Source organism: Schistosoma haematobium, chromosome 1 (assembly GCF_000699445.3).
Source record: "Schistosoma haematobium chromosome 1, whole genome shotgun sequence".
Classification (NCBI taxonomy): domain Eukaryota; kingdom Metazoa; phylum Platyhelminthes; class Trematoda; order Strigeidida; family Schistosomatidae; genus Schistosoma; species Schistosoma haematobium.
In genome coordinates, this window is record NC_067196.1 from 22,600,803 (window position 1) to 22,733,831 (window position 133,029).

Below are 133,029 nucleotides of genomic sequence, written 5' to 3' on the forward strand. Positions count from 1 at the left end.
TTAAAAATCGATTTAATACTTTATTACATCTATGAGGAAGAGTTTATGTCATTGTTTCTTCAGTTAATAGATGGAGTAACCTGTAGAAATCTATTACAGATTTATTAACTATTAGAAATCTATCTACACTTTGCCACATTGTTGTCCTCTTTTCTATAAGTTATCTATTTATCAAGCGTTTTTCTGATTGATCAAAAGCTGACTGAAAATTCACCACAGTTGTATTAAGCTTATCTTTACACTACAGTGTCGTCGAATTGGTGTCATATATATCGTTTACTATATAAGAAGCCTTGTAAAATAAAATACGTTGATATATTAAACATAGGATGTTAATAGTGCATCAAAAACAATTCACTATTACCCATCGTAAAATAGAGATAAGGTAGTGTGAAAGTAAAAACATAGTAAGTCCTAACTCCTACTTGCACAATTTGTTTTTCTACAAAACAAAAAACTGTGCATTTTCGTTCTTATTTATTGTATACGAATTAAGATTAGTGACAAATCACTTTATCTTCATTAAATAATAATGTGTCTTGTTGGCTTACATATCTGTGGTGTTTGAATGAATTAATGATACCTTTGTACATGTTGAATGGTTGATTTCGAATTCTAAATACAGTACATTCGTTTGTGGTTAACTAGTACTTCTTGATCTGATTACGTTATTGCTGGGATTCCTAGTTCATACCATAATTCGAATACTTCCGGATATCATGATATCTTAAAATAAATCATTATTTCTATGTTCATGATTCATATATCATGATAGTATAACTTCATTTAGTTAACTTTTCACTGAATCTGTTATAAAGAAAAGACGATGAAAAATCGTCTTTAAAACTAGTTATGGATTTATAAAGAATTCAAAAATAAACGTATCCAGATTGAGTTAGGTTTATTTTATCGGAGAAGTTTCTTCACTGTTAATAAGATGGAAAAGAGCTTTGAAATTACTATAAACTTTATAAGAACTATTATATGTATTTACATCTCAATATTTATCAAATAAAATGAACTTTGTTAGATACAGTGTTTATTCATCGAGAATCATCGATGTCATTATCTTAGTAATCACAGTAATCTTCAGTATATTTATTGATATTGAAAGCTTCTTTTAGAAACTTTCAATTTAAATTGCTTTACATCTTATCAAAAACCATCCATTTTCATTGTTAAATATATTAATATACGTCAAACGAGTTCATGTCAATTAGAATTTAATTTCTTGGGTACTATAGAACAGATCAATAAACAAAGAGATCATAACCTTGTTATTGTGATGAACCGATTGAAATTCAAGAGGTGCTCTCGAGATTTGAAAGTTCTGCGTTCAGTCCAGTTTTCATTTGTGAGTGTCCACTGCTGAAGAATTACAAAATGGAACTAATTAGGTTTTAGATACTCCTAGATTTCTAAAGTTTCTCAAAAATTATATCAGTTCATGACGAGAACTCTTTGTCACTTCACTACATCCGATTTGAGAATGTTTGATTGCTTCTCCGTATTAACGTATACAACACTATTGAGCATCGATTAAGTTTATTTATTGACATGGTTTATAGTACATATCTACACTTATTCTATATTCATTTACATTACATGAGAAAAGCTAAATCTCTCTCCCTATATATCTATATATGATTGAAATTAAGAGTGCGAAATTTTCACCACATTTAAGACTACTGTAGAAACTAATTCATCATCTAATTTGATTATTATTATTATTATTATTATTTTCTGGTTTATTCTTCTGATAGGACTCAAGCAAAAGACTCCTCTCTGAAGTGCCACAACTCATCATTTTAGCATTGTCAAATTTTCTGAGCTACATAATTTAATTGCAAAGATTTCGTTGTTATTCCGAACAACATTTGCTTCACAGATTTTATCACTGAAACCAGTCACCTGAACTTCAATTTTTCTGCATTATTTGACATTGAATAGCCATTCGAGTTGAGTTGCCAATAAATTATTGTACATATTAGATTAGAACAAAATGAAATCCATTTTCATTTCAACATCCATGAATTACGTGTTCATTTCTAACATCAACTACGCAAATCATCACATATAACTCAACATGACTACTATTAAAAGAGATGTTTGTCTAATCTAAACTAATGTATTTCAACTTATCAACATCTCTTGATATGAAGTGCTCTTCGGAGCAAACTAATTCACCTACTCAATATGATCATATTTGTATAATGTAGAGCAATCAGTATGTAACCGTTTGAGATTTCCGGCGTAAATCGAATGGTTTTTTGTTGAGTACTTTAATTAATAGACCATCATCTTGCATTTCCATAGATAGGACTCTTTTTCATCATTTTCTACAAACTAGACATGGCCGCTCTTTCAGATTCAAAATCCCTACGCAATTAGTAATTAAAACTTACCAACTTACTGTTTCAGTATGTGAGTTTTGAATACTCTGGAACATTGTAGTTAACTGACATTAGTCAATCTTGTGTGGATCAAATAGTATATCTTACAATCTTTGACTTCATCTGTCTTAACTGTATGTTAGTAGCAATGACCTTAAAATTTATCTTAATGAATCTGTTTGATACTTTGTGTTAGGACAAGATAAACGCGAAATCATATGCAAATTTAGTGTGATATTTAGTTCGTATAACGTTCGTTTTACTTTTAACTCAGTGTGATATCCATTCAGTTTATCATTCATTTTATTTCACTGATGTATTCAGTACGTAGTACATAGTAGTATAATATATATTATGTATGCTTTTATTCAAGTTATTTAATATACAATTATTGTGTAAGATATTTCAATTGAATAATAATAAGCAATGAAAGGGTTATTGTTTGCTAGAACCAGATAAAATGTGAGGTCATATTTTATTTCATTATGATGTTTATTCAGTATAACATTGTATTTGTATTTGTATTCATTGAATAGAATATCCGTTCAGTATAACATGTAAACTTGTTGTTATATTAATTGAAGGGAAAAATTCACTTTTATATTCTCACTATTTCAGTAATGTACGATATTTACTGACTAATCATCAAATGCCTATATAGTCGGTAGATGAATGATTTCATTTTGGTTAGTAAATGGTTTTCATGTGTTTGAGAAGTGAATGAAATCTATTTCTATCTTAAGTCTACATCGTCACCTTTTTTATTATAAACTTCAGTATTTCATGTTTAACGTATCACTTTTAGGCGGTTGTATCATTCTGGTTCTAAAATTTTCTTCTTAAGTTCAAAGTCAGAATCACTAGAAATCAGTAACAGTTGATCCTTTTTCCCAAATTTTCCTCTTTCTCTTGTATATACTATGTTTAATGACGTCGTCATCTTGGAAGGATTCACCTATGATATCTTCCTACATTTCTCTTTTATTGTTTATAATAATAACCAAAGTTTATGATGAAATTTGTAATGCTTCCTTGATCTCAACGTAATGTTGCATCAAGGAGCAATCGTTATTAGTTCAGATATATCAAATTAAAAATAAGTAATTGCTTTATATAAAACAGTCGGAAATTAACGGAAGAAGTTGAATAAATATTTCGTTGAACTCATATGCACATTTCTTCACTTCTGGTTTACAATCTATTTGAAATAATTTTTGGGCTAAACAGTCTTCCGGTTCATCAATAAATGAAGTGACTAATCTCGCTTAAACCATTTAGTTTTAAATGTTAACGACACTACTACATCGTCATTAATACCAATAACAGTTGAACAGAAACACTAATCTAAAGCTATTTGATACAATCTTTAAGATATCAAGTAATGGCTGCTTGTGCTGAGAATGTAAAGATATATTTGTGGTGTAAAAAATAGGTATTAATTTTAAATACGCACGATAACATGATAAATTCATAATGTATATTTAGACTACCTAATGATAATAAAGTAGTATAAACTGGAACACAGAATTCAGAAAAATAAAGATGGAAAATTAACAAGACGGTATAAAGTTTAATTTAGGTTTTTGCTAAGATTATTACTTGCTAGTAAATTCGAGGATACAAATATCAGAAACCATGTCTGAGGCAGAATATCCACCTTATCCCTGGTTTTCAAAATTCTGATAATCATTTATCGAGTGATGATGAAGATGAGATGTTCCAACGAATAAAAATAGATGGTAATTTGTAACTCGCAAGTGATGAAAGTATTAAAAAAAGCAATTAAAGTTCTGCGATAGGTGCATAGTGTTCTCTTGGAAAATATTTTCTCGAAATTATGGCGCTTCTGGTACATCGATGCGAATGTAATGATAGATTTTTACTGTACGTAACGAAAATAAAGGAATGAAGAAAAAAGTTTCACGAGAATTTCCTCTGCAATCTTAAATACAGACATATGGATAAAAAATTGTTTTTAGTGCAAGGCTGAAAATATTTCATTTTACTTTTACGTGTTTATTAATCAAATTATCAACCTTAGTTTATTTATTTAAGAAATAAGAATCATATTTAGGTAGTTATACCAGTGCTTACCTATATGATCGCTATCGTATAATATATGTCGATAGATTTGAATAATAGATTAAGGTCTCGGTGTTATCGTTTTCTAAGCTGATTTTGGTATAAATGAAGGACTTTGCTGATTTTTTGGACAGCATTATCAGGGCTTGCATTATAAAGAAGTGAGCATTTTGAAAATTAGTACAAAAATTCAACTTGTGACCTATTCTGATTATATTGCTTTGAACTGGTTATCTATCTATCTATCTATCTATCTATCTATCTATCTATCTATCTATCTATCTATCTATCTATCTATCTATCTATCTATCTATCTATCTATCTATCTATCTATCTATCTATCTATCTATCTATCTATCTATCTATCTATCTATCTATCTATCTATCTATCTATCTATCTATCTATCTATCTATCTATCTATCTATCTATCTATCTATCTATCTATCTATCTATCTATCTATCTATCTATCTATCTATCTATCTATCTATCTATCTATCTATCTATCTATCTATCTATCTATCTATCTATCTATCTATCTATCTATCTATCTATCTATCTATCTATCTATCTATCTATCTATCTATCTATCTATCTATCTATCTATCTATCTATCTATCTATCTATCTATCTATCTATCTATCTATCTATCTATCTATCTATCTATCTATCTATCTATCTATCTATCTATCTATCTATCTATCTATCTATCTATCTATCTATCTATCTATCTATCTATCTATCTATCTATCTATCTATCTATCTATCTATCTATCTATCTATCTATCTATCTATCTATCTATCTATCTATCTATCTATCTATCTATCTATCTATCTATCTATCTATCTATCTATCTATCTATCTATCTATCTATCTATCTATCTATCTATCTATCTATCTATCTATCTATCTATCTATCTATCTATCTATCTATCTATCTATCTATCTATCTATCTATCTATCTATCTATCTATCTATCTATCTATCTATCTATCTATCTATCTATCTATCTATCTATCTATCTATCTATCTATCTATCTATCTATCTATCTATCTATCTATCTATCTATCTATCTATCTATCTATCTATCTATCTATCTATCTATCTATCTATCTATCTATCTATCTATCTATCTATCTATCTATCTATCTATCTATCTATCTATCTATCTATCTATCTATCTATCTATCTATCTATCTATCTATCTATCTATCTATCTATCTATCTATCTATCTATCTATCTATCTATCTATCTATCTATCTATCTCTATCTATCTATCTATCTATCTATCTATCTATCTATCTATCTATCTATCTATCTATCTATCTATCTATCTATCTATCTATCTATCTATCTATCTATCTATCTATCTATCTATCTATCTATCTATCTATCTATCTATCTATCTATCTATCTATCTATCTATCTATCTATCTATCTATCTATCTATCTATCTATCTATCTATCTATCTATCTATCTATCTATCTATCTATCTATCTATCTATCTATCTATCTATCTATCTATCTATCTATCTATCTATCTATCTATCTATCTATCTATCTATCTATCTATCTATCTATCTATCTATCTATCTATCTATCTATCTATCTATCTATCTATCTATCTATCTATCTATCTATCTATCTATCTATCTATCTATCTATCTATCTATCTATCTATCTATCTATCTATCTATCTATCTATCTATCTATCTATCTATCTATCTATCTATCTATCTATCTATCTATCTATCTATCTATCTATCTATCTATCTATCTATCTATCTATCTATCTATCTATCTATCTATCTATCTATCTATCTATCTATCTCTATCTATCTATCTATCTATCTATCTATCTATCTATCTATCTATCTATCTATCTATCTATCTATCTATCTATCTATCTATCTATCTATCTATCTATCTATCTATCTATCTATCTATCTATCTATCTATCTATCTATCTATCTATCTATCTATCTATCTATCTATCTATCTATCTATCTATCTATCTATCTATCTATCTATCTATCTATCTATCTATCTATCTATCTATCTATCTATCTATCTATCTATCTATCTATCTATCTATCTATCTATCTATCTATCTATCTATCTATCTGCCTTTTTATTTATATATTTATTTATGTATTTGTTTATTAGTTTATTTGTTTGTTTGTTCATGTATTTATTGATTTAGCTACATAGAATAATATATTCTTCAGTGAAGATCTCTTTATCGTTGTCTAATATAACCGGTAATGTATCTTTAGGACATATGTTTCATTCCATTTTGAATGTACCTAAATCTTACCGAGTTCGGATAGCCAACACTTCGTAAAACAATCATGGTGTTAAATATTTATGTACTGATTTGACTGTTTAGATAGTTGATATCAAGGATTGTAATCAAAACGATGTACAGGTTGTTGCTACCTTAACTTTGTGGTCGGGCTTGCCTATCGTGATGAAGCAACCGAGCTATACTGGCTAGAACAACCGTTCCTCAAGGTCCTACCATGTCAGACAGGTCGGTTGAACAGCGGTAAAACTAAAAGCAACAAACCTAAGGTCCGAAAGCGAAGTCGTACTGCTGACTGTAGAGAGGTGTGACAGCAGTAAGGTGTTTCCTTCAGACAACCAGCATGACAGCGATGCTGCCTTCCCACAAGGAGGGGTGGGATTAGAAAAGGTCGACTCTAAAAATGCACACCTCTCCTTATCCCACGGATACCCGTCTCCGGCAGCAAGGTCTCAGCAAGTATGGAGCTAACACAAAAATTACCCATGAAAAGGTCGTGTGTGACCGACCTTAAGCAGTTGTCCCTTGGGCACTGCAGTCACGCTCTCGGGTCACTAAGACCACCTCTAATCCGATTTCTTTTTCAGGTACCTCCAGAACAACCCTTCCACGGTGTGGGCAACCGGGAAGTGATAACCGCCCTCATACCTCTAACAGCACTCAAGACCACTGTATTCATAATCAACCTCCGTCTTCACTTCCTATTATTCCTCCTACATCGACGTTCACCTCTAAACTTCCTTTTTCGGCTTCCCCCTCAAGTGTCACCATAGTCAACGATTCTAGTGCTCAAAACACTGTCCCAGGTTTACTGAAACCTCACTTCATACTACACATTGGAGCCTTCAGTGTACGCACCCTAGGCCAAATCGGTCAACAGGCTTCCTTGGCTAGAACCCTAGAATCTCGTACCATTGATGTATGCTGTGTCCCTAAAACGCGCATACAGGATCCCAGTGTGGTCATTCACTTGACTTCACCTTGGCAACACGGAGAGCCAACGAGATACACCCTCCGTGTATCTGGTGACCCGACGGCCAGTTCTCGTGGACTGGCAGGAGTAGGGATAGCACTAAGCATGAGGGCGGAACAAGCACTGTTAGAGTGGATCCCCGTTAACAGTCGTCTATGTGCTGTTTGGCTAAACGGCTCCGTAAGAACTCGGAAGGATAGGGACACATGTCGTTGCCTTTTTGTCGTTTCTGCCTACGCTTCCACCGACTGCAGCTCAGATGAAGTGAAAGATGAATTTTACAGAAAGCTCACTGAACCTCTTCAGAGAGCTAAACGTTCAAACGTAGTACTCTTAGCAGGTGACTTTAATGCCCAGATAGGTAGTTGAAACCAAACAGAAAGGCATTTAGGTGAGTATTTTAGTATTCCGGCACAACAAACAGATAATGGTGATCGTCTGCTGCAACTGTGCTCAGACAATCGTTTATTTTTAGCAAACACAGATTTTAAGGATAAGGAGAGACATCGTCTAACATGGCGACCCCCTACACCAAACCAACGATGGACTCAAATAGACCATATTGCCATCAGCCATCGTTGGAGAGGGTCGGTAGAAGATTGTCGCTCATTCTGGAGTACCTACTTGGACTCCGGTCATGCCCTATTACGGGCACGCATCTTCTTGCACCTCACTGAACGCAAAAAAGCCACACTAAAAAGACCCATTGGAACTGAAATGAATAATGAGAAAACCAAAAGTAGGTTCCAGGAACAATTGAGGTCACACTTAGGTAGTTCTGAAAACGAAGGTGACTCAGGTGTTGCTTGGAATGAAATACAAGCAGCTGTGGAAACAGAAGTGACGTCTACTAGTGATTTAAACCACAGGGTTACAAAGAGACAATGGATTTCTTCAATGTCTATTGCACTGATAGATTCTCGTAAACTCATCCCATCAGGCTCTGAACACGATGAAGAGAGAAAACAAATCAGATTTAGGTTAAGAAAAAGTCTAAGGAACGACCATGAGCAGTGGTGGGCAACGAAAGCAAAAGAGATGGAAAAGGCGGCGGCTATGGGAAACACAAGACAGCTCTACAGACTAATAAAAAAAACTGGAATTAATAAATCCAGTGTAAGTCAGACTATTTCGGAAAAAGACGACACCCTCATCTGCTCTCAGTCCAGACGTTTAGAACGATGGGCGGAAAATTTTAGGGAACAGTTCAGCTGGCCTTCAGCTACTCTACAACTACCCTCCATTCCCAGACAGTGTGAATGGAACATTGAAGTAGGTCCCCCAACTCTAGCAGAAGTTCAAAAGGCTATAGTTAATCTGAAACGAGGAAGGGCAGCTGGTCCAGATGGATTGGCTCTAGAGGTCTTCAAGGATGGTGGTCCAATTTTAGCGATTAGGTTGACTAATATTTTGGCTAAGATCTGGGAGTTAGACGTTATTCCATCTGACTGGTCGCAATCACTTATCGTCCCAATATATAAGAGAGGGTTAAAATCATCCTGTGACAACCATAGAGGGACTAGTTTAACTAATATAGTATCTAAAATACTAGCCTTGATAATTATCAGACGCCTAACTAAGACTCGTGAACTGCAAACACGAGAGAACCAAGCTGGCTTCAGACCTGGTCGTGGTTGCATCGACTACATATTCACTATTCGTTGGGTTCTAGAACACAGGCATGCTCATCAGTGTCCGACAATGGTGGTCTTTCTTGACTTAAAAGCAGCATTTGGCTCTGTAGACCGCAAGAGATTCTGTGGCAGTGTCTGTCATTGAAAGGCGTACCTCAGAAGTACATAAACCTTGTGAAGGCTCTTTACTTGAACGCTACCAGTCGAGTCAGAGCTTATGGCGAACTGTCATCTGCTTTTGCAACCTCAAGTGGTGTCCGTCAAGGCTGTCCACTTTATCCATTTTTGTTTAACTTCATCATAGACCTATTGATGGAGATAACATTCTCGTCTACTGAATTCTCGGGTACTGATCTTCTCCCAGGAGGTCCACTTATCGATTTAGAATACGCGGACGACATAGTCCTGTTTGGTGAAGACGCTGATAAAATGCCGAGTCTTTTGAAAGCACTAAGCAACAATGCCAGGATGTTTGGAATGCGCTTCTCTCCCTCTAAATGCAAGTTGTTGCTTCAGGACTGGTCTGCGTCAACACCTGAACCTGAACTAAGGATAGGGAGTGAAGTAGTCGAACGCGTTAACAACTTCACTTATCTTGGAAGTCTGATCAGCCCTAATGGGTTGGTGTCTGACGAAATCTGAGCACGGATTCAAAAAGCTTGTTTGGTTTTTGCCAACTTGTGTCACCTGTGGCGAAGGCGAGATATCCGTCTATTACTTAAACGTCGAGTACACTGTGCAGCAGTTCTGTTTTACTTTACGGCAGCGAAACACGGCCTTTAAGAGTAGAAGACACTCGTAAGCTACTAGTATTTGACCACAGATGCCTTAGAAATATTGCTGGCGTCTGCTGGAATCACCGGGTAAGTAATAGTGAGGTTAGACGCACGGTATTAGGGAATGATGGCAAATCAGTGGATGAGGTTGTGAATCTTCATCGACTGAGATGGTTAGGCCACGTGTTACGTATACCCGAACACCGATTACCACGACGTGCAATGCTAACCGGTGTTCGGGATGATTGGAAGAAAGTTAGGGGCAGCCAAACCAAAACGTGGCATCAGTGCTTGAAGTCACTAACTTCTAGTCTGAGCCATGTTGGTAGATGCAGACTACTTGGTTGGGGTCCGCGTGACTATCGTAACCAATGGTTGGAGACTCTTGGTGACATGGCTCAGAACCGATCGTAGTGGCGTAGGTGTATATACTCCATGTCTTCCCTTAAACTAAGAGATTAAAATCGCTTCATACCTTTCTTTCTACGAACCAACTTTTTCTTCTTGTACTATATCTCTATATGCAATCTTTCTCTTATATGTTACCACCTCCGAATTAACTACTTTTATGAATCCGGTGTCCATCTTGTTATGTTAATGAGGTATGGCAACTTGGACCGATGCATATATTTGCTTGGTCCTACGTTGTAGCTGACTGACTGACTGACAGGTTCTTTGAACTGACGAGTCCAAAATAGGGCGAAATTGGTATTGTAGATTCCACTGAAGGTCATAATCCATGGATTTGATATACACATACTTATGTATCTCACATTTAGTAGGTTATCCAGATTTATTAAAGACCATACATGTTCAGTTTAATTTAATTTGTCATACAGAAAATGTCTAGTTATTACATATACACTTTGATTTCAATAGGTGGTCTGTTCAACAACTATCTTTTTGATGTACCCCTAATTTCCTGATCAGTGCAGAGGAATTGTTGATGCATAAATGGTTAGTAAATGAATACACGTATTTGATTTAATATAGTTTTATAACTAGACTAATATGAAATATATATGGAAGAAATAACACAAAATATGCTAATAAATAACTAGTAAATAAAGACTGAATTGAATAATTGTTTTACACAGTTAGCATTGTAAGTCACTAGCGTAGATGATCTATGTCGAATGATTGGGGGTCTACTAGAGTTAGACAGGAATGGTCTGACGAACCAATCACACCTCCCGGTCAGCAACTTACATGGATTGCCCCACCGACGTATCAAAGTACTATAGATGCTTGAAGACTGTACAACACAAAGGACCTTATTACAGAAATATATTAGTTAAAGTAGATACGAGCGAAAGTAGGACCACAGCCCAATGGGCCAGTCCATGGTGAACGATTAACTGATGCGTGTTGGTCGTCCTTGACCCTGACAGGGGTTGATGATCGGCTCGATATTCAGTGACCTCACTGACGGACGATTTGCCTAGGGCTTAATGACATTTCACCGGCCCTGTAGTATGGACGTTTGAGTAGCGACATGTAAGCAGGAATAGAAAATATCATTGAAAATTCGTTGTTTTATAAAAGTATGAAATCATCAGTTAGTGCACTAGATATTAAAATTTGTTTGATAAGACTTCAAAATTCTCAATTAATAATTAAAGCTATTTAAATGGATCCGAATATGAAATCACTCACATAGTCTGTACATGTCTCATGATTAACGGTTTAAATAAGTAATGGATTTCAGGAATATTATCGTTACTGTGTGCGTAACTGTTAAGTTTGTACAGCGTTTCTCCATTTGGCTCAGAATTTCTCACCAGTGTGGATGAGTCTTCATATTCTACAAAAATTTCAAAACAAAGTTTTATCAATAGATGTTCGTACTTAACCTTTGTTTTCTATATTGAGGACCTTAATTAATCAGTCTTTGTTGCCATATGTACATCCCGAGCGGATTGAATTGTCATTTGTTATCTTAAGAGTTTAGGTAAAATATGAAAGATGTCTAGTAAGAAGATCAATAATGCGTGTTTCATCTCACCTAGTTAATTCAGTGGATAACGCGTCCGGTATATAAAGCGAAATTTATTGGTTTCGAGTACCAGTGTGAACATAAGCAAATGGATGTGGGCGCATTCAGCTGACGAGTCCCATATAGGACGAAACACGTTCCTCTGATCCCAGTCTTAGCCATGAGTCATATATATTAAAATTGTTTTTCGAAACTATTCATCGAATTCAATCACATGTTTAAATTTAACATTTGTCAGTGTTAACAATCTCAGCAAATCCAACATTCAATACATTTTAGAATAAACCTCACATGTAATTTATACTACTGTTTTGTCCAACTTTCTCACTCTGTCTTTATAGTCTGGAGCAAATCACTACAAATACTCAGTTTATTAAAACATTTCAGTCAATAACTCTCAATATCATTCACTGATTTGAGTAATGATGTGTTTAAACAGAACAAGAGAAGGAATGACCAGTTGATTAGAATGTTGATCTCCCGTTAACTTGATTATGTGAATAATCGAAGAAGTGTTCTAATATATCCCCAGTTTATCGTTCTACTTTCTCAATAATTGAGTTCTTGTTATTTTCTTTATTATTTTCTAGACATATTTGACTGAATATTGAATAAAATATTGGATGTTAGATAGAATTAAGCATTCGATAATATAGTATTCTTACTTTATTCGTGATATTCTTACTCGCTAGCATAATGATAATAATAATACACGGTTAACTGTACAAGATGCTAGCTTAGTTTCCTTATAAATGAATTCTATTAATTGGAAAAGTGTGAATCTTCTTCTTGCAAAATTTCTCGAAAGTCAATATTCTATGTATCTTACCTGTTTCAGACATCGACAACACACTATATTTTATGTAGGCTAATAAACATAGGAGACATAACTTTAAATATTGAAATCATTTTCCGAATGATGATAGAACATCTAAATAAGATAATGAAAGTAATATCATAATGTTTAGTCAATGTGAGAATAATATGTAAACAATTTTGTATATGACTGTAATACATTAACTCAGTTTATTGTAATTTCACAGTATCATTACAAACGTTTCATCTTTTAATTCTGCTCAAACAATACTAGTTCTAATGACTTTGCGTATAATGATAAACAACTGTCTTATTACTGCTTGAGATTCTATAATATCACGCAGTCATAAGTCAAGACATAAATCATCTTACAACATTCAGTTCTGGTGTAATCCAAATCCCGCCTCCTTAATAGATAACATATTAAATGTATTTTATAGGAATTTCATTTGAAGCCTGTTACTTTTTTTTACTATAAACAGAGTTTATGTGAAAAAATCTTTTTAGTAAAAGTTACATTTTCACATATTTGCATAAAGCTTCTGTGGTAAAACCATTCTATACTGACAGCTTTGAATAAGTCATTCAGGTTTAAGATAGAGTATTGTAGATTTCTGAGCAAAATTGAAAGCACAGTGGAAAAATAGCTTGTATGTTATTATGAATTTCAATAGAAATCGACAATATTTGGTTCGTAAAATGCTTGCGTTCTATAAAATTATCTATTACACAACCAAACAATGAATATGATTTAGTGTTTAAGTTAAATTACAAGAAGTATCTGCTCCTGATACAGATGTTATATGAGAGTACCTAATATGATTCATTGAATCGTCAAGAATGTTTGTGTAATCAGATAATATTTACCCAGTCTAACTCCAAACTCTAGATATTTTCTTTTCTTTTCTTAAGTTTCTAAACAAGAGAGACAAGGCTCTATTGTATTATAACTAATGTCAATCCATGATGTCAGTCAGTAACAGAAGTCCTATCAAATATGACGTAAACTCACAACGCTAGTTCAACTCCTAATACATAAACCTAAAGTTTTTATTTTATTTTAATGAATAATTCAACATGAAAGGGTTAATTAATCATATTGAAACTTATTCCACTGTAATGTTATTGTATTTTATTGTTAATTATTTCTAAATTAAATACTATTATCTTATTAGGTAATAAGTCATCCTACTTTATCAGTATAATATACTTTTACAGCTTCTACATGACATTTAGCCTTTGTGAAATACAAAACTGTCCCAGTGACTGTAACTGCTAAGTAGGAAAAAATATATTTTAATCAGTAATTTAGTTATAATTATTAGGTAAATCAGTCAGTCCAGTGAGGTCATAAATCGTATGCATTCATTAAGTTGATTGGTCTATATTAACTAATGACAGTTCAGTGTATCGAAATTTGACAGCTAACCAGGTAATAATATGAAATATTAAGTAGTATAGTCTTTCTAATATAGTTGTTAATCAGCAGTTGGAAAATTTATGAATATTTCATAATAAAATCTTTGTTACATTGAGCCATATTAATCTTTGTTTAATGATAGCAAGTGACCAAACCAGTGTATTGACAGTGTTTTATTGTTGGGAGCTTTAACAACATATGGACCTTTAGAGTCTCAGTATTTTTGTAACCAACAGAATCATATTTATCTAGTAGTTTCGCTAATGTGCTGGAAGTCAGTTTCTGCTATCTCATATGTACCAATCAGGTGGTAAGACTTCCCTTGTAGCAAATATAAACGTATTCATCACTGTTTAACGGTCATTATAATACTGACAATGACAGTGTGATAAATTCATCAGTGCTACCACTCAACGCTGTAGTCGTTTTAAAAAGGAGCAAATATAAACTGAAAAGCAAAGCAATAGAATATAGATGATAATATTCAATAATGACGTCTAATAATATGGCCGAAATTAATTACAATTTACATTACGAATCACTGTCAAAAGTTTCGATGACCAGTGATAATGAGAACAAGGTTTTAAAGCAATATTTTTCCTGAGTAAATGGTATATATATAAAGCTGGGCATCATAAAAGTACTTCCTATTTATGTCTAGTCTCTCAACTGACTATTTATTAAGTTCTAATGAATCAAAGAAATAATATGATTTATTTCGTTAGCGTTTTATGTTTTTTTTTATATTTCTTTGTAACAGTAAAAGAGACTTACTATTGATCAACGGTGTAATAATCAAGCTGTTAGATAGCATAGAATTGGTGGTTCTTGATGAATACGCAGTTACTGAGACATATGCACTTACAAATGTTATTCATTCAAGTACAAAACATTGTAATGTACATTTAAATATGAGGAACATTAGTGAAAACCATCTCTTAATTTTGAGGACTCTTAATAATTTAAGCTAGTGTTTTCTTTCTTCTATTATCAGGAAGCATATCTTAATTATGTTAGGTGGTTGGAGGTAGTCAACAGGAAACCCTGGACATATCTTTCGTGCTATTTGTGACTCATTCCCAAGGCCTGCCTGGAATCTTGAGGGAAATGGTACTTTCTGACGTATTTGATCCCAAATCACTCGGATTCATGGTCTGAAATGTTACCACCGATCTATTAGGAGCTCGACTGACCTCCTGTAGAACCGAGATATTAACAGTTCATTGATCACTGAATAATAGCCAATTTCGTGTTTGTCAGGTTATTTTTAATGCTGATCAAATTCCAGTCTAAATGAGTCGATGCTGAGACGTTAGATGGTTGGAGGTAGTCAACAGGCAACAATGAAGGCTGATATACTCGGTCATAATGTGAGCGGATTCGATACCTAAGGTTGGGAGCCAAAAAGTCAGCCAAAAGAAACTTCATCATCATAAATACTTTAGGTTATTAGCTAAAATATTTATCACTAAATCACATTTCTTACAAATAAACAGTTATTAATTTAATCGATATCTTCATGAATTCATTTATCTTACTATCTTGACAATGAAAGTGATCTTTCTTAAGTATTACAAAAACTGGGTGATAATTACTACCGGAGATAAGTTATAAACGGTAAGTAACCATTTATAAGAGGATTTCATTTGGATGAAATGAATTCTTTTCAGTTACAGTTTGTTTATGCTTTCGTAAACTTCACGAAGCCTGTGCTATCAAATCATTAAAGTACGTGGATAATGTGAATTTTTAATTGAATGTTCATCAAATAAGCCAAATCTATATCTTAGCACAAATTATCTGGTCTACAATGTATTTATCAACTTTTGTTAAAACTAAATGACTATAAGAAATCTGTAGAAAGCCTAGGACCTAGGTTAGCTAATCTAAGGGACTTATCAGCAGGGTGTATCTACAGTATAAGAACATTAATACTCAGTGTGAATTTTTATATATATATATATATATATATATATATATATATATATATATATATATATATATATATATATATATATATATATATATATATGATTTAGCTAGCTACCATTATACTACGGTAAAATAATTTACTATATATTACAACAATTTGGTTGTCAGTATAGTTAGGGTTCAAATAAAGTCATGCTTCTGGGGCAATCTAATGTTGTATCTTAATTCTGATTGATATTTTTTGTTTATATAAATTGATATATAATTACACAAACCTATGACAAATAAACGCATTGAACTTAATTAAATTACCAGTTATTCGAACTCACCAAATAGATGGAAAGTTTTCTTGGGTTCGGATGTGGCTTTGTAACAAGGGACAACAAACGAGAAACATTATCACTATGGCTTCTTATGGTTTGTCTGCAACTACCTAATATCATGTCACGTTAACCAACAGAATTTCATGAGTTCTAAGCTCTGAGCAGACGTAACACTGAACATGATTCAGTATTAATTCCTCTTCCCATCTATTCCTAGACTGAAAGCGCTTCTTCTAATGATATTTAAATTCTAAGAGTTTACTTCACCTTTAAGGGATAAGTTGTGGGCAAACGAAAAACATTACAGATTTTAGATTCTCGTATTTTCCCTTAGATATGGTAAGTAATTCTTAACTCCGGTGATTTTATCCAGTATATGTTGCTTTTTTATAAATATTTCATGTTTAAATTCTTTAAAATCTTCTCCAAACTTCGTCAGTGTTTTCTGATACTACTAAAAACCTCAATTTAAAATGAACACTTTCATGTTTTAGATGAGGGGAAGAGCAGAAATTAAGAAATTTCGATTAATATTTTTTATCTGCTGTTTACATGCAAAGACTGCTAGATAGACAAGCGTTGTAAATCAAAGACGTACCGAACAGATGTTTTATCCTGAAGTGGTGCTACTTGACAATATGCGCCCGCGACATATATTCATAAATTTATGTTGTTTCATTGTGGTGTTTGAATGGACTAATGATATCTTGGTACTTGTTGAATGCTCGATTTCGAATTCTAAATACAATACATTCGTTTGTGCCTGTGTCTTCTTAATTCAATTGCGTTAATCCTGGAATTCCTAGTTCATACGATAATTCGAATACCATATTGGCGTCGCGATGGAGCCTGCAATGGAAAAGTTAGATATTCATTCAACTTCGGAAGCTTTTGAAGATTACTTTGAAAGGTTCGAAATCTGGGCTATGACCAAGGAAGATGATGAGGATGTTAATATTGTGGCACACTTCCTCACATTCATTGGAAAAGAAACATACAGCTTATTAAGAACTCTGGCTATGCCGGAAAAGCCCATTTCGCTTTCTTATACAGCTCTCAAGGATCTACTGCTAGACTATGCTCAGTATACAAATTTCGAATGTCGTAAAAGAGGAAGATTTCGTAAAATGATTCATGAGGATATGAAAAAGTCCACTACATTACTACGTCATCCCAACCCAGTGCATACTCAAGGTTATGCAGACAGTTCATTGAGTTTGGATGCAGTTCACGAGGATGGGGACAAGTTTGGTCAGTGTTTGTTCTGTTGCAAGTTCCACTCTTCTTATTCATGTAAATTTCGTAATTATAAGTGCTTCAAATGTCGTGATATTGGACAAGTTCAGTCAGTTTGTAATGCTAATGTTCATCTTACTGCAACTAATATTAAGTCTTGTAATTCTGATTCTACTGAGTCGAGTATTCATGATGATCATTTATCTTTATGAACGATTTCAAAAGACAGTGCAGAGTCATATGGCAGTTCAGAGTTAAATGAAATCCAGAATTCTTGTGAGACAACAGTTCCTAATCAACCGATTTATCAGAATTCTCATGCTATTGTACCAGGTATGACTTTTCCTAATGATTCACATATTTCTAATGAAATTACTTGCAATTCTGAGGAAAATATGTTAAATGACCCTAATCATGATCGAAAACCTGATGTGGTTTGGATAGATGCTGATTTTTCTAACGATCCTACGCTCTGCAATGACAGTCCTAATGAATTTCATGAGAATATTTCAGAAGAATCAAATCCTGATGTCATATCATATATTACCTATCCTCATAATGTATTTGATCCTTGTGAAAAACCTGCTCAATGCGAAGCACGAGTACTAAGTGACCTCGAGTTTGATTACATTTCGGATGGTTTCATATCAACTGCTGTTTACCCTTATCACAAAAACAGTTCTAATGTTTACTCTAAACAATGTGAGAAATATGTTTTAAATGAAGCCACATTATTCATAACTTGGGGATATAAAGATCCAACATTATTTCGTGGGGAGGATAGTGTTGAAAAATCTATGGTTCAAATTCTAGATATTAATGATTTCAGTACAAAACCGATATGCTGATTGTATACAATTCCAGATGAGTCTGTTCCCATCTCGTTTGTTAATTCCAATACTAATGAGCACTTTCTAGATACTACAAAGATTTTATCTTATACAATGTCGGACAGACTCAGGATGAACTTAACAAGAAGACGTACAACCGATTACAAACACTTATACTTCTATTTAATCTGTGGCGGATGTGGTGTTTGAATGGACTAATGATATCTTGGTACTTGTTGAATGCTCGATTTCGAATTCTAAATACAATACATTCGTTTGTGCCTGTGTCTTCTTAATTCAATTGCGTTAATCCTGGAATTCCTAGTTCATACGATAATTCGAATACCATATTGGCGTCGCGATGGAGCCTGCAATGGAAAAGTTAGATATTCATTCAACTTCGGAAGCTTTTGAAGATTACTTTGAAAGGTTCGAAATCTGGGCTATGACCAAGGAAGATGATGAGGATGTTAATATTGTGGCACACTTCCTCACATTCATTGGAAAAGAAACATACAGCTTATTAAGAACTCTGGCTATGCCGGAAAAGCCCATTTCGCTTTCTTATACAGCTCTCAAGGATCTACTGCTAGACTATGCTCAGTATACAAATTTCGAATGTCGTAAAAGAGGAAGATTTCGTAAAATGATTCATGAGGATATGAAAAAGTCCACTACATTACTACGTCATCCCAACCCAGTGCATACTCAAGGTTATGCAGACAGTTCATTGAGTTTGGATGCAGTTCACGAGGATGGGGACAAGTTTGGTCAGTGTTTGTTCTGTTGCAAGTTCCACTCTTCTTATTCATGTAAATTTCGTAATTATAAGTGCTTCAAATGTCGTGATATTGGACAAGTTCAGTCAGTTTGTAATGCTAATGTTCATCTTACTGCAACTAATATTAAGTCTTGTAATTCTGATTCTACTGAGTCGAGTATTCATGATGATCATTTATCTTTATGAACGATTTCAAAAGACAGTGCAGAGTCATATGGCAGTTCAGAGTTAAATGAAATCCAGAATTCTTGTGAGACAACAGTTCCTAATCAACCGATTTATCAGAATTCTCATGCTATTGTACCAGGTATGACTTTTCCTAATGATTCACATATTTCTAATGAAATTACTTGCAATTCTGAGGAAAATATGTTAAATGACCCTAATCATGATCGAAAACCTGATGTGGTTTGGATAGATGCTGATTTTTCTAACGATCCTACGCTCTGCAATGACAGTCCTAATGAATTTCATGAGAATATTTCAGAAGAATCAAATCCTGATGTCATATCATATATTACCTATCCTCATAATGTATTTGATCCTTGTGAAAAACCTGCTCAATGCGAAGCACGAGTACTAAGTGACCTCGAGTTTGATTACATTTCGGATGGTTTCATATCAACTGCTGTTTACCCTTATCACAAAAACAGTTCTAATGTTTACTCTAAACAATGTGAGAAATATGTTTTAAATGAAGCCACATTATTCATAACTTGGGGATATAAAGATCCAACATTATTTCGTGGGGGAGGATAGTGTTGAAAAATCTATGGTTCAAATTCTAGATATTAATGATTTCAGTACAAAACCGATATGCTGATTGTATACAATTCCAGATGAGTCTGTTCCCATCTCGTTTGTTAATTCCAATACTAATGAGCACTTTCTAGATACTACAAAGATTTTATCTTATACAATGTCGGACAGACTCAGGATGAACTTAACAAGAAGACGTACAACCGATTACAAACACTTATACTTCTATTTAATCTGTGGCGGATGTGGTGTTTGAATGGACTAATGATATCTTGGTACTTGTTGAATGCTCGATTTCGAATTCTAAATACAATACATTCGTTTGTGCCTGTGTCTTCTTAATTCAATTGCGTTAATCCTGGAATTCCTAGTTCATACGATAATTCGAATACCATATTGGCGTCGCGATGGAGCCTGCAATGGAAAAGTTAGATATTCATTCAACTTCGGAAGCTTTTGAAGATTACTTTGAAAGGTTCGAAATCTGGGCTATGACCAAGGAAGATGATGAGGATGTTAATATTGTGGCACACTTCCTCACATTCATTGGAAAAGAAACATACAGCTTATTAAGAACTCTGGCTATGCCGGAAAAGCCCATTTCGCTTTCTTATACAGCTCTCAAGGATCTACTGCTAGACTATGCTCAGTATACAAATTTCGAATGTCGTAAAAGAGGAAGATTTCGTAAAATGATTCATGAGGATATGAAAAAGTCCACTACATTACTACGTCATCCCAACCCAGTGCATACTCAAGGTTATGCAGACAGTTCATTGAGTTTGGATGCAGTTCACGAGGATGGGGACAAGTTTGGTCAGTGTTTGTTCTGTTGCAAGTTCCACTCTTCTAATTCATGTAAATTTCGTAATTATAAGTGCTTCAAATGTCGTGATATTGGACAAGTTCAGTCAGTTTGTAATGCTAATGTTCATCTTACTGCAACTAATATTAAGTCTTGTAATTCTGATTCTACTGAGTCGAGTATTCATGATGATCATTTATCTTTATGAACGATTTCAAAAGACAGTGCAGAGTCATATGGCAGTTCAGAGTTAAATGAAATCCAGAATTCTTGTGAGACAACAGTTCCTAATCAACCGATTTATCAGAATTCTCATGCTATTGTACCAGGTATGACTTTTCCTAATGATTCACATATTTCTAATGAAATTACTTGCAATTCTGAGGAAAATATGTTAAATGACCCTAATCATGATCGAAAACCTGATGTGGTTTGGATAGATGCTGATTTTTCTAACGATCCTACGCTCTGCAATGACAGTCCTAATGAATTTCATGAGAATATTTCAGAAGAATCAAATCCTGATGTCATATCATATATTACCTATCCTCATAATGTATTTGATCCTTGTGAAAAACCTGCTCAATGCGAAGCACGAGTACTAAGTGACCTCGAGTTTGATTACATTTCGGATGGTTTCATATCAACTGCTGTTTACCCTTATCACAAAAACAGTTCTAATGTTTACTCTAAACAATGTGAGAAATATGTTTTAAATGAAGCCACATTATTCATAACTTGGGGATATAAAGATCCAACATTATTTCGTGGGGAGGATAGTGTTGAAAAATCTATGGTTCAAATTCTAGATATTAATGATTTCAGTACAAAACCGATATGCTGATTGTATACAATTCCAGATGAGTCTGTTCCCATCTCGTTTGTTAATTCCAATACTAATGAGCACTTTCTAGATACTACAAAGATTTTATCTTATACAATGTCGGACAGACTCAGGATGAACTTAACAAGAAGACGTACAACCGATTACAAACACTTATACTTCTATTTAATCTGTGGCGGATGTGGTGTTTGAATGGACTAATGATATCTTGGTACTTGTTGAATGCTCGATTTCGAATTCTAAATACAATACATTCGTTTGTGCCTGTGTCTTCTTAATTCAATTGCGTTAATCCTGGAATTCCTAGTTCATACGATAATTCGAATACCATATTGGCGTCGCGATGGAGCCTGCAATGGAAAAGTTAGATATTCATTCAACTTCGGAAGCTTTTGAAGATTACTTTGAAAGGTTCGAAATCTGGGCTATGACCAAGGAAGATGATGAGGATGTTAATATTGTGGCACACTTCCTCACATTCATTGGAAAAGAAACATACAGCTTATTAAGAACTCTGGCTATGCCGGAAAAGCCCATTTCGCTTTCTTATACAGCTCTCAAGGATCTACTGCTAGACTATGCTCAGTATACAAATTTCGAATGTCGTAAAAGAGGAAGATTTCGTAAAATGATTCATGAGGATATGAAAAAGTCCACTACATTACTACGTCATCCCAACCCAGTGCATACTCAAGGTTATGCAGACAGTTCATTGAGTTTGGATGCAGTTCACGAGGATGGGGACAAGTTTGGTCAGTGTTTGTTCTGTTGCAAGTTCCACTCTTCTTATTCATGTAAATTTCGTAATTATAAGTGCTTCAAATGTCGTGATATTGGACAAGTTCAGTCAGTTTGTAATGCTAATGTTCATCTTACTGCAACTAATATTAAGTCTTGTAATTCTGATTCTACTGAGTCGAGTATTCATGATGATCATTTATCTTTATGAACGATTTCAAAAGACAGTGCAGAGTCATATGGCAGTTCAGAGTTAAATGAAATCCAGAATTCTTGTGAGACAACAGTTCCTAATCAACCGATTTATCAGAATTCTCATGCTATTGTACCAGGTATGACTTTTCCTAATGATTCACATATTTCTAATGAAATTACTTGCAATTCTGAGGAAAATATGTTAAATGACCCTAATCATGATCGAAAACCTGATGTGGTTTGGATAGATGCTGATTTTTCTAACGATCCTACGCTCTGCAATGACAGTCCTAATGAATTTCATGAGAATATTTCAGAAGAATCAAATCCTGATGTCATATCATATATTACCTATCCTCATAATGTATTTGATCCTTGTGAAAAACCTGCTCAATGCGAAGCACGAGTACTAAGTGACCTCGAGTTTGATTACATTTCGGATGGTTTCATATCAACTGCTGTTTACCCTTATCACAAAAACAGTTCTAATGTTTACTCTAAACAATGTGAGAAATATGTTTTAAATGAAGCCACATTATTCATAACTTGGGGATATAAAGATCCAACATTATTTCGTGGGGAGGATAGTGTTGAAAAATCTATGGTTCAAATTCTAGATATTAATGATTTCAGTACAAAACCGATATGCTGATTGTATACAATTCCAGATGAGTCTGTTCCCATCTCGTTTGTTAATTCCAATACTAATGAGCACTTTCTAGATACTACAAAGATTTTATCTTATACAATGTCGGACAGACTCAGGATGAACTTAACAAGAAGACGTACAACCGATTACAAACACTTATACTTCTATTTAATCTGTGGCGGATGTGGTGTTTGAATGGACTAATGATATCTTGGTACTTGTTGAATGCTCGATTTCGAATTCTAAATACAATACATTCGTTTGTGCCTGTGTCTTCTTAATTCAATTGCGTTAATCCTGGAATTCCTAGTTCATACGATAATTCGAATACCATATTGGCGTCGCGATGGAGCCTGCAATGGAAAAGTTAGATATTCATTCAACTTCGGAAGCTTTTGAAGATTACTTTGAAAGGTTCGAAATCTGGGCTATGACCAAGGAAGATGATGAGGATGTTAATATTGTGGCACACTTCCTCACATTCATTGGAAAAGAAACATACAGCTTATTAAGAACTCTGGCTATGCCGGAAAAGCCCATTTCGCTTTCTTATACAGCTCTCAAGGATCTACTGCTAGACTATGCTCAGTATACAAATTTCGAATGTCGTAAAAGAGGAAGATTTCGTAAAATGATTCATGAGGATATGAAAAAGTCCACTACATTACTACGTCATCCCAACCCAGTGCATACTCAAGGTTATGCAGACAGTTCATTGAGTTTGGATGCAGTTCACGAGGATGGGGACAAGTTTGGTCAGTGTTTGTTCTGTTGCAAGTTCCACTCTTCTTATTCATGTAAATTTCGTAATTATAAGTGCTTCAAATGTCGTGATATTGGACAAGTTCAGTCAGTTTGTAATGCTAATGTTCATCTTACTGCAACTAATATTAAGTCTTGTAATTCTGATTCTACTGAGTCGAGTATTCATGATGATCATTTATCTTTATGAACGATTTCAAAAGACAGTGCAGAGTCATATGGCAGTTCAGAGTTAAATGAAATCCAGAATTCTTGTGAGACAACAGTTCCTAATCAACCGATTTATCAGAATTCTCATGCTATTGTACCAGGTATGACTTTTCCTAATGATTCACATATTTCTAATGAAATTACTTGCAATTCTGAGGAAAATATGTTAAATGACCCTAATCATGATCGAAAACCTGATGTGGTTTGGATAGATGCTGATTTTTCTAACGATCCTACGCTCTGCAATGACAGTCCTAATGAATTTCATGAGAATATTTCAGAAGAATCAAATCCTGATGTCATATCATATATTACCTATCCTCATAATGCATTTGATCCTTGTGAAAAACCTGCTCAATGCGAAGCACGAGTACTAAGTGACCTCGAGTTTGATTACATTTCGGATGGTTTCATATCAACTGCTGTTTACCCTTATCACAAAAACAGTTCTAATGTTTACTCTAAACAATGTGAGAAATATGTTTTAAATGAAGCCACATTATTCATAACTTGGGGATATAAAGATCCAACATTATTTCGTGGGGAGGATAGTGTTGAAAAATCTATGGTTCAAATTCTAGATATTAATGATTTCAGTACAAAACCGATATGCTGATTGTATACAATTCCAGATGAGTCTGTTCCCATCTCGTTTGTTAATTCCAATACTAATGAGCACTTTCTAGATACTACAAAGATTTTATCTTATACAATGTCGGACAGACTCAGGATGAACTTAACAAGAAGACGTACAACCGATTACAAACACTTATACTTCTATTTAATCTGTGGCGGATGTGGTGTTTGAATGGACTAATGATATCTTGGTACTTGTTGAATGCTCGATTTCGAATTCTAAATACAATACATTCGTTTGTGCCTGTGTCTTCTTAATTCAATTGCGTTAATCCTGGAATTCCTAGTTCATACGATAATTCGAATACCATATTGGCGTCGCGATGGAGCCTGCAATGGAAAAGTTAGATATTCATTCAACTTCGGAAGCTTTTGAAGATTACTTTGAAAGGTTCGAAATCTGGGCTATGACCAAGGAAGATGATGAGGATGTTAATATTGTGGCACACTTCCTCACATTCATTGGAAAAGAAACATACAGCTTATTAAGAACTCTGGCTATGCCGGAAAAGCCCATTTCGCTTTCTTATACAGCTCTCAAGGATCTACTGCTAGACTATGCTCAGTATACAAATTTCGAATGTCGTAAAAGAGGAAGATTTCGTAAAATGATTCATGAGGATATGAAAAAGTCCACTACATTACTACGTCATCCCAACCCAGTGCATACTCAAGGTTATGCAGACAGTTCATTGAGTTTGGATGCAGTTCACGAGGATGGGGACAAGTTTGGTCAGTGTTTGTTCTGTTGCAAGTTCCACTCTTCTTATTCATGTAAATTTCGTAATTATAAGTGCTTCAAATGTCGTGATATTGGACAAGTTCAGTCAGTTTGTAATGCTAATGTTCATCTTACTGCAACTAATATTAAGTCTTGTAATTCTGATTCTACTGAGTCGAGTATTCATGATGATCATTTATCTTTATGAACGATTTCAAAAGACAGTGCAGAGTCATATGGCAGTTCAGAGTTAAATGAAATCCAGAATTCTTGTGAGACAACAGTTCCTAATCAACCGATTTATCAGAATTCTCATGCTATTGTACCAGGTATGACTTTTCCTAATGATTCACATATTTCTAATGAAATTACTTGCAATTCTGAGGAAAATATGTTAAATGACCCTAATCATGATCGAAAACCTGATGTGGTTTGGATAGATGCTGATTTTTCTAACGATCCTACGCTCTGCAATGACAGTCCTAATGAATTTCATGAGAATATTTCAGAAGAATCAAATCCTGATGTCATATCATATATTACCTATCCTCATAATGTATTTGATCCTTGTGAAAAACCTGCTCAATGCGAAGCACGAGTACTAAGTGACCTCGAGTTTGATTACATTTCGGATGGTTTCATATCAACTGCTGTTTACCCTTATCACAAAAACAGTTCTAATGTTTACTCTAAACAATGTGAGAAATATGTTTTAAATGAAGCCACATTATTCATAACTTGGGGATATAAAGATCCAACATTATTTCGTGGGGGAGGATAGTGTTGAAAAATCTATGGTTCAAATTCTAGATATTAATGATTTCAGTACAAAACCGATATGCTGATTGTATACAATTCCAGATGAGTCTGTTCCCATCTCGTTTGTTAATTCCAATACTAATGAGCACTTTCTAGATACTACAAAGATTTTATCTTATACAATGTCGGACAGACTCAGGATGAACTTAACAAGAAGACGTACAACCGATTACAAACACTTATACTTCTATTTAATCTGTGGCGGATGTGGTGTTTGAATGGACTAATGATATCTTGGTACTTGTTGAATGCTCGATTTCGAATTCTAAATACAATACATTCGTTTGTGCCTGTGTCTTCTTAATTCAATTGCGTTAATCCTGGAATTCCTAGTTCATACGATAATTCGAATACCATATTGGCGTCGCGATGGAGCCTGCAATGGAAAAGTTAGATATTCATTCAACTTCGGAAGCTTTTGAAGATTACTTTGAAAGGTTCGAAATCTGGGCTATGACCAAGGAAGATGATGAGGATGTTAATATTGTGGCACACTTCCTCACATTCATTGGAAAAGAAACATACAGCTTATTAAGAACTCTGGCTATGCCGGAAAAGCCCATTTCGCTTTCTTATACAGCTCTCAAGGATCTACTGCTAGACTATGCTCAGTATACAAATTTCGAATGTCGTAAAAGAGGAAGATTTCGTAAAATGATTCATGAGGATATGAAAAAGTCCACTACATTACTACGTCATCCCAACCCAGTGCATACTCAAGGTTATGCAGACAGTTCATTGAGTTTGGATGCAGTTCACGAGGATGGGGACAAGTTTGGTCAGTGTTTGTTCTGTTGCAAGTTCCACTCTTCTAATTCATGTAAATTTCGTAATTATAAGTGCTTCAAATGTCGTGATATTGGACAAGTTCAGTCAGTTTGTAATGCTAATGTTCATCTTACTGCAACTAATATTAAGTCTTGTAATTCTGATTCTACTGAGTCGAGTATTCATGATGATCATTTATCTTTATGAACGATTTCAAAAGACAGTGCAGAGTCATATGGCAGTTCAGAGTTAAATGAAATCCAGAATTCTTGTGAGACAACAGTTCCTAATCAACCGATTTATCAGAATTCTCATGCTATTGTACCAGGTATGACTTTTCCTAATGATTCACATATTTCTAATGAAATTACTTGCAATTCTGAGGAAAATATGTTAAATGACCCTAATCATGATCGAAAACCTGATGTGGTTTGGATAGATGCTGATTTTTCTAACGATCCTACGCTCTGCAATGACAGTCCTAATGAATTTCATGAGAATATTTCAGAAGAATCAAATCCTGATGTCATATCATATATTACCTATCCTCATAATGTATTTGATCCTTGTGAAAAACCTGCTCAATGCGAAGCACGAGTACTAAGTGACCTCGAGTTTGATTACATTTCGGATGGTTTCATATCAACTGCTGTTTACCCTTATCACAAAAACAGTTCTAATGTTTACTCTAAACAATGTGAGAAATATGTTTTAAATGAAGCCACATTATTCATAACTTGGGGATATAAAGATCCAACATTATTTCGTGGGGAGGATAGTGTTGAAAAATCTATGGTTCAAATTCTAGATATTAATGATTTCAGTACAAAACCGATATGCTGATTGTATACAATTCCAGATGAGTCTGTTCCCATCTCGTTTGTTAATTCCAATACTAATGAGCACTTTCTAGATACTACAAAGATTTTATCTTATACAATGTCGGACAGACTCAGGATGAACTTAACAAGAAGACGTACAACCGATTACAAACACTTATACTTCTATTTAATCTGTGGCGGATGTGGTGTTTGAATGGACTAATGATATCTTGGTACTTGTTGAATGCTCGATTTCGAATTCTAAATACAATACATTCGTTTGTGCCTGTGTCTTCTTAATTCAATTGCGTTAATCCTGGAATTCCTAGTTCATACGATAATTCGAATACCATATTGGCGTCGCGATGGAGCCTGCAATGGAAAAGTTAGATATTCATTCAACTTCGGAAGCTTTTGAAGATTACTTTGAAAGGTTCGAAATCTGGGCTATGACCAAGGAAGATGATGAGGATGTTAATATTGTGGCACACTTCCTCACATTCATTGGAAAAGAAACATACAGCTTATTAAGAACTCTGGCTATGCCGGAAAAGCCCATTTCGCTTTCTTATACAGCTCTCAAGGATCTACTGCTAGACTATGCTCAGTATACAAATTTCGAATGTCGTAAAGAGGAAGATTTCGTAAAATGATTCATGAGGATATGAAAAAGTCCACTACATTACTACGTCATCCCAACCCAGTGCATACTCAAGGTTATGCAGACAGTTCATTGAGTTTGGATGCAGTTCACGAGGATGGGGACAAGTTTGGTCAGTGTTTGTTCTGTTGCAAGTTCCACTCTTCTAATTCATGTAAATTTCGTAATTATAAGTGCTTCAAATGTCGTGATATTGGACAAGTTCAGTCAGTTTGTAATGCTAATGTTCATCTTACTGCAACTAATATTAAGTCTTGTAATTCTGATTCTACTGAGTCGAGTATTCATGATGATCATTTATCTTTATGAACGATTTCAAAAGACAGTGCAGAGTCATATGGCAGTTCAGAGTTAAATGAAATCCAGAATTCTTGTGAGACAACAGTTCCTAATCAACCGATTTATCAGAATTCTCATGCTATTGTACCAGGTATGACTTTTCCTAATGATTCACATATTTCTAATGAAATTACTTGCAATTCTGAGGAAAATATGTTAAATGACCCTAATCATGATCGAAAACCTGATGTGGTTTGGATAGATGCTGATTTTTCTAACGATCCTACGCTCTGCAATGACAGTCCTAATGAATTTCATGAGAATATTTCAGAAGAATCAAATCCTGATGTCATATCATATATTACCTATCCTCATAATGTATTTGATCCTTGTGAAAAACCTGCTCAATGCGAAGCACGAGTACTAAGTGACCTCGAGTTTGATTACATTTCGGATGGTTTCATATCAACTGCTGTTTACCCTTATCACAAAAACAGTTCTAATGTTTACTCTAAACAATGTGAGAAATATGTTTTAAATGAAGCCACATTATTCATAACTTGGGGATATAAAGATCCAACATTATTTCGTGGGGAGGATAGTGTTGAAAAATCTATGGTTCAAATTCTAGATATTAATGATTTCAGTACAAAACCGATATGCTGATTGTATACAATTCCAGATGAGTCTGTTCCCATCTCGTTTGTTAATTCCAATACTAATGAGCACTTTCTAGATACTACAAAGATTTTATCTTATACAATGTCGGACAGACTCAGGATGAACTTAACAAGAAGACGTACAACCGATTACAAACACTTATACTTCTATTTAATCTGTGGCGGATGTGGTGTTTGAATGGACTAATGATATCTTGGTACTTGTTGAATGCTCGATTTCGAATTCTAAATACAATACATTCGTTTGTGCCTGTGTCTTCTTAATTCAATTGCGTTAATCCTGGAATTCCTAGTTCATACGATAATTCGAATACCATATTGGCGTCGCGATGGAGCCTGCAATGGAAAAGTTAGATATTCATTCAACTTCGGAAGCTTTTGAAGATTACTTTGAAAGGTTCGAAATCTGGGCTATGACCAAGGAAGATGATGAGGATGTTAATATTGTGGCACACTTCCTCACATTCATTGGAAAAGAAACATACAGCTTATTAAGAACTCTGGCTATGCCGGAAAAGCCCATTTCGCTTTCTTATACAGCTCTCAAGGATCTACTGCTAGACTATGCTCAGTATACAAATTTCGAATGTCGTAAAGAGGAAGATTTCGTAAAATGATTCATGAGGATATGAAAAAGTCCACTACATTACTACGTCATCCCAACCCAGTGCATACTCAAGGTTATGCAGACAGTTCATTGAGTTTGGATGCAGTTCACGAGGATGGGGACAAGTTTGGTCAGTGTTTGTTCTGTTGCAAGTTCCACTCTTCTTATTCATGTAAATTTCGTAATTATAAGTGCTTCAAATGTCGTGATATTGGACAAGTTCAGTCAGTTTGTAATGCTAATGTTCATCTTACTGCAACTAATATTAAGTCTTGTAATTCTGATTCTACTGAGTCGAGTATTCATGATGATCATTTATCTTTATGAACGATTTCAAAAGACAGTGCAGAGTCATATGGCAGTTCAGAGTTAAATGAAATCCAGAATTCTTGTGAGACAACAGTTCCTAATCAACCGATTTATCAGAATTCTCATGCTATTGCACCAGGTATGACTTTTCCTAATGATTCACATATTTCTAATGAAATTACTTGCAATTCTGAGGAAAATATGTTAAATGACCCTAATCATGATCGAAAACCTGATGTGGTTTGGATAGATGCTGATTTTTCTAACGATCCTACGCTCTGCAATGACAGTCCTAATGAATTTCATGAGAATATTTCAGAAGAATCAAATCCTGATGTCATATCATATATTACCTATCCTCATAATGTATTTGATCCTTGTGAAAAACCTGCTCAATGCGAAGCACGAGTACTAAGTGACCTCGAGTTTGATTACATTTCGGATGGTTTCATATCAACTGCTGTTTACCCTTATCACAAAAACAGTTCTAATGTTTACTCTAAACAATGTGAGAAATATGTTTTAAATGAAGCCACATTATTCATAACTTGGGGATATAAAGATCCAACATTATTTCGTGGGGAGGATAGTGTTGAAAAATCTATGGTTCAAATTCTAGATATTAATGATTTCAGTACAAAACCGATATGCTGATTGTATACAATTCCAGATGAGTCTGTTCCCATCTCGTTTGTTAATTCCAATACTAATGAGCACTTTCTAGATACTACAAAGATTTTATCTTATACAATGTCGGACAGACTCAGGATGAACTTAACAAGAAGACGTACAACCGATTACAAACACTTATACTTCTATTTAATCTGTGGCGGATGTGGTGTTTGAATGGACTAATGATATCTTGGTACTTGTTGAATGCTCGATTTCGAATTCTAAATACAATACATTCGTTTGTGCCTGTGTCTTCTTAATTCAATTGCGTTAATCCTGGAATTCCTAGTTCATACGATAATTCGAATACCATATTGGCGTCGCGATGGAGCCTGCAATGGAAAAGTTAGATATTCATTCAACTTCGGAAGCTTTTGAAGATTACTTTGAAAGGTTCGAAATCTGGGCTATGACCAAGGAAGATGATGAGGATGTTAATATTGTGGCACACTTCCTCACATTCATTGGAAAAGAAACATACAGCTTATTAAGAACTCTGGCTATGCCGGAAAAGCCCATTTCGCTTTCTTATACAGCTCTCAAGGATCTACTGCTAGACTATGCTCAGTATACAAATTTCGAATGTCGTAAAAGAGGAAGATTTCGTAAAATGATTCATGAGGATATGAAAAAGTCCACTACATTACTACGTCATCCCAACCCAGTGCATACTCAAGGTTATGCAGACAGTTCATTGAGTTTGGATGCAGTTCACGAGGATGGGGACAAGTTTGGTCAGTGTTTGTTCTGTTGCAAGTTCCACTCTTCTAATTCATGTAAATTTCGTAATTATAAGTGCTTCAAATGTCGTGATATTGGACAAGTTCAGTCAGTTTGTAATGCTAATGTTCATCTTACTGCAACTAATATTAAGTCTTGTAATTCTGATTCTACTGAGTCGAGTATTCATGATGATCATTTATCTTTATGAACGATTTCAAAAGACAGTGCAGAGTCATATGGCAGTTCAGAGTTAAATGAAATCCAGAATTCTTGTGAGACAACAGTTCCTAATCAACCGATTTATCAGAATTCTCATGCTATTGTACCAGGTATGACTTTTCCTAATGATTCACATATTTCTAATGAAATTACTTGCAATTCTGAGGAAAATATGTTAAATGACCCTAATCATGATCGAAAACCTGATGTGGTTTGGATAGATGCTGATTTTTCTAACGATCCTACGCTCTGCAATGACAGTCCTAATGAATTTCATGAGAATATTTCAGAAGAATCAAATCCTGATGTCATATCATATATTACCTATCCTCATAATGTATTTGATCCTTGTGAAAAACCTGCTCAATGCGAAGCACGAGTACTAAGTGACCTCGAGTTTGATTACATTTCGGATGGTTTCATATCAACTGCTGTTTACCCTTATCACAAAAACAGTTCTAATGTTTACTCTAAACAATGTGAGAAATATGTTTTAAATGAAGCCACATTATTCATAACTTGGGGATATAAAGATCCAACATTATTTCGTGGGGGAGGATAGTGTTGAAAAATCTATGGTTCAAATTCTAGATATTAATGATTTCAGTACAAAACCGATATGCTGATTGTATACAATTCCAGATGAGTCTGTTCCCATCTCGTTTGTTAATTCCAATACTAATGAGCACTTTCTAGATACTACAAAGATTTTATCTTATACAATGTCGGACAGACTCAGGATGAACTTAACAAGAAGACGTACAACCGATTACAAACACTTATACTTCTATTTAATCTGTGGCGGATGTGGTGTTTGAATGGACTAATGATATCTTGGTACTTGTTGAATGCTCGATTTCGAATTCTAAATACAATACATTCGTTTGTGCCTGTGTCTTCTTAATTCAATTGCGTTAATCCTGGAATTCCTAGTTCATACGATAATTCGATTACCTTATTCATATCGTCTAAATAATATTTTGATTATTTTTCTTTGAAGAACTCAGTGTGTAAAGTGTAATTTACTTAAAGAAATAAGCTAAAACGTTTCACGTTATTAGCTCAGGACTTTTTCAAGTGATGAGTGGAAAAATTGATCACAGTGCTGGCTACTGGGAATATGTACAAACTTTTTATCGTAACGGAAGATGAACTTTTATTAACGCATTTGGCTTGACCAATGGGATGAATTTTTACAACCAGTTAAATGTCGCTGGACCCTAGCCAAATCATCCAGTAGTCGAGTCACTAAATATCAGTCAGCTGGCCGATTCTTGTCAAGGTTAAGGACAACCAACGCGCATCAGTTGATTGCACGTCATGGCTTGCTCCATGAGGTGGTTGTCGCACTTTGTTCCTTGTACCTACTCCTACCCATATATTTCTGTAATAACGTCATTTGTGTTGTAAGGTCATCAAAGCAGCTACAGCACTTGAATGAGACGAAAGGGTAGTCCATGTTAGGTACTAGTCGTGAGGTGTTACTTCGACATTAGCAGTTTGATCACACCACTCCCGCTTAACTCAAGTATGCTCCCAATCATTGGATACAGATCATCTACGTTGGTAACCTACATGTTTTATGAAATTTTAGTACCAGAATTCTTCAACCACGGATTTAGTCAGATATATACAGTTTTAGTACTGTATTTTCAATTGACTGAAGCTAAAAATGTAGGCCATTCATTCACACCTGTTTGGATGACATTATGGTTTCTGTGATATTTATAGGTCATCGGCTCTGCTCTGTATTAGATAGTGAATGAAATCCATTTTAAAGTTGTATTTACAAGTCTGCTCTTAATTTTATTCGGTTTTAACGAGGGTGGACTAAGGTTATGGTTGTTATGAACCAAGGGGTTACAATGTAATGCGGCATCGAGTCGCGGTTGATTATGATTACCAATACAGGAAGACTGTAGTGGCATTGGACAATAACCACACAATCTTCAAAGCTGAATACGTGATTGCTCGGAAAATAGATATTCAATACTTAACGCGGAGAAATACCTAACGATGGAGAAGGCGCGAACAATGAGTTGAATGAATTGGAGTTGATCGAATGGCATGGCTCGGCCATGCAGGCGTGGTCCCTACTGAATGTTACCTTATATCTTTTATTCAGATTAAATATATTGTTCTATCTCTAGCCTAAGCTTGTTCTAGATCATGTATTGGTGATTGTTACGATACGATGAGTTGGTGTAGACGATGATGTGACTTCCACGTAAGATCTTATGGATTAAGCAGTTATATCATGACAAATCTACAATTTCAGGATTAGGTCTATTATAAGCGCAGTACCAACATCATAGTAGACCATAATTCTACAAGACTACGTGCCAGTTAACCGATAAGATCCCCCGTAGGCCAAATATCAGAAGGCAGTTGACGGTTGTAGTCGAGATGTATTTTTTGGCGATCTTGTGGTATCGAAATAATACCGAGATCATGCCAGGTTACAAGTGTGGTTACTGCGCGTAACCGAATTCGTGCAAAGTCACAATCAATGGAAGAATGTATGTATTTTGGTACAGTTAAATAAACAATTACGGTAAAACAACCCCTGATACAATTGGTTATAATAATAATTGTTTCCATTACGCCAATCGCGTTCTTTTGATAAAAGTAGGTCACTACAACCCGTGTTCGGTCTCATAAGGATCTAGGGTTTGCAGTGAGTCATGATCTTAAGACGACGGCCCATTGCCTGAGAGGTCGCAGTAAAGGGGTTTCGAACCCTCTGGGCTTTGAAACGGACATTCACTAAGTTAGATACTATCATTTTCACCACAGTATACACATCCTTAGTGGGAACGAAGCTTGAGAACTGAGTTCAGGCTGCAATCCCCGTTTAAAAGGTGACTCGGATATCCTAGAAAAAATACAGAGGGTAGCTACCTGTGCAATTCTAGAACTCCGGGGTTTATCATATAAAGAGTGGCTTGAAAAGTTGGACATCTTTACTCTGTCATATCACAGATTAAGGGGAGATCTAATTTTGATGTACAGAATACTGAGAAATGATTATGGACCCAACTTATTCTTTTTCTTCTCATTAGATCGAGACATCTCAGAGAACATAATAGGTGAGTAGAAAAGCTAAGAACGAGCAAAATACCTGTGGCATACAGGTTTTCACACCGAGTCATTAATACATGGAACCTGCAGTGGTGTCCACACTTTCGACTGACTCTTTCGAGAGAAGACTGGACACTCACAGAAGCATACTAGAAAAGGAATAACATAGGCCGTAGGCCTTCTGTCCTTATTACACAAATCCGAATCTGAGTCCAAACTATTCTACATGAAAACCGTCTAACAAGACGTAGATATTCAAAGTTTGACAACGCTCTTGTCTCTAACATCTTTTAATCTAAGAATACTGACCCAGTCAAATAGGAAGTCAGGGATGGATGAGTTCGAAGGTATATTTGGACGTTAGTCGATGTGTTGAGAAGCGTTTGATCTACACTATCTAGTCGTTGTAAAAGATGCGTAGTGCGACAAACCTACACACAATCTGGTGTGGATGTGTGTTTTTCGCAAACCTGATGAGGTCAGCATAAATATCAAAAACTTACGGAACTATTTATTTGGGGGTTTTATTTACCTCTGCACCCACAATTTAAGGGTAGAATTCGTTCAGTTTTCTTTCGTTGGAGCTATTGTGACATGTTTTTAAGTTGAAGGATAGTTTCTTTTACCTTAAACTCGCTTCTTTATATTCTAGATCAAAATAGGTAGTGTCTTAAGAGTAGATAAAACTGTTAAACATATATTGATTACTAAAGATTTTACTAAACCTACTTCCCTATTATTTCGGAATGAATGCAGATAAATATAATGTAAAATAGCAACTCTATGAATGAAAAATCAGGATGTGCTACGGTTTCTTATATCTTAATTTGCGCCGTATAGATGTGTAGGGTGGCGTCGAGTCGATGTTGACTATGATCACCGCTACAAGATGAGCGCGTACCAGTAAATAAGAAGGTGAAAGGAGACTGTAACCAGATTTATTCGTCGGCGATCTCGTGGTATCGAAAGTATACTAATGATGATGTCACAGGTATTCAGTGTTTGACAACGCTTCTACCAGTAACACCTTCTAATATATTTCGTTCCCACCAAGAGAAATCAAAAGACAGAGTCGAGGAGACCGGAAGAGTATATTTGGCGATGACCAATATATCGGAATTCTCTGATCTAATCTGGCTAGCGATTGCGGTTGATGTTGAGCACGGCGTTACCACACGTGATCTGGTGCGGATGCCTGACCGAGCGTCTACAGCTAGATGAGTCCACTAAAACATATGGTCAGCATCCAATGTCGCAAACTTACAGAGCTATTTATTTTAGGGATTTATTTACCGCTACAGATCACTCCCCCCCTAGTGGGGCAGTGACGACCCTAAGACGTGGCCAGCCAGAAGTTTAAACCCAACGAGTTTGTCGTTGGTAAACACTCTTCTGATAGCTTACTAAATTTAGCAGCGTCTGGTCGTCTTTCCTTACTATATGGGACGGAGGTTCAACATAGTAAAAAAAGAAAATGTACAATGAAAATTTCGGATCCTCATAAACGTCATCGTTTTTTTCCAGCCGTCCTGGAAAAGAAAAAATAAAATGTAAGTGCATGTCGAAATACACTCGTATGTGTGTAAAAGCACAATGTCAGAGAAAAAAATGGAAAATAAACTCATGAACACGTAATAGCGTTAGAAAAAATTGTTTTTTGTTTTGTTTTTTTTAAATAGAAATAAAAATATATAAGCATATCAAAATTGTTTTTTTTTCAAAAATAATATAAAATGTCGAGAAGTGCCTTACGTGCAATAGTCGTTTAAATGTTCTGGAAATCTCACCCTTCTTCCAGAACGCGTCGTTTTAAGTTTATTTTCGGATACTGTCGAAGTATCATCGTGTGTGTTGGTTGTCGGATGAGGTATTGTAAGTGTCGGAGTCGTGTCGTTCGATTGTACCGAAGGAAAATCGACGTGGATAGGATTTCCTTCTAAATACGCTGCTTTTAAGCGATCGATGCTGATGCTGTCGTTTGTTCCGTTCTTATCGACTATATAGTACTTAGATTCACGTTGGAGAACTTTGAAGGGTCCTTCGTATGCTGATTCGAATGGTCGTCGATGCGAGTCTCGACGAATGAAAACGTGTGTACTATATCGTAAGCCAGGTTGAACGAAAACATCAGTTGATTGAGGTCGAGTGGAAGCAGGTTTAACTGAACGCATTGCGTTTGTAAGCCTGTTCGTGTAGGAGGTTAGATCCATGTTCATTGAAGAGGATGAAGGATCCACGAATTCTCCTGGAAGTCGAAGTGTCGTTCCATAAACGAGTTGAGCCGCAGTGTATCCAATGTCAGCTTTCACTGCATTGCGGATACCTAGTAAGACGAGTGGAAGAGCGTCGGTCCATTGTGAAACGTTTGCAGCTGATAGCGAAGCTTTCAGTTGTCGGTGAAAACGTTCTACCAACCCGTTTGCTTGTGGATGGTAGGCAGTCGTTCGTAAGCGAGTGATTCCTAAAAGTGTGGTCAGACGACGGAAGAGTTCGGATTCAAACTGACGTCCGCGATCTGTAGTGATGGTTGAAGGGCAACCGAAGTTTGCTACCCATCGTTCGACGAAGGTGCGGGCCACCGTTTCAGCAGTGATGTCCTTGATAGGTACTGCTTCTGGCCATCGAGTGAAACGGTCTACGCAGGTTAAGAGATAAGAGTATCCATTTGAATCTGGTAAAGGTCCTACCAAATCCAGATGGACATGGTCGAAACGGGCATCGGGAGTTTTAAACGAGCCTAAGGGACATTTATTGTGTCTGATAACCTTAGATTTTTGGCAGCTTACACAGGAGCGTGCCCACTCCCTCACGTCTTTATTCATTCCAGGCCAGCAAAACCTTTCTGCTATAAGCTTGATGGTTGCACGAACACCTGGATGCGAAAGTTTGTGCAATGTGTTGAAGACATTGCGTCGATAATGTTTCGGCACGATTGGGCGATCCCTACCTGTAGATGTGTCACAAAGTAGAATTTCCTTACCTGTTCCCATCTGTTTGATGCGTAGTTTAAGTGTTGTGGACGATAACTCGTGCTGAAGATCACTGTCTTCTTTTTGAAGCTCGGCGAGTTTAAGAAGGTCGATTCCTTGGAAACTGTTCAAGGAAGTTATGCGAGATAAAGCGTCTGCAACTACATTGTTTGCTCCAGAGATGTGTTGAATATCTGAAGTAAACTGCGAAATGTAGTCCAGTTGTCGAGACTCACGGGGAGAGTACTTGTCAGAAGGAGAGCTTAACGAGAAAGTGAGCGGTTTATGGTCCGTGAAAAGAGTGAATTCACGGCCTTCGATGTAGTGTTGGAAATGCCGTACAGCACAATACATAGCTAGGAGTTCCCTACCGAATGTGCTGTACCTCGATTCGGTGTCTAGCAACCTTCTAGAGAAAATGCCAAGGGTTGCCAGGAGTTGTTAACCCATTGTTGTAAGACTCCTCCGATTGCTGAGTCGGATGCGTCTACTGCGATGCTAATGGGTGCTCGGGTGTCCTGATGTGCGAGCATTGTTGCTTTAGCAATCAGTTCCTTAACTGTGGAGAATGCTTTTCGTGCGGTGTCGTCCAAATTAATGGATTTCGCATTTCCACGAAGTTGGTCGGTCAGAGGTTTCATAAGTAATGCGCATTTGGGTATGAAACGTCTATAGAAACTTACGAGGCCGTTGAACGTGCGTAATTGCTTGACGGTGGTCGGTTCTGGGTAATCCAGAATGGCCGCCACTTTGGTCCTAAGAGGTCGAATGCCTTGAGCATCGATAGTGTGTCCCAGAAAGTCTAACGAGTCGGTTCCGAACTGGCATTTCTGAACGTTTACAGTAATGCCATGTTTTTGAAGTCGTTCGAAAACAAGATCCAGATGCTTGAGATGTGTTTCTCTGTCCGGACTTGCGATTAGACAGTCATCAACATACGCGTGTACGAAGTTGAGACCTCGAAAACGTCGTCTATGAATCTTTGGAATGTTTGAGCAGCATTCCTTAGACCGAAAGGCATTCGCAAAAATTCGTAGAGTCCGAAGGGAGTTATGATAGCTGTTTTCGGTATGTCGTCAGTAGCCATAGGGATTTGGTTATACGCTTTAACCAAGTCGATTTTCGAAAAGACAGTTGTACCTTTCAAGGTAGCTGTCAAATCGTGAATGTGAGGCAACGGGTAACGATCGGGAATGGTTTTCGCGTTCAATCGCCGATAGTCACCAGTTGGACGCCAATCGTTGCTGTCCTTTTTAGGGACCATGTGCAACGGAGATGCATATGGGCTACTTGACGGTCGTATGATTCCTAAGTCCATCATGTGATCGAATTCGTTTTTCGCTAACCTTAGCTTTTCAGGAGCTAGTCGTCGTGCTTTAGAGAATACAGGTGGTCCTGTAGTCGTGATGTGATGTGTAACACTGCTGGTTACACACGGTAGTTTCGGTTGAGTTTGTTGTATCCCAGAGTACTTATCGAGTAGTGGTTGATAGAGTGGGTCTATCATATGTTTAACTGTGACTGGGGATACTCTACAACCAGTAAAAGAAGTTACGCAAACGGACAAATTAGTGTTCCCGTCTACTAGCCTCCGTTTGCGCGTATCGATGATCAGATTGTGGTGTTGTAGAAGGTCCATACCAATGATTGGTATAGAAACATCTGCAACAACGAAAATCCAGTGTATGGGTTTGCGTAAACCCACGTTAAGGTAAACGTACCTTTTGCCATACGTAGCGATCGGTTTTCCGTTTGCCGCCTGTAAGTTTAGGGTCGATTCGTGAAGCCGGTCGTTAGGATTTGCTGGGAGAACGCTAACTTCTGCGCCAGTGTCGACGAGGTAGAGAACTCTCGTTGTCACATCTGTGACGAATAACAGACGGCTTTGTTCGCCGGCTACGGTTGCCGTTAACGCGTGCCGGCCTGGAAGTTTCCCGAATTGTTTTTCGAATCAGTCGGTTTCGTGTTGGGAAAATTGCAGGGTTTTCTGCAATTTCTGGAAAGCATTCCATACTGGTTATGATACCAGCACCAGTCGGGGTTATCTGTCTCTCGTGGTCTAGAGACAGATCGCTTACGAGAAATGCTTCTACGTGGTGTGCGCGATCTCTTACGGTCGGTACGAAGACTAAGATAACGCGTGAGTGTGTGACATAAGTCGGTTATATCATTCTGAGTTGTGTGAGGCTTTTCTTTGACTGAAAATACCTCGGTAGTAGGTTTCGTAATTTCTAAAATGCGGTCGGCAGATGCAGCTAGCTCGTCTAAGCCGTTGTTCTGGAACGAGACCAGAACTGCTTGCACCTGTTGGGGAAGTTATGACAAGAAGAGTTGTTTGAATAGACCTTCGTCGAAAGTTCTTAGGCCTATAACCTCTCTCATCCGTTGCAACATGTCTGTCGCAGAACCGTGTTGCAGGTCCATGTTATTGAAGAGTTGATCTAACCTTTGTCGATCGGTTAGATCTCCTCATTTAAGAATCGAGCGTTTTAAGATTTCGTAAGGATCGGAAACATCACTAGTAAACATACTAGGTGTTACGTACCTGTTGAATTCGCGCGGTAGTGCCTTGACTACTGCGAGGAATTGTGCACGTGTGTCGATCACGCCGTGCTCGGAGAAGTCGGCTTCTGCGTAGCGAAACCAGGCTTCGATGTTGTCGGGCCAGAAAGGCATCAGTTGAAACGAAGGTGGGGACAAAGTCTTAAGCTTGAGTACTTTAGGTGTCTGTTCAGTCATGATGAAGTATGAAGTACGATAATGAACGAGGGGAAAATATATATATATCCAAGAAAAAAACACGAAAAAAAAATCACAATGTTTAAAAAAAAATAAAAAATAAGGCAATGATATATAAAAATCCCAAAAAGGAACAGACTCACAGTTGCAATTAGGTGTACCAGATCACGTCGGGTTCACCAATGATGATGTCACAGGTATTCAGTGTTTGACAACGCTTCTACCAGTAACACCTTCTAATATATTTCGTTCCCACCAAGAGAAATCAAAAGACAGAGTCGAGGAGACCGGAAGAGTATATTTGGCGATGACCAATATATCGGAATTCTCTGATCTAATCTGGCTAGCGATTGCGGTTGATGTTGAGCACGGCGTTACCACACGTGATCTGGTGCGGATGCCTGACCGAGCGTCTACAGCTAGATGAGTCCACTAAAACATATGGTCAGCATCCAATGTCGCAAACTTACAGAGCTATTTATTTTAGGGATTTATTTACCGCTACACTAAGATCATGCCAAAGGAAATACAAGTGGAATCAATGGGCAAACGTGCGAGCGTACAAGGCCACAGTCCACGGAAGAATAATGGAGTAGTAATCGATGTCTTTAGTACAGTTAAACAAACAAGCATAGTAAAACAATCACTGGTACAATTGGTTGTAATATTGATTGTTTTCATTAACCCAATCGCGTTCTCTTGATAAAAGTAGGTCACTACAGATGAATTAGTAATTGAATCTAATGTGAGTGTTGGTGGAATTTTCAAACATCGGCTTCAGTGGGAGTTTTGAAATCCTAGTGCATGTAAAACCTCAGGAGTAACCTGTGATGATATCAGTAGGGTGTGTCCAAGGAGGGGCGTGTTTAAGTTCAGATCTCGAAAATTCAAAAGTTTGTTCCCAGGTCGGTTTTTTGTTTGCTATTTAGTATCGATCTAATGGTGTTTTCTTGATAAATCCATAATAAGATAACTAGTAATTAGGTATGTTGTATGATTTTCTGGTTCAAATCTGACCAGTTGTATTTTGATTCACCGTAAGGCTTATCTTAAGAAGCTCAGGTTTTGTAGCCTATTTAAAACTACACGTTTGTGCTATGATACTTATCGACTCAAAAGCAAACAGCTATTTATATTGTTTGACACTATCGTAAATCACGATTGTATTCAGAAGAAATGGATTTGGATTTCTGATTAGTGTCGATAGTGTTTTTGGAACAGCACATGCTTCGTCTATGTGAACTCACTGTGTTGATTGTTCGACATAGATTGGCTAGAGGTGTGTGAATTCAGTCAGCGAAGCAAGTAGTGCTAAAGAAAACATAACCTATTCGCTCAAGTAAAGCCAGCAGTTTTGCCAAAGCAATCACTAAGATAATGCGGTTAAGTCAGGCCTATTGCTTCGCGCCTCAACATTATTCCATGTGTGCTCGATTGCTTCAGTAATCAAGTGATTTCTCCTGTTATTTCGTTCGAATTCGACAACTACCACCAGAAATTTTGTTCTAATATTCACTTAAGATCAGCAGCTATATAGCGGAACAATTAACGCTTCAGTTTGTAGTCATGAACTCAATAACAACAATTAATGAATTGTATAATACTTTTCTCTAGACGTTTACTATTTATTTATTTGAACACATAAGTATTGGTACAAGAGGGAAACAAATATATATGCACCACACAAAACAATAAGAATGGGAAGAAAAAAAGTAAGGAGCGTAAAAAAAAAGAACAATGACGACCAGATTAGTGTAAGGTAGTGTAATAATAATAATAATGGGGGAAACGGAAAGGTACGACCAGAAGAAATCATTCAGTTAGGGAAGATACAACCAGTTTTTATGAAGAAAGTAAAAGAAGGTTACAGCAGGATCACCACTGGCTTCTATTCTGAGCCATATCTGATAATGTCTCTAGCCACTGTGTTGCACCATCTCTCGGACCCCAGCCAGGGAGTCGTGAAGGACCAATACAAGCCAGCCCTTAGCGGCTTTCTTTCATACCCTGACACCATTTTATACACTGACCACCTCTCCACTTCTTCTAACCAGTCCCAGAGTCGGCAAATAATGCTCGACGTGGAATTCTCTGGGACGGCATTCGTAGAACATGTCCAAGCCACCGAAGTCGATGTTTCAGGATGGTGACACCAATTGAATTATCGTCTCTGTGCCCGAACACATGATGCCGAACCTCTGCATCACAAATAAAATGGAAATGACGACGATTAATATACTTACTCTTCATGATATTTCTAACATCACTAGTCTTTAGACACTAAGGATTGGTTCAAGTTTGCACACGAACGATCATATTTGCTATAATTCTAGTCATGTGGATTGTTTTACTTCAGTTTGCAATAACGGGTACATTATTAAGAGGCGATCTAAAAGCTGATATAAAAATAGAATTGGTATTCTTTAGCTTATCCGTCTTGGTGTGTTTTTATGTTTACGAAAATTGGTAAAACTCCCATCTCTGTAAGTCATCAGATCTAACGTCTAGTGGTATATTTGTATGTTTAGCTTAACCATTATTATTTTTGTAGGCAAGTTGCCGTCGTGTTGCAAACCATTGCTCAAATCTTCTTGATGCAGTGCTAATATTCAAAACGTGGTTCATTCAAAGGCAAAGCGATCTTCCATCCACAACCTCTGAGATAGATATTAAATCCAATGGTGAAGGTAGTATCCTACCCTATAATAACATGACTAATGGTCAGCACCCAGTTTTACACAATCAGATAAATCAACATTCAAGTTATGTTGAACGAGATTGGGTGATGATGCATGCTAAAAGAACAGAAGGTCAGTTAAATCGTCTCCGAAATTCGGTTGCGAGTATGCGTGCTCAGCTTCAAGCTGGACTTCGCCATAAACTAGAGTGTGAACAGTTGCGAAGGGATTTGGAAATGCACAAAGTATGTACATTGTTATGTGGGTAGATTACCGCGATGACAGCGGTGTTGCCCTAACTATCAGTTTTTGCTCTGAATGTTTATTTTTCTCATTAAAAGCTTATATTCGGATTGTTAGAATAAAGTCAAATCACATTTAATCCGTATATTAATGAGACATTTACTACTTTTATTCTTCTAGTTTTGTAATTTTGCTCAGTTAATCAATCTTATGCAGACAAGCTTTCACATGGTAATTGTTAACCAGGTAACACCGTGTAACCCGTTATTAGCTGTTACTTGAACAAAGGTTGATGTAGTCATTTCTAAGTTTAAAAAAATGCCAGTCACTTATGAATTAATCAAAGGCTAAGTATAACTTTGAAATAACTATGTTTAAGTTGATGATGCTTATCCGCCCCTACACTGATAAAGCTTTCTATCCCTCCCCGCTTTCCTCTTTTCAAATCCTGTCATCCAACAATATTAACTGTAGTAAAAATGGCATAATTTTTTATTATTATTTAAAGGTAAATATAAAGGATAATTTGTGCTGTGATTATCTTATTAACAATTACTTCTAGTAACCATGCTTATTGTTGGGCAAGAGTTGAGGGATTCTTGTTATTATGGATATATAACTAGAATTAATTGTATTAAGGCTTTTATTACCAGCCAAATTATTAACTTTTGTAAGAGTATCTATACCCATATGCCTTGGTACTGCCGAGGGTGGAGAGAGTCCACTCTCTCAAAATGCTCTCACATGGTCACGCGTATTTAGCCATTGTTAAGGAAGACCTACTCACTGCCTTCTCGTGGCGGGGGTGTTTACGAAATTGAGGGAGCGAAAAGCGAATGTCCGGCGCTTTAACCGGGTTGGTAAGTATGGAGAATCCACCTAGGGGAGCTGGGAAACCCTGATTCCAAACCAATGGTGCACATGGACTACAGGATCCTGAAGAAACAAACGGATTATGAACCTATTGTTGGCCACAGGCTACCACGGGACTGTATCTTCTAAAGTTGCTCCATCGCCCTGTGAATTAGACCTTTAGGTCAACGGCTCGGGGAGTGGACCCCTAAAAAAACCATCAGCTTCGGTTTGGGCACCCGAGCAGTATCACAGTCCTTACGCAAATCAATGACAACTTCTACTAGCCTCATTGTCATTGTATGACGCATATGTATTTGGTGCCCCCTTGTACCAATGTTTATGTGTTTAAATAAATAAATTAGTCCATGCTAAATTATATGAAATAAAGGTAGTTGCAAATCTGAATCATTTCTTTGACGTTTTCGCTGATTACTTATTAGCAAAATTATGATGACTAGACATTATTGATAGTTTTCACAGCTGAAATCTCTTTCAGAAAACTGATACTTGTGTATTTAGGTGACCTAATCATGACGGCTTTAATCTCTAATGATATACTTAACTTGGTTTATAGTTAGCAGTTCTTATTTCATTCCAATTATGTAACTACATTCAGATATAATGTATCGAAGTATAGATGTTGTATCATGCTAAATGATTGTACACCATCTAACTATGAAATAGTATTCATTATGATTATCTTTACTTACCACTATCTTATCGATTGCTAATCCCCTTCCCTACTTTTTAAAGCTTTTGGATTTAATGATAGATATTCTAGCTTAGGTTGACTGAGTACCTTCATTGATACAGAGGTTTTTGGAAGCTAATTAATCGACATTAGCAAATTCGATTTGTCAGGTAATTTTATCTAAAATTGATCTGAATTTATGAATCATGTGTTCTTTTTTATCAATTGTCATTCACGTCTATCATGTGTTAGTTTTAAAGCATCGTAAATGAGCATATATCAAACACATATGGAATGAGATTTATGTGGCGCATATGTATTTGGTTCCTCCTTGTACCAATATCTATGTGTTAAAATAAATAAATAATAAATGAGCATGTAAACATTTAATTTACTGTTTATTAACCGTTCTGGATAGGATACAATATCTCACTATCAGAATATCATCAATGAAGGTAATCGGCTTCGCGATGATTTAAGAGAGGAACTAGTTCGTGTTCGAAAAGAAGCTGCTATTGCTCGATCACGGTTAACTTCAGCGTCAACTCAACGTGCTGTCAACAGTCCAGTTACTAGTACCCCGCATGCTCCTAATCATCATCCCGTCGATGAAGTCGATAAAATGGCTACAACAATGATGGTCATGACCAATCATACTGAGCATAGTCAATTACATGATCTACCGCCTCAAGATACTATAATCCAATTACGAACGCAAATAGAACATCGTATTAGACTGTCCGAGTCTCTGAAATCTGAAGTTAAAAACCTAAGAGAAACAATAAGAGAAATGCTTGAAAAGGTAACTTGATTTATCTATACTATCATTATTTTCTGATCAGTTATTATTTAACAATAATAATGATAGGAAGTTTCATTTAATCTATAACTATATACTTTACATTTTTATTCTTTTGGAAGAATTTTTAAAGATTAATTTGTAATGTATGTACCATTTTTGAGTTTATCTGACAATTAGTTTTTTTATTTATTTGAATGAGACTTGTTCGTCTATATATACCTCTTGTTTTTGAAATGATCTGTTTTTGGATCAGGATGAATCCCAGTGGCGCAAATATATTCACTTTTTATCTTCCTCTGGATCTTCAGTTCCTGTATTCCCTCATAAGTATCTTTTTGAATATTAGTTTGAATATTTGGTCTTTCTGATAATCGTTGTTACTACATTATTTTGACTTCTTTACTAATGATCTTGTTAATTTCGCTTTATAATGCTAATTTGATATGGAATTCGGGCCAACACATATCTATACCAGTTTCTAAGTTGACTGTAACTCAAACTGATGTTAAAATTTGGAATTCTTCGGAAATATAAATTTTACGGCTCAATATGATGTATTCTCAAGCAATGATAAGTAGTTTTTATGTAAACGTACAAGGTGTTACACTGTAAACGTTTTGCATTCTGAAAATTTAGTTAAAATTCATTTCTTCATTCTAAAATGTTGCTTAGTCTGTTCGTACATAACACCTAACATTCCATTAATTTAAAGGAATTCATCGTATATTCAAGCTTAACTGCTTAGTAGGCGTTACTTTTTGTGTGTGGTGGCTTTATAATCAAGCCGTTTATGTTTAAACCACCAAATCCCTGATTCGAACCCCACCTCCTATATCCGGTTAGTACCATTAATCCCCTCATTTAGAGTGTGACTTGAATCCAGATGCTTCAATCTGTGCCTGGTAAATGAGTTAACTCTATTCACTCATTCGATCACTAGCTTTTTTCCTTGGCATCATTTTTTCCCAATATTAACAATTTTACTTCATGTTTACTGTTTTTATACTGTAGGAACTTGCTCAATCTCATATTATTGACTCAATACGAACAGAATTTAAAACCTTAATTGAACCTTTTTGGCGTTTACTACAAAGGAATTACGATTTAAATCAAATGAAATTATTAAATGCAATATTAAATATCCACTGTATAACACGAATAGCCAAACTACTTACTATTCCAATTCCTGACCATGTAACTATGGAATTATCTCAATTCACTGACTGTGATCCGGTTGTTGCAGATAGCAAATCTCAGAAGTTTAATAGAAAAGCCTCAAAGTCAGTGAATAATTCTACCATAGCTAAATCACCGAAAAAAGATTTTAACGAATCGAATGGAAACATTCATCTCATTAATTCTCTAGCTAAGCCTTCAACTGATCAAAAAGCTTTTGAAGTGCATAGCAGGTCTAATGAAACTTCGACAGTTAAAAGTGTCAAATTATCTATCGGTTCAAATAAAGTGGATTTGGATGAACCTGGTCAAGATGAAATACTGAAAAATGGTTCACCTTGTGAAGTAGATAAAGTAGAATGTGAGTATTTATACTTATTTACCCTTTATTTATTATCAGATCAAAGTATGATGTGATTTTGAACTTTTGCTGTATATCGCATTGTTTTACGAATTATGATTTCATGAATAAAACTTGGGTGAACACAGTACTGGTTGAAAGATGGAATACAGTGGTATGATTTGGCCGAGATCTGTTTATTAACTCAGACTCTAGTGAACTGATGCTAAAGACAAGGCTGTTAGTCAGAAGGTTAGGTTTTTTCACTCAATAAAATAGCATGAATAAATTTCATAGAAGACTAAAGGATATCGACTTTATAGTTAGGCCACCTCGCCAATAAATTAAGACCAGACTTCTAGTCTTAAACCTTGCTCATCATATCACCTCTCCCACGAAATAATATGAGATCTGTCTGTCGTAACAGCAAAAAAGTGAAACTTTCGAATAATTTTGTGGAAGTCATGTTTCTGTCCCTTTTACAGGTTGGAACCAGATTATAGTTGTCTATGTGGGTATCGGGAGCGAATAAAATCATTTTTTTCGTTCATGATCATCATAGCAGTTTTGTTTCATGTTTGTGAAACCTAGTCTCTTCGATTTGAAGATGCTAAGCAACTCTCTGTGTTCAGTCATCGTCGTCTCTAAAGGATTGCTGACAACCAGTCGCGAAGCCACATCAACAATGGGGGGGGGTCGATAAGATGTGTCTGGGCACATCAATGACAATTCATCTGGTTTCACCATTTTGGAACACTGACTTCAGTGTCTTGAACATGTGTTACGAATATCATCCCAAAAGATTCCACATTATGTATTATATGATGACTCTAGGACTGGTTTGAAAAAGAGAAGAGGTGATCAGTTTGTGGTACAGTGCCATGGCATGAATGAAGACCGTACATGGCTGTCATCTGTCGATCCTTCATTACTCCCTAGTTGGGGTTCCAGAATTAGTGCAACATAGTGGCTTGAGATGTTATCAGATGAGTCAGAATCGAGCTGAGTGGCACTCCTGTAATTTTCTTTATAAAAGTGAGAGAAATGTCTTTAAGTTAGAGGACTCCTGGTTGTATTTTTCTTAACAGAACTGGTTTTCCCACTGTTTACTACTTTTAACCACTTATTTTTATTCATTTTTTAAAAATTATCCTGACCTTCCTCCTATTTCTTCATAATCTTATTTTCTGATTATGCAGTACATATTTCGGTGACCATTTGTACCAGTATTTGTGTTTAAATTGATAAATTTATAAAACTGGATTATGGACATAAAATGTAAGATAGTCCTTTTCCGTTTCCTGGTTTTCATAATAAAATAAGTTCATACTTTTATCTATTTTCTCCTGTTTAGGATAAACATCGCATCACATTGGTCTGTAGACTGTTTTCACCATTCAGTTTAGATATTATTACTACTTTAAGATTGTCATCTTGCCAAAAAACTGGTTTTCTGGGTTTTAAAAAAGTTTTAAGAAAACTTATAATATTTTTGTTATTAGAGAGAATAGATCAAAAACCAACTACTGAAAATTCAGGAATTATAAACTGTGGCTTCATCTTATCGTGAACTTGTTTAAGGAGTGTGTATCCGTAATTTCTTTCATATTAAATTGGAAGATTAATCGTTTTCATGATATCTACTAGACGACTGAACAATCGACAAAAAACCCGTTAATTAATATCTGGAAATGTTGCTAAACTTATAGTGGGGAATAAAACGTCTCCAATTAAATAAAACTATGAGGTCGAATTGAACATATCTTAAGTATTTCAATAAGAACCTCTATTCTACTCAGTTAATACTTTCGTATTATTGTTAGCGTTTACGTTACAATTAGTCCTTGCGTTTAATGTGTTTTTGGGCATTCAGATTTCTACCTCATGGGTTTTGAATTCGAATTGCTCCCACCTACTGAGATTCCAAAAATCAGTCACTATTATTAAATGGAATACAAGAGATGCGTAGCTCTATAACATTCTACAAGAATCTATACGTGGTTATTGAATTGTATTCATTTATTTTCTCTTCAGCATATATCTTGCTAAGTTTATCTTGTCCCTTGCGAAATTTCAATAGCTATTATTAACATTAGATGTTTACATTAGAAAAATAATATTTTGTACATATTCATAATAACAATTTGTTTATGGAAAGCTACGATGTCACGAAGACAAGTGATGAGGAACCTTTTTTTAAAAAGGCTAATAAACCTTCAAGTTTTATGGCAAGCTTGTCACATTTAAGACACTCCTAAGTTCAAAACTCAGTCGTCCACGTTTTCAAATTCAACTGATTTTCAATATATTGCTATCTTCAGTGTGATATATCTGTATTAGTACTCAGGCCTGTAGATCCTTAGTCTGATTCCGTGTGTAGAATTATGAGTGTACATCACTCCAGGTGGCAAGCTGCAAACTAAAACAAGCTTACCCATTGTTACAGGTACAGATCTATGTATTTGGTTTCTAGCCACATTGTTTTCTGGTTAGTGAATAACACTATCTGGTTGTCTAGATCGTAGTAATTGGAACAAGGTTCAAATCTGGGACTTGATGGCTTACGATCAAACTCTTTAACCACTGAGTCAACGCCCCACAAAATTGTTTAGATTTAACAATCTCCACAAAACTCTAATATAAATGAGTACGATTCCTAGGTGATAAAGATGTTTCTATGATGTGTTCTCTGAGCTAGACGGCCTAGTTACGGAGCTTTTGATGTTCAAGACAGCATAATCGTTACTTCATATTGTTTTTTAGAATGGGAGAATCACCAAGGTATATATATATTGCACTGTTAGAAAATAATTAATATTATTTTATTTACTTTTCGTTCATATAGTAATGTCTGATTACTCATCAAGTGAGAGTAGTAGGTGTGGTAGTTTGAAATTTCCTGATATATCTCCCTCCTCTTCTGATCATGATGACGATGGTGATGGTGCTTTTAATAATAATGACAAAAGTAAAAGTTCGAATGGTAACAATGATGATGACGACAATAATACTGGTAGTGATAATAAAGATTTACAAGAGTTTTCTAAAGATATATTTGAGGATCAAAATGTAATTATTCAATCCCCTCTTCGTCAATCGAGCATCACAACCGATGAATCAAATGGTCTCAAGGGTAAATCAGTAAATATTAGTTCACTGTCTTGTCATGAAACTTCTAACAATGATTTTAATTCCTCTGTGATTGTAAAAGATATTCAACCTGCTGAAAACACAGTTTCTGGCTTACATTCAAAAGATGTTAAAAACAATTCTCAGGTATTGAAGGAAGATCTAATCATTTCGGAAGTATCGTCAAGTGAAAATGTTACGGATAATAATAAAGGTATATAAGTTTTCTAAGTTATTTTTTCCGTCACCCCCCTAATGTGTGAATAATTTCCGGTTATTATTTTGAAGGATCATTCAATATAATACAAAAACTAACACTTTATTTTGTCTGTTTAATAAAAAAGATTTTGTATACGTTTTCCTTCTAAGATTTTAAGTTTAATAGAAAGCATTTTTTCTAAACATTCAAAATGTTCTGGAATTTATAAAAATTAAAACTCTGGGCAGGATATGCGTTTACTCAATGCTCGTGTGACGATTCTTGCATTGCATGCGGATATGAAGTATTCACATGTTGTTTAATGCGTGTAGTTCACGTGTGGACAGATGCAATGATAAGTTTCCCTCTTGTATGATACTTATATACGATTGTGCCTATGAAATGATAAGTAGTGTGACAAAAATACTCGAATTTCAAGCACTGGGAAGTTGGTTTGAACTCTAGCTTGGACAGCTAAAAATCAGATGTATGCGAGCAGTTTTCAATTCGCGTTTGTCCACATTGTGGAGCAATGTCTTCTTGAGGTATTTTATCAGGAAAATAGTTTAGTGGGAGCCCTGATGACTCGAGAGAGTGACGGAGAGCCCAAGAGACAGCTTTTATGGGCTCGCCACACAATCTTTTCGGGAGTGTAGCCTTTGATGTGTTAGTGGCATATTTTCACTTGTGTTGAAAATCTACTGAAGAACAGTAACTTCGCGCATATAAAATGTAGAAAATGTCTAGAAAACGCTTTATTACTAAATGAAGCAAGTTGAATGATTTACTTATCATATAAAAATAATCCTATAGTGTTTCTTAATAATAATATAAACTAATTGCTTACTAGTTAAAATAATTGGGTTTCAAATGTCATGTTAAAATTTCGAACCTAAGGACACTGTTGTTGCAGCCAATTAGTATTTCTAGCCTTCACATAAAATGTGCTGCTTAAATCCTAATAGCAGCTAAACCTGTAATTTGTCAATAAATTACGTCACATTATTATTCTATTAAAAAAGAAATTAAATCAATATTTTATTTTCATGCTTCAACTACACGACGACTTTTGTATCGTTATCATTATCACTTATTCTATACCTCAGTCGTTTTAAAATTATGTTAATCGTGCGGTAGCAGTGTGGTATTAAAGGTGGTCGAATTTCTCTTCCCAAGTGTAGCTTCATAAAATTATACTTCCTGTTTTATTGTTATCATTAATTCCGTTCAACTATAGGAAAATTATGGATGGAGGTAGGGTTGGGGAGAATGTTGGATTCTGTTGTTTACATCACAGACTGACTTTAAACAACCATTGTAGACTAAAGAGCGTTGGATAAAAGTCTCTTCCTAGTATAGGGTTTCTCATCAGTGTTCATCGCGAAATATGAAGGTCCTAGGTTTAATCTCCGGGTGGAGTCGAGGATGATTTCTACAGAGGATTCCCATACTAGGATGAAATGGCTTTTTAGTGCTTTGTGGTTTTTAATAGTTATGTAACTAAGGCTATTCGATAATGTAAATTACAAAATTTAAGGTAATTGGTTTAACCAAACATGATTATTAGTACTGTAGTGTAAATTCTTTTGTTTTCATGTTTGTCATTTAATGAAATAAGAAGTGTTCAACAAGACTTTTTTTCTAGGTGAGAATGAAGTAACAAATTGTTCCGATTCAAAAACATTAAACTCCTCTTGTATTCCAAAATCTTCCGATAAATCTCATAAAATGGTCACTCGAAGTAAAATGAAAAATAATTCTCAAATAATTGACTGTTCACCGAATACATCATCTCTTCACTCTAATGATAATTTTTCAATTGATCTATGTGAGAAATCATCAGATTCAAAAGCTAAATTGATTTTAGAGGAAACATCATATTTGAAAACGTCAACTAAACCACTTGTACAACAAATAAAGAAATTAGAAAAGCGCTCTAAAATAAACGTAATTTTAGATGATAATGTTCCCTCTCGTGTACTGACCTGTCCTTCGACGCTTTCTCGTGGTTCCAGTTGTCCTGCATTATCATTATCATCATCACTTAAATCTGATGTTCAACTATTTTCATTATTATCAGATAAGTATTCATCTGATATTTTACAGTGGTGTGATAGGCTGTGTTCATCATCTTTCTTGAATGACATTCCAAAAATCTGTTATAGAAGTCAAATGTTATCTACTTCGACTAATTCTAAGACTCAGCTTCAAGTCCCTGTCATTGTCGAAGCTCGCCAAACTCATTCCAGTCCGATAAAAAACAAACAACTATGTAAGCTGAATGATGAAAAAATAATTCGTAAAAGGAAGGTAAGCAGTGAATCCCATTGCGGGAAAAAAATAGTACTTGATTGTTTATCCACTGATGTGTCTTTACCGGAGGCTGCAAATCATATGATTACTGATAATACAAAACCAGATCACCAATATGCCGAGATAAAACAAAAATGTATTAATTTCCTATTATCAACCAAAGATTCAATTAAAAAAGCGCCAACAGATTTATCTAGTGAATTAAAACAAACGAATATGCCAATGCAAATTATTCTATCTTCACTAAATACTATTTTAACTTCAGTCAATTATTCAAATTGTTCGTTACTTTTAAAATCAATGGATGAGAAATTTGTATCTTTATGTCATGGTATAAGTGTTGATCATCAAATGGAAATGTTGCATTGCTATCAACAATCTACTCAATGGTTACTTAATACCTGTAATAAATTCACTGAAATAACTCAATATTCGATTGCTTGTGGTGTTATTTTCAAATTATTATCTATTAATTTAGATCTTGTTCAAGTAGAATGGTCTAGACAATTTTTAATTCAATATCTGAGTCATTTATTTCATCAAGCATTTACACAACAAGATTTTGCTTTATATTTAATGCCACATATAATAGATAATTGTTTAATTGCATTTCCTAATTTATGGTTTAATGTGGAATTAATCAAAAATGAATTTGAATTTCATTCGCGTACTCCAGCGGTGGTTGATAATAATGATCACTTGTCATTTTCCTACATAACCACTACATTAAAAACATTATTAGCTTGGCAGGAAGCACGAGAAGCACGAAATGCCTGTTTAAAATCTGATGTTCAGTCTAATTCTAACCAGGTAGCTGTTTACCGTAGACTTCGTCAAAAAGGTTGGCTACCAGCTAAAGCATCCGAGTCTTCAGCACCTATTGAGATGCATAACTTTGCATTCTCTCAACAGACTCATCGTATTCGCTGTTTATGTCTTGAACTGGTAGATACATGTTTAAATGTGTGTCGTGATCATATCACAGATGATTCTTCAACACATGTGACGATATTGTCTAAGACGGTGGTTGATTCAGATATTATTTACTCCTTAAGATTAATTCTATCTGCAATGGCTTTTGTTGTTGGTGAAGAGGCAATGATCGGTTTCCACGATGAACAACCTGCCAGTGTTTCTTCAAGATCTAGAAATCATCAACGTACACGAAGATATCGGCAAGTGGAACGACACCGACAGCATGGTTTGTTAGGTTGGCTTCTCACGGGTCGACTACTTCCATGGTTAACAAAATGTTTGAAGTGAGTCTGATTAACTAATTAAAGTGGTACAATAAAATTTTCTAGTCATACTTTTCATATTTTCCTGTATACGGTCAAAATAAATCATGATATGTGAATAATTCCATTTTTATAAATCATTAAAAAGCTTTTAGCTATAAATCAGTCCTGTTATTGTATGTCTAATGAATTTGTAAGCTGTACCGCTATTATGAATTACTGATCTTTGAAAATTCATAAGTAAATTAGTCAGTCATTAGCAGCTTAGAATTTGGCGAATGAGTGGATCGGCTCAAGTTGCCACCAGCATATCAACACAGTGAGATAAAATTGTCAAGATAAATTTTTGATTATTAGAAATAATAGTGAAAGTGATTGATTAATAAACAATGAATTTGTGAGATCTCAAAGTGCAAATTAATTTTAAAAGTGAAAATGTAATGGGAGATGAAGAGTGAGTGTATCTGGACCTTTGTGAGATATTCTGAACCTCTGTGTCACCTATTGTCTCTATCCTCATCTTGGTAGTCTGCATTTATCAGTGCACAGTAAACAGTTATCTCTATTTTAGTTTTACTATTAAGAATAAGGAGATACTAGATAGTCTCACTTGCTTCAGTGAAGCTTGTTGCTCTTACTGACTTAAAGCTGACTCTTCACTAATGGACTTTATAATCTAGTAAATCTACTTACAGGGCAAAAAAAGTGAAATCATAACATAATTTATCTTTGTTGTGTTTTTATATTAACTATCCTGAGAAATTAACTCAATATTCAAGTTCAAACTTATGTTTTCGATTTTAAGATACATCTTATGTGATGATTATCTGTGATACTATTCGATTAACCATACTAAAATAGATAGAAAGTAATATTCTAATGTAAATCCAATTGTTTAAAAGTTGGTCTTTTTTAATGTTAAGCCATGACTTCACCACGAATCTAATTGACCAATACTTTAATTTTTTTCTTTATATTTTAATCCCATTTAACCTTTTTTGTTATAGTACATAACTTTTACTGAATACTAACTGTTTAAATTTTATGTATGTACTTTTTCTTTGTAAACAATATAGAATGAAAGATTTGTTATCAAACAATGATATATTGAATCTTATCAGTCGTTTAAGTTGTTTAATTACAGATATCATTATCTATGGTTCACATTTATTCAAAACTAATAATCCTGGGAAACAATGTAATTCATTAAAACAATTATTATTCGATACTGGAAATCAATTTTTAAATATATTAAATCATGATAAATCAAAGGAAATTATGAATAATAAATTACTATTCATCTATATAATATGTTCCATTCGTTTAATTGCTTTTAATCCAAAATTAATTATTCAGTTTATTGGTAAATTACCATTGGAGTTAATAATTAAATTTATTGAACAAGTAAATCATAATGAATTATTCTCTTATCTATGGCCATCCTCGTCATCATCATTGTCAACAACATCTTCAATAACACATTCATTGAAAGATCTAATTGAACAATCTATTTCACTTGTAAATAATAATAATAATAATAATAATAATAATAGTGATAATTCCGATATATCTGTTGAACTGTTACAACAATATACTCAAACATGTCAAATAATTTTAACTAAGCTATCATTGTAAATCTCTATTTGTTTAAAGATAATGATTTATTTATTTGTACATTTTTTGTATTTATAAGTCTATAGTTTTGTAAATTTTTGAGTTTAGTCTTTGTACATAAAAGAAAAAAAGGGCTAGTCATATTTTGTATGTCAGGAGACAATAAACAGAAAACAACTACATATTTGTACATTCACACTATTTATTTGTACTGGATCTTACTTGCAATATGTACTTTTATTGTTATATACATTTATCAAAATTGAAGAAATACACAAATTGTCTTATTGCAAGTCAGTTTCTGTGTTTACTTTTACTAATACATATATGTATGTGTTGCATGTTGAAGTGATGGGTCAGTGGTTAAAACATTTGATTTTCAGGTTCTAACTTCACTTCGCTTTTAGTTCGGTTTAAGCAATTGATTAGTGTCAATAGCTCTCATACTTACATATAGAATATTTTCCAAAGCTAAATAAATTAATCTGTTTTCCTGGTGAATGAGTTGAAGAACATTTGTATAATTAGAATGAAAGCTAATTTCAATTATTTTTTGTCAGCAGTAGCTTGATTTGCTTAATCATTTTTACTATTTACATTGAAAGTAAAATCTTTCCATTAAAGAAGTGTAGTATGGGATAGGGGAGTGGAGTGAGTGACTTATTAATCTGAACAATTTTTTTTTAACCGGTACAATTCAATCTTGAGTCTAATAAACTTTCATAGCCGACTAGTATCAAGTATCATCATAAAAGTGAGTACCGTAGAGTCAAATATACAAATTTACGTTTGGTTAACGAAATGAATTAATTAAGTCAAATAGTATTCCGTTTGCTTATCTGCGCAAACATATACATGCTACTTGTATTGTATTTCTTCAGGAGACCAGCATTTTAAGATCAGTTTCATCTTTGCCGATGAACGTATTAAGTTGCTATTCTGATTGTAGTAGATTTCAAAGGCTTCACTGACTACTGCTGTACTATTGTTGAATAGCCCAACCTCTTACGATTAATGAGTGAACAACTACTGAATAGGTGAATGTTTGTTTGATAAGGCAAAAAATCAGTGTCTTACGAGATAGTTTGATAGTATAAGTCGTTACAAAGGTGAGTATTATTCTCAGTCCATACAAATATATGAACGTTAGAAAAAGCTAAGGAATTGCAATAGTATTCAAACATTTCTACTGAATTCAGTAGTTTACGTTGTTAGATGATGGAGATTGGTCGATCGGGAACCCTGCCTCCAACTGTTTTGCATCTGAGTAGATTCAATTAGACTAGCAGCCTTATTGCAAATTGACAGATTTCTATCGATCAACAATGAAGAAGAACCAGACAAATATCACATCGGTCACATCTCAGCAATCAGTCAACTGTAGTTCACGTTTTTCAGTTAAATTTGAGCTGCGAACTACTTCCAATTTAAACTACTACCTAATATGAAATGTGTTTAGTTTTTAGTTAATTTTTCCCACACATATATGTTTTTCAAAAAGTTATTTTCCCCCACCTTAATTGAATTCAGACAATGGTGGTACCTTTGCCAGCAGTTGCGGAGCGTATGAACAACCCGAATAATCCAGTCGTTTTCTTTGATGTCACGATTGGTGGACAGGTAAATGTAGTCTTTAAATTTTTATTCTTTTTTCCGAATCATATTTCTTGATTTATTTGTATAAGCCTATTATGTTGATCATTCAGTCATAAGCCTTGTGGAATCTGACATACACATCGGTTCATGTTATCACACCATATCAACATAGTGTGATGAAATTGTTAAGGTAGATCTTTGAGTAGTAACAGTATTAGTGGTAGTGAAAGCGATTATGCACAGAAAGTTTACACAGTCCAGTAAAATAATGATTGTTATTGAGACTTAATGTAATTCCCGTAGCATTATCTACATTAAGTTTTTATTGATTAATTGATTTTTAAATTTCATATGATTTCAGAAAACAAAACAGTTTGGTTGGATGGTTTTTGGAAATAAATTAAATTTGATGATTGTTTTTTGTTGTAACCTTTATTCTGTTGTATCATCCACCTGATTGGTTCTCAGTACTATAGAACCTGCTCATTACAAGGTCGCCTACACCGATCAGATCAATAACTTTCTCTGTGATCATTAACACAAGCGACCACCAGCAATCACAGTGATCATATTTCCTGTTGATTCAACATAGTTTTTTCTTTCCCCAGTATCCAGTCAGTAAAATGAAAACAGTAAGCCGATATGGCTTTTATTATTAGGAGTTGAGTACTCATAGAATCATATTAAATTAAGTACACAACCATAGTACGCTACATATAATGAATCAATTTGTACACAACTAAGTCACATGTGATACAAAACGAGGCAACAACTATACAATTGTTTAAAACAATTCAGGAATCATAAAACGTATATAAACAGTTAACAAGTTAAATGAAAGCTTATAATTACGGCAATATGAAAGTATCGTAAACCAAATGTTTACTAATTAAATAATAAAAATAAACATAATAATTGACCGTGTAATAGTCTTTAAAGTTGCATCTTTTCTAAAGTATTTTATTCTGTGTAACAGTTTTCATCATAAACTGCTATTAGCTGGAGAACCATTGAAAATCATGATGCGCTGATGAATAGATAGTTCGTCTTTTTTGGGACCTATTGGTAATGTACAGTTTCATCAACTAATTTCCACCCTTACAGTAGTACCTTGCGTACAATTCCTCAACATTATTCACTTGGTGAGGAAGGTGTTGAAGACACTTGTTGGATAAGTACATAGATTAGGTTCTTATAAACTTTTAAGTCTAATAATTTCCTGATTGTTTCCAGTTTTTTTATTCCTTTCTTTATAGGAAATCGGTCGAATGCAATTCGAACTATTTCAAGATATTGTCCCGAAAACTGTAGAGAATTTTAGGTAGGGATCATTTTGTATTCTTTTTACATTTTATTATTGAAATCTGTTCAGCATTACCGAGACATTTGTTTTTGCTTACTTGTCTTTTTGATTAAAAATTTAATATAGTCTTACTCAGTCGTCAAATAAAGAACCATGTATTCACTTTCAACTGAAGGACATATCAGTATATATGTGTTTAGAATAGGGTGTTAATCACACTGTCTAGTTCGCGAGACTGAATTAGATATGCGAATCAGAACTGGGTTTCTCAAGGTTAGAAGTTTAGTGCTTTAGCCAAACTGTTAATTTCCGTCATACTCCACAGATTTTACAAATCTCATGAAAGATTGATTTACAAGGAGTATGCTGGTTTTCATTCAGATTGTGAATACACTGATCACATCTTCATTCTCTTACAAGTGTTCAAATAAGGATTTTGATTCTCTATATCAGTGTATTCGAGTGTTTTAGTAGAGGGTTTACTGTGTATTTACTTTTAGTTAAGTAATCGTTTGTACTTTGTGTATGCCAAAAATATTTTCCACTAGTTCTCATTTCGGATATCTTTATGGCCATTTATGGTTCAATCTCTCGTGTCTAACAAATTTAGAACATGACTATTTGTAATTAACTTTATTGTTTATTTTGTGTCTTGATTTCCAATTACATAATAGGCAATTCTGTACAGGTGAATACCGTAAAGATGGTGTACCAACTGGTTACAAGGGAACATCATTCCATAGAATCATTAAAGATTTCATGGTACAAGGCGGGGATTTCATTAATGTAAGTTGATTCATATATTAAGTACTTTATTTTCAGCTATTTCTTTCAGTGATTGTAAGCCAGTGACTTTACAGAGTTTGATTGTTTGAATTTCAACTTCTGTGTTATGCATTTGAGCTCTGTTTCATCTGCGTTAATTAAAACTGTAACTGAGTCTTTTCTATACGCCTAAGCTTATCAAAGTTCTTTTTTGTCGTAAAATATAACAAGTCTATTGATGAAAACTCAATCTGATTTTATTCCGTAACCGATAACTATTTGAAAGCTTAATAAAGAATTAAAAAAGGTGTATTCACATACACCACATGCGAGTAAAATAACATTAAAATAACTGGTATTAATTCATTGTTCACAACCACCCTCGAATTAGTGAATAGTTTTTCAATCCTTCTTCCTTTGAACTCCTCAAACCTGTCTATCGTACAATAATGATAATAATAATTACTATTATTACTATAAATGACATATTATTGTTGTTTCACGATGAATATATAAACTCATAATTTGTTCAGTGATTGCCTTTTTAACAAGAACCAGTTCTAGTAATCATGTTATCATCAGTTTAGATTCAGGTTTGAATGTCGTTATAACCAGAGATAATTTCTGTATCAGCGTGCTATATCTTGATATATTTAGGCGAAAAAAAGTGTGCATCTACACATGTTGAACACATATTTCGATAACATGTGAACTTTTGTGGCCCGATATCTGACTCCAGTTCGATTGTATGAATGATCGTTGTCAAAATTATACATCCTGGCTATCTTCGTATATAATCATCGACTTATCTCGCGTTAGTGAATAACGGAATTACATAAGTCGAATACGAGAATGAAGTTTGAATGCGTATATTTCATACTATCGTTGATCTGACAAATGAGCGGAGAAACAAAAAGAGAGAGAAGCGAAATGACACGCGGTGGAGAAGGAGTGTGGGCCAACTCAATTTAATCAAGCGTTAATCGATATTTATAGTCGCATAAAAATGAGTTCCAGATATGTAATGAATGGGATAAAAAGTGCACACAAATACGCTCATATGAAAGCAGTCAAGGTTGATAAGCGAATAATTGACAAGGTCAAAATGTGATTTAAGAAGAATGAATTAATTGGCTTGTCCGAAAACCAAAATAAACTATGTGAACTCGTATAGTAACCGATACTACAAAACCAACTACCCTTTCTTAAAGTACTTATGGTCATATTCTCAAAAGCTAACATTAGGGACCAAGGAAAAACAACAATTGTCAGCCCCATGGGTAAAGATAGTACACCCCGTCGCATATATGTTAGCAAAATCAGATTTATGAAATAATGATCCATCGTTTTAGTGATTGTTAAAATATTTGAGGTGAGGGGGGGGCGAGGATGAACCACTATATTTGAATATATATGTGTCTGTGATATGTTTCTAACTGAACATGTTTTGATTTTTTTGCAAATTATGGTCTGTGAAAAAAGTTTCTAACATTGTGTAAGCGTTATATATCAGTAAATAGTCTACCATAACGAAAAGACAATGTTCGTTTAATTAATCGTTTTTTCAGGGTGACGGAACCGGATCGTTTAGTATTTATGGCGGTGTACAATTTGCAGATGAGAATTTTGAAGTGAAACATTGTACTTGTGGAATGCTGTCTATGGTAAGTAATGTGTGCTTCCCTCTTTTTGTCTCTCTCTTGTCCCACTATTTAGTTCCTATTTTCTTATTTGAATTTATTCATTATGCAACGCTGATATGTACTGAATAGTTTTTTCAGTTTAAAACATTATACTTGGTTGCACTGGTAAAGGTTTGTAATTTCTCCATTTCTTTTTGTTCAGAAATTGAATTGAATTGTCTTTTACAATATATGCATTGTGTACAGATTGCCTGTATATGTGGCGTTATGTCACAAGTTTTAATATATTCGCTATGTGACTAATAGTGGAATTCAGAGACTGATAGATTTCAGTTTTGAATCCCTACTAATGACTATGTACTTCTTGGACAAGTTATTGACAATCTGTTATCTAATATCTCCTATTCAACTCGTCAAATCACCATATCATTACTATTCTTATGGATTTATGCACTGAAAAATGAAATTCTCCCAATGATGTATTCAAAATTGAAAAATACAATTTTGGCGATAGGTAGTCAGTTCATTAATTAATGATCAGTAATTTACACCGTTGATCAATGAATTAGTTGTTTTTATTACTCCAGCTTTATTATTAAGGATTACATATGATTTGATTACAAACCTCAACTCATGAGGTATCTACGGCAATTAACGCGTCTGCGTATATGAAGTGAGAAAGGCTTCCTGTAATAATATAAAGAGTAATTACAACATATGGTAGCGTTGATGACAAGTGGTAGCTGTATCTACTGTTAACAGCAATTTATAAGCTACGAAAATGGGAACTAAAAGCACATAGGTATGGAAGCTGTTGGGTTTAAACAAGGATTCTGGGAAAGTACGAAACTAAATAACTTACAAAGGTTGAACGAAAATAATCACAATCAATACTGTAAATGTTATTAATCACACAACAAAGTACGTTATACCATACGTTCAGCAACTATTAGAGATGCAATTGATTACTGAATATTAACAAGTAGTATAAGCAACAATTCTCGTAGCCCTTTGGTTACTTACGGTCGCAAGTGTGAATAAAGGAGGGTTGGACATTGGGCCAACAATCTAATCCCGTAGAAAACAATCTTGCAAGAAGAGTCGTGATGCCTCGTGGTGAAAGCCGAGATTCTTCGGAAGTCACGAGGCTGACGCCCTTCTAACAACCAGAGCAGCAATTAATATGGGTACATGAAATTTCCGCATAATGTGGGAGACTGGCAGAACCAATCAAATAGCTAAAGAAATTAGGAGATACACCTTGACGGTGCTCGTAATAAGTGAAATCCATTGTACCCGTGTTAGACAGAAAAGATTATATTCGGGAGGTGCTATTTTATTATGGTCATGGAGAAGAAAATGCTATTTACACACAAGGAGTTGAACTGATGCTGTTCAAAAAGCACTAAGAGCACTCATGGATCCAGAATCATCAAAGCATTCTTCGAGTTAATAGCAATGAATTTTATTTAGTGCTGTGCATCCACCAATGATAGCAATGAAGACGGTAAAGGTCAGTTTTACAAGGGCCTGCAGTTAATCGTAGAGAAATACCCCGGAGAAGACCTGATCATCCTGATGGGAGACCTGAACGCCAAAGTGGGAATGGACAACACTGGTTACGGAGATATTATAGGATGGCATGGACTGATTAGGAGAAAGGAACGAATATTGCGATAGATTTGCAAATTTATGTGCATTCAACAAAATGGTTATTGGCGGCACTATGTTCTCCCACAAACACATGCACAAATCTACATGGGTTTCATCGGATCACTGCAGAGAAACTGATCGATCATATTCGTATCACTAAAAAATTCAGAAGGTCAATGGAAGACGTGAGGACTAAGAGAGGAGCTGACATCACTTCAGATCACCATCTGGTGGCTGCCAAGATGAAACTGAAGCTAAAGAACACCAGACAATTTGTGAGACAGCATTGCAATACTTAATACAACATTCCTTCGACATACTGACTAACTCAATTAATTGAAAATAGATCTCAACAACAGGTTGAGGGCCTTACATCATCAACTCAAACAAGATGAAACTACTATGGAGGATAATTGAAAAGGGAGCAAAGAAGCACTAACTTCAACATGTCAGGAGTTGGTGGGCCGCACGAAGCATCATCATAAGGAGTGGATCTTTATGGAAACTGTGGACAAGATTCAAGAAAGAAAGTAGAAGAGGACAGAAATTAACAACAGCCGAACAAGAACACAGGAAGTCAAGACACAAACTGAATACACAGAATCAGACAAGCAAGTGAAGAAGAGCATTAGAGCCGATAGGCAGAAGTATGTGATAGAGCTAGCAACGACAACGAAAGATGCTGCATAAAAGGAAATAAGAAACAACTATGTGACACAACAAAGGAACTGGCAGGGAAATATAGTAAACCAGAGAGACTAGTCAAGGACGAAGGTGATAAGCCAATCACTGAAAGTCAAGAACAGAGGAACAGATGGGTAGAGCACTTTAAAGAACTCATGAGTAAATCAGCCCCACTGAACCCACCAGACGTCGAAGCACCACACATAAACCTTCTTAGAGATGTCACTCCACCAGCTATCGAGGAAATCAGGATGACCATCAGATAAATCAAGAGTGGTAAAGCAGCATGACCTGACAATATAACATATTAAACACTGAATTAGACATAAAATTAACTGCAATGTGCATTCCAAGCGAAGACCCTTTCCGAACAACGCCTCCTGCTCTTTCCCTTTCTCTTCTGGTGGTCGATTGGATTATGCTGACCTCCACATCTCAGGAGAAGCACGGATTACAATGAACAACTTGGATGTGGCTGGATGATTTGGATTTGGCAGATGACCCAACTCTTCTATCCCATATACAGCAACAAATGCAGGTGAGAACAGCTGGTGTAGCAGCAGCCTCTGCATCAGTAGGCCTCAACATGCACAATGGAAAAGCAATATCCTCAAATACAACACAGAGATATCCAAACTAATCTCACTTGATGAAGAAGCTCTGTACGAGATGAAAAGTTTTACTTACTTGGACAGGTTCATCGATAAACAGAAATTATCTAATGTAGATGTAAAGACACGGATTAGCAAGTAAGGACAGTATTTCTACAACTGAATAACATACGAGATTCAAAACAACTGTCAGCCAACATCAAAGCGAGACCTTTCAACACAAACGTTAGGACAGTTTTATTGTATGTAGCTGAAACTTGGACATCCATCACAACCATCATCAGAATAGTATAGGTATATATAAATAATTGTCTACTCAAGATACTTAGTGTCCGTTGACCGGATGGCATCAGCAACAACCTACTATGTCATACAAAAAATCAACTCAGCTGAAGTGGAAATTAGGAAAAGATGTTGGAGGTAGATAGGAAATCATTAAAATGCATCATGAGACAAGCTCTAACTTGGAATTTGGAAGGGAAATGGAAAAGGGAAAAACCAAGTAACACATTACTTCGGGAATTTGAGGCAGATATTAAAAGAATGAATGGGAATCGGAAACGACTGGAAAGAAGAGTCCATGATGAAGTAGGTTGGTGACTCTTGGTCGACGGCCTATGCTCCACGACGGTTAACATTCATAAGTATAAAGCATCATACAAAAGAGTTAAATGGGAAGAGAATAGAGACAGAAAATGCAAATGAACTTAACAACTGAAGCGCATCACATATAGGAAATCAAAATTAATGCATAAAACTCACTGATAAGTTCGTAATTAGTTAACATTAGTTTACAAATGGCCAAACTTATGTCAACACTTAATGACTTAAATGAAAGCTTATCTATCCATCTATCCCATATCTAAAGTATTTTGTTCTACACGTAAACGTGATGATAATTATTGAGTATAAAGTTTTATTTTTAATTGTCTAGTTTAGTAACATTTTTTAAATTTATTCTCTTTTAGGCAAATAGTGGTCGGGATACAAATGGATGCCAGTTCTTCATTACTTGTGCCCCTTGTGACTTTCTCGATGGGAAACATGTGGTTTTCGGTGAGTTTATTTGTAGTTCGTCAATTTGTGTTCTGAGAAATATTTTCAGTTTATTAATACGTTGACAACAAGTATCCTATAAAGTGAGCCACTCTTTTCTTAAAATATGTATGTTTCAACCCACTAATATGTTTCTAATCGTTGACATGTTATGTTCTGCGATTGCATGGGCTTCCCGCTTATATGTATACGCTTTCTGTATGCATTTCCAAACGAGCTACTTGGATGAGAATGTATAAGAAGGTTTTATTGGCCAACATAACCGAACAAATATGTACAACTCCCAATTAAGGAATTTCATATGATAGCGAAGGTGGTTTTGTTTTCTGTTTCTTTCAGAGTATTTGCAAACAGATGATATGTGTGACTTCGAAAATCCATACATTTTCATTACATTCACTTCAATTTCCACTTTTGTATCGTCAGTAAGCCCTAAACGTATTGCTTAAATGCAAACTCGTTTCTTTTATTGGTCATTTAATTTCAATCATCACTGTTAGTGATTTTAAAAAAAATACAGTTTTCCTCTTTTAGGTCTCTAAGATGTAAACCGATATCCTAGTGTCTAAAATTTCAGCTTATTGAAATCCAGTCTTTTTTTTAACTATCATCAATCCTTCATAAAGATACGGAACATAGTATTTACCATCTCTTCAATTAGTTGTTAAGATTTATTCGAATTTTTAAACTAACATTTCATCGTAGACCGATTGTTGTTGGGTGAACGAGTAATTTGCTTCGAGATCAACTTACCTATAGATTTTTAGTCCTCGATAATTCTTTTAGTCTTGGTCTTTAAACAGAGGATCAGAGGTATGAATATCAGCTTTGTTTTCAGGGCTAGGGTCACGTGAAGGAGTTAAAAATATTTATTGGTTTATGTATGGCCTTCATATGCCATAGATGTGTAGGAAATATTTTAAGCCTTTTTAACTCATAATTGCAGATATTTGTTTGTGTTTGTTGTTTGGGAACCAAAATATCTTGGCGATAATCAAGATGTACCTTAATTTATTGGATTTCTTCTAAATTCTACGTCTTGTGGGAAGCTGCTATTAGTAGGACTTTTCATTATTTGAGGGAAACGTCTTACTGCTGTCTGTTGTTTTTCAATACAGGCAACAAAATGATTTCACCTTTAAGCAACTTTCTAGTTTATCTGAAATCTACATCATTAGCCTTCAAATGAATTAAACTGTCTTAAACTTGATTACACAAACTGTGCTTGTTTTCTTATGAGTTACTTCATCGTCAGTCTACTAATTCATGTTAGTTGATTAAGGATCGCTAAAAGGAAGACCTGGATTCTTGTTATGTTATTTTTGGGACACACTATCTTGAAACAACTAATCCTTCTGTTAGGATCTAAACTAATGTCACAACCAGAGACTTTGTTGCTGAGATAGTTGAGCTGCAATTGATCTTCTGTATGGCCAAGATATTTACACTTTTAAACAACGTATGTCCTCATTCGTTTTCGTCATTTTATTCTTACGATTTTCCAAATTCCAGTAACTTAACCCATTACATTTCCGTATAAAATATTCGTATATAGTTTTATTATTTTTAAAAATTACACTCCGAATATTATTTTCGGTCACATTCTTCTTTATTTATCAGGTCGAATTGTCGATGGGATGTTAGTTTTGAAGAAAATTGAAAATGTGCCAACTGGTGCTAATAATCGTCCGAAAGTTCCTGTACTAATATCACAATGTGGAGAAATGTAAACAACTTGGATATGACCATTTATTGGAATTATTCATTATTATTATTTTTATCATCACTACACTTGTTTGTGTATTGTACAAAGTATAACATTAAATGTTGTTTTCTGTGTGTCAAATCATAATGTTTTAATTAAATATAAATGATTATTTTGAACCTGTGTTCATTGGTTTCATGTGTATGTGTGCTGTTTTTGTTTCACTGTATACCTAGATAAATGAATTTTCCTCTTTTATTTAAAATTAATTTCTATGCATTAGGTTTATCTGTTAATTTAAAATATTTTTATATTAATTAGATATTTATAATGTGTAGCGTTAAATTATTTTTTCGACATAACATCTTCATTGATTGGTGGTGTGATAGAAGCAATAAAGCCACTTCATCCAACATTATTAACTCTATAAGCAATAGACTTATCTTGCTGACTACTTGTGTATACCATTGGTTGGGTAGTCCGATCGTGTGTGTGTGTGTGTGTTAGTCAGTTATTCATATGCAACTTAGAACCTGGGATATACTTGCATTGCTTCAAGTTGCCACAGCATATCACCAGGTGGGATGTCACAGCAGGAGAAGTAGTAATAGCATTAGTGGTAGTGGAAAAGATTAGGCTAAGACAATGTGGTTTGAAAAGAAAAAGTAGATTATTTGTATGGCAAAAAATCGTAGTATAATTTATGAACTTGGTATCTATAACTAGACGAAGAGTGAATACAGTTGCGCCATGGTGAAAAATTCTGTACCATGTGTATGTTTAATAATAAATATATTTTTTTGTTATATCCCAGTGAGTAGAAAGATTGTATTTCTGACGTTTCGCGACTTAATGTAAGCCATTTCTTCGGAGTGAATAAATAACCGAATTCAGAAATACAAATTTTCTACTAATTGGGATATAACAATATATATATTTATTATTAACTCTCTACCCAATGCTCAATTTATTTGAAACTTAAGTCCAACCTTGGAATTAATACCCATAAACTCATGTGTATGTTTGATTTATTGAGTCAATGATACTAAGTAGGTCCTATAAAGTGTCCGGCTATGAGTTTCACTGATCATTTTGTTACTAAATATTCATAATGGTAATACAAAAGTGTACTTCCTATGTTTTATTTTAAGAGATTACATAACTTCTGCTTGTCGTTTGTGTATTAACATAATTTTATTGATATTCTATTTACTATGACAAAAACACGTAGACATTTCAACATGTATGAAAAAAGTAGGAACTTTTCATGAGATTCGTCTCCAATTGTTTTCCAGACTTCATTGTACTGTTTTTGTACCTTCAACCGTTTAATTGATTTTCATAAAAAAAGAACCCAGAGTTGCGTACAAACAGTTCAACCAGATTGTTGAAAGTTATACAAATGGGTTTTTATAGTCCGTGCGAGTTGTGCACTTGTGCCATAATCATAGATTATGTATACCTTCCTATTTGTCAACTCCATATAGCATGAAGTAATATAGTATATGCTTTAAACTACTTAATGACCAAAAGCTGAGTACTGTAACCATGCTGACTTACCTACAGGAGTCTGAATATTTGTGTAGTATCACTGACGCATACGCAACGTGTGTCTCAAAATTGACGACATAGTCGTGTATACTGTTACTTAATAATATCATTTATAGGACTAATTTAAAACATTTTGTTTTTCGGTAATTATTCACCTTTTAAATTCATATTTCTTCTACTAATATTAATCATAGGCATCCACAGAAATTGCCCCTAAAATCTCCGCTTCTCGTGTGCTAAGCAGTACTCGTATTTCTGAGTTAAATGATTCCAATGTGAGTTATTCATCAAAAGTAGGCAAACTATCACGGCATCGATTACGTGTTGCGCTGGATGATGATGATAGTGTTAGCGATAAAGAAAATGACTATACAGATCTCGACATATCCACTCATTTACCGTCTTCTATTCCTCCAATTGAATCAACCAGAATCCCACGAGGTGAAGAATCTTCATCATCATCTGATGACGAAAGACGTTTAAATTATGAATCATCAGAACAAGAATCTAATAGTGGTGTTACTGAAGACGAAGCGGAATCTGTTGTCAATGTTGATTCTAATGATTCACATGTGAGAAATAACCGTCGTCGTGAAAATGACTTAAAACGTGACTCCAAACGACGTGCTTACTCACCAAATGAAATTTCCGAAGGATACAATACTAATAACCAACATGAACTGCCGTCTGGCGCAGATGATGGTAAGCGAACTAACCTAAGATCAGTTCACATATTTGATCCCATATAAATCAGTTAATTGACTGTGTGGCTCACCTACCAAGTTAGTCATTAGGAAACATAGATCCGGACCCAATAATATGTACAGTGTTGAAGTTACCACACCACATCTTCACAGCAACAGACGAAATTGTAAAGATTAGTACTAAAATGCTAGAAGTAGTAGTAATATCAGCTATAGTAGAAAATAGTCAATAAAAATAGTTTATTTGTGGAAACTCCCGACCGTTGTTGCTACCTTGACGTGGTGATCGGGCTTGCCTATCGTGATGAAGCAAACGAGCTATACTGGCTAGAACAACCGTTCCTCAAGGTCCTACCATGTCAGACAGGTCGGTTGAACAGCGGTAAAACTAAAAGCAACAAACCTAAGGTCCGAAGGCGAAGTTGTACTGCTGACTGTAGAGAGGTGTGACAGCAGTAAGGTGTTTCCTTCAGACAACCAGCATGACAGCGATGCTGCCTTCCCACAAGGAGGGGTGGGATTAGAAAAGGTCGACCCTAAAAATGCACACCTCTCCTTATCCCACGGATACCCGTCTCCGGCAGCAAGGTCTCAGCAAGTACGGAGCTAACACAAAAATTACCCATGAAAAGGTCGTGTGTGACCGACCTTAAGCAGTTGTCCCTTGGGCACTGCAGTCACGCTCTCGGGTCACTAAGACCACCTCTAATCCGATTTCTTTTTCAGGTACCTCCAGAACAACCCTTCCACGGTGTGGGCAACCGGGAAGTGATAGCCGCCCTCATACCTCTAACAACACTCAAGACCACTGACTGACTGACTGTTTGTGGAAAAGTCAGTGGGTTTGTAGTATAGATTGATTTTGAAACGAAGGATCTTATGGAAGAAGATTAGTGAATGTATCTGCGCCATTACAACCAAGTACTCAGCTTTGAGCCGATTTATTTTCTTGTGAGGGATTTACTAATACTCTCCAGCTTCTCAAACCGAAGTAGGTAGCGCAAATTGTTTCGAACTTGTGATGTATTTGTTGGGAACTGAATACTTCAATCACTGAACTATTGTTCCGGTTTTACACATATACCTCTAATGTAATATGTCATAGTAGTAGGTGTTTTAGTCTGTTTTATTCCATATAGCATTAAATTTTGTTCGAATAGCCGTCAGTCAATCATAGTTAACGTAAAACCTGACATATATCGGTTTAAGTCGCTCCATCAAATTGTCAAGATAAACCCCATTCAGGGTAGTAGAAGTTGTAAAGTATCAGGAGTAGTAGGAAAGATTAAGTACAAAAAATAAAAACATGTGTAGCGAGGTTCTACAACTCGGGATCTTGGGAAGATAAAAAGTGGATGCACCTACACCATTGCTAACGATCTTGAGCTATCTCACTCATTGTCTCTACCCATTGGTTACGACAATCCCGCCGAACCCAACCAGATAATCTACACCTACCGACGTGATTTAGCTCAACTGTCAACGACTTCATGGATTGGTGTCCTGCTTTGCCTTGGTTTTCCCTAGCTTCCCCCCAGCCTACTTTGCTAGGCAACATCATCCATCTATGTAAGTGGTGGTTGAACATTCATAATACATGTAACCATCTCATTCGATGAAGATTCACTAATTCACCAACCTGTGTAAATTTCAAATAAGAGATTGTCAACATTTTGACCTTTTAGTTCTTTCTTTTTTATTATTCTTTTGTATTTAGATGCGGTGGACACTGATGTATTGGAGAGATTACGTAAGATTTCCAAAGGAGCAGCGAAACGTGTTGTCAAGAATCCTCGTCCCAAACTTGATCCTCAAAGGTAATCATTACATTTTATACCTCATATATATCCACGTAGAAGGTTACTCACTATTTTATTGATCTTCCTGTATTATTTATTCTATACTGTTCTGAGAAACTTCGTTGATTTATCTACATCTATCTCTTTGCCAACAAACTATTTGCGAGCCACTTAACTTCTGCTTTTTTGGTTTTAATAACACCTGATCTATCTGATTTGGTTCTATTCAACATAATGTATGTATTGATGACCGTTTTATCAAGATATTTAAAATAAAAGCCTATTGTAAATCGTGTTTAACTGAAAAATATCTATTGTCAGTTTGTCCATATTACATCTATGGTTAAGGAGTTTAAGACGATATGTATATTCTGTTTTCCAGTGATTCATTTGTTAATGAATATACATTGTGTATTTACAATATTGATTACTTATGAGCAGTGTCTCAATAGTTCAGGAGCGAGACTACAATTTATAGATGAACCAACCAGATTTAGATTAACAGGTCTTGGATTTTGGCGCGAAATTCGTCCATCCATTTGGCTAAATATCCTTTTGGCATTATAGCTGATGTCGGTTCGTGATGAAAACCCTAAATCTAATTCCCAATCCTAACCATCCATTGTAAATCATAATCTTTATTCTTCCCACAGGTTTATAACTCTCATTTAGTCCTAGGTAGTTGGTGAACATTCCCTAAATCAGTTTAGTATTGCGCAAGGGTTGTCCATAAATTATAGTCTCACCGGTAGCACCACTAGCCTTTACACTTAGTGTGACTTGAAGGCAAGTACTCGCATCCGTACTTAGTAAATGAGTATTCAATTAGTGAGTGCTTGTGACACCATAAAATGAAATCATACAATGTTGTAATCACAATCTGACTGACCTTTATAATCTGTTGTTAATTGATGATAAATAGTCCATGTTGTTATCAACTACCTTTTTCGAAAGTATCTAACATAGTTCACTTTGAATATCTTCCGACTAATTTGATCACATACCGTCACTTGGACACAAATTACGCAGTAAAGTCTGGTAGGAAATTCATTAAAGGATGCAACTATCATTCATATTTGCAAGGATGTTGTATAGAACTGAGATCTATCGGGGTTCTATATATGATGCAACTGATTAATTTGAGACGTTATCAGATATGGTTCAGAATAGAAGCTAATGGCGAATCTTCTGTAGTATTGTTTTACTGTTTTCATGAAAGTCAAAGTAACTTATTTAACTGTAAATCTTTTTTTATTGTACTTTATCGCACGTTGTACACTGTTCTTATTCGTTTGCTTTATTTTTTAAATTGTACTCTACTATTCTTCGTTTCTTCACAACTCTATCTCCTTATTAGTGGGGTACATACTTTTCTGATGCTCGATTGTATCAGATTTTATGTTTATTCGGTACAAAATGATGTAAAATCATACATATGTAAGTTTTTGCTGATTTTTGGATTTTGGCTAGTTTTGATTAGTGTATGTAAATCTCGATATGGGCATTAATTAACAAGTACTTTTCACTAATGGAGGATAGTGGGTAACAATGGAATTCCGAACTCGCTTTTCGTCATGTATGGGAATCGTCAACTGGATTTGCCTGCATCCCATAGTTAATGTCTACTTCAGAACTCGAACCCAATTTCTCTCCCTTCTAGTGCCCAACATGCTATCAACTGACCTACTGAGTCCAGATAACACTTTGGGTGTCTATAGTGGATGGTTACTAGACTCGCATTTACGAGTGAATATCAGCACTGTCATGCAGATACACTCAGCTGACGAGTTCCAAATATCACGAGACGCTCTTCCTGGATTCCAGTGATGTCCACTACCCACCTCTACTTAAATTCATGTATATTTCTAAAATCATAAACTAGCTATAAGATTCTTACTGCATAATTGCATCACTCATACCAATAAACTCAATTCACCATTAAAACAATAGCGACACCTCGAATAAAACTAACCAGTGCATCTCAAAAAATTTATGCGAATTATTTATCGTAATGCGACTTTTATCTGTGCCAAATGTTGTGTAAACATTGTTATATCCCGACGAGAATGATGAATGGTAACTTTTGGGATCCATTTATGGGTCAATACTATACGTATATTTTTGTCGTATAATTGTTAAATAACTAAACTATTCATGTTTGTGTTCCTCTTATTATAAGCTTTATTTTGACTTATAAACTATTATTATACGATTTACCATTCTTAAGTTATCCCCAGTTTATTAATTGCAGTCTCCCACATTCACAGCTACATTTGGTTAAATCTTGTACAAATGTTGTTTTCTATTTTATGGTACAATGTGGTCTGTTTGGTTGGTATATAAACCCAGTATGTTTGAAATAAATGATTCATATCACAGAGGCTGAGATTGGTGTTCTGGACTTGATAGGCAGGACTAGGAGGGAAGCGGGATCGATAATGACCCTAGACTGCTCATACTTGTTTTATGCGTCATTGGTCCTGTCGATAATTCACTGTTCTGTAATTGGCGGTACCATTACATAATACATTGATAGGAGCACAAACCCACAAGTTATAACAACATGAGTGATAAAGTTTTCGAAATTCAGAATCTCAATGTAATTGGTATTAATGTTTCTTTGGGTTTGATAATTAAACTAGAAAATCAGTATCCAATTCATATTAGAAAGATAAGTGTGAAAAGATTTTTCTCTGTCTGTTCTTCATTGAATCTATGGTCTATTGTTAAGCTGTTTCTCGAGGAGTGAGAGCAATATCCTTAATGAAAACGTTTGGCTACCTGACAAATCTATTCCAAAAATTCCTAGTATGAATGATCAAGTTATTCAAGACTTGGTACATGTTCACATGGTCAAGCAAACTGTAGAACAGTTTTGGGAAATAAATGAATCAAATTTCCATTATTTGTTACATTCGGAGATATTGATATATATCCTTTAGTATTTTTGGCGTAAGCCTAATTCTCCATTTATGTCTACTTTTGTCGATCGTTAGTTTATATTAAACTGTTTAACACTAATAAAAAGACTGCCTGTAGTGCAAACCGATATCCAATAACCCAACACTAGTTTCAACTTACAAACCCAAATTTATCTGAAACACACGACTATCATCTATCTAGTTCAGCTATTCTCGATTTACTAACTTTTTATAAAGACTGTAGTTTAATCGCCATATACCTCGCTGCAGCTTGAACTATGGGATGACATAAACATTTTAATCGCTGAGAAACTCCCATAATATGAAAACAGATATGTGAACTAAGAATATTCTTTTCAATAAATTCCCATCAGTCAGTCAGCTACAACGCAGGAGCAGGCACATATATGCATCGGTCCAAGTTGCCATACCTCATTAATACAGCAAGATGAACACCGGATTCATAGAAGTAGTTAATTCAGTGGTGGTAATGTATAAAAGAAAGATTACATATAAGGACATAGTACAGGAAGAAAGAATTAATTCGTAGAAAGAAAGATATGAAGCGAGTTTAATCTCATAATTTAAGGGAAGGCAGAGAGTGTATACACGGACGCCATTGTGATCGGTTCTGAGCTATGTCACCAAGAGTCTCCAATCATTGGTTACGATAGTCACGCGGACCCCAACCAAGTATTCTGCATCTACCAACATGGCTGAGATTAGAAGTTAGTGACTTCAAGCACTGATGCCACATTTCGGTTTTGCCGCACCTAACTTTCTTCCAACCACCCTCAACACTAGTCAGCATTGCACATCGTGGTAATCGGTGTTTAGGCATACGTAACACGTGGCCCAACCATCTCAGTCGATGAAGATTCACATCCTTATCAACTGATTTGCCATCATTCACATCAGTTTCTACAGTTATATATCCAAATTAATAATCCAAATAGTGTCCAAGTGTAAGGTAAAATACATCGTTTAAAAGCTATAGCATGTAAATTTAGGATTGTTTAGTAAAATCAAATCGTTAATGTTGTGGTGAATAAGTTTATATGTTAAATGAAATCGTGAGATAAATGATCAGAATAAACATGGTTAATATGGCCTGAGAGAGAATAATGTAATAAGAAATCAGAAATCACTTAATATGTAGAATAATATGAATTAGGTACTAATGGGTAAATAGGGGTGCATGCTGAATGAATTCCTTAAAACTTTTGCTAGCGTCATAATAATAATAATGTGTGAATAAGATAAGTTTAAACTATGAATTAAATTATTATCTCTTTCACTCCATGTTGACCATATTTATTCTGATCATTAATCTCACAATTTCATTTAACGTATAAACTCAGTCAAGTCAACGCTTCATATTAGCCATCTCAACATTAACGATTTCATGATATATACATGGGTTTAATTTCATTAGTAATGTTTTTAACTACATTGGTAAACCTCTATTCCGTTTTAGAGCTGAATATTTCTCGAGATTACTTGAATTTTTCAAATGTTCTGCTTATCTATTTTTTATTATTCTTTCACTTTCATTTTATTAGATTATTGAGTAACAAAGGTTTGCCGGCTCTGCTGGAAGATTTCAAAAAAGTTAAATTTCGAGGTAAAGGCTATGAGGTAGGTGTATAGAAGATACCTATCTTTTCATAAATATATTAAATGAATTTTGTGCAGATTGAATTAATCTATTAGTGGTATTCATCAAAAATTTACGTAAGTTGGCATTCTATTGAAAATCAGAGAACGTTGGAGAATTGTTTCTTTCGAGTACAGGACTTTACAACCGTGTCCATTTAGTTGTTTAGTAGTAGTCAAGAGTTTCCAACGAATACTGTAGCCTTTGGGTTCAATCTCTGATGCGATAGTGTATTCACACTGTTAAGGAGTCCCATACTAAGACAAAAGAGCTGTCCAGTGCCCTAGTTTCCAGTTGGATGTCGGGTTACATTATTGTGTGATAAATATGACCCACGAAATTTTGTATTTATGTAGATACACATCAGTGATTAAAGAAAAAATATTTTCATTCAGTAAACTGAATAAGTTAAAACTTGTTAGACATTCTCTACCTGGGAATGTCCGAAATGTCAATATAAAGTGAATTTTATGATTATCAACGTAGAAATTGGATTAAATATACCTCGATCCAATTTGTCACACTGTGTTGCGCGGCCAATTGAAATTGACGAGATAAGAATTTCAAGAAGTCGAAATGACGGTAATATCAATAATAATTATGATAAGAAACATCAAGCATAAAAACTATAGTTCGAAAAGACGAAATGAATTAACAAAACATAATAGTGTAAAATATTATTGAAACTGAAGATCTCAAAGAGGCTTTTACCAAGATAATGCTTTTATATCACACTGCAACAGATTGAGTTGCATCAAAAAGAATACGGAACTAAGTTATTTTCAGAAGCTAAGATATCAACCTCAATTGACGTAGGAATATTTACTTCAAACAAAAAATACTATTCATTTATTTAACTTTCTTTAAATATATGCATGGTATTTGGTTTAATTTTTAATAGAATTCAACACCTATTAAATTTAGTTAAGGTATTATTAAACACCAGAAAGTACTGGATAATATGTTTTTCATCGTAGTATGAAACTTTCCGACACTTCAGACCCAATCATTGAATGGTTAGGCTGTTGTTATAAGGCCTTAATGTCGCGGTTCTGATATCCACTTGAGTCGTTTGTTCAAATATAAAGTGTTCTTTGAGAAAACAACTTTTATGCAACAGTTTGATATAACTATTGTTTTTGTCTTTACAATTACCTTAGTGGCAAATTCTGTTTATCGTTAATTGGATTTATGGAATAGTCACTTTGAATTTGGCTGCTTAGGATTATGATACTTCTTAATAAAAAAATATAAATTAAAAGAAATTGTTATTAGAATGGGGGTTTGGGAAGATTGTAGTGTTGTAACAGTTGAATTCATGAGTCGATCTAAGCTAGACCATCACCGAAAACCTGGAAGCACTGGACGGCCGTTTCATCCTGTTGTGGGAAGGCCTTCTAGTGATTCCAGGTTTTCAATATTGGTCTAGCTTAGATCGGCACATGAATTCAACTATTAAAGGAGATTGTTTTGTCATGTTTTATTTCACAATATTAGTAAAAAATTGTTAAGGTGTTAGAAAATATGAAATAATGTTCCATACGCGAAGTATATTGTACATTAAACGCGTGTGTAAATCACAATACTGAGTTAGGTTTAGTAGCTTTGTGGTTAAAACAACTAGTCAGTCAATGGTAGATTTAAGTCGTGATCCGTCTATTTCAATTTAGGAAGATCAGTTTCACATTGTTATAGTTGTTCTCATAAAATCACTGATGAAGCCTGAAGCTGACTACATAAATTTGTACTTTACACATCAAATTACATGAATGCAATAAGCTTTAAGGATAATTAAAAAAATTTTTATAATTCTGTTTTTGTTATTGTAATTATTTTCATTTTTACAATTTTTTCAAATGTTTACTAGTTATTTTTATATATGTATATATGTTTTTAAGTTTCAAGATTTGAATAAACTATTATTTGTTTATGAAGCATGGAGTCATCGTTTGGTACCTAGAATGAGTTTTCCTGAAGTTATAGATCGTTTGGAAAGTGTTGGAAGTAAACGTGAAATACGTGTTGCTTTACATCGACTTCGTAATGGTATTTGGCCACCATATACAAGTGAAGAACAAGCAGTACCATCTGATAATGAAAGCACATCAGAACAAGAAGATCCGGATGTAATATGGAAACGGGCTTTAGAATCTGTTCCTGAGGTAAATGGATTTCTATTCGTGTAGCCTAGTTCACGATATTATTATAGGCGAAGATAGCAAATTAGTCCATGAAGTAACGAACCTTCAATGACTGATGTATTACATATACCCAACTATCGTCCACCTTATTGTTCAATCTTCGTTAATGTAGGAGAGTAGGTTAGAAGAGAATTAGGGGCTAACAAACCAAGATTTGACATTAGTGTTTGAAGTCACTGAGTGTTGGACTGAGCCGTGTTTGTAAGTGCATACTACTTTGCTATAGTTTGCAAGATTATCGCAGTTAGTTATTGGTAACGTTCTGTAATACAATGATACAAATTGACAACAAATATGCTTGCTATTCCCAGAACCATATATCTCAATATCATAGAAGGAAGAAATATTAATATTTACAAAAAATACAACTATGTACATTTTTATTCAACATAAGATTAAAATAAAAAGTCATCAAATGTTTCTTCCTGTTTGGTTGGTCAGTAGTGAGTGAAAATATTCGTCTCTAATTTAGTTGCTTCTTGTCAAATTGCTTAAATCAAGAACTATATTTTCCAATGTTACTGAAGAGCCCATATAAAAAGATCATATATTCAGTTGATAAAGGATAAGTACTTAGATCCATATTATTTATCAGTTCGAAATTAGGATGCTAAAAAATGACAACTAAGTTTTCTCTCTTTAGTTCTTACTTGTCTTCCAAACTAATTTCAATTTGTTGTGATTACTATCTTCGATTATTTTTCGTTCTATGCTATGAATGGTTTAACCGGGAAACTTCTGAATCAACAAGTGTTCCTCTTTTTTTATACACATCATTATTTATTTGTATCCTAGTCATAAAATATTTATTGTTGAACCATTAGTTTGACTATAGAGTAGTACTTTATACCAGTGGTAGATCAGCTTGTGAGTTTTATGTTGGCTTGATGCCAAAGGAATGAATTTTGTTGAAGTAAAAGTGATTAAAAGGCCAAATAAAATGAGCTCATAAATTAGTTGGCTATTAGTCCAGTTTGCACAGATTTGAGTTATAGGCCTCTTTGATTAGGTTCATCAGAGAACCGTAATCATTGATTGTGTATACCCGGTACAATTGCTGTGTTTTACGGTTTCATTTAGTCACTGTTACACGCTCGTGCAACTCAGCAACCATCAATAAAGCGATGGAGGATCAAGACTATGAAGTGAGCCGAATAACTATGATTACAACCTTTGCGTTTATATATATATCGTTGATTGATTGAAGTTAGACTTTTATACACCATTGGATCTAGACTCAGTGGTCTAGTAGAGGTTTGAGGTTCGCTATCGAGACTGAGCGTCTTAGGTGCGCACTTCTGAGGAGTCTCATACTAAAACGAAACGGCCATCCAGTGCTCATAAATCTTCATTGGTTGGCCAGCTTAAACCGGTTCGTGATGTCGGTGGGTTATTTATCTATATCTATGGAGAGAGAGGGAGAGATTACCGAACTGACTCATACAGAGATATGTGGGTGATGATCTTCAACGAGTGAGTAATTCACTCACAATATCTCTTATTATACAAACTTGACGTAGTATATGATTTATTCAATCCTATCAGGTAAGTCGATTGTGTATAAATTAAAATCGTTGACTGGTATATCTTTTATTAAGTTCGGATCTTTCATTTCTTTTTCAATTGGTTCTCTCAGGTTTTCACTGGTTAATCCACCTACCAATATGTTATTATTACTATTCTGACTCTTACATTCAGTTCTAATGCACTCCTTGACGCGATGCTTTACATCAACACTCGTTTATTTCGATTTCATTATAACGTGTCTATTTGCTTGTATCCTAACCTGTTGATATACTGATTTTATTATTAATAGTGAATATAGAAGAATATACAATCACTGCTGATAGCTTTTTTCGTCATAATGGAATCAAATTACCAGTCCCAAGTATTGCTATCTTCCTATAATTTACCTCATGATATGACTTTGATTAGACAACTACTGAAAGTTGGGGAGCACTGAATTGCCGTTTCATCGTATTATGGGACTCTTCGATAGTCCCATTCTGGAATGAAATGACTGTTCAGTGTTTCCTGGTTTCCAATGGCTTTTTGACTAAGGTCGGTTCATGATTTAAACTATAAAATAATAACGTTCATGTCCTCACCAATGACTAATTTAGGGAGGTAGTCCCTGGAGTCTTAGTATGAGACAATGACTAGTCGAGTCTAATCATATTGAGTGATGGGCAGTTAATTACCTTTCAATGTTATTGGAAGATGGTTGCAAAATATCATGAGTTGATTGAAGTAAGAGATGTAGATCATTAGATGCCAACTCATTGGTCCAAAGGTCATGTGTTCGCTGTAAGATATCCAGATCCTGGATTCGATCTGGGTTAGGGTAGTGGATACACACTGTTGACGGGTCTCATACTGAGACAAAGCAGTTATCTAGTGTTTTCTTTAGTTTTCAGTGACTGTCTAACTAAGGTCATTTCATGATGATGTAAATTATAAAATTCAGCCACTTCCCTGTTCTTTTTATCGGTACCAGTCTTTCAGTTGATAATACATTTTTGTGAGTAAATTCAATATTTTGTATTGGATTTATGTTTTATTTTCAGTGACAAGAAATGGAGAAGACACTCGTAATTTTCTGAACTCATATTGTTTGTTAACTTATAACGCGTTGAAGTTATATCACTAACTTTAAAACAATACGTTCACCCCTTGTTATGTACAAATATTTTTCTCTATCCTTGTTCAAACGATATTTTACATAGAATTTCTTAAAAGTTTATATGTGTGTATGTATATTATTTTTATATATTTTCACTTTATTGACTTTGTTTAAAACTTGTTTTCTTAATTCCAATCATTTTCACTGTCTTATAGGATGCAATCAATTCTACAAAATCCCCATCTACAATAAATGATGTTTACGGAAAAGAATTGAATCATAAAAATGAAACTGAAGATTCAACTGGCAGCTTCAACATACAATCACCACAAGTGCAACCATCTACTTCATTTGATTTTGAGTCAAGAGCTGAAAGAAATAAACGTTTAGCGTTAGAACGACTTGCAGCTCGAAAAGCTCGTTCTGAAACAATTAATAATGAAAAATTACAATTGTGTACGTTGCTTTTTATCATTTTGGACGTATAGTTGGTGTGAGGTCACATCTCTGAAGTTTTCACTAGTCAATCAATGAGTATTACAAAAGCTCCTATATTTATTTAGTCATTATATATATATATATATATATATATATATATATATATATATATATATATATATATGCAGTGGGGTCTCTACTCCTAATAGATTCATTTAAACATGTGTTATTTATTTTTGATGCGTTAGGAGATAATTTATGAAAAATCTTAGAGCTTCATAACCGACAGATTACGGTATCACTTTTTAGAGAACCAGTGGTGTCTGTATAATCTTAATCCACTTTACCCAGTGTCAAATCCAGAGATGTAAATATCGAGCTATCATATCCGCGAACGATCTGAGATATTTGATCTTATTGATCAGTTAGTAGTAGTTACCGGTTAGAAGTCAACGGATCATATCAGTTTTATGAAGATTGCAGATTCATCATGCTGATAACTGGTGGTCAGCTAAAAAATTAAATAAAAAATGATAAACAGTACTTAAGATTTGTATTCAAGTGTAATCCCAATATTCCAATAACGAGATATCATTACCAAGGTTTGACTTGATAATTTCGAATAAACTGATCATTGCGTAGATTGTTATAAATAAATTAAGATATTTTTAATATCCCAATGAGTAGAAAAATTAGATTTTCTGACGTTTCGTGACTCAGTGTAAGCGACTTCTTCAGAGAATGAATAGCCAAATCAAAATTAATCGAAGTTTAAATAGTACAACGAACAGCAAGAATATAATGTAACCAATCAGACCTGTTTTTTATTGGTCACACTATATTCTTGTTGTTCGTTGTAATATTTAAACGTGGATTAATTTTGATTTGGTTATTCATTCTCTGAAGAAGTGGCTTACATTGAGTCACGAAACGTCAGAAAATCTAATTTTTCTACTCATTGGGATTTTACAAATATATTATTTATTCATTCCAATAACGCCCAAAATAGCATCATCCAGACACCAAACATCACTAGAAAATTTAATCAAAAGCAATTAGGAAGTAATATTTTTCATCAACCAGTTCAATTGAATCGAATAACTCTTTAACCTTAAAATAAGAATATTTTATTTTCACAGCGATTAAATAATTACCATGTGACTATAACTTTTTGGTGACCCTGGTATTCTTTCGCTTTTTGTTCTATGAATGTTAAACAGTAGATAATTCTGGGTTTTTTTTCTAAGTAAATAATATTAATTTGATAAAAATTGTATCATCTAAGGAGGTTAATCTGAAAGTCTTTTTTACATACTTTCTATTATCCACATATGTAGTAAAGACGTTTAACCTCATATATGACATGTTTCCTTTTTTTCCTGCAAACAATCAATTTTATTTCCAATACATTTTATTTTTCTAAGTAAAATACTTTTCAGATTATTGCTAGAAATAGAATGAATATTTATTTCCAGTTAAATTTATTCTTATTTCTTTCAGCTACAAATCATATATTAAAGAATGCCTTGAAAGCTGCAGTCAATACCACCCCTCTGTTGAACAAAGCTGATACCACTAAATCATTTCCAGACTCTCCTGTGAATAAGAAATTGGATACTGATGTTTCCATCGATATACCCTGTTCAGAAAATACTCATACTGTTTCTTACAATGCTACTACCCTTACTATAACACATGACAATCACGAGACTTCTCCTTTTTTGGAAGGAACTCCAGCCAGTCCTGACAAATTACCATCAGTTTTATACGAAGTAGCGTCACCATGTCATGAAGACGAGTCAGGTCTTGTTATTGATCTAAACTAGATTTGTTACTTTGTTCAATGTCTCGTTCCAATGACTGGTTCATTACTTCATTTTTGTATAAATATTTCGTCCTATATACCTTTTTAATAAAATGACAAGTTAATATAATTTGTGTTTAAAAAAAGTGCTTAAACTAAGGTTGTGATTGGGTTTCTGTGAGAGGTAACAGTTTCCTCTTATTGATTCGGTGCAATACTTCGTTTAAGAAAAGGTATATGACTTTGTAAACCACTGGTATATATTTATTGTGAAGTTTCGAGTAATTTCCCAGGTAAGTGTGAATATAGAATTACGAATATACACATAAACGAGAATATTTTAGGTGAACAATGGTCAACTGACTTGGGTAGATAACAGACATACATATGCAAGTTCACATAATGACTAATTAGATTAGAATGATTAACCTGTTCAAAAATCAAGACAAGTTACGTAGACAATTTTGCCACTACAGGATAAAAACTGTATGATCAATAAACGTACCTGGATTTTCGTATGTGGTGCCAGGTACAAGAGCGCTCGAAAAGCATGATGTATCAGATTTCCATTCCGACTAATCGGTTTCTCGAAACTAGAAAGCAACTTTTGATAGTGTAATAAGACAAAGATTATCAGAACAATGTATATATAATCTGGACAAATTCAAGGCAAGAAAAAACAAAGATATTCAAGAAAATAATATGAAAATGTGGAACTCATCATTCTGGATAACAAACTAATATGTTTTGGAAAACAACTGACATTTTCGTCGTTGACCTGAATAATCATCGAACATAATGGTAATTTGACTGTAATTTTGTTATTCATTTGAACATATAAATACTGGCATAAAAGTACATCAAATATATATGCACCACACAAGAACAATAAGGCTGTGAAGGTTTTGATTGAGATCATAGTGGTCTAACATCGATCGGTTCACGATCTCAATTAAAATAATAATTAGTGTATGGGAGAGGTAGTACAGTTGACATATAAATATTGTCACAAAGGGGCACCAAATACATATGCGCCACACAAGCACAATAAGGCTGTAAAGAGATCGAGAATGTAAAGTGCGTACAACAAAAAGGAGAACAACGAACAGATTACGGTATCACTTTTAAGAGAACCAGTGGTGTCTGTATAATCTTAATCCACTTTACCCAGTGTCAAATCCAGAGATGTAAATATCGAGCTATCATATCCGCGAACGATCTGAGATATTTGATCTTATTGATCAGTTAGTAGTAGTTACCGGTCAGATTTCCTATGCCTCCAATAAGACCGGCTGACATCATGGTATCTATTTTGATATGTCTAAAGACGAGTGTGTTTGGACATAAGTGCAATACCTTAATTTATCGTCATAATGTAAAATAATTGACACTGGTACCGATGCTTCTGTTTCAGTAAAATAAGTAATGAATGTCAGTGTGTGGTGGTATTAGTTCCTAACAACATGATTTTTGAGTCTGAGTGTGTAACTACTGAGATTCGCACACAATATGTAACACTAAGGGAGGGTCAACAACAATGAACGCGGGAACAATTAATCTAAGTGGCATGGCTCGGTCGTCTAGGCGCGGTCATTCTTTCTTATTGTATCAAACACATTACTCTCCCCTCAGCTCAAATGTGTTCTACAGAAGTGCAGGACGTCATAACGTTGATTGATAGGATAGGACGAGTCGGTGCATATGATAATGTGAATCCCATGTAAGACCTTATAGACTAGATGGTCACGTTACGACATATCTACATTCTTAGGTTAGGGTTTATTTTTGTGTTAGCAGAGATAAATATACTGTCGAATTAGACCATAATCTTACAGGTACATATATATCCGTTGTTGAGCATAGCTGTGGAGGCTTGTCTGTCAAATCCTGATTCCTAACTCATTTCATTACTTATCAACGATATTTTCCTATCTTAATTGGGGAACGCTAAGAAAGATTGTCATTACATTATTCATATAGCGAAAGGTGAGATTAGTGTTCTGGACTCAACAGGCAGGGCTAGGTAAGGAGAAGGACCGATAAAGACTCTAGACGACTTGCACAGTTTTATGCATCATTTGTCTGGTCGACAATTTACTGTTCTCTAATTGGCAGTATTATTACGTTATATACTTATAGGCCGCAAGATAAAACACCTAAAAATTACTGAGGGGAATGGCTTTCATTATAATAGCTACAACGTCGACAATACTTGAACTTTACTATCAATCGACATACCTGCGTATTAGGCACCTGTGGTATTTGAACGAACTAATAATACCTTTGTACTTGTTGAATGCTTGATTTCGAATTCCAAATACAATACATTCGTTTGTGCTTGTGTCTTACTTCTTAATTCAATTGCGTTAATTCTGGGATTCCTAGTTCATAATACAATTCAAATAATTCAAAACATTATAGCACCCTCTTTTTAAAAGAAGCTTTTTAGAATCTAGGACTATTGGAATTCAATCGTCAAAGGATGCAAACAATCCTTTACTGAAATGCAAATAGTATCCAGACATTGAAAAGGTCCTAATTTGACTAGAAAAGTTTCATCATGCTCAGTAAAGTAAAGGCGAAGGCTCGTCTGCTTCATTAGACGTCTTCAAGAACTGGCAATATCAGTGTTTCTAAATTATTAAGTGACGAACCTCGAAGAGGTTGTCCCTAATCGATTTATTGACGGTATGGACTTGAAGTTGCAGTGAAATAAACTTATGAGACGAGCCCCTGAAATCTTTTAAGCTGCTCTTGATGAGGCGGTTTTGAGGGAGTGGTGTCCATGGTCGCATATCTTGAAGAGCCAGGATACCACAGTGGGACCAAGGTTTCGCAGCGAGCTTTGCACGTTAGACATGTGCAGAAAGTGAGCTTTCGCTCAAAAAATATTGGAGGTCCATTTGATGATGCAAGAGGAATTCAACGGCAGGCATGTTACATAATCCATTAGTTTTGCTTTGTGGTTAAAAACTCTTCGTCCCAACATTATGTGAAGAGCCATTTAATTGTCCAGCTACTATTTTGTTAGGTTCGGATGCAGTATGTTCTTTAATTAACACTACTCATGTTACTAATGATATGTCTCTATATGATACTCATAATGTACGTCTGAACGCAACCAACTGCACTTCAATGGTTGTTAAAGGTAAAATAACATGGCAGTCAACCCTCAACCAATCGACCTTCATACATACGTCTTTCATACAATACGTCTTTCGTTCAGAATCTATCTTAAGACCTTATTTTAGGTGCAGACTTGTTAACGAAGTTTGGACGATGTGTGAATTTAAAGATTTTTATCGTTCAGAATTCAGTTTGGAAACTGGGTAGGGACTATGGAAAAGACACTCTTAGTTTTCAAATAACGATTATTGCTAATAAAGTCGAAACAAGTGATATGTCGTCTTAACTTGCGAACTGCCCTCCGGAGCGTGTGCAATTATTAGAAGGAACGTAAAAATATTCTATGATATATTTGCTTGGGATTCTAAAGATGTTAGACATATGAGGGCTATGGCTCATTAGATGGACAATCAAAAAACAAAACCATATAGGAAACCTCCTCGTCAAAAACTGAATGAGATTACAGAACGTGATTCTTTCCCATTGTCACGATACTTTAGATGAATCGGTCAGTTCGGAGTGGTTCTCAACACTGGATTATCATCTGGTTATTGGCAAGTCGAAGTATATCCTGATGATCAATACAATACGTCTTTCATCACACAATTAAGTTTATACGAACAATGCCGTTCCGGATAGCTAATGCTCGTTCCAGCGACTAATGAATAGAACACCATGTAAGTTGGTGCCACACGCTTGTTTGGTGTATCTGAACAATGTCATAGTACATGGAGCATCTGTTTGAGAACACTTAGAAAATTTGCATATAGTTTTACAACGCCCTCAGAAACTTGGTTCGAAAGTACAACAATCGACATGTCTTCTGTTGAGAAAGTGATTTAAATCCAAAGGTCATATCGTTGGTAACCAAGGGATGGCGACGTGTTAGAAAGACATTCCTGAAGACTTGCGGCATGGAGGCAAATTAAAATGATGCGCGTCGCAAAACGTAGATATTGGTGGTCATAACGAAGGGAAGACATGGGGAATAATGTCACCACATGCAAGATTTGCCAAATTACTAAAGGCCCAAAGAACGGCATGTGTGCTTTCTTAGTAAATATGAAACCAGGTTACCCGAACAAGATAGTATGGATTTCGATAATGCAATGAGAAGACGAAGATTATCAGAACTATGTGATATATTAGCGCAATACATTTCGAACAATCTGGTCACACATATACTTGTTAAGAGCATTTATGTATAAAAATAAAAGGTCAACTAGACAGGAAACGGGGTAAGAGGAGATAAGGATAATGATAAGAGTAATAATAATAATAATGTGAACACAATTTGAAACCTAATCACTCTGGATAATAAGTCAATATTACCAGGGTAGGTTTAAGGTAAGAACAAACTGTTTTTGAACACATAAAGGGGGTTTGAATTTTCGTATGGCTAAGGCTTCAATGAACCTTAGTATACGCCCTTTTACACTTTTATACAGCACTACAAAAGCTGAATTTAGATCAATCTTGTGACCTGTTTCAATTATATGTTTAGCAATAGAGGATGATGGATGTTTATCCTCTGCTCTTATCGGTTCACTTGATTGTATTTGTTTCTGAAGCCATTTGGGTACATGTTCACTCACCCTAATGTTGAGATCACGATTACTCCTCCCTATGTATGTGTGACCACACACACATTTAAATTGGTAAACACAGTGGGATGTGACGCAATCGTTTCCATGTACTTTAGGTTTTGAATGAAGCATGCACCTTGTTCTTTCTTTGATGATGACCTTTGCTGCGCAATAGGTTTTATTGATGACTGATTTAAGTCGTTGTTTCAGTAAAAGGCTATTTGAATCACCTCTGAATGGTAAGGTGATGTAGACAGGCTTTTTCTCTACCGAGGCTACAGTAGGTCTCGCTGAACCATGGATTTTCCATCTATTTATGAATTTCAGAGGATAGCCATTTTCTATTAACGTTTTATTTAACAACTTTACATCATCATCAATGGCGTCATTGGTACAAATACGGTCGAGTCTGTTGAAAAGACACCTTATCAAACCACGTTTTTATTGCACAGGGCAATAACTATAATAACTAAGATATTGACCTGTCCACGTTGGTTTTCTAAAAATAGATCGCTTTACTGAACCATCTTCTCGTCTACTCAGGAGTATATCTAGGAAGGGAAGCTGATCGTTTTTCTCTTCTTCACATGAGAGACTAATATGGTTTTGGAGAGTGTTGAGTTTATTTAATAAACCGTACATATCCTCTTTTTTCTCACAAACAACTAAGATATCGTCCACATATCTCTTATAACGTGACATGTTTCCGATTAATTCATCAGTCTGATTTTCAACATGTGCCATGAACACATCTGCTAGTAATGGTCCATGGTTCAGCGAGACCTACTGTAGCCTCGGTAGAGAAAAAGCCTGTCTACATCACCTTACCATTCAGAGGTGATTCAAATAGCCTTTTACTGAAACAACGACTTAAATCAGTCATCAATAAATCCTATTGCGCAGCAAAGGTCATCATCAAAGAAAGAACAAGGTGCATGCTTCATTCAAAACCTAAAGTACATGGAAACGATTGCGTCACATCCCACTGTGTTTACCAATTTAAATGTGTGTGTGGTCACACATACATAGGGAGGAGTAATCGTGATCTCAACATTAGGGTGAGTGAACATGTACCCAAATGGCTTCAGAAACAAATACAATCAAGTGAACCGATAAGAGCAGAGGATAAACATCCATCATCCTCTATTGCTAAACATATAATTGAAACAGGTCACAAGATTGATCTAAATTCAGCTTTTGTAGTGCTGTATAAAAGTGTAAAAGGGCGTATACTAAGGTTCATTGAAGCCTTAGCCATACGAAAATTCAAACCCCCTTTATGTGTTCAAAAACAGTTTGTTCTTACCTTAAACCTACCCTGGTAATATTGACTTATTATCCAGAGTGATTAGGTTTCAAATTGTGTTCACATTATTATTATTATTACTCTTATCATTATCCTTATCTCCTCTTACCCCGTTTCCTGTCTAGTTGACCTTTTATTTTTATACATAAATGCTCTTAACAAGTATATGTGTGACCAGATTGTTCGAAATGTATTGCGCTAATATATCACATAGTTCTGATAATCTTCGTCTTCTCATTGCATTATCGAAATTTATCAAAGGGACTAATTGTTTTAAATAGTATGGATTGACATTACTGACCCATTACGGGAAACTGACAGAGAAAATAAGTATATTTTGGTTATGTTTGGTCACTTTATAAGGTAATGTTGGGCGACTCCCTCTAGAAGCTATGGATGCTCAAACCGTAGCTAAAGAGCTGTTTGAGATTAGGGTTACCCTTGGGGTGCCCCAATTCATTTGCATTCACATAGAAGTACCAAGTTCGAAATCATACTTTCTGAAGGACTATCAATATTTGGCGATTCGCAGGACGCGAACAACTGTATACCATCTAGAGGGCTTCAGGCCTGTTGAACGAACCAATGGGACTCTAAACCCTACTAAACGTATTTGTTTATCAGGAGGAAGCTAGATCGTTGGGCTTAGCTACAAAATTTCATTGAGTAACAATAAGAACAGAAATTTAAAATGATAATTTTTATGCTTTATCATTATGAGACCTTAAACGAAAGAAGGAATTAAAGAAACAAAGAAACCAAAAGACTAGAAGGACGCCATAGTAAGTCTTGTCTTCAAAACAGGTATGAAACATAAACCTGAGAATTGCCGATCCTTTAGCCTAACTAGTGTGGTCGTTAAAATCTTAGAAAAGATTATTTGGAAGGAGCTGTTTAAGTACCTCGATGAAAACCGGATCCTTTCGGAGAAACAGCATGGTTTTCGAATAGGTTATTCCTGTCTCACTAACTTATTAGTGGCTCGTGAAATCTGGTGCGCTCTTAAGGACCAAAATTTACCTGTAGACGTGACCTACATTGATTTCAGCAAAGCTTTTGACAAACTTCCACACAATCGGCTGTTATATAAGCTAAGAAATGTCGGAATTTGAGGCAATCTATTGGTGTGGATAAAAGACTTAGTTGGGCGCCAACAAAGAGTACGGGTGAACTCAAAGTTATCTAGCTGGGAAACTGTGCTTAGTGGAGTGCTCCAGGGTACAGTTTTGGGGCCAGCGCTATTCCTCTTGTATGTAAATGACCTTCCTCGTCTCATATCATCGGTCTTGCTATATGCTGACGATGTCAAGATATGGAGAACGATACAATGTAGGGATGATAGCTTAGAACTCCAAAATGTCCTGAAGACATTATCTGAAGGGTCTCAAACCTGGAAGTTGCCGATAAATACTTATAAGTGTGTTGTGATGTATATCGGTCATCAAGGTACAGATACATACATGATGAATAACACTGAGCTACCTGTCATCCAGACATATAATGACCTGAGAGTCATCGTTAGCCAAGACTTAAAGACTACTGCACACTGCCGTGCAAAAGCCGCCGAAGGATTAAGAACCTTATGGTCAATACGTGGGGCTTTTAGTCATGTCGACGCTAAGACGTTTTTGACTTTGTATACAGTGTTCGTACGTCCTAAACTTGAGTACTGCATACAAGCGGCCAGCCCCTGCTTAAAAAAGACAGTGAGCTTCTGGAAAAGGTTCAGAGAACGGCAACTAAGCTGATTCCCGGAATAGTGAAGCTTCCGTATGAAGCTTGACTGGCCAAGTTGAACCTTTTCCCGTTGTCATATCGCAGAACTAGAGGCAACTTGATTACAGTTTCCAAATTGCTTGGTGCCAAATTTGCACCTGATATGCCCCCATTTTTCTTGTCTTCCAAAACAGAGAATTTACGAGGGCACTCCAAAAAAGTTTACAAGGCCAGGACAAATAACTTGTCAGCTGACTATAGACTTTCCCATCGAATGATCAATGAGTGGAATTCATTACCTCAGCACGTGGTTGAGGCTCCATCCGTCGATTTTTTCAAGAAAAATTTGGATCGACTGAGAGACCACCATTGCCAGGATTAACACAGGCCACCAAACCTCTTGTCCTTTCCAAACTGAAACTGAGACTAAAACTATTGACCACTGTACAGTGAACGCGGTTGTTGTCGAAACCATGCTTCTGCGCTACTACTTAGATTCCAATGGGGACAGAGTGTATACTCTGAAAGTAAGTCTAAGTAAATTTTATGCTTATCACAATACTGTAGAAACAATTTAAGTTTTTTTGTTGTCTAAGTTTCATAAGATTAATCGGTAGTCGCAGCTAATAATGGTAATTATTCCGTGGTTAAACATTTAAAACAAATGAAACTTCATTGTTAAAGACTGTTTATCGTATCACTTGAAATGCCTAGGGTATGTAGACACTAATTTTAAAAATTAACCAACAGTGTGCTTCTTATTCTTCATAATGTAGTCAATAAATTTCATTTCTTCCTGAACAATTGTTTTTATCTAATCACCGTCGATCACCATAACTTCATCTTATCTCTGCTTTTTCACGGCACATTTCCTCACTGTTATGATGCTTACCTGGAATATGTCCTACGTAGTTTATTACTGACCTCACCAAAGCTAACAGTGCCGTTTGGTTACTAAGATGACTAATTGTCATGCAGAGATGCTTTCTTTTTTCAATTCTATTCATACGATCGTAGCTGAAAGCAGTTATCCTTCATATGCTGTTCAATTTAGCGAACGTATCACCACAAAGTCTCAGGTACTAAACGTGGGATCGTTGACTGGGACTTCATCGTTAAACCCCTCACTTGCCTCTTATTTTCAAGAAAGCTTAGGTAGGTTCACTGCTGAACCTGTCACCCTAAGTTGTGTAGTTGTTGGTTTTCAAGATGAAACGTACGTTAGAAATATCCGTTGTCATCATTTCTGACGAAGATTATTATTAAAATACCGACAAATATAACAACGTGCCCGTTTCATACACATAGTTCCCTTTATCATTTTGAAAAGGACAAGAACAAAGATTCCAGTAGAATAGCATGAACCCATTTTATTTCATGCTATCCTGCTAGAATCTTTGTTCCTGCTCTTTTCAAAATCTGCCCGTTTCCTTGTTTAAAGATGGACCTTCTGATCTGAGCTCTTTTTTCAGTTGGTCATGAAGTGTGATTTAAGGCGAGCTTCTGTACTCCTTTGTGATATTACCACACGTTAACGCCTACTAGCTCTGCACGTAAAAAGCAAAAATACAGCCTTTCTACATAACTCTGTAATTAGGAGTAGTCGTTCCAGGTTGGCATCTATCCGATCGTCACAACTCTAAGCAACTTAACTCGACAACAGTCGGTTAAGTTTTCTTGTTGGTAAAGTTTGTCTTGGTTTTGTACTTGCCTAAGTTGTGTATCTGGATACTCTTTATTCGTTTAGTAAATTTCAGTATCATTATTTTTATCCATCAATAGTATGTTTCTTCTCTTAACCCCCGACCGTTGTTGCTACGTTGACGTGGTGATCGGGCTTGCCTATCGTGATGAAGCAATCGAGCTATACTGGCTAGAACAACCGTTCCTCAAGGTCCTACCATGTCAGACAGGTCGGTTGAACAGCGGTAAAACTAAAAGCAACAAACCTAAGGTCCGAAAGCGAAGTCGTACTGCTGACTGTAGAGAGGTGTGACAGCAGTAAGGTGTTTCCTTCAGACAACCAGCATGACAGCGATGCTGCCTTCCCACAAGGAGGGGTGGGATTAGAAAAGGTCGACTCTAAAAATGCACACCTCTCCTTATCCCACGGATACCCGTCTCCGGCAGCAAGGTCTCAGCAAGTATGGAGCTAACACAAAAATTACCCATGAAAAGGTCGTGTGTGACCGACCTTAAGCAGTTGTCCCTTGGGCACTACGGTCACGCTTTCAGGTCACTAAGACCGCATCTAATCCAGTTTCCTTTTCGTTCCTCTACAACAAAAAAGGAACCTTAATAAGACACTACATCATAGAATCAAGACTATATGCACTATGGATACGATTGAAGATGAAACAAAGACATTATTTACAACCCTGAAGGAAAATGGATATCCGGAGAAATTTATAAATAAGAACTTAGCCAATAAAAGACAGCGTAGAGAATGCCCAACGGTAAATAAAAAGCCTCTATATATACGCTTACAATTCAGAGGCGACGCACCGAGTGAAATGTTAAGGAGATCAATCCAAAGGACATTTAATGCAGCTAAACTACAACTAGTATTCTCCACACGACCAATAATCACTCCGAGGTTAAAAGATAAATTACCCAGACTAGCCACCTTCTGTATCTATCAGTTCAACTGCTCCTGTGGAGCAAGTTATATTGGCAGATGTTTTAGGAATTTTTACATTCGGGCTCGTGAGCACCTACCCGTGTGGTTAAGCAAAAGTGTTGTCAAAACTGTTAACAGCTCCATCTTAGACCATTTAGTCCAAACAGGACATACAGCAAACATAGAGCAATCTTTTGCAATAATCTATCGTGTCAACAGCAGTCTACCTAATTCCGTCAGACTGCGAATCCTACAGACGGCTGAAGCAATTGCTATTTGGATAAAAAAAGCCAGAACTTTGTATCCAAAAGAAGTATGTTCAGCCGCTCCTTTTACCCTGGCCAACTAGCTAATAACCAATCTTATAATGTGGTGACGTAATCTGATTAATGTTCATTTTATGTCCCAAACTTATTATTACTATTATTATTATTATACCCCCTTTCTGAGGAATTTATTCAATATCCACCTCTGAATCTACTATATTTGACCTAATTATTTTACATATTACGCAATTTCCGATTTGTAATCACAATATTCTCTCTCTTACCACATGTTGACCATATTTATTCTGATAATTTATCTCACGATTTCATTTCGCTTATAAACTGATTCAAGTTAACACTTCATATTAGTCATCCCAACATTAACGATTTTATTTATATAACAAACAATTCCTGATTCACATATTACAATTTCCAAATGATGTAGTTTGCCTTAAATCTGGCCAATTTTATGGAATGTAATTGTAGAACCTGATGAGAAATTATTGAAAAGAATATTCTTCGTTCATACAATTGTGTATTCATAATCTCCTAACCGTGGCTCGGGGATTGTAGGGCTCACATCTCAACCACTAGATTGCAGGTTCAAGTGTCGTTCCACCGACTTTAGTTTGAACAGCCGGTCAGTATCACTAGCCCGCATTTATTTATTCGTTTGAACATAAATATTAGTACAAGGGGGCACCAAATACGTATGCGCCGTACAATAAGAATGAAGCCAGTAGTAGCGGCCTAGCCTTCGTGCACAAAGTCTGACCGAAAGCTAAGTACATAAATTTGTATTCGATGATTAGCATCTCCTGATTATATATTAAATTTATCTTGTTTGTTTCCTTATTCAAGCGGTTCCTGGTTTGTCCGTATTCCTACTTCTTAAGTACTTTATCTAATGCTTCACAGGGCTTTTCTCTCACCGACGTATTATCTGGTTCTATATTGTGTTAATTTTACCTTTCTAGCAGTATTGATTCACCCTAAAACTCATGAGTGACGGTAATAACTGACCTGACTACATGTAGATGGTTTTAAAACCTAAACATCCGGAGTTAATTCTTTCATTAAGGCTCAATGACACTCAAACATGCACTAGTACTTTTGTAAATTTCCAATGAAAAATTTGATCGCTACCGATTACTTTTTATGTTATCGACCGAACTTTTCTCAGCAATGTCATCAGGATAAGAAACAATGTATCTAAAAATTACAAACACTCGTCGGCGGTAGGTCTTAAGACTTGTAATCTTTGACCTATCTAATGTGGGTTTTTCAGGGATAGCGTCACTAAAGCATGAACTTGCGAGATCTTAAAGTAGACACACTCAACCCTACCTTGCAAATCAAAACCATTCTTGGGTGAGTAAAAGTCTCAAGATAATCGTTGTTTCCCGGTTTCCGTACCACTTGGTTGTTTAGACGTGTAGGCAGGTCTCCTAACAAATCTGCATTGACGCCTAGTGTTTTGTAAAGAAAAATTGTGTTAGGAATAGTTATGATTGAGCTCACGGTTATACGTTGGATCTGTTATTAGAAGTCAACGATACTTATTACTTCAGCGTAAACTTGGTTAAGCAAATTATTTTTACCTGTATTTGCAGTGCAGTTAGCTCTAAAAATGCACCAGTAGCTTTTCAACTTCGTAATTATCATTTCTTTCATTTCCAGTCGTTCGATCCCGAAAACAAACCAACATTCAGTGCACACCCTGCACGTTTCACTCCGGAAGATCGTTATTCAAGGCACCGAATTACATTGAAATCAAGGTTTGGTATCTTACCAAGCCAGGGTACTCCAATTGTGTACTAAGAAAATGACAATAAAATATTTACTTATTTATATGGGTTTTATTGTTTTGTCGAAAGCGTACAATAAATAGTCAGTTGGCAGATGTAGAGATAACAGGAATATCAAATAAATCGCAGACACCTTCTGTATCTTCCAAATTGTAGTTGAAATCACATTCACTGGGAGGTGGACTGAGTGGCAATAATGGACTCACAAATGCTTTCTCTTCTGAAAATAAAAGAAATTTTCTTTTAAACAGACAAATTACAATGTTACGAAATTTACGTCTGGTCATTCTATATTATATGTTTTGTTTCTTAATTTTTGCCCAATTGTAGATGCTGTATCGACTTAGTTTGGGCTTATTTGTTGTGATGACTTAGATGAGCTATATCCCCAGGTCGTACCATACCAGCCACATCTGTTTAAGACCAGCGACTTAAGGTCTGAGAGTAAAGTTTTACTGCTGGCTGTACAGAAGTCTAATGACAGTAGAGTATTATCTTCAGATAATCGGCGGTTGTCTTCTCAGATTTGTGTGAAGGAATCGGAGGGTACACCCTAAAAATAACGCGTTTGATCTTGTCCTACGAATTACTAATGCTGGTCGTAAAGCTTGAAGAGCATAGGGATAACACCAAAAACTGCTTACAACGGGACTGACTGCCCTCCAGCAATTATACCTTGAGCTCTGTAGTCACGCTCCTAAGTCAACAAGGTCACTACTAATGGCTGTTTTTTCAAATATTTCGAGAATATATATCACCCCACATTGCGAGCAACTGGGAAGTGACAGCCGTCCACATCATTAGAGAGATCTTGTTTATGGTCAAATCCTTACTTCACTTCCCGATATTTTTTGTTTCTACTATTGATTTCACTTTTTTCTCTGCACACAATCAGTGCTAGCGAGTCAGTTTACGAATTGCTATTTCTAGCATCCTGAAACCACATCCTGAACTGTTGGGGTTTTCTATGTTCAGATATTTTGACCGATTAAACAGCTGACATAGCATGTGTTACTTCTTCGTAACTCATGCATATACAAACGAAGTGTGGTTACTGGTCTGACATCAACTATCTAATATAGAGAACCAACACGACTCCCTCTTGTGTATTTGCAGATTCTGGTCATGCCTTTGTTCTACTGGACACAGAAAAGCCACATTAGGAAGATATTTTGGAGTTAAACTCAATGATGTAAAGGTCAAAAATATATATTTCAGAAACAAATAGTAAAAGACTTGGTTGGTCATGAAAGTAATATTCACTGCAATGTAGTTTGGCACGTCATTTAAACAGTGGTGATTTCTACTAGTGGGTTGCAGCAAATGGTTAGGATAGGTCACTAGATTTTGTTTGAGTCTACTCAACTGATAGATGCTTGGAAACTCACCTCGTCATGCTCTGAACACGAGGAGCAGAAACAACTTGGAGGTAGACTGGAAAGTTTACTCAGTCATTGTGAGCAGTAGCGGGCGATGAGAACAAGAGATAGAAAAGGTAGCAGCGACAATTAACACCGGACGATTGTTCAGGTTTATCGAGGAAAAATGTATTCGAAGGTCGTCTGCTAGTGAGAAAAACTCCAAAAAAGATAGGACAATGGTCTCCTTTTAACCGGGTAATTGGAACGAACAGTGTAAGCGATAGTCTAACTGACCTCCAGTTGCCGACTATTTTTAAACAACTTAAGTAGGAAATTTACACGTTTCCTAGCTCTTAGTGATATGAACAAGATCATATTTCACTATGAGTGAAATATGATCTTAAGGATAGTTGTCCAGTTCTAACAGTTAATTTGGCTTACATACTACCTAAAGGTTGAGAGCTGGATACAACCTCATCCGACTGACCTTAGTCGCCAATCGTCTTATTTTATAAGATAGAAATCCTTTTGCGATAGCCACGGAGTCAATTTGGCTAATACAGTGTCTAAAATGTTAGCCTTTATAACCACTTAATTCTAAGATGTCAAACAGCAAAGCTGGTAAAAACGAGCTCGCTTTAGACCTAGGTGGATATTTTGAACAAATATTCCCTGTTAGTCCAGTCTTTAAACATATGGATACTAACGACACTCGGATGGGAAGCAGTATTCGGCTCCATTGACTGCGACGTTTTGTGGCAGTAATTGTCATGAAGGGATAAACCGAAGATATACATAAACCTTGTGAACGCTCTTAATTCGTATACTACTGATCGAGTCTAGGCTTAGGATGAACTGCCTGATACCTCAATTTGTATTTTACTTTGTTACACAGATACTTTCAGAGGTAACCACCTTATCTATTTTGGAGGTTCCATCAGTCTTGGTGGGTTGGTGTCCAACGGAATCTCGACGTGAATTTGGGAAGTCTGCTTGGCTTTTGGTAACTTACATCAAATGTGGCGTAAGCCCGTCTGTCAATCAGAAAGCGATTATACAGAGAAGCAGTTCGCTTTTTTCTTTACGGACGTGAAGCATGGCTTCTAAAAGTAGAGGACACTCGTAAGTTAGGTGTTTGATCATAGGTGTCTTCGAAGCATTCTTCGCATACATTAAGATCGTTAGGTGAGTAATTTCGGGATTAAAGTAAGGGTAGTAGGTAAACATGTTAAATCGGTTGGTGATGCATTGGTATTTCATTGCACGCGATGGTTGGGAGGTGTATCTAACTACCATCTACCTCGAAGCACAATAATGTCTACTGATGTGTCGGTCCGCAGGGAGAAAGCTACGGACTGCTAATGTAAAATTATTCTGATAGCGAATAGAAACTGAGCTGGTTTATTATACCTTGCTGTTCACCAAATAATGAGATATAGTATGTATTTCATATACGTGTGTTCTGGTAAATTTCTCCTTGCTGCGTGTGAATTAAGGGACGGCCATGCACGTGTAGTTGAAATTATGTACGACAACATTAGGCTTAGGTACATGGGAACAGATACAACGGTAAATTGAAAAGCCATTGTGTTACATGTTCAGTTTGTCAATGGGGCAGAAATAAGTAAAAGTGTACTTGAACCTCAACTTTTCTTAAGTGCAACTTACCATTAGATTTCGCGGCGGGACGACGAGCGAGAGCAATCGAGTCCGAAGTTGCTGGTACAGGGAGTACACGAGCTTTGTCACTACCCTCTTCTTGATTTACCAATAAGACGTGAATCGGTGTTGTGAAGCTTTTCACATGAACCTAGACAATGAAATACCTCAAAGAATTAACAAAAGTGGATATTAACAAGTTAAGGAATACCAGGAAGTTAAAAGATTCTCCGAATGCTGTTATATGGCTTTTTCAGGTTTACGTGGACGTGGATTTTCAAGACAGCAAGTGACGTCTCGCAGGAAAAGTCAGGGCCAATGAGCAGATTGTGAACAGAACATTTAAGTTCCGTAGTTTGAGGTTGACACTCCCGAAATATATGTTGATCAAATCCTGATTATAAGCAAGTATCAATCAATGTATATCTAACTGGATTTGACCTACCATATCCATTTTATGTTCATTTTACTCAGAAACCTATTTATTTATTTGAATACATAAATATTGGTACAAGGGGCACCAAATACATATGCGGCACACAAACCTCACTTGATTTTTGTGAGGGCTAGGACACTACCCGGGTGTTCAAACCGAAGCAGGTAGTTTTCTTAGGGAGCCACACCTGGAGCCTTTGACCTAAAGGTCTAACCCACAAGGCAGTGGAGCATCGTAAGAAGATGCAGTCCCATGGTAGCCGGTGACCAACGATTGGTTCATACGCCACTTGTTCCTTCAGGATAGTGGAGCCCATGTACACCGTTGGTTTGGAATCAGGGTTTTCCAACTCTCCTAGGTGGACTCTCCGTGTCCACCAACCCGGTTGAAGCGCCGGATATTCGCTTTTCGTCTTCTCAATTTCGTAAATAACACCCCGCCACGAGAAGGTAGTGAGTAGGACTCAGAAACTTAACTGTATTGGAAAGTCCAACTTGTCTAAAGCTCGCAAATTCCTGTTTTCTTGAACTCTCAGCCAGTGCGGTAGATAGCGAAACTCATCCAAATTCACTCATTTCGTTTAAATTTACTACCCAAAACGTTTGTAACAGAAGTGTTTTATAGATGTTTTAGTTCAGAAACGTTTTGAATATTTCATAGCTTTGGATGCTTTCCGTTCTAGTTAAAAGAACCCACCTATTGATGGTTCTCATGGTAACAATTTTTAGCACCGTCTGTATACATATCTCACTGTGCTATCTGGATGAAAGATGTCAAGAATTACATTCCTGTGAAACGAAGATTGGTGGTATCAGGTTGTTAGCTAATTAAGTAGGTGATTAATAACATTCCGAGTCACCAAGTTTATCGATCCTATTAGAATTGTCTTGAAACCGAAATCAGTAGCGATCTTAATGTGTTACCTTTTTGTTTTCCATATAAATAGTAGGATGAACGATTAAAAGAAGCATTTCAACTTTCTCTTATCTGGATCGTCTTAAAATTTTTTTGAATGGTTTGTATTTCATTTGTTCACAATATTATCAATTATTATTGTGAAGGTCATGTCTTTTGGATTTCTATTGTGTTGACATAAATGCAAAAATTGATTTGTATCAGGCAGATTGTGTAAAGGATTTGCCACGGAAAGAAGACCGATTTTATTTATTTAGCATTCCCTCGTAACATTAAAATCAACAAAATATAACAAGTCTATTATGAATTCAGTAATACACGTCAAAATAATTTTTACATGATCAACATTAAATACCAGTAGTTACAAAGCTTCATGTGATAAACAGTTCTTAAGTTAGCTCAGAAATAGTGAATGGTCTATTTCTAACAGTGCTTTTACTAATTACTGTGTTACTAAGCTTACCGAATGAATAAGGATATATATATACCGAGTTATATTAAATTAACTAGCCAACAACAAACCTGCCTGTCTAATTATTTCCTTCATTGGGATATTACGAGTATATCATATTTATTACTTAAACCTGTCTGTCGCTAACTTTTTTTATACATATATATTTACACCTTTAAAGTCTGGGTGGTAATTATTTTTAATGGTTTAATTAATCAAGCTTATCCAGTTTATACAGGTTTACTAGTTGAAACTTAAAAACTGATTATTTTAAAATAACGTCAACAGTGAAACTGAAAGGTGCACAAGCTCACTTTGTATGAACGCTTTAATGAGAAAATCGTTTGAACAGGTTGTTGCTCCATAGGATTTTCAGGTACAGGTGCTTCCAGTTTAGTTCCAGGTGGTGCACGTATTATCAGCATTGTACGATCTTGAAAAATATTAATCAGATCTTGGTGAGTAACATAAGCGTATTGCAGATTATCTAAATCCTCTTGAACATTTTTCAGTGACTGTAAAACTTTTCCTCTATGTTCATCAACTTTTTTTTCAAGATTTTCTAAATACTCAACTTCAGCTTGAAGTTCATCTAGACGAGCTTGAATATCAGGTCCGTTTGTAGCTGCACTTCCGCCCCTATTTTTGAGGTAAATATGAAAAGTAAACAGTCATTGATCAAACTCATAAATGTCTGTAAAATACGGAATATAACAGTGATAAACGGTGACTGAATGACCATACACATAAGTACATAGGTTGATAAACTTACAACGTAAAACGAGCTAACAGATAATTTTGTTATTCCCCATCAGTTTGCAACACAATCACCACTTACGTGCTTTATTGTACTACATGGTGTAAGACCACAGTCATATAAAACGACAACTAACTCTTCATAGTTTTTTACCACACATAAATTCTAGTGAACTTTGCAACAAAGAAGTATGTGCCATATAAATAAAGATATAGTACTGTGAAGAGATGAAGGGAGGAAAGTACGATCGAAAATATTAAATAAATAAATGGATAAGAAAAGTATAAAATGAGATATAGTCCAACAAAGTTTAATCACGAACGGCTTCTTCCGTCTATGGGGGGTCTTTCTCACTTCTATGGGGAGTATAGAAAATTGCAGCACGATCGCCATCGGTTTTTGTTCCGAGCCAAGTCTGATAACGTCTAAAGTCACCTGGCTGCACAGTCTTTGGAACCCCAACCGAAGAGTTTCGATGGGTTGACAGAATTTAGTCCTAAACAGCTCTCTTTTATACCACAGTTTCATGTCATAAATTGAACATCTCTTTACTTTTTTAGCCAGTCTGAGTCAGCAAGCAACAAGCAATGTGGAGGCCATTGGGATTACGTAAGTGACGTATATTCAAGCCACTGAAGCCAGTCGTGACACTAACTAAATTATTGTCACTGAGCCCGGACACAGTCCTGAGTCTCAGAATCACTAAAGCGATGTCGTCATTGAATATCAGCGATGCTTAGGGGCAAAATATGACTGAACACAGAGTCCCCAAGCATCATCAACTTGAGGTGGTCAGATTTAATAAAGAGAGTACAGATGCCCTCAACGATGCGTTACAATCCCGAACTTTTACAATCAAACTAACATTATGATGGCGCCAGATGCGACAGACCGAGATAAGCCGTCTTGGCTTTCATTACGTATAGGCTGATCCCATCAGCCACTTTACCACTACCAACATACACAAAATTTCGGCCTAATTCTAACTGATTACCAAAAGGTGGGTACCGACACAGGCTCCGGTGAGTCTTATAGAAGTAAGTAGCATTTAGAAATTGCAAAGTACATCCCATGCTTACGAATACTGATTGGTAACTTATTAGGTGTGCTTTAGGTAGCTCGTATATCACCAGTTAGTAAGACAACAACAGATCAACATCACAACTAGAAAAACTATAATCTGGCATTTCAAGTCGTATTTTAGTCAGAGTCACAAAACCAATTGATACCCCTTAGCTGCGCTTTTACTTATTATAAGTAAAAATTTATCCCTTTTGTACTTATCTTGAAAAATACAAGGCCCTGACAAATGTGCAACATACGGCAAAGTGACAAGATTGTGAAGGGACCAAAATAGGAACAAGAATAACGAGTATTAAGGAACATAGCTCATACAATAATATATTTAGAACAGACTCCGCTCACCTAGAGTGTTTACCTAATTCTTGGTGAATAACATAAAATGAAATGACGGTAGAATACACAATGGCATCTTCTCTTGAGTCGGATTTGAGAAAGTCCCAAGTCGCTGAATTGCATGACTCCTAGGACCCCATCTAGTGATACTTGACGATTCAATGAGTGCTAAAAAACACACGTATCTACAAGTAAGCACCCATATCATAAACTGGCTTCTACCTTGATTTCCTAAGTCAACCCCTGGACCCACAAATGGGGCTTGGCATAAGCGCAAAACCAAAACGCAATGTAATTTTGTGGTCATGTATTGCTGTTTTGAGATACATTAGTAGGTAAACACCATCACTAACCTTTTGTCTATTCTTAGAAATCGAGCTTCAAAATCATACAATGGCTTTTATTCTTTTCTTTATGATAGTTCATATTCCTGATTTGCTTTACTACCACGAATACTAGTAAACCTTATGATTTGGTATTAAGGTTGATAAAATACCCTGATTGTGTTTATTTGATGTGGGAACTCTAACATTTGCACACATGTGTTAGGATTACGGTTGCTTATTATTGACTAACGAGACTATGCGTCGAACGTCTCGAAGCTGGTGTTATGTAATGATAACACTTACTGACTCCAAGACATGCCGCGGAGTTTCAGCGTCACTTTCTCGGCAGTAATACAATATGCGAACAATGGTAATGTTAACAAGTGCGACTAAACATTTGGTGAATATACTATGTTTAAACAAGCATACGGGCAAACTGTTTGTACGTATTGTGTAACATATGTCTTATAAACTTGCTGAATTCACGACAGTGCTAAATATGACTCGTATTGATATTGGCCGTATTGGAGTTTATTATAGAGAGTTCATTATCTGCGTGTGGGCTGCGATACTGCCCGGGTGCCCAGACCGAAGCAGGTGGTTATCTTAGGGGGCCACACCCCGAGCCTTTGACCTAAAGGTCTAACCCACAAGGCAGTGGAGCATCGTAAGAAGATGCAGTCCCATGGTAGCCGGTGACCAACGATTGGTTCATACACCACTTGTTCCCGCAGGATACTGGAGCCCATGCGCACCATTGGTTTGGGATCAGGTTAAAGCACCGGACATTCGCTTTTCGTCCTCTCAATTTCGTAAACAACACTCCCACCACGAGAAGGCAATGAGTAGGACTTCCCTGGTAGAGGCTACATACGCGTGGCCGTGTGAGAGTATTTCGAGAGGAAGAGCGAACTCCCCCCACTGTCCACCGTACCAGGGCATTTGGGGGCACCATAGTGGTCTACATCCACAGATGAGTTTCATTTGAGTCGTAGGTACACTAATTATATCTTCTTAAGCTAAAAACTTGAACAATTAAGAAACGCAAGAAAAAAATCGCCGTTTCTTTGTGGAACAGGCATCTTCGATTTTTTCGTACGGGCTTGTATTTCTAGGTTACTTGCTTTCTAGCAAGTTAGAAAGTTGATCGTTATTAGGGAAAGTACAAAAACAAGTGGAGTGAAATACAATAAAACTTCAGTTACCTAATTAGTTATTTGCACTATGTCAATGTATAAAATTAAACCAAACATAAAACGAATGCGATAACTGTATGACATGTTTTTAGACACTACACACTACATGGTTCCTTGGAAAACAGACACATCAATACATAAATTCTGAATCTAGCCATCAAAGATCAATTAAGCTGTTGAGTACTCTGAAAGTATCCAGTGTATCAAAACGTACGTATGAAGAAATGAGTCAATTCGTAAAATATCATCATTAAGACATTATAATGTATACAGACTTACTTCCACTGAATACTGTTCTTCGTTCGTTTTTCTATCAGACCTATACCTTCCAAAACATTCGTAATGTCATAGATCCTTCTTTTTTGCCTCACAGCTAGGAAATCTGCCGCCTGATAAGCATATTAAGGAACGGAATATGAAACATACCATCTTAAGGTCCAAAATTCCATCTGGAGCCTCTTTAAGAAGCTGAACGAACTTTTCCGTGAGAAGACCTAAACTTTTTTCATGGCGGTTGAGATCTCGAAGAGTATGTTGGTCCAGTGGGAATTCATTAAACATAAGTCCCTGGTTCGGATACATATCACAATGGACCTTGAAACTTGACCTTGAGAATAAAGTTCTCTCTGACTCGATGTACAATATATCTCATGAATGAAATGGTTATGGGGCGAAGAGAAGAAACTTTCGCTTGAAGAGCTTCCATATCGGTTAGCAATGGATCGCCGACGCCTCATGGCGGGAACCTAGGTATATTTGACGATAAAAGAGGGAGATTGTCAGTAACTTGCAGAGAAGTACAGTCCTTAATCCTTAAGATTATGTCAGTTTTTCTCTTAAATGACTTCTTGGAAGTCGCTTGTGTTATCTCAGACGGCAGAAAATAACAGGATTTGACTGAGTTTAAGGTGTAGAATGTGTGAGTACAGTCCAGACTGCGACGTTTTCCTATAATTCCTAGGTATCGTCGTTAAGAATAATATTTAGGCTGAGCTTTAGTAAGCATCTTAGGGAATGCTTATGGGTATTTGTGATGTCATGAGTCAATAGAAGCTCACGTATGAGAGGCCTATGTTAGAAAGCTCACGAAGTCCTGTTTTCCTGAAGCTCTCAGACTGTGGTAGATAGAGAAGCTATGATAATCCGTTCGGTCGTTTTAGAGTTTAGATGTTTCTAGCCGTGGTGTTTGTATGAACTAACGTTCCTTTTTTACTTGATGTCTGCCGAGTTTCCAACTATAAATACAGTTCGTTCGTTTGTCCTTACCTATTCCTTTCTCGTTTAAATTGCTTTATTTTGGGAATTCCTAGTTCGTATAATAAGTCAAATACTTCAAATCCTCACGATGGAGCCTTTGTAGCGGTAAATAGCTCTGCAAGTCTTCGACATTGAATGCTGGCCACGTTAGTTTTGACGGACTCACCAAGCTGAAGGCGCTCGGTCATGCACCCACACCAAATCATGAGTATGAACGCTGTGCTCAACATCCCTTGCAATCGCTAGACAGATTAGTTCAGTCGATCCTCGATATATTGATAGCCTATCAAATATATCTTCGAACCTCCTATCTTTTGTCTTTTGGTTTCACCTGGTGGGTACGATTCATATTAAGTGTCACTGGTTAAAGCGCTGCCAAACTCCGAATACCTGTGGCATCTTCATTGGTGAGATCTGGGACACCAAATTATGAAGTGTGAGTCTGTTCCTTTTTAGGATTTTACATATTATTGCTTTATTTTAGCTCTTACATATTGTAATATTTTCTCCCGTGTTTTTGGATATATATGTACTTTTCACTCGTTCATTCTCGTACTTGATATTTCACCATGACGGAACAGACACTCAAGGTACTTAAGTGAAAGACCACGTCTCTACCTTCGTTTTTCAACTAATACCCTTCTGGTCAGACAACATCAAAGCCTGACGTCTGTTACGCAGAAGCCGACTTCTACGAGCACGGCGTGAACGACACACGTGCACAATTCTTCGCAGTAGTCAAGGCACTACCGCACTAATTAAACAGGTACGTAACACCTAGTATGTTTACTAGTGATGTTTCTGAACTCTATGAAACACTAAAACGATCTATTTCTAAACACGGAGGTCTAACCCATCGACAAGGGTTAGATCAACTCCTTAATAATATCGACCGGCAACACGGTTCAGCGACAGACATGTTGCAAAGAATGAGAGAGGTTATCGGCCAATAATCTTTCGATGATGGCTTATTCAGACATCCTTTCTCATCTAAACTTCGTCAACGGGTGCAAGCTTTACTGGTGTTGTCTCAGAACAACGCCGTAAACGAGCTGGCCGCATCTGCCGACCACATCCTGGAAATCACGAAATCTAATGCCGAGGTTTTTTCAGCCGAAGAAAAACCTCAAACGATCGAGAGTGACAATACGGAATTATGTCATACACTTACACGTTATCCTAGATTTCGTTACGACTGTAAACGGTCACATACCCCGCGAATAAGTACTTCACGTAAGCGACCTGTCTCTGGACCGCGCAAGACGGATAACCCCGACTGGTGCTGGTACCACAACCAGTATGGAGAGTCTTCCAGAAATCGCAGAAACCCAGCAATTTTCTCAACTCAAAATCAACCGACACGAAAAACAATTCTGGAAACTTTACAGCCGGCACGCGTTAACGGCAATCGTAGCTGGCAAACATAGCCGTCTGTTATAAGTCACAGATGTGATAACGAAAGTTGGGTGATATTATCCACAACGCAACCATGTAAGCTTAATGTATCACCCAGTGTAATAACGGTCATCTGTGCGTTCAAGTAATCATAGAATTTGTCATTTCATAATGTATTTTTTATTAAATAACTAGATTATGTTGTTAATTTTGCTCTGGTTGTAATTCTTATTCGCCACGTCTGACTGCGTTACATTGTACGTTCATTGCATACTGGAATGATATCTAATGAGTCTAATCACAACAACAACAGCAACAATTATTTTAGCTAAAAAACGAGCTTCGGCTTTGGATATCTAGTAAACAAGTCAAAACAAAACCGATTACCATTTTAAAACATAAAACTAGACAACTTGGCTGAAGAAATACATTGACTTCAGTAGCAGCAGCCAAAACCCAGAAAACAAAGCAAAATGAGGAAAAAATTTGCTTCAACATTTAGAGTATTACATTAACTTTTGTATTTTAGCACAATGAAACATTAAATTCTGTAGCTACACAAAACAAATAGCGGAGAAAGCACAAAACGAAGAAAGCCGGCCGCCATTGCATACCAAGATAGCGGATATAATAATTCCCACTTCATTCTGATTGGTCTCTAAGCAGACTGTCACGTTTACGAAATAGAGTTGCATTTAATAGCAGCCCGAAAGTTTGCTACCTCGGCGATGCTGGGGCAAAAGTTAGCGTTCTTTCGGAGAATTCTAACGACCGGTTTCACGAATCGATTTTAGACTTACAGGCGGCAAATGGAAAGCCTATCGCTACATATGGCAAAAGGTATGTTTACCTTAACGTGGGTTTACGCAAACCCACTCACTGGATCTTTGTTGTTGCAGGTGTTTCTACGCCAATCATTGGTATAGACCTCCCACAACACCACATTCTACTCATCGATACGCGCAAATGGAGGCTAGTAGACGGAAGCACTAATTTGTCTGTTCGCGCAACTTCTTTTTCCGGTTTCAGATCATCTCCAGCCACAATGAAGCACACGATAGACCCATTATATCAACTACTACCCGTTAAGTATTATGGGATATGCCAACCGCAACCGAAATTACCATGCGCAACCAGCAAAGTTACACATCACATCACAACTACAGGGCCACCTGTATTCTCTAAAGCACGCCGACTAGCCCTCGAAAGGCTAAGGTTGGCGAAAAACGAGTTCCACCACATGATAGACTTAGGTATTATAAGACCGTTAGACAGCCCACGGGCATCTCCGTTGCACATGGTCCCTAAAAAGAACAGCAACGATTGTCGTCCAAATGGTGACTATCGGCGATTAAATGCGAAAACCATCCCTGGTCGTTACCCGTTGCCTCACATTCACGATTTAACAGCTACCTTGAAAGGTACAACTGTCTTTTCGAGAATCGACTTGGTTAAAGCGTATAACCAAATCCCTATGGCTACAGACAATATAGCGAAAACTGCTATCATTAATCCCTTCGAACTCTACGAATTTTTGCGAACGCCTTTCGGTCTAAGAAACATTACGCAAACCTTTCAGAGGTTCATAAACGACGTTTTTCGAGGTCTCAACTTCGTACATGCGTACGTTGACGACCGTCTAATCCCAAGTCCGGACAGAGAATCTCATCTCTAGCATCTGGATCTTGTTTTGGACCGACTACAAAAATTTAAGGTTATCAGACACAACAAATGTCCCTTAGGCTCTCACAAAACTGCGGACGCTCGTTTCGACCATTACGAAAGAAAGACAGTTCCGCTTTAAGCCTTTTCAAAATTTCCAAACTTAGTATTGACAATCCTGTTTCACTAAATGAAAGCTCATATGGCATGTAAAAAGAATTATCACCTGTAATTATCAATTCACAGCACCCTCGTATGGGCAGTTTGTGTTCAGTAATCTCTAATACTGAGACTTCATTGGGTTGTAATACAACGCTAGAATCAAAACATTTCAAGTTCTTGAGTGAAATAATGGGTTTTAAACTACCTGTGTCAACAATACAGTTATGGAATGAACCACAGGAGGCAGATAATCGCTTATGGATATGGACATTACCTGACTAAATCGTGGATAAAGATAAGTGGTAATTAGAAACACCCAACTTGATAAAGTCAAAACTACAGGGTTAACCATCATTAGTGGCAAAGGGAACAGTAGCTTTATAGACCGACTAGATATGTCCCAGTTTACCACACTAAGAGCATTCGGCATGATGAAACACACAGGAATTGCTCAAGTGAAACTTACCACAGTACAAACATTTACCGTGCCTGTGCTCATCTCTGTAAGCTGCTTTGAAGTTCTTTGTTGAATCACTTTTCGTTTTTCCACAAGAAAAAGAACCATTACTAAACAAAAGAGAGCTTGAGAAACTTTGAGATTGTAATTAATCACGATGACTAAGCAAAGCACTAGAAACTTTTACTGGCTGAAAATCGAATTCATCCGCTGCCTCATACTTAATACATGATGTTTTAATCTCTTGGAGTAAACTTCCGGTCATCTGAACGCTTCATGTTGCAAGTTAGAAGGCAGAAGACGAGTGGAGAAGGATCTTATTCCAACCAGTGTCAAATATGATACAAAATATTACAGTATTTAACGATTCTAATAAAAACAAAACCATGATTACAACCATCCAGTTAACATCTAGTGGTTCTTAGCATTTGTTCAATCGGCAAGCTACACATCGGGATTCTGGAATGTTCTTCCAGACGATGATTGCATGTAATGTGTCTTTCTGAGCCTCTTAGAGTTTTTTTTGAGTTCACTGGTAGTCGTCTCCACAGTTTCTATAATTCTAAGTGCGCTTTAATAAAAAATCTACAAGTGCACAATTTTATTCATTTTATACAACACAGTCGAAAGGGGGAATGATTCAAAATGGTAGCCGCCATCAACAAATATTAAATAAAACATCATAGATGTAGTTCATAAAACCATAGAATTCATTTGAAACGTAAGAAGAACAAAAACTACGATAAAAACTACTAATACAGTCTCAACTAGGATTTTTAAAAAACGATGAAATGTACAGCTAAAGGCATCAAGAAGATTAAATTACAAAAATAAGTATGTAGCGTGGTGTCGAGTTGAGGTTAACTATGAACACCGCTACCAAGAAACACGTGCCAAATAAATCAGAAGGCGAAGGTTGGACGTAACCAAATAGATCCATAAAATCCCCGAGAAGCCAAATATCAGAAGGCAATTAATGGACCAAGTCGATGTTTATTTGCTGGCGATCTCGTGGCATCGAAAGGATACCGAGATCGTGCCAGGATACAACCTTGGTTACAGAAGGTAACCGAATTCGCGCGAAGTTACAATCGAAGTGTAAGTACAAGAATGGAAGCAGAATATAGCTGTCATTAGCACAGTCAAACAAAAGCACGTTAAAACAAACACTGGTACAGTTGGTTATAATAATAATTGTTCTTATTAAACCAGTCGTGTTCTCGTGATAAATGTGAGTCACTACAGGAGCCCCCCGCTAGAAAGGGTTTACACTTTCGATAAATAGCGGTTTGAATCGTGGGACTGATCGGCTGACGAGCGATTGTAGGACGGAAGAATTGGCGAACAGGAAAGCGATCGTTGATCGTCGAGTTGCCAACGCAGCTCGTTTTCGGAGAACAGTACCAGGAGCGATGTGCTGTATTTGTTGCTTGAGTCGGCATGCTACCAGAGTGGTTTGTATCCAGAATCTGAAGATGGCGTTCGTAGGAGTCCGGACCAGAAACGCTGCAGACGTAGGACGAAGCCACGTTCAGCCGATGAACCAGAAGCGACCATAAGGACAAAGTTCGAGACCAAGCGTATGCCAAGCATTCGAAACCAATATATCGACTGAGTACGTTGACAAGAGCGTGGGTGATCAGGCCAGCTTTCGCCAAAGTTGACTGGAGTCGACGGTACCAAACAGAGATGGTCGAAGGCGCGGGCTCAGGAAACAAAAAGAAAAGCAAAAAAGAGAAGAGTGTAGCGTGCGTGTAGTATAGGAATAATCCTACACCGTATCGGTTGTTCACTGTGCGATTAGTCGCGGAAGCGTACGGGTAACCGTACTCGGCGGCCGGAGCGTGAGACAGCAGTCTCGTTCGTATCTCGTGAGCCTGCAATCTCATCCGAGGTCAGAGGCGGCGTGGTCTGCTGATCTGGACGTGAGACTATCGTCTCGTCCATAGACGGTGCAGATGACGCGTGCTGTTGACCGGGACGTGAGAATGAGGTCTCAGATATATCTAGCGTGGGATCTGAAGAAGATTTAAGGATCCCGCTAGGTTTGATAGGTCTAGCATTGAATCTCAGGTTATCAGATAGGGCACTGTCATCGACGTGTGCTGGTTTGAGACGATCAATGCTGACGATCTCGACGCGGCCATGTCGATCAACCTTGAAGGTCTTTTCGTGACGAGCGATCACGTGAAAAGGGCCTTCGTAAGGTTGTTGCCAAGGTTTGCATATCGAATCTACTCGTATAAAAACGTGTGAACAGGTAGATAACTCTCGAGGGAGAGCGACCTGTCGATGTTGTATTCGAGTTGACACCGGAGACAGCGTTCGCATAAATGCAGACAGTCGATGGACGTAGTCTGATTTACCGAAATTAGGTCTGCTCCGTGGTGTGAAGAATTCTCCAGGCAGACGCAATGTCGTGCCGTATACCAGTTCAGTGGCGGAACATTGTATATCTGCCTTTAAGCTCGTTCTGATCCCTAAAAGAACGAGTGATAAGGTTTCGTGCCAGTTGCCGTTTTCGCGTGCTCGTAGAGCACTTTTAAGTTGGCAGTGAAACCGTTTACTTAACCATTTGGTGCTGGGTGGTAGACAGATATGCTTATGTGTATGCATTCCGTACCAAGCAGCCGAGTCAGCGGGGAGAATAGTTAATAGGGGAAAATTTCTCGAATAAAGCGTAGAATTCATCATCACGCGAATAAAAAGTAACAAGGATTCGGTACACATAAATGGGAGTCTATTATATTAATACTATTGTTGTCGCTATCCATCATGTCGTGTATATTAAATATTAAAAGATAATATGAAAATATACGACAGACGTGGATAGATAAATCATAGACTCACCGAATTGGCTCCTTTGGAAGATTTGACCAGGGGTTGAGGCGTGTTCCAAACTTTAGGATCACCAATTGTAGCGTGGCGTCGAGTTGAGGTTAACTATGAACACCGCTACCAAGAAACACGTGCCAAATAAATCAGAAGGCGAAGGTTGGACGTAACCAAATAGATCCATAAAATCCCCGAGAAGCCAAATATCAGAAGGCAATTAATGGACCAAGTCGATGTTTATTTGCTGGCGATCTCGTGGCATCGAAAGGATACCGAGATCGTGCCAGGATACAACCTTGGTTACAGAAGGTAACCGAATTCGCGCGAAGTTACAATCGAAGTGTAAGTACAAGAATGGAAGCAGAATATAGCTGTCATTAGCACAGTCAAACAAAAGCACGTTAAAACAAACACTGGTACAGTTGGTTATAATAATAATTGTTTTTATTAAACCAGTCGTGTTCTCGTGATAAATGTGAGTCATTACATGTACATGGAAGGGTTTTCACACGAAACTTCTCGAGAGGTCTCAAATTTAGTACTTCTGCTTTTAATTTTTTCCTCTGTCTTGAAATAATCAGGATCTACGTATGTATTTGACTACAAGACTTGACAAGGAAAGATCCAACCAAAATAGACATTTGAGAGTCAGAAAATGGAATATCTGTATAAACGAGCTAAAACAATACTTCTGAAATCGCAGCTCTATTTACACCAGTCTTTTGAAAATCTGGTGCTGGTTATTTTAGTGTGACAGTCCTTGTTAAACAGCCATTTTATATTATTGATTTTTCTCATTACGATATTGATTGCACTTCATGTAATTTCATACTCAACTCAAGACGATTTTGAAGAGAAAAGATACAGTTCCAACTACGGGTTTCAGACTTTAAGACTTATATCCATGTGAGTGAATTGTAGTTTACTCAAATGTAATATTATTTCAATGGTTATAGCACCCAATCAGAAGAGATTCGAAATGATACTTTCTGTTTAAGTATTGCCTCCATCAGTTGCAAAGGAAGTTCTAGTCCTAATTTTGTGTGACTACATGCCTCAATCGAGAAAAAAAGACGAGAAGAAAAATAATGAGCCGTCTGTTTTTACCGATACCATAAGAAATTTGATATAAGGTCAAACAGGTGCAATCCAGTCATGGATCAAGCGGACACCCAAGAATTTGTATGTTAATTTTGTTTATACAATCATAATCGCACGCTAGCATTTTAGTTTGTGTTCTCATTTATACAGTATTAATATTTATTTGTTTACAAATGTGACACCTTAGTATTACACACTCAACCATATTTTATTGTACTCAATCCAAAATAATACATTTTCCTTTACTTGCTGTTAAACGTTCTTCACACATTTCTCGTGTGTAATTCCCCTTCAGATGCAATTATTTTTTGGATTAAATTACAGTATATTTAGGGGAAAGTGGTCGTGTCTAATACTATTATACACTTACATGATTCCCCCTGGCTTTTGGACGGACTTTAATAACAGAGAAATCATGTGACTACTGAGTTATCTTTACGTTCTTAATAACCCTATTCTTTTCCTAGGGAATTGTGACCTTTAGGAAATACACTTCTTATATTCATGTCCTTGTAATTCTTAATTTACGCGCGTTGTGTGTGTCTGTGACTCGTTATTTTATCCAAGGCCTGTCTCTTTGCCATACTACACATTATCTATTTTGAGGTATATTAACGCTTGTAGCGAGTAGTTGGTACACTTGCCTTTTTCTCTTTGCTTTCCTGCTTTTCATCTTGATGTGTGGTTTGAGTAAACCAGTGTCTGAAAGAAATTCATCTGAGCTATTCCGTATTTGTAGTCTCATTACCGCCGTCTCTTAAACGGGGTTAGGCAAGTAGTAATATATTGAGTTAAACGGAAAATTTATATCCAAAGGATAGTCATAATTTTCATTTGATTCTGCACAAATTTATCCAGTATTACTTCCAATGTATCCATTTTTGACTGATAAAGCATACCCGATCACAAAATATGATGTAATGTGTAAGCCCGTTAAAAACACCGCCCCGTCACCAATTTAAAATAACGGATGAAATAAAATATTTTCCTCTCTGGGATATGACAAGATGAAAGGTAAAATTACATTCTTTTACTCATTGTGATTTTTGTTCAACATTAGTTCCGTTTTAATTCAGTGTGTTAATTACTCAGTATAGTATTTGTTTTGATTTACCGTATGACATTTTATCCCGTATAACATACGATATTCTTGTATTAAGTTAACGTAAACTATACTTAGCATATGATTTGTTATAACTAAGTATTTTCCATATATATGATTTGATACTATTTAATAATTAAAACTGGGTGTACAATCAATATATAAATGAGTGTATTTTCGAAAAGAGTCGTCGTCCTCGTGTTTTGGGGCTAATAAATCTTTATTTGTACCAGTCTTTTTGTTCTTACTTTTGCGTCATGAGAACAGCGGTGATTTCTCGTTGTTCCAAATATAAGTAATAAGCGATTTCGATATAACAATCAGCGACGACGGACATAACAAGTTGGCGGAGAAGTCATAACAATTAACGACGACCAGTCATAACACTCTTCTAATAAAATATTATGATAAAACTGGTCTAAGTGATCGAGTATATAATAACGCTAGGCTGAATATCCTATCGATATGCTTCACACAGAGTAGATCACATTATATGAGATACATGATTCCTGACTAAGAATAGAGAGCCAGAGTAACGCAAGACAATATTTTATTACACACAATTACAAGTAGTCACTCTCAGTGAACCCGGAGTGGAAACCACACATTTAATAGTCAGTAAGTTAAGTGACTATTTATCTACACACAGTGATTAAGCACGTTAGTGTATGATGTGTTTCATGAAACTCCATCGGTTCTTTCAGTCTTAGCTAAAGTTAAGCGAAGCACGGACTGAGGGTTGAATATTTGTTGGGGAAGATTTGGAACTCAACTGGGTGTATTTAATTGTGACTGCATTTTGTGAACTGAATGGTTCATTCACGTTCTCGCTATCTTTCCATATACCATTTCAGTACTTCAAGGATTTATGTAACATTATGAAGCAACCGACAGGATGACGATGATAAAATTCCACTGATGAAGTTGAAATATGACCAGCAGTTTAGGTGAATAAACACTGCATTCACTATGCTAAAATGTTCGATTTTGTGGACCTAGTTTTCATTTGTCCCCAAGGCTTTACTTAGATTAGTGATCTAATTAAAGCTTAATCGATAAAATTCGACCAAAACAATCACGATGGTAGTCATTGCTTTGTAATTGATTAGTGTGCATATACGGCTAAATAATTTAAACTTAATTATATATAAAATATTCAACTAAATTTATATATATATATATATATATATATATATATATATATATATATATAGTGGCTGTGCTTCGATAACTAATCACCCTCGAACCGTTATCGTACAATCTTCAACGGTGTTTGAGATCGGAAGGCAAAAGAAGTAGCTACTACAGTTTATTTAGTAGATAATTCGGACCAGGCAGCAGAGAGGCAAAATGAATGAGCAAGCGAATTACGATTGTAGCAGCAGCAGTGGTAGTAGTGTAAATGTACATATATATATATATATATATATATATATATATATATATAGGGAAATGGTTGAGTCATCGAATAGATTAAACAGCTAATAATAAAGCTAGCAGAATGAATACATGAGTAGGCGCTAAACAATGTTCAAGCATATGTATTTCATACAAGCACAATAATAATAACAGTACAACAAGTTGTTATAGCATGGATGACTTCGTCCATTAAATAGGTCAACGAAAGACCTTGACTGAACTAAACTCAGTTGCACGGGAGTCGCTATATATATATATATATATATATATATATATATATATATATATATATATATATATATAGTATTGATATTTCTTTATCAGTATAGGGCTGTGGAGATTGTTGAGTTTCATTGAAATCATGAAGTCACCATTGAAAACTTGAGAGCATTGGACAGCAATTTGTCTCAGTATGGGAATCCTCAACTGTGGCCCAACATTTATCGGTTAATGATTTCCACGGAACTCAAAAACCTTCGCAACTCCCACGCTGACTGATATTAAATACTCACTAGTGACTGACTAGTTTCGAGGGGAAATTCTCAGACCTTTAGTAAGAAACCGTGACCAGTGGAGTCAAAATATGTTGGATGTGAGACATTTACCCATCAAAGACAGCAGATGTTTGCGCAATGTCGTGAACTGTTTGAAGTTAGACGTCAACACTGTTGGGTATCAGCTCAGTGGTTTAGACGTTAAGCGTCCGTGCAGGAAACCGGAGTTCTTGAGTCAGGCTTTCGCGTGAGGAGTCGTGGACGTGCGCTTCCGAGGAGTCACGTACTAGAACAAAACTGTCACTCTGTGCTCCCAGGTTTTTAACGTCGGTTTACAATTGATCGGTTCATGATTTCAATGAAACTCAACAATCTCTACAGCCATATACTAACAATGAATTATTTAGTTTGTTAAGTCATTTTTATGTGCAATCTGGTTGGTTGAATGCAGTGAAGTCCATTTAGATGTTAAATTTCTAATATTGTGGTCAAAATTCGTCTAAATCTCTTTGAAAGGAAAAAAGTTAACTTGTTTTCTTAGGTTACTTTACATCAATGCCTAATATATTGAAGTAAGTGTATTAGTAGGACGCTATAATAGTCAAAGTTAAATAAAGTAAATAGAAACATGACTTACACAAATGTAGAACTTCATCCAAATTAATATAAACAATTGTAACGCTGGATATTATTCAGTGAGTTAACAATGAATGTGTGGTGAGAATAATAAATATTATTCGAGCGAATGTTTAAAGAGATATACTGAAATTTAAGCTTAACCTTCATGAAGGATATCTCTGTAAAACTTGTGTATAAATTTTGACATTTAACATGTTATTTAACGAAATAGTATGAGGTAAAATCAGTGATTTTGTCGGAATGAAGATTTATTTCTGTTTGAGGCTAATCGATTGATAAATCTTCTAACTAAACGGTATATTCTGTTTCCTAAACGCTTATACTAACCACAGGTTAAATCTACACGACGACCTGAACACGAGAGAAAAGGCGCGAAAAACCAAAAGAACGCTTTACTCCAAGGTTGGTTTATGTACGGGAAATCAAGGGTATTTATGGTACTTCAGATGGCCTTGAGTTTCCGAAACCATACTGAACATAGTGGCAGGATAGGCAATCATCCAATCAGAAATGTGACAAGTGACTTGGCTTTCTAGATGTTTTTGAGAGACTTCTATTAAGTGCTGATAGGGCAAAGTGTTTCTCAGCGTTTTCAGCCCCCGTTTGGACTTTTTTGAAGAATACTTTTGATCTCCCTAACATCAATAAATGTATAATTATTTCTTATCTAAACTTTTACGTACTTTGTAAAATTACCACAGTTATGAGCTTAAATATCCAAGAAGTTTTAGCAGTAAGATAGGTTTCTGTTAAATAAGTAAATTAAATTGTAGTATACATTCATTCAGGTTAATAAACCATGGCCAGACTAAATAAAGTGTGTGTACATTATGTGCTAACAAATTATTCTAAATGTTCGAAAATTGTGAAGTAATAATTAACTACCATCAACAAGGAAGTTGAAGATCGCTATATTGTGTATGAAATTGGTTAATAGTTTACGGAAATACTAATTGTTATATCCTAACGAAGAATAAATGAATAGCAACTGCTAGCAATTATTTATGGTTTATTATTATATATATTGTTGTAGGATAATCATTTAGTAACTGGATTATATATTTCCTTTATTACACACTTTCACTTGACTACTTTTATACGATTTATTATTCTCAAGTTATTCCTAATTTATTAGTTACAGTCTCTCACACAACCACCTTTAGCTTGAACTTGTATAATTGTTATTTTATATTTTATGGTATGATACGGTCTGATCTGCTTGTATATAAATTGCATATGTTTAAAATACTTGATTCGTAGAGTGAAAGCTGAGATTGCGTTCTGGACTCGCCGGGCAGAGTTAGGCGAGAAGAGCCAATAAGAGCTCAGAATTCACTCTAGACTGCTCGCACTGATCAACGTGCCATTGTTTCGGCACAGGGCCAAAGTCATATTAGTTGATGTTTTGACTGGAGATCTTATAAAGTGATAATTAAAAGGCTATAGGACATAACACAAATGTAGCTGGAAAGTATTCACTTAGAATATTAATGCTAAAATGACAGATTAGCTAGTTCTGTGAATAAGTTGTTTTCTTTTCTCTTCGTAGTTACACAGAATTTGTAGATTAGTTTTATGTATTGTCGTATGTTTTTAGCTGTAACAATGCAGATCATCATTTCAATAGTATGGAGATAAAATGTTATGCCGAACGATAACTGAGAAATATTCAGTCCAGTCAACCTTAATTCTTCGTAAAAAATATACACTCAAAATTACTGTTGAGCAAAATACTTAAGCAATTGTATGAAACTAAAGCTTTCAAAGTTAACTGGAATTTAAATAAAGCAAGAACAGATATTAGTGCAGAATAGTATGAATTCATATTATTTCGAGGTTTCTCGTCAGCTGCTTACAAACCAAAAATGTGATAGAATTTTTACATTGAGATAAAGTGAAAACAATTGACATAGATGAGTGTAAATAACTGGTTACAATAATAACTATATATATATATATATATATATATATATGCTAGAACAGGTCAGAGGTCAAAAGGAATTAATTCGGATTGGGTGGTGTAATAATGGAATTGAATAATCATAAGACAGGTTACGTAATAATAATTAAATAGAATTTGAAAAGTTAAGATAATTTAAGAGGATCAGGTGGTGGAAATGTGTGAATAACAATGTGGTTTAAGAATTATGTAATAGAGTAGGAGAATAAATATCTTAAAATAAATAAATGAATAAAATAACCCAAATAACCAAAACACACACACACACAAAAAAAAGGGTTACCAGGGTAGTGATAAGTTTATTAAAGTCTTTTTTTGAATGCATAAGAACGGTTAAAGTTTTTTGATCATAATGGCTTCATCAAAACGGAGGGTGGTCATACTTGTTTGTCTATTGATAATTTTGAAAGCATGCGGATTGTCGACGGTGTGCCCGGTGTCAAGTAGATGTCCAGCTATTGCGCTGTTGAAAGACTTAGTCCCTCACAGCCTCAAGTTTTTTGGAACATGGAACGTAATTCATCTGTTCGAGAGTCAAACTACATGCTTGCATTTCTCGAGATAGTCTTCTCAACCATTCTGGTTGATTCCTCCTTATATCGGGAAAGTTTAACAAGTTATCGATAAACGTGCGTGCTACAACGTGTTGTTGGCCAAACGTTTCCTCTAAAAGCTTTAGGACTTGATGGTAACCTCTGGTTCTAGTATAGTACAATGAAGGATAGCAGCTTTCGCTTCTCCGTCACAATATTGAATCAAGTAATTTAGCTTAGCTCTAAATCCAATATTCTCACTCCCAATGCATTCTTCGAAATTTCTAATGAAGTTCCAATAATTTGTTGGTGTACCATCAAACCTTACGACTTCTCTTTTTGGTAAATACAGATTTTTTAATATTGTATTCTCACTGTTGCTTACTGATTGGCCTGAACCTTCACATCTCCGGCAGCGTAATTTTTCTAGTTCAATTTCCTTTTCTTACTGGGTTATGCGCAACCTAGCTAACTCTAGTTCTATCATGCTACTCTTTTTGAGTTCGTTCTTTTCAAGTTGATCCTCGTCATAAACTCCCGAATGATGGGGTGATATCTCATCGAAATCGTAGTATTTATTGGAAATCATTTCAGTAGGTATATCGAATCTACTGTTCGAAACTTTGTAGGAAGCAATTTCCTACAGATTCAACTCTAAGCTAATCTCTAGACTGTTGAATACAGAGTCTTGGTTTAGCCAAAGTCAGAACAAGTAAGCAATTTGGCTAGATAAACTTTATCTGTTTCTAAAACATAAATTAACATCGTTAGTGTACAAACAACTAGTACGGTCTATTAATACAAGGAAAAACAGAGACAAATAACATACCGAACAGTAGCCAAAGAATAGGAAAAATGAGTCAACAAGCAAATATTGTTTTACAATGAACATGAAACTGCGATTGGTTAATGAAGAGATACAGTAGTACAAGGTCAAAGAGAGTTAATGTGGTGGTGGGCGTTTCACTTTATTATTGGTGAGTTCGTCTATCGATCACATTTTACAGTTACAAACAGTGACCTTTAGTATATTTAAAATGAAAGCTGTTTACCATCTGAAATCAATATTTCATAAACAAAAAGGATGTGGCCAACATGGTCTTGTGTGTTGTTACGGGTATGAGGGCTAATATCACTTCCCGGCTGCCCATACTGTGGAAAGGTATTTCTTGAGGGACCTGAAAAGGAAGTTGGACTAGTGTTGTTCTTAACGACTTGGAAGCGTGATCGCAGGGCCCAAAGGACAGCTTCCTGAATCCGGTCGCGCACAACCTTTTTGTGGGAGGTTTTTAATGTTTTAGCTCCGTTCTTCAAAGGGCCTCACCGCCGGATCCGGAAATCCGTAAGGTAGGGTGAGGTGTGACATTTTTAGGGTCAGCCTTTTCTATCCCCTTCCTTCCTTGTGAGAAGGCAGCATCGCTTTAGATGCTGGTTGTCCGAGGGAAGCACCTTACTGTTGCCACACCCCTCTACAGTCAGCGGTACGATTTCGCCCTCAGACCTTGAGTTGCTGCTTTTAGTCTTACTGTTCTCCAATCGACCTGCCTGGCATGGTAGGACCTACAGGAACATATGTTCCGGTCAATATTAGCCCGGTTGGGTCATCACGTTAGGCAAGCCCAACCACAACCTCAAGTTAGCAGCTACGGTCGGGCCTCACAACAATAAATAATTATATTCCTAGTGTCAATTAAACAAGCTCATTTGAAGACAAAATAACTGAAATATAAGCATTTGAACGAAAGTAATAAACCTATAATATTTTGAAATAGAAAACAGTGATGGGTAGCGAAAGCTAGATGGTGTAGGGCCAGTGAAATGTCACTGAGCCCTAGCCAAATCATCCGGCAGTTGGATCACTGAATGTCGAACAGATCGTCGCTCCCTGCCAAGGTCATGTACAAAAACGCGCATTAGTTAATCATATGCCATGGACTGGCCCATGCGGCAGTGGTCTTACTTTCGCCTGTATCTACCTTAACTAATATATTTCTGTAATAACGTCCTCTGTGTTGTACAGTCTTCAAAGTATCTATGGTACCTTGATACGTCAATGGGGTAGTCCACGTAAGGTGCTGACCACGAGGTGTGACTTCGACGTTAGTTGGTTCGTCACACCATTCACGTCTAACTCGAGTAGGCCTCCAATCATTTCGACATAGATCATCTACGCTGGTGATTTACAATGGAAAAGGCAGAGGCAACAGGTAGCCGCAAACAAATGTTCAGACTTCTTAAGGAAAACGGTATTAGGAACAAAACTATTCAGGAAAATATCTCGGAAAAGATGGATACATCATTCATTCTCAATCCAGGAGATCGGATCGATGGGCAGAACACTCTAGGGATCAGTTCAACGGGCCTCCAGCAACACTTCGGTTTCCCACAATCTCCAGTCAACCTGAATGGCAAGTTAATGTAGGTCCTCCGTCTCTTTACGAAGTTGAAAAAGCCATAGGAAATCGGAAGCGAGGAAAAGCACCAGGTCCTGACAGGTTCACTCCTGAGATTTTTAGGGATGGTGGTTCAGTATTAGCAGGGGGATTAACTGAGGTCTTAGGTAGAATCTGAGAACTGGACGTAATCCCACCTGACTGGTCTCAATCACTGATTGTGCCAGTCTATAAGAAAGGACAAAAGTAATCTTGTGACAATCACAGAGGAATCAGTTTGACTAATATAGTGTCTAAAATATTAGCCTCAATAATACTTCGACGCCTAACTAAAGCTCGTGAAGAGCAGACTAGAGAAAACCAGGCTGGTTTTCGACCTGGACGTGGTTGTATAGATCAGATATTCACACTACGTCAGGTTCTAGAACACAGACACACATTCAGACGCCCCACAATGGTAGTATTTCTCGACCTTAAGGCGGCATTCGACTCTGTTGATCGTAAGTTCCTATGGCAGTGTTTGTCATTGAAAGGAGTACCAAAGAAGTACATTAACCTTATAAAGGCTCTCTACTCGAACACAACTGGTAGAGTGAGAGCTTATGGCGAACTGTCATCAGAATTCATTACCTCAAGTGGTGTTCGTCAGGGCTGTCCACTCTCTCCATTCTTGTTTAACTTTGTCGTCGACCTGCTTTTAGAGATAACACTTTCCTCATCTAAATTTCCAGGGGGTGAACTTCTACCGGGAGGTTCACTTGTTGACTTAGAATATGTCGACGACATAAGTCCATTTGGTGAAGATGCTGACAAAATGCAGTCTTCTGACCACTCTAAGCAACAATGCAGTCATGTTCGACATGCGATTCTCCCCCTCGAAATGCAAAATGTGCTTCACGATTGGGTTGCATCGACACCTGAACTAATGATAGGGAGTGGAGTAGTTGAGCGTGTCGACCGTTTCACTTATCTTGGAAGTCTCATCAGCCCTTGTGGTCTGGTGTGTGACGAAATCTCAGCACGGATACAGGAGGCTCGACTAGCTTTTACCAACTTGCGTCATTTATGGCGTAGGCGAGATATCCGTCTATCAACCAAAGGACGGGTTTACTGCGCAGCAGTTCGTTCCGTCCTTCTTTATAGCTGTGAAACATGGCCGGTAAGAGTAGAGGATATTCGTATCCTGCGACCAACGAGTAAGCACTGTAGTTGTTAGGAAACGGGTACTAGGTAAGGATGGCAAATCAATTGATGAAGTAGTGAAACTTCATCAGTTAAGATGGCTGGGACACGTCTTACGCATGCCCAACCACCGACTGCCCCGACCTGCGATGTTTCATGGTGTGGGAGTAGGTTGGAAGAAAACTAGGGGCGGCCAGACCAAAACATGACACAAATCTGTGAAGTCACTGACAAGTGGACTGAGTCATGTTGGTAGGTGTAGACTACCTGGTTGGGATCCGCGCGATGACACCAACCGATGGTTAGAGACCTTGAATGACATGGCTCAAAATCGTTTACGATGGCGCAGGTGCATCCATTATTTATGTTCTCCTAAATTCTAATCTTCTGAATTCTTCATGTCCCTTTCTTTTTACTCTTTCCAAATTTACTTCACTGGATTATACTCCTTGAATAATATCTTCAAACCTTGATCTTTCCGATTACTGCTTATATTGTTACTACCTCTACCACTATGGGATTTGAATTGACAATTGTATCTCTGTGCTAATGTGGTATGGTAACTCGAACTGATGTACGTACCTACGAAGTTCTACGTCGTTCCTGACTGACTGACTGACATGAAGCGAATGAAAGAGTGAAACGAAATAACTTACAGTGGAGACAGATAAGCCAACTACATCTAGTCAAGCGTTAATCAATACTTATAATCACAGGAAAATAAGTTACAGACATGTGATAAATGGGATAAGGGTGTACACACACATACGCTTATATAAAGACAGTCAAGGTTGGTAAGCGAATAATTAACAAATTCAAAATATGACTCATCTAGAATGAATAGATTGGCCTGTATGAAAGCTAGAATAAGGTATATGGGCTTAACACAATAACCGACACTACACGCAAGACAGAGTATCTGAATGTGGTTCGGAGCCGATGCTTGACTGACTAACTCCAGTTAGAGGTGTGCCAAATAACACGAATGAAGCCAGCATCAAAATCGGAGATTCACAAAGCTACTTATTTTGAGAGTTTGCCGACCATTGCTCTGGAAACATTGAGTTAATCGATTCAATATCAAATTTGAAACCGCTAAATTCAAATACTGTGACCAAGACTACAGGAGTTTCTACCATGAATAAGTCTGGGTGTGAACTACAAACTCAAGGTGGTTATAAGCTAAATATTAGAGGTTACGTTTAGAATTAGTTAATCACTGGGTCGAAACCTCTGTTATGTGTGTCGGTTTCTTCTTCGTGCAAATCCACCTCCGTCAATCGAGTCCACCAAAGGGCATCAGTTCCGTGAAGACTACAGGTACACCTTGCTGACGACGTCAAGATAGCAAAACACTTGGGTCCAGAGTTTCCTGATGACTACTTTTAACCACCATCTTACACTAGAGAAAGAGTTCCCGATGGAACTAAGCCACTAATCGAAAGATACACCCATAAGTATCTCAAAGATTCGATGGCACCATATTCAAATTGCAACAGTGAAGTGAAAACCAAGACCAATCAGTTTCAAGTGTATAACAATCATATTCTTTTTAAAAGACGATAAGGATTATATTGTCTTTGGATCTTATATATGAAACAAGTTATGCTACTCAAATTACTGAATATGCCTAAAGAAAAAATTCAAGAGGCCATTGGAAGTTACCATTTATTGTAAAAGTTGGATATATCTTCAAAGCATCTCAAACAAGTTCGTTGTTACGTTCGCATATACCCTTACCATTTATACTGATATTATCAAAGATGTTGGCACATTGGCATCACTAACAGGGATTCCGTTGAACCACATTTCGTCCGTTCACCAGTCATACTCTAGTCATGGTTGCGAAAAACTATATTGCTTAACAGAAGATAGAAGTCAAGCAATCATAATAAATGTTTTCCTGTAATCACCATAGCTTTCTACCTGTTGGTACTGAAACTTGTATTTCCAAGTTGTATATTGAGATCCTTTAGATAATAAGCTTGTCACATTCACAACAGCTATTTATCACAGTTCTTCGGTTGAAGTTGGAGAAAATTTGATATTCTGAGCTTCATCATTAATTGGTTCAACCACACTAACTGTTTCCTTAATATGACACATATTTAGATGGGTGTTATATCCGTTATATTTATGACTGATGGCTGAGGAAAAATGAATTAAGGACTTCAAAGCATATTTCGGTAATTATATATACTAGCATATACATTGACATTTAGAATTACTAGCAATTGTATTAGGATAGAAATAACACTGACAGTCGGAAATCCAGAAATTGTATTGTAGTGAAATTAATCCAAGACTGAATTGGATTGACATAATCTGCTTCTTTTGCTTGTGTTACAAAGGAGGTGAGTTCATTGGAATAACTTACTATGGGATAAATGCCTAGACGAAAGTTGACTATCCACCTGCAAGACTGGTGACGTTATGTGAAATGAACTGCTTACTGAAACAAAAATTGACAGATTCTCTTTTCTCAGTAACTCTAACTGCATTTACCAATTTACGTGTATGTGCCTAAGCAAATGCACTGAAACAATTGAGAGAGACCACATGTTCGCATTTCCGAGCGTGTTCCAAAAATTTTGAAACTGAAAAGCGCAATGGCTCTAAATAGTGCAATAAATCGGAATTTAATTGACACTGGGCATACCATCGGCATTCCACAATCCTTAAGAATTATTAGCAGACAAAAAATCAGTGACTCTCCAGTTCGCCGAAGCAGTAGGAGTAGAAAAGCCCAGACCTGATTTGTGTATTCAGAAAGAGGCAATAATCGACTTATAACTACCTTGGTAAATTATTATTTTTGTTATTGTCATTATTACTACCATTATTTCATTAGTGTCCATTTTTTGTGTGATCTTTGCTAGACTAGTTCTTGTTTCACGTGCACCATAATTACACCTTCATTCATAGGTCTTCGTTCACATAATCCTCCCAACTTATGTAAACTCTTCAAATCCTGTTCGGTTATTATGTAACGCATATTATCGATTTTTAATCCCAACAATCTTGCTTGAACCCCTTACAACCACATAATCCATCTTATCTATCTCCGAACCTCATTCAACTACTGACTCACCCTTCCCTATGTTTTTGAGCTCAATCTCCAAATGACCTCATGCCTATTCTTGCACAGATATATATATATTATTGATAACCTTTGTCATTCTGATTCTTTCTGTCATCAATGTCAATTGTTTTACATGATACCATGCTTCAATTTTACGTTCCAATACATATATGGTTGCAAACAGCTGATGATAAACCACGAAACATAGTGGATTCACACTATCCTGCCTCAATCGTTGTTTTGGCTTTATTCAAATTCATAAAGTATACCAATGGTATGCAACTTATTTATTGGTTGATTGATTAATAATCAAGCAAAGGAATATTTAAGGATTCACGTGTAAGGCATTCGAATTACTCACACAGCTGGGCACAAGTTAACCAGTCAAATTAAGTTGACGTGTTTGACAGCCACATGCTCGGTCAGATATCGTATTGCAGTATGAATATACGAATACATTCATTTAACATGCATGTATTGGATACCATTGTGACACAAATAGCTATTAAAAGGAAGTTGTCAACGTAACTCTCGAATCTAATTGTTGAACGCATGTCCCAAAAAGATAGCTAGCAGGAAACAAAACAAGTGTTGCATAGGTTTAGATGAGTTCTTGAAGCTATTAAACTATTATATTTACTGAGTAGGTCTAGACAAAGAGTCTGAAGAGCAAGGGAAATCAAGATTAGCTTCACCTTTATGCTTTCAATCCAAAGCAGTATCAACTTAAGACTTTTACATCTATAACAATGATGCCTTCGTCCATAATTTTTCATAACCACTTTATGAAGCCTCTTTGAATCATCCTGATTTATTACCAGGCTATTACCTCCGACATTGCTTCAAGTCATTCCATTATCAAATAGTTCTGATCTTTCCATTCACTTTGTCATTTATATACGTGGCCTTGAGATTTATGTATGGCTTTATGCTTGTGTTTATATGCTTGTTAACATCTTTGATTTCGATAAATGTTGAGCCATATATTATTTGAACTGAGTTGGCCATTTTCCCTTCTTTACTTCCCATCGTTTGTCTGCAAAAATGTGTAAATGTCACGTCCAAGTATGAGTTTTTGCCCGTTCCAGTTATTGGAAACCAAAATGTCCAAGATAATGATATAAACAAGCGAGCCAAAAGTTAAGTAAAACAAATACATCCAAAAACACAGTAAATTATTAATATACAATAAAAAGGTTTTAATCCGCCAAATGTCTTCAGTTCCCCTGTAACAGTAGGAACAGATAAATGTCACTGGGTCCGAAAAAAAATAATTTATTCTCAAATAACAGTTTGTTACATGAGGCATGCCAGTTTACAGGCAAGATCAAATTGTTACGAATGATACAATATCCACAGTAGTGAATTATTCAGCAGGGTTGCCAGTATTCACGAAGGAATATTTAAGGTATGATTACTCAGTCTAATTTTCTTTTATTAAGGTATTTGTTAAGCAAGAGCATTCTAATAAGTTAAAGAAAATAAGTGTAAACAAGGTATGAGTGGACATACAACTGACAAATGGAGGCGATTCAGAAAGGAGCTGAGAGTATGGGATTATGTGTGGTTATAAAGGCGGGGCTCTAATTTATGGACGAGCCAATCAGAAGCTTTTTAGATATTTCAGTGCTTAATGCTAACGTACGATCGGTTCACAGGGAATTTTGTACATAATGTGATAATTGAGTGGCTATAACAAATAAAACGGCAAGACCACATTTTATGGACGAATCAACCAGGTAAAAGATAATAGATCTCAGATTTTATTGCGAAAGCCTTTCATCCATTTGGCTAAATGAATTTCTGGCATTATGGCTGGTGTCAGTTCGTGATGAAAACCCCATATATAATTCCTAACTAATGTGAATTACGGCAATTATTGCGAACTGGATAATAAAAGCACCAGTAACACTGGCTGCAGTCAGGTATTACAATGTATACGGATGTTTGGAGAGCGTACAGACTTCTACATAGGCTTGGTTATGTGCATCGTGTTGTTATCCACAAGTAGCATTTTGTGCACTCAACAACCGGAGTGCACATAAACAATAATGAAGCTATGTTGTCGAGGCTGAAAGAGTATTTGAGACTTTATCATGACTCCAGAGGCCGACTATTCTGTAGCCATATGGATGATTTTCTCTACTGCATGCATTAAGGTTTTAGAACCTCTGAACCTCTTTCTAACCTTGACAAGTTTCTGAACCACGTATAAGAAGTGTATCCACTTTATTTCCTTGGTTTTGTATGACATATTTTTACTCTATACTGACTGTTTGCTGATTGTCTAATATTTCTCAGGGTCACTTAAGATTCGTTCAAAGGTCGTCCATAAATTAGAGTCTCGCTTGAGGTATTTTGCATGATACATCAGCATCAATACCATAAGTTCGTGACATCCCACTAGACCATAAGGAGCTGTAATTAAACAAAATATTCTGCCTTACAGACATGGGTAGATTGAAGTTATCTCCCCACCATCATGTTTGCTGGTCAGTAACGCCACCCTCCTTCCTTTTGTGATGTTAGGCTTTCTTGCGTTTGTGGTAAGTATGAATACTGCTTCAATGAAAGTCCGTGGTTGGAATACACTTTCTTTACCAATTCCATGTTACAAACAAGTCAGATAGTTAAAGAATTTGTATTATGGGTTAGATGTCCACATAGTATATCACACTGCTGTGAAGGTAACTAATGGTTTAAAGAAGTAAGGACTAATGGCAAATCAAAGGATATGAAAGAGTATATAATTGTCAAAAAGAATTTTTTGGGGTAAGAAAAATAAAACACTGAGCAACTCACAAGACTATATGACCGATTTTGAGCTATGTATGATCGGCCTTAGTAGATCAGCATCAATGAGATAAGTGAGTTATATGTCTACTTGCAATAGAAAGAAAAGAGATATGACTTTTAGGAAGAATAATGTACATTTAACCTGTAGAGATTTGGGAACTGAAAGCTAGGGTTAGGAGCATAAAGTCATGATTAATAAACAATGAATAATAGGAAAGGATAAGCCATATATTCTGTGATTTGGTTATATTCATATTAGTAACAGTCGAACTTGTTATAATTTTGTTCTTTCTAGATACTAGGCGGTCCGTAATAAAGTGCCTCATTGATGGGCGGGAGTTCAAGGAAATGTTGAAGCTCTTTGGAGTCTAGAAATAGGGTTATTAGCTTTTTGAATCTGGTAAACGTATCACAGTTACGGATAGGCATTGGCAGCCTGTTCCACAATAAACTATACCGTACTGTAAAAAACCTACAACACGTTTGTTTTTGGTGTTTTACGATAAGTAGTGTATATGCGTTGTTTCTAAGTCTATAGGCTGGGTTATGGGTGATAGTCGGGCAGGAGGTTAGAATGGAGAGCCCATATATCGCTTTGCAGAGAAATATTAAATTGTTTTTTAGCCTACGGTGCCATAAAGGTTCTAAAGATAGATGCTTACATCTGTCTGTGTAATCGAGATTCGAGTTACATCCTAGTAGTTGACGTGTGAAACGTCTTTGAACATCTTCTACTCTTATCTTGTCTGTGATATTCATATTAGAGAAGACAAAAGAGCAGTATTCAAGGGAGGGTCGTACACATATTTTGTAGAGAGTAAGTTTACCCTCTGTTGTGAAAAAGTTTTTCATTATAAAACCAATTAGCCGTCTGGATTTAGAAATAATAGAGGAGGCATGTTCTTCAAAGTTCAAGCTTCCTGTGTAATTAATTCCCAAATCGTGTACTGATTTGAGTGTTTGGACTCTAATTTTATTTAATTGAAGTTGCAGATTATAGGGCTGCTTTCCAAAGTGCATGATCCCGCACTTGTTGAGGTTAAATGGTAATTGCCATTTTTCACTCCATATAGTTAAGTTATTGAGGTCCTTTTGGATCTGGGATACACTTTCGCTTAGTGTCTCAAGCTTATAGCTGTATACTATTTTGAGATCATCAGCATATAAGTATGGTTTCCCAAATTCTATGGTGTTACATATATCATTTATATACATGAGAAACAAGAGTGGACCTAATACGCTCCCCTGGATGACTCCACTGGTGATTGGTCTAGGGGACGAAAGACAGTCATTGTACTTTACCATCTGTTTACGTTCTGTTAAGAACGAAGCAAACCACGAGTACAGTGGGTTGTTTATTCCGAAGGGCTTTAGTTTGACGAGTAGCCTTTTGTGTGGGACCTTATCAAAGGCTTTCTTAAAGTCTAGGAATAGGACTGATACAAGGAGTCCGCTGTCTCGTTTCAGAGTTATATCATTCAGGTAGTCTACTAGGCATGTAACGCATGATCTGGACCTAAGAAATGCATGCTGGGAGGTCGAGATGAGATTATTAGTTAGTAGGTGTTGGACTACAGCCGCCTTAACTAGTTTTTCCATCACACTAGATACCACTGAAGTTATGTTTAATGGCCGATAATTGTCAACATTTGCTTCTTGCCCTGTTTTAATTTTGGGAATGATATATGTAGTTTTCCAGGCAGTAGGGTAACACGATGCAGAGAGTGATATCGCGAATAGTTTGAGAAGCAAAACACACATATCATCACCTCCACGTTTTAGCATGCTGGATGGAATACCATCTGGCCCATCAGTGTAGAAGCGTTTCAATGTACTAATTACCTTAGAGATATTTTGTACATTGAAGTCTACAGTAGCAATTTCACAGGGAGGTACTGGGATTGGTTCCGAATCACTAAGTGGTTTTTCGTTAGTTAATGAGAGACAAAAGTGTTCACTAAATAGTTCCGTAACGAGTTAATGATCTTTGTACACTTGATTGTCTTTAGTAAATGTCTTCTCTCGATTTAGGACGTTTACGTTTTTTGAAAGAGTATGGCGAGTGCAGATGAGTTATTATTAAGTTTGACAGCACTTTTTTCCTGTGCGACTGTTTTTCGCGTACGTATTGCCCCTGTTCGGACAAATAATCCCGTCATCGTTACCAAAGAGGAAAAGTCACTAGAGTTGTGGAATCTTTCAAGACGTCTTCGTGTGCCGACCAGTGTATGCAGGTCTTTAGAGAACGTATGTCTCCAATATTCTAAAAGTTGCGATTTTGTTGATGATACTTCTGATGTTGTTATAAAATATAATAGTTAGTTTGTTGGTATTATTTGCAGTAGGGCAAGTTCCCCAATCAGTGCCTCTTAGGTAATCATGGAAGTTTTTCCAATCAAATTTGCGATAGTTTCTGCAAAGTGTTACGGTTTTGCTTCTGCCGGTTGTGGTTTTTATATTAGGGATACAAATGACTTTTTTATGATCACTACCTGGATTTTTTTTCAATATACACAGTATTGGGGGTGTGGCCACTGGTAAAGACTAAGTCCATGATATTTTGATGTCTGGTAGGGCTATTGACATACTAAGTCCACTGTCCAAGCTCTAGACATTCAATAAATGATTCATAACATCTCGGTGCCTTGACTGGAAACCAAGAAATTTCAGGCATTTTGAAGTCACCACGAATAAGCTTGCCTGTGAATGAGAGGGATGATGCTAGTGTGAATACCTCCGATAATACTGCTATTTCACCTATTGATGCGTTAGGTTGACAGTAGACATAGCCGAACAGTAAGGTAACGGAATTCGATGGCTTTAATACAATCCACACCGAATCCTTCAGTTTGTTTACTTCAGGCATATCACATAGTAGTGAATTTAGGCTAGAGTGAGCGTAAATAAGGCAATCTGCGCCTCGTCCATTCAATCTATCACTTCTATATAGGAAATAGTTATAAAGAGATATACTTCGGCCGGAAATATTACTGTTCGTCCATGTTTCAGATATCATTATAAGTGATGGTTGTTATGTGGATACAAAAAAGGGCTAAATCCGCCTTTTTATTGCAGATCGATCTGGCGTTGATAAAACATATATTAAACAAATGGCCTACTAAGTTAAAATGGGTGAGAGTATCTCGGATAAAGTCGTCGTGACCCTTGTTGATGTGAGATGAGTTTGAAGTGAGGGATTGAATGTTCTTCAATAGCTCGGTATTTTGATAGCCAGACTTAGTGGAAGATGTATCAGATGAGGTAGTGAGGTTGATTGGGGAGTTTACCCAGGAGGAAAGGGTGGGAGTACTCCCTGATGGAAACTGTACGGAGGAAACAAATTTATGGTTTGCATGTGGTTTGAAATAACCTGGGCTATATGCTTCAACAGAGGTGTCACTAGGGGTCTTATTCCAAAAAAATCTTGTACAGGCCTACTGTGAAGTGTATGGTTATTTACAAAATAGTCTTGGTGGTTAGGCTTGTAGCCTCTGTTGTAGCTATTTAAGTTAGCGTGAGAGGGGTCTGCAGCGCGTAACTGGAAGGAGTTGCGACTGTTATTATACATGGCAGCCGTTTTTATTTGATGGGTCGGTACTAAGGGGTGTGAAAAGTTTTCTTTCTGAGAGTGATTACACTTGTGATCCTGGGGAATGCAGATGGGGTGTGGAGTGAGAAACCTATTATTACCATTCTTATTTATGGTTTTAGGCTTCAGGGGGTGATTTGGGTGGGCAGTTCTCTGGTAGTTTTCGTTAGTCTGCGTGTAAGAAGGCTTGCTACGCTGGAGTCCACCACCCGCTTTGCAGCTTAGAGGTGTTGAAGGCAAGTTATATGAGAGTAGCGGGGAGAACCTGTTCACTGTTGCTGAGATACCTATAGAGTAGTTGGGTTCAATCTTACGTGTTTCCCTATTCGGTATCGCGAGTCTTGTCTTCCCACCCTTTATTGTCAGAGTTGGAGTCTTTTGTTGTCTTTGTGAGATGAATATAGGTTCATTCAAGCCAACTCGTGAAGTATCTTTAGGGGGCCTAATTTTCAAGTGTACACGACTCACATTTCAGTACATTACTGAACGAACAGCTGGGATCAGTCATGTCGTTATGCTTTTTGGTGTCAGCTGGGGTCCGTATCTTATCCAAAGGTTTCTGATCAACAGACTCATCTAGATCAACAGAGTGATCAGCCGTTAGTGGAGTGATGTCATGCTTGTTGTTCATGTGATTTAATCTATTTACTTTGTTGCAAACTGTCTCTGGCTGGTTATTTACTGTAACACTCCCATGCATTCCTATTGCTCCACGTCTCCTTACACGACGTTGACAGGGCATAAGGTCTGGAGTGACTTATATTTTTGTATGGAATTAGTGAGCTAATATTTTCTTCAGCTACAAACTCCAAAATGCACTCAGCTTCAGTGAGTTGCTCAAGATTTCTATCAGTGTCAAGGCCCCATA

At 36.1% G+C, this 133,029-nt stretch overlaps 2 protein-coding genes across 3 annotated transcripts; one reads left to right on the plus strand and one right to left on the minus strand.

The window, feature by feature from the left end:
* The first annotated feature begins 41,945 nt into the window (after positions 1–41,945).
* On the plus strand, positions 41,946–84,706 carry MS3_00005198 (uncharacterized protein). The gene is made up of 17 exons (XM_051213226.1): positions 41,946–42,071; positions 43,718–44,089; positions 46,052–46,435; positions 47,447–47,972; positions 50,797–51,294; positions 52,925–54,851; positions 55,907–58,064; positions 59,297–59,361; positions 60,018–60,129; positions 61,677–61,772; positions 65,668–65,755; positions 67,376–69,713; positions 71,433–71,532; positions 75,998–76,073; positions 77,991–78,254; positions 81,132–81,372; positions 82,855–84,706. The coding sequence occupies exons 1-7, from the start codon at positions 41,997–41,999 to the stop codon at positions 56,463–56,465; spliced, it is 4,341 nt and encodes a 1,446-aa protein (XP_051073434.1). The 5' UTR covers positions 41,946–41,996; the 3' UTR covers positions 56,466–58,064; positions 59,297–59,361; positions 60,018–60,129; positions 61,677–61,772; positions 65,668–65,755; positions 67,376–69,713; positions 71,433–71,532; positions 75,998–76,073; positions 77,991–78,254; positions 81,132–81,372; positions 82,855–84,706.
* Positions 84,707–95,617: 10,911 nt separating this feature from the next.
* E2F4_1 (Transcription factor e2f4) lies at positions 95,618–104,745 on the minus strand (the record flags this gene model as incomplete). Of its 2 annotated transcripts, none has more annotated exons than XM_051218412.1 (5): positions 95,618–95,803; positions 98,616–98,757; positions 100,723–101,047; positions 104,383–104,492; positions 104,530–104,745. In XM_051218412.1, coding segments are annotated over 5 exons (927 nt in total), but the record flags the coding sequence as incomplete, so codon positions are not given. The 2 variants fall into 2 exon arrangements, with proteins under 2 accessions (XP_051073435.1, XP_051073436.1); XM_051218411.1 differs by having other exon boundaries at positions 95,618–95,806.
* Between the last annotated feature and the right edge of the window lie 28,284 nt (positions 104,746–133,029).

Excerpts from the sequence above, each read along its gene's own strand:
- MS3_00005198 (XM_051213226.1), top strand. The coding sequence starts at position 41,997 with ATGATATCAGTAGGGTGTGTCCAAGGAGGGGCGTGTTTAAGTTCAGAT. Across the intron at positions 44,090-46,051 it reads GGGATTTGGAAATGCACAAA|GATACAATATCTCACTATCA; the intron begins GTATGTACATTG and ends CGTTCTGGATAG. Across the intron at positions 51,295-52,924 it reads TGTTACGGATAATAATAAAG|GTGAGAATGAAGTAACAAAT; the intron begins GTATATAAGTTT and ends CTTTTTTTCTAG.